At 43.5% G+C, this 111,694-nt stretch overlaps 3 protein-coding genes and 1 long non-coding RNA gene across 28 annotated transcripts; 2 read left to right on the top strand and 2 right to left on the bottom strand.

Moving 5' to 3' along the window:
* The first annotated feature begins 7,610 nt into the window (after positions 1 to 7,610).
* Positions 7,611 to 29,186, top strand: LOC144724296 (golgin subfamily A member 2-like). 8 transcript variants are annotated; one of them, XM_078603298.1, is made up of 23 exons: positions 7,653 to 7,876; positions 10,173 to 10,278; positions 11,237 to 11,329; positions 11,571 to 11,624; positions 11,968 to 12,072; positions 12,357 to 12,428; positions 12,998 to 13,078; positions 13,690 to 13,728; positions 13,852 to 13,923; positions 14,047 to 14,119; positions 15,226 to 15,332; positions 16,590 to 16,648; positions 17,745 to 17,886; positions 18,024 to 18,111; positions 18,610 to 18,752; positions 19,454 to 19,630; positions 19,876 to 19,989; positions 20,476 to 20,700; positions 21,503 to 21,637; positions 22,253 to 22,355; positions 23,825 to 23,898; positions 24,305 to 24,449; positions 26,230 to 29,186. In XM_078603298.1, the coding sequence occupies exons 2-23, from the start codon at positions 10,258 to 10,260 to the stop codon at positions 26,265 to 26,267; spliced, it is 2,160 nt and encodes a 719-aa protein (XP_078459424.1). In that variant the 5' UTR covers positions 7,653 to 7,876; positions 10,173 to 10,257; the 3' UTR covers positions 26,268 to 29,186. The 8 variants fall into 8 exon arrangements, with proteins under 8 accessions (XP_078459427.1, XP_078459424.1, XP_078459423.1 ...); XM_078603297.1 differs by having other exon boundaries at positions 10,170 to 10,278; XM_078603301.1 differs by lacking the exon at positions 11,968 to 12,072 and having other exon boundaries at positions 7,611 to 7,876; positions 10,170 to 10,278.
* On the bottom strand, positions 27,041 to 45,065 carry LOC144724298 (flavin-containing monooxygenase 5-like). Of its 2 annotated transcripts, none has more exons than XM_078603306.1 (9): positions 44,731 to 45,065; positions 40,785 to 40,966; positions 40,090 to 40,278; positions 38,804 to 38,969; positions 37,407 to 37,549; positions 36,029 to 36,228; positions 35,020 to 35,381; positions 32,800 to 32,872; positions 27,041 to 31,732 (listed from the first exon to the last, which is right to left on the bottom strand). In XM_078603306.1, exons 2-9 carry the CDS (start codon positions 40,917 to 40,919, stop codon positions 31,387 to 31,389), a joined length of 1,614 nt encoding a protein of 537 aa, XP_078459432.1. In that variant the 5' UTR covers positions 40,920 to 40,966; positions 44,731 to 45,065; the 3' UTR covers positions 27,041 to 31,386. The 2 variants fall into 2 exon arrangements, with proteins under 2 accessions (XP_078459432.1, XP_078459431.1); XM_078603305.1 differs by having other exon boundaries at positions 40,785 to 40,970; positions 44,731 to 45,064.
* Positions 45,066 to 47,238: 2,173 nt separating this feature from the next.
* LOC144724293 (dynamin-1-like) lies at positions 47,239 to 105,553 on the top strand. Of its 17 annotated transcripts, XM_078603291.1 has the most exons (23): positions 47,239 to 47,579; positions 55,297 to 55,370; positions 56,946 to 57,095; positions 59,273 to 59,476; positions 59,589 to 59,687; positions 61,230 to 61,390; positions 62,989 to 63,131; positions 64,256 to 64,391; positions 66,501 to 66,568; positions 68,835 to 68,973; positions 69,996 to 70,082; positions 71,089 to 71,159; positions 71,978 to 72,032; positions 72,427 to 72,438; positions 73,445 to 73,480; positions 75,562 to 75,675; positions 84,709 to 84,821; positions 85,899 to 86,010; positions 90,798 to 90,968; positions 93,097 to 93,329; positions 93,941 to 94,168; positions 100,781 to 100,870; positions 102,059 to 105,553. In XM_078603291.1, exons 1-22 carry the CDS (start codon positions 47,419 to 47,421, stop codon positions 100,830 to 100,832), a joined length of 2,619 nt encoding a protein of 872 aa, XP_078459417.1. In that variant the 5' UTR covers positions 47,239 to 47,418; the 3' UTR covers positions 100,833 to 100,870; positions 102,059 to 105,553. The 17 variants fall into 17 exon arrangements, with proteins under 17 accessions (XP_078459417.1, XP_078459418.1, XP_078459416.1 ...); XM_078603292.1 differs by lacking the exon at positions 100,781 to 100,870; XM_078603290.1 differs by lacking the exon at positions 102,059 to 105,553 and having other exon boundaries at positions 100,781 to 101,724.
* LOC144724295 (uncharacterized) lies at positions 78,232 to 79,158 on the bottom strand. Its single transcript, XR_013586461.1, has 2 exons — positions 78,897 to 79,158; positions 78,232 to 78,619 (listed from the first exon to the last, which is right to left on the bottom strand). It is a non-coding gene; the product is annotated as an uncharacterized LOC144724295 (long non-coding RNA).
* Positions 105,554 to 111,694: the final 6,141 nt, after the last annotated feature.

The following is a 111,694-nucleotide window of genomic DNA, read 5'->3' as shown; positions in this document are numbered from 1 at the left end:
TTTCACTTTTTCATTTAAGATTACCGTGTCTTTTTGTTGTTGTCTTCAAGCTATTACGAACATACTGTATTTGCTAGATTTGTATAATTCAAAACTCTTAATGTCGTTTACAAAATCTGTGCAACAGAACCATATGTTGAATCTCCTGCTTTTGGACAGGAAATGAATAATGCCACGTCAGCCAGTCCTGTCTTGTGGCGCTTAACACTTTTGATAAGCATTCTATTCCAATAATTGGAAAATCTTTTAGGAATAATCTTAATTTTGTTGAAATGATGTCCTTATCCAACATGGATGACTGCACAAATCGGTTGGATTAGGTGGTTATGTGTGTGTAAATTGTCACGATGTATATATCCCTATATACATATCTTTTAAAGTTATATTTGTTTTGTCTTTGTACAGAACTGCCATTTTTTTAAATGCGGTCTGTAATGCACTAATGCAAAATGTTTAATTTCCCCTTAAATATATTTCTTTCGTTCTTGCAAATATAGCCAACGATGTATTTGACGTGTTAAACTGTTTCAAACGATACCAAAAAATGGCTTCGCTATGTGCTTGCTTTACGAATTATTACTCACTTCGAAATCGCAAATTTCAATGCAGTCCTTTATAGGTGACTTAAGCTTGACAAACTGCCTGAGTACATGGTCAGGTTTTTTGGGGTGTGTGTGTGTGTAGAAGCATCACAATGTTTACTCTTGTGTATACCTGCTTGGCACAACTGGCCTGGCCCATTTGGTTTTTGAAACACGGTCGGATACAGAATGAGAAGCCAGCCAGTCAGCCACTTTACCTTTGGCCTAGCGTCACCCTCCTGGTGACCAGGTGTGCCGCGGTAATGGCGCACGTAAATAAAGACGTGTAAATGTGATTACATTTACATGGGGAGAGTTACTGTAATCGAGGTTTTATTGGGTTAGATCGCGTACATGTAAATGTGTCGTAAATATTAAATTACCACACTGGTTGCCGCCTGATGAGGCTGGTTGCCTCATCAGGCGGCAACCATTGCCGGCAAAACTTCTTACTCGAATTGTAAATGTGCGCTGAACTAGTAACGAATTGGCATGTTTTGTTTACGTGACAAATCTTACTAATTGGCTGTTTCGGGGTGGTGGTGGGTTGAACGACAAATTTATATTTACACGGTTGAACGCAACAACAAAAAAACACTGACAGATATTGGTCACAGAAGCCTACGTGTTAAACTGAGAGTACTGTAGTCCAGAATTGTCTATTCAATGCAGCGCTCACGCCATTTACAAACGCTCATGGATTGGCCCATAACACCTCGATATATATAGGATCACAGAGCTTGAGCAATTATTGGTTACCAGCTCATTGGGCAGCTGCCTTCCAGCTGCATGTGGTTCCTCGCGTCTCCCGCAATGAGAGTGAGTGAATACTGGTGCGCGTTACGAGCCACATACCCACACACATATTCACTGTACTTTCTCTACGGTTGATTACGTGACAACAGAGAGCGCCCCGTTTATAGATGTCCCACTAGAATAACAGGGAGATGTTACGAGAGTAAACGACATTTGATTTCAAAGCATCAACGTCTCCCACCAAATCTGAACACTCATTAAAATCACTTTAAACGTTCCGCTGAAAGATATTAAGCCGCCGTGTTAAACAAGATTCAATCACCTGTTCTGAAGAGGATCATTATAAATCAGTGGGGTATCTATAAATGGCCACAATTTTTAAGAAATCCAAATGCCATAAGAATGGGCTACGTTTTTTTGATGGTAGCAATAACTGTAATACTCGTACACAAATTCGTTGCGATTTGTTTTTTTTTGTATGGAAATCGAATACCACGTGATGGGTTTTGCTTTGTACCTAAAACAAAGGTTTACAATCATTGTCCCAGTATAATTGGTTTTCTAATCAGTAAAGCTACAACTGAAATCATTTAAAACTGTAACGTGTGAGGATGACTCACCCTGGCACTTTCTATAATTCAGTATTACAAACCTTACTGCTGTTTATTTCCCTTCTAATGCTTGGTAATGTATGCACCCCAAATGTAAATTGCTCACAAATTCCACACTACTACTTTTTAATGGGTGATCATTTTCGCTTTTGTCGATGTGTACATTTTCAGTATAGCATATTTTTCAAGAATTGCAATTTAAATTGTATTGAAACTTGTTACGTGATATTTCCTGACAATCCCTATTTCATTTTGTCGCTGCCGTTGCATTTCAGTGGAAATTTGGCAGGTGTTTCTTGAAAGAATTCGTGTAATAAATCTGTACACCATACTGAAATGTCTTCATGTTTTTTTCCTTCAAATTACCTCGTAAACGTACTGGGTTGCATTTAAAAAGGTGACTTTTTGAATGCAATGTGAGATCATAACCTTAAGGTTGTTTTCCCCCCATCATTTGTGAGTGTTTATTTCTTGATGTGGTTTACAATCATTAGTATTAAAGGTTAGTATTAAAGGTTAAGGATGTAGTTGTTATGGAATGTAATCCAGAGGTCGCCGGTTCAATCTTTCGGCGTGGCAGTTGGTAGAACGGACTTGTTTCTTAAACCATTCTGTCTCTGCAATATAAATTGTCGACCATAAGTGGATTGCAAGGTCAAAGGTCTACGTGTGGATACTCCCACCCACTTTCAAGATGTCTGACCAGCATGGTCGAGCAGGCCAACATACCCTCCAGAGGGGCTCTCTAGAGATCTCTCAAATGGGGCCTCTATCACCAGCACGACATTTCAGGGCTGCACCTTTACCTAATTACAATATTACTTATCCGTACCTGTCAACCCCTTATCAGTGCCCACTTCATTACAGATGAATTCAGACCTCGTTATAAGAATAGGTTTTACCCTTTCTGGCAATAAAACAGGTGTTAAGATGTTAAAACACCAAACTGAAACATTTTGAGGGTGGTAGGTGGCCAGCATCACGCACGGCCGCCTTTGTCTCCCCCGTGGAGATGTTTACACATAGCACCAGGTACTCATTTGAGGCCGAATCGACCTACGGAAGGCCCAGGACCGGTTCGAAGATTCGTTTATGTTATTGGCTTCCTTGAAACCCATGCGGGTTAACTGCTAAATCCATAATATAAATATTCTTAGGTTTTTTCGGTAAAGTCACGTAGGTAAAAAATTAAAATTAATAAAAGTAAAATAAAATGAAAATCACGACGTTTCGGAGGCAACACAAGCCTCCGTCTTCAGGTGGAACCGTCACAGCACGATAGCTGTATCAGACGGAGGCTTGTGTTGCCTCCGAAACGTCGTGATTTTTATTTTATTTTTATTTTACTTTTATTAATTTAAATTTTTTACCTACGTGACTTTACCGAAAAAACCTAAGAATATGAATCCTTGCAGTCACGAAAGCTTCAAATCTAGAACATAATATGAATGTGTCGTTAAACCCGCCACCACCCGACACGGCCAATTAGTAAAGTTTGTCAAGTAAACAGAATATGTCAATTCGTTACGAGTACAGCACCAGTGTGTTGGGGAGAAAATTTCACAATATTTACAATCCGAGTACGACAATTCGCCAGTAATTACAACTAGCATCATCAATCAGGTGGACAGCCAGATTTGTGGAGAAATACTCCTGTTTCGTTTTTTAAATAGAATGATAGATGTGATTACGTCACTTGTGAGCCCTTCACGCGCGAAGGGGGGGGGGGATTAATTAATGCACATAAATTGCAATGGGTATCCATTGCTGATACGTTATTCATGCACATTATGCATGCACATTGTTCTTGTATCCCTGGCATTTGCGTGCAATAAAATAGCAGTACTGTACCTGTTATTGTCTGCGTCCAGGTAATCCCCATTGACGAATGGTGACCTTTAAGGCCATGCATTTAAAACAATGTGTTATTTTATGATTCGCTTCCAAGCAGCACGAAGCCTGTAGCTATCCGAACGGTTAAACAAAAATCTCTTGCAACAGATTCTCTAATTAGTCTTGGCCAGTAGTAACTAGTTTTTGCACAGAACTTCAACATCATCAAAATCAATTGAGTGTCCTTGTTGGCACGCGTGTTTTGCCACTGCCGACAGTTGTGTTTGGGAGTATTTAGTATTCCGTTGGTGTTCTTTTAGTCTCATGCTGATCATTCGTCCTGTCTGCAAAACATAGCATTTTCCACAAATGCAATTAACCCGGTACACACCTTCTGTTGATAGCTTCGGTAATACATATTTAGTACCAGATATTAGTTTATGTATTTTATGTACCGTGCCAAATTTGACTCGGTTGTTTTGTTTTTCCAAAAATCTGACTAGTTTACCAGTTACTCCTGCAATGTACGGTATTTTAATAGTTTTAATTACTTGGGCAGTTTCAACTCTGGTGATATTTGGTTTGGTTTTGACATTCAGTGCCCTGTTAATCCGTGCATCGTTGTAACCGTGCAATTGCATCGCTGCTTTAACATGTTTAATTTCACTTCTCACTATCACCATCTAACACTTTCTTAGCCCGATGTATGAGCGTCTTGATGAGAGAGGATTTCTATGCGGGGTGATGGTGTAACTCTGCATTCAGATAGGCTTCAATGTGCGTTTTCTTTCGGTAAAAGCTGTGTGTTATTTTACAATTTCGGCCGCTAGAACAGAATATTCACAAATGGGAGAGTTCGGTCAACTTGCATGGTGAACTGGATGGACGGGTTTTTGCGAGTTGAGATGATTTGGAATTTCGTTAATTGTGTAATAACAGCCATAGAGGGTTCACGTGGGGATTGGCTTGCCGGTCCTGCTTGTAGCCAATAAGGGTTGAGATAGGGACCATGGCCCATGCGTCATCACGACAGGTCATCAGGAGTGATTGGCCTAGCCATTCGGGGCCCCAGCTAATGGGGAGCCGGATGAGGGGCGTGGTCCCGGGATTGACAGGGAACCATCGAGAATGGCCGAAGCTGTCCATGAACGATTGGCTGGGGGAACCACGTGACGAAGGTATTAAGAGCGAGTGAGAGAGAACGATCGGGAGCAGACTGAAACTGACAAGAGCAGGGTCACGCGCGGACGGGGGCTCGGGTTGCTACGTGCGCGGTGGGGACTTAGTGCGTAGTCTGTCCTCTCTCCGTTGTCTGCCAGCAACGGAGAGTGAGTGAGCAAAGTGTATTGTGGAGTGGAAATAAAAGGACTGATTCCGAAGCCGTCTCCTGAAGGATTATTACAATTGTATTTGCCGTGTGGCCAGGCCACCAGTGTTTCATCCACACATCTAAACCAAGCAGAGGGTTTTAGTATGCTTGAAGCGATTGCATTTGCTGAAAACTCTTCCATGTACAAATTCGCAATCACAGGAGACAAGGGAGAGCCCATTGCTGCTTCTTTTGTTTATAAAAATCACCTTTCCACAAGAAATAGGTTAATCATTTTTGATAGCCAGTCGTTCACGAATCCATCAATATGTACAGACAGAAACAATTTCAAACGAGACGATGGTTTTAAACGCAGCAATCATTGGAAAGATGTCATCAACCACTTTGGGTCATGACTTGATTTGGCTGCCCCGCCCATGCTGTTTACATTGCATAAGCTCTCATCTCCCCCATTGTCTCCACGCCCATGCTGTGTACCCACAGTCCTCCTCCCAACTCCCCCATTGTCTCCTCTACCCCCACTCTCTCCCCCTATCTCTACCCCCTCCCTCCCCCCCATTGGCTGACTGGCTGCCCTGCCCATGCTGTTTACGCTGCACAAGCTCTCCCCCCCCCAACTCTCGTCCCCCGCCCACTCACTCTGGAAACCCTCAAGCATGGTGGAACAGTCACAGCACGATAGCTGTATCACCTGTATCACTTGATACAGCTATCGTGCTGTGACTGTTCCACCTGAAGACGGAAGCTTGTGTTGCCTCCGAAACGTCGTGATTTTTATTTTACTTTTATTAATTTAAATGTTTTACCTACGTGACTTTACCGAAAAAACCTACGAATATGAATCCTCATAAGCAGTTGCATTTGGAGGCTGTGGCGCCCTTCACAACCATTTCCGGCCTTGGGCCAGGAAAGTCACAAAAAATTGCACACGAACGATGCATTCACGCAAGCACCCGATGTTCCGTTTAGAAGTTTTAAAATGAAACATCTTTGAATTGTGTTATGTTTTGAATGAGATAATTGTATTTCTTCATCAAAATCTTTTTTCATTTTACATCTGGAAGACTTAATCGAAAAGGACATTTCGTGTGAATTTTCTCTCGTCGTTAAGTAGATGGCCTTGCTGGGGGTTCGGTTCGATGCGGAATTTCACCTGTTTGGGATTGCGGGATCGAGATAAGGCGACACAGAGCTGCAATCCGTGCGAGAAGACCGCCGTCTGCAGATCGATTCCAACGTGATCGAACGTCTGTCCCTGCGCCTCCGTCGTTCATGCAGGGGGCGTATAGGTTTGCAGCGCCCCCTGCATGAAAACAACGGGAAGTGCAGCGTTCATCGCAGATAAAGGTGTGCGCTTATACAGGTAGGAACAACAGGTTCCACACTGCCCACCAGGGATGATTTGTCTGTCTGTCGTGTATATTTGTCTGTCGTGCAAGAATGCGCTGTCCAACCAAGTTCCTACCTGCCCACTCTGAAGGAACGTGTTATAAGAGTATGGGTTTGAGAAATTTGACGTCACATCAAAATGCACAACTTTAAATAAATATAGACAACACGTTCTACTTAATTAAATAGACTTTTTAATACATGATTTCTCCTACAACATCAGAGTGCAGCGCCATATTAAATACGCACTACAATGACAATAGTTTAAAGCGATTTGAAGCATGTTTTTTTAAGGGGGGGGGCAGAGCTTTGTGAAGTCATATTAGAGGGGGGGTCTAACTTTTGGATTTCACACCTGAGAATTTTATTTTTTATATTTTATTACTTTATTATTTCCCTTCTACGTGACTTTACCGAAAGAACCAAGAATATGAATCCCTGCAGTCAGGAAAGCTTTAAATTGAAAAGACCTTCCAGTTCAGGAAGATATCTTCCAGTTTAGGAAGAGATCTTACAGTTCTGAAATATATCTTCAAGTTCAGGAAGATATCTTCAAGTTCAGGAAGATATCTTCCAGTTTAGGAAGATATCTTCCAGTTCAGGAAGATATCTTCCAGTTTAGGAAGATATCTTCCAGTTTAGGAAGATATCTTCCAGTTCAAGAAGATATCTTCCAGTTCAGGAAGATATCTTCCAGTTCAAGAAGATATCTTCCAGTTTAGGAAGATATCTTCCAGTTTAGGAAGATATCTTCCAGTTCAGGAAGAGATCTTCCAGTTCAGGAAGATATCTTCCAGTTCAGGAAGAGATCTTCCAGTTCAGGAAGATATCTTCCAGTTCAGGAAGAGATCTTCCAGTTCAGGAAGATATCTTCCAGTTTAGGAAGATATCTTCCAGTTTAGGAAGATATCTTCCAGTTCAGGAAGAGATCTTCAAGTTCAGGAAGAGATCTTCCAGTTCAGGAAGATATCTTCCAGTTCAGGAAGATATCTTCCAGTTTAGGAAGATATCTTCCAGTTTAGGAAGATATCTTCCAGTTCAGGAAGAGATCTTCAAGTTCAGGAAGATATCTTCCGGAAGAGGTTCATTCCATCGGCTCGCGGACATCCTTTCACTTCCGGCAGAGAGCTCCGGGTTTTTCCCACTTTTTTTTATCAGCTGCAAATAAAAACTAATTTCAATTACGCGCTCGTTTTAAATCTTTTTTTGTATTTTAAATCAGGATACGACGTAAGTCGAAACGCTTAATTGCAAGAAGAAAAAAAAACTTTCATGACAAGACGTCCTTCACGATGACGTCGGCGCGAGCGACATCAACAGCTGAGCCTCCGCCGAGCGGACGTAGTCTGCGTGGGGCAGGGTGGTGGTGATTGCAGGTAAACTCTACCGCGCAAACATTATCATCGCTCTTCTTATCCTAACTCATTTTGAAAATAAATCGTGTTTGTTTGCCTGCCTGCCTGCGTATTTACCGGGGCTGTCGTACGGAGGTGGTGAGAACCACGGCTGATGTTTGATGCGTGAAGTTTTGATCTACGTGGAGGTTCCGTGTTGGACAACGTGGGGGGAGTGGTTGGGTCGAGGCGGTGAGGGTGGTCGTGGTTGGCGGTGTCACGGAGTTGACATTGGTGGCTTTTACCAGTCCCTTGACCGGGCCTTTATTTAACCACCTGACCGGGCCTTTATTTAACCACTTGAAAGGGCCTTTATTTAACCACTTGACCGGGCCTTTATTTAAATACCTGACCCCGGCCTTTATTTAACCATCTGACCGGGACCTTTATTTAACCGCCTGACCGGGCCTTTATTTAACCATCTGACCGTGCCTTTATTTAACCATCTGACCGGGCCTTTATTTAACCACTTGAAAGGGCCTTTATTTAACCGTCCGACTGGCATTTTATGGAGCTACTTAACGGGGCCTTTATTTAACCACTTGACGGGGCCTTTGTTTAATCACTTTATAGGGCCTTGGGGAATGAACTTCCACAAGGAAGATCTGTGAGCTACAGGGAAAGTGTGCTATTGTGTGGTCAAGTTATATATTGTTGGTATTTAATCACTTGACAGGGCCTTGGGGATTATGTGTTGAACCGGAGGGGAGTCAACCGATTATCTGTGTGGTCAAGGAGCTATCGGTAACTGGTCCCTGTGAGATGTGGGCATTCCCACTTTACCATAAACATCCTTAAGATGCCTTGCGCCGACTCTGTTGTGAGCCGTGGGTATTTGCATTGATTTAAAACTTTCGTGACTGCAGGAATTCATAATTTTTGTTCTTTCGGTAAAGTCACTTAGATAGAAAAGAATAATAATAATAAAAAGTGAATAGAAAACAAGTAGTATTTTTTTTGTTATAATTTTTATTTTATTTTATTCCTTTATTTTTTTGTCTACGTGACTTTACTGAAAGAACCAAAGAATATTTGCATTGATGCATAACAACGCTAGAGTTACATAATTCAAGAACTGTGTGCGCAACATGTTCTGCAAATGAAAGTGTTATATATCGTGTAATATATATTCCAAACGTTGGGATGTTCGTGAGATATAACATCTCAATGGTGAACTTTCTGTTGATTTTTTCATGGAGGGGTATTGCAAAAGCATTTAGATCATTTCCAACAAGTGAGATATTTGAGCTAAAATTGCCCAGTCCAGTGCCTGTTGAGTTAAGGAGTTGACATTAATTCAGTTTTTAAACATTCTTAGGTCATTGAGAATGTTTAATTCCAGCGAGTTGAAATCTGTGAAAATATAGCTGATTGGCTACAGGTCAAGTAGCTGTAATCGTTTAACTTTATTCAACCAGGTAGCATAGCATTGGGATGAATAATTAATAATCTTTATAAAGGGATATATGTGAGGTCAGAAGGCCCAGCTTGTCCTTGACCGATTAGCTATTTGCTGTACAGCATCATACAGCGTATTAAGCTTCTTCCTCAGGCCATGCAATGCAGTGATGGGAGTCAAGTAACTGACAAATACATCCTTTAACCATTTTTACAGGGTATTGGTGTTTCTAATTTCCAACAAAAGAGAGCCCAGCGGGGACTCATGTGAGAAGTTGTGGTGTGAAAACGGTTACTCGAAAATGTCCTTTATTTAACCAGTTGGCATGCATCGTGTTACTTATTTTAAAAAAGGAAGATTTATAAGCCCAGAGGGCTCAACTTGTATCCAACCCAATGGTTGCTTGCTGTACTGCCTCCTACAAGCACAATGAGCTTCTTCTCCTGCAGGATGGCCATGGCCATGGTGTCTAGTTTGGTAGCCAATCTTGAGCCTGAATCTACTTGCTGTACTTCCTCCTGCAGATCATTGCATTTCATTATCTGCAGAAATTTAGCCATGGAGTCTAGGATCCGGTACTATTTTGTCCTTTATTTAATCATAGGTTCACGATGTCTTATAAGGGAGATGTGTGAGGCCACTCTAAGTGTGACTGGTTGGATGTGTTTCGATTGAAAGCTTTCGTGACTGCAGGGATTCATCTTCTTGGTTCTTTCGGTAAAGTCACGTTGTGGCTGAAGCGTCGTGAGAGTTGTTTTGTTGTGTTTTATTTTTATTGTTTTGTTGCTTCCCTTCTATGTGACTTTACCGAAAGAACCAAGAAGATGGTTGGATGTGTGTCAGGGTTTTAGCGTTCATCTAATTTCCTCATTTCAGCAGGTGCCAAGCACGTTGAGATCGGCTGTCGGCTGCAAAGGAGACCCTGTGAATGTCCCGGCAGTTTGGTCATGGGATGAAGTAGCTGATGAATACTTCGTTTAACCAGGTGAGGAGTGCTGAAAAGATTCTGCAATGCAATTGATTAATACGTTCTAGAACAAATACTGATTTTTTTGTCCAGCCAGGCTAAATTGGTCGATGCTAGACATCTCGTCTCTAAACATTAGAAACTCGTGGCAGTGCACACCCACCACTATGCAAATTCTATGCATTTTTTGCTAGTTTTCTCATGATTATTGAAAATGTATTGATACATTAAATAATCATTTAATTCACTCGTTCTATAGTTATTCAATGGGTCATAGTTATAACTCGACAGATGACAGCCAACCATACGCCTTGGAAGGGTTTATTATTTTTTACCACTTTGTCAGGGATAGATTTAGCTGGGACAAACTGTTGAATTGTCACATGCTTTCTTGGCATCCTGTTTTCCTTTTTTAAATGTACAGTAATTACACATTGATAAACACTTCAGTGCCCACATGACAATCGATATTTGCTTCTCTCCAATGGCTGCATTGTGTGTACTTGCCATTGCTTTAGTACTCCCAGTTGAACTTGGTTTTGGTCAGATATGATTGTTTGCTTGACATGAGGCAGATAGTAAAGTTTAAGCATCTTTCAACAGAAATAGAAAGGCATTTCAAAAGCTAGTAAAAGTCACACTGGAATGTGGAATTTGTCATGTCACAGGCAGCTGCAGCATCTGGCAGGACTGAAGACATGTTTGCTGAAAGGATTACTGATTAATATATATGCATGATGCGTTTGCACTTTTCTTGTCATCACTGCCTGTTGCTTTTCGAAGGCAGGCTTTCATGTGAGAGAAATCTAACAACAGTGGGCAATTATATTAATTGTCTGTGATGGGTGGAGGAGGGTTTACCATATGCGTCTCACTTGCACTTGTACGATCTAACCGAAAAATCAATTACGAACCGTAATATTGGTTGCAAAAGGTTAATTATTGAAATTTAGCGGCAATTTTGTTTACTTTGCAGTTTATGGGTGACGAAAGAGGACGATCGAATAATCGGGCTGCCCCAGCTATGCCTGGAGAGATGGCGGTACAGCTGCTGCCCAGCAGACCCATGGTAAGTGTACTCTTCAGCAGCAGTATACAGTCATTGGCTATTGAATGCCCTGCTTTTGTTATAACTCTACAGATGACAGCCAACCATACGGACCGTAATACGAATCGTAATACGAATCACGTGAATCAATCTCAACATTAAGTGGACTATTAGGAAGTTGTTGGTGAACAAAAATCAGACGTCGTCTTTCTGATTATTTGCAGGCAAAATGGTTTGCTATAAACGTTCTTTATATTTACAGGGATGTGTGTTGGACATTCATGCTAAAGACATGAAGGTGTCAAACAAGCTGCCGGTAAATAATTGGGTGTTATTCGCCGTTACAGAAAAATTAATGTGCACTCTCATTTATTAACCTTGTGGAAAATAAACTATTGGCTTTTGTCTACTAACTAATTGCCTCTTCCAAGATGTCTGGCCTGAGTGGAAGAGGTGCTAGAGCTTTATTTAGTGGAGGCCCTTTCTGCCAGCAGTGGTGTGAGCAAGCAATTTCGGGGCTGCACTGTTACCCTTGCTGTTTGACTAACTTACTGAGTTTGATTGCTTAATGCATGTTGTGCCTGCCACCACAGTACTCTTTAATCCTTCTAGGTGGCCAAAGACGTTGAAGCACACGTAACAATGTTTGCATGCCGCAGGTGGTTGATGCAGGGGATAACAGCGAGCTAACCAACAAGATTGACACATCAGAGAGATTGACACAGAGTCAGGAAATCGGCACTTGTCCCTCACAAGCCATCCAGGTCTGTTAGAATTATGATAAATATATGTATTAAAAAAATGTCTCTTTAATTACTATAATTCTTGCAGGCTTATTAACACGGCTCTTAAAACACTGCATGACACATTTTGCTTGACTAATATTTTTTATTATTAGGTGTGGCCAACGTGTTTTCTTTGTTTTACCACCACAATTATACATCCTTCAGATCTGTGCTTGGACTTGTAGTGTTGCAGTCAACATCTTCGTGCAACATTATACAATAATTCGTGTTTTTTAAACTTGATTTTGCGTGTGTGTGTGTAGCCTTTGAGTTGCATTCAGAATGGACTGAATGGTGACAAGAATGGATATCCTACAAACTCACTTGACCTTGAAGTATGGCTTGCACATTGTTTTATGTAACACTCAGAAATACTTGTGATTGTAAATGGTTGTGAATTGCTCTGCGACACACCAGTGTGCTGAAGCCGTAATAATTTTGCGCATCAGTTCACGTCACAACTTTATTCATTGAATTAGGGTTTGTAATACACATTTTACTTGTGTGATCTAACCCAAATATCAATTAGGAATCATAACTAACTTTGGTAGAAGGCTTGATGTTAATTATACTTACAATTGTTATTTATTTTACGTGACATTGCTGATATATATTTTTAATGTCTTGACTGAAAGCTTTCGTGGCTGCAGGAATTCATATTTTTTGGGTCTTTCGGTAAAGTCACGTAGATAGGTTCAAAGAAAGTAACAAAAAATAACAAAAAAACTACGACGTTTCGATCGCAACACAAGCGGTCGTCATCAGGAAGAATGCTTGTGTTGCGATCGAAATATCATAGTTTTTTTTGTTATTTTTTGTTATTTTCTTTGAACCTATCTACGTGACTTCATCGACAGACCCAAAGAATATACATTTTTTATGTGTGTGGTTGATTAATAACCAGGTGAAAATCCATGAGCTGACAGCTGCTCTGGAGGCCAGTGGCAATGCAAACACACAGCTGATGTCACAGATAAAAAACTTGGTAAGTGTTCTCCATTTACAAGGGTACTTGAGTTGTTTTCTTCTTAGGTCCAATGTAATATTGTATCGGCTACTGTAACCGGGAGTGTTGCATGCTATTTTAACTAACAGTTAAGTATCTCCGGAAGAAATATTTCCTTGTGTTGATACTCATACTGGCTCCACACTAGGTGACTATTTTCAAGGCGACTGCGTAGGGGTATACTGTATTGAGTTCAGGAAAGTTTCTAAAATGGGAGCTGTCCCCCCCCCTGTCAGAGTTCTGATGTGGCTCAACAGCTGGTAGCACTTCAAACTCAATGCGCTGCATTTAGAGTTGCTATTTTTCTATGCGAATGATCCTGTCAGTTTCCTGTGTGAGTTGGCAAATGAAGAGTGAGGCAACTAAGACGTGTTTCATTGGTTTTCCACACATGTTCATTCATGTCTTTGGCCTTCATTTCCATAACTCTGGCATCCAGTTGGTATGCTGAGGATGCAGCCACAAACAAGGATTCTTATTGGACTGCAAACCCACAGCTTTTTTTCCTGTGTTTTAAAACGTGGAGTCTTCTTCGGGTGTAACCAATGAATTCAAGTGCACCTTTTCTGTCTATTCTTGTGTACGTTTAGGAACATAAAGCACAAGTTCTGTCGGAGACGATGCGAAAGGTATTATATAACTTTGATACTTTTCGGTTGGCCGTGTGCGATTTGAATCACTTTGGAAAACGTTTTCCCCCCGCATTTAGTTGTGTATATATATGACCATTTATGATTCATTTGTCAATGTAGAACGACAAAGAGAAGACACAAAAAGAGGAAGCGTACCGGAAGGAGTATGCCCAATTACAAGAACAACTTGCGGTAGAGACATACAGTGTTGCATTTTTTTTTCACGTATTTGATTTGCCTGCAGAATTTGCAATATTTTTAATACAATCATATTACGTCATTGCCATTTAACTTGGTTATATCTTTTTTTTTCAGGCATATGTTGCACAAAACACTGAACTGTGGGATAAACTCGCTTATGCACAACGTTTGGCCCAAGACAAAACCAGTAAGTCACGGCACAGCACGAACCTTGTTATGGCTTTGGAGGTATTTTTGGTATAAATTTTGGGACGTTCATATAATACAGCGATGCTACTGCAGTAGAACAGGGGTCTGTGCAACCTGCGTCTCCGGCATGCGGCTCGTTTAAGGACTGCTTTGTGACAGTTATTTATTAAGAACCCACCGCCTTGTATTCACATTACATTGCGGCTCTTGAAATATTGAGTTTTATTTTTTGTTAAATATATATACCGAATTAGAAAAAAAAGGCTCCTTGTTATTTTCGTTGCCGACTACTCCTGCAATAGAAGCTGGGTGTAAGCACACCCCGTGTGAAAAAGACCGTGTGTTATTTTTTTTCTGAAGTGTACTTGTGCCAGAGGTTTCCCTTCCCCCTCCCCCCACCACTGCAATATAATGATGCGTTTATTTTATGAGAACTGTTCGTATAATAGATGTGCTTATATCTAGCTTCCACTGTATGAAACAATTGGGTCATCTGCTCTTAAAATGCAATGCATACACGTGTACATTTTTACACATTCAGGATTACATTACACTGATTTCACATCGACAATTTACATGCAGTTTGTTTCTTATCACAGAGATAAGTAGGCATGTAATCATTCGTTAATTAAATCTCCTCATAAGCTCATGATACATGCATCGAATTATACATTAATAAGCAATCGCATAGGATTTAAACAAATTTCGTACAATTCGGCCAATACTGTAGATACAAAAAACACCCTAAAATTCATACGTGCTGATAAACAATTCAAACAGGGCAGTGCAAACTAGACAATAAAGAAATAATTCTTCAGTGGAATTGTGGCCCCTAATCCTAACAGTTCATCCAATGTCTGGGTGGTGGTGGGGGGGGGTTGAATGATTACATGTTTAGACATAAGCACATTACTCATTGCAGTGTGTGCCACTGTCGGTTTAATATTGGCAGTATATGTGGCATCGTGGTAGGATGACTTCAACTTCATGAACGCTGCTGCTGTGCACAGCCAACACCTGAATTGTGCTGTTTGCACTTGAAATGATTGCAAACCAGATGACTTTGCTTCAATCCCCTTGCGCGCGTCCTTTTTGCCATCCTAGATGAGGCCTCCCACTTGGACAGCAGACTGCAAATTTCTCATCGTCATTTGGCGGAATTGGAGATTTCTTTCAACAGTGCCGCAGCTCACCATCAGCACTTTGAAAAGGTTTGTTAACTTCCTCTCTCCCGGGCTTGTTATACTATAACTATTGTATGCTCTGTTGTTAAGTTTACTTGAACTCTGCCCAAGTGCACTACCGACGCTAATGTTCTGGATAGTTTTGTGTTACAGAATTCCATAGGTTAGATGCTATGCTAGTCTAGTTAAAAAAGTTTTTTACATACGTCCACCCCAAAAACGTATTAACAATTCTCAATGTAATTTTATGGTTTGCAGAGTTTATGAGTTTCTATGAAAGGTTGGCAAGTTTTTACCGTTAACATTGCAGTTCATCCTTATCGCGAAGACACTACCGCGTCTGTCTTAGCACTCTCACGTGTCCACTCTGTGTGTAAATATACACGTGAACATTTTAGGCACGCAGTCTCGGATACAGGAATTAAGGGACTCTCTTTACACATGACGTTGTTTTTATAATCGCCAAATTATTTCATTATCGTATTGCATTATATCTGCAAAATACAGTAATCCCTCGCCACTTCGCGGTTCAAGTTTCGTGGCCTCAGTGCATCGCGGATTTTTCAAAAATATTCATCGAAAAATAAAAATTCAAAAATACCGCCATATCGGCAGCCGTATTGCGGAAAGCAGCGTTGTTTCATCGTGATGCGCGAGAGAAATGGTTTCCCAGGATGCCAGACAAAGAGAGAAACGCTCTCAGAGGCTTTGTACATACCCACGGGCACTCAGACAAGGCACGTGATTGGTTCCCGGCGCGAGATCGACGAATGAGAGCACGAGTGGATGTACAGTATCCCGTGAGCTGATTGGCTGCGCATCATCGCATCCTCTCCCAGCTTCTTCCCTTGTTGTATCTCGCCACTCTCGTTCACGCTGTCAACTGTGTCTCGCGTATCTTAGTGTTGTGTTCGAAATTAACTGGTGAGTGTAGAACACCATAATACGTATCGTATGAGAGAGAGTGAATGTATAATATTAAGGTTTTATAATTAAATAGATTTAAGTAAAATATATGTGAGTGAGTGAATGTATAATATTAAGGTTTTATAATGAAATAGATTTAAGTAAAATATATATATAAAATATAAATATACATATTTTAAATATTCTGGTACCCACACACACATATACGGAAATTCCTAGGGGGGCCAATCCTACTTCGCGGATTTTCACCTATCGCGAGGGGTTCCGGTCCCCATTAACCGCGATAAACGAGGGATCACTGTAGTACAATGTTGTTGTTTTTTGTCCTGACATTGTGTGCTTTCCTCTTTTGATCAGTTATGCAAGAATTTGGAAAAGCAGAGGAGTGAAATTAAAATGGACATGTACAAAATAAAGTAAGTAGATGGTTGGTTATGTGGTACGAGTCGGCCTTGGTGGTGCACACTTGTAATCTAAAACTTGGGAGGCAAGGGTTGGGTGGATCATGCAAATTAGTGATGCTCCCAACCCTGCTGGGAAATAAGATAGCCGGGAGAGGAGAGTACTGCAACTGGGTTCCTGAACCAGTCTGACTGAGCAAACCTTGCAGTCGTATGCATTTATATGCCTAGGTTTTGCCCAGATACTCCGGCTTCCTATATCACAAGCTCCGAAACGCATTTTCCAGATATTTCAATGCAGGACCCTTTAAAAAACAATCTACCTTTATGCACAACCTCCTGCATGAATCCCTAAATGCATGCCTACCCTCGTACACAATTGCAGCATTTGTCATTGCCTCCATCTCCTCTGGCATTGTTCCTCCCATGGTGAAAAATACTCACTGAATCCCTACATCCCTGCACACCATAGGCCAATCTCCAACTTTAAGTTCAATGGAAATGGATGGTATTCCTGAGAAGTGCATAGATATACGCCTAGAACCTACGTTTTTATAATTCCCTCTGAAATGCAGAATGTTACTAAAGTCCCTTTTGTGTAAACAAATGAATGAATCCTCTTGAAACTGTACATGGACATGTTTCTCCTATTTATAAATCATCTTGAAATGCGATCGTATTTAGATGCTCTAAACAGATAAATTATTAAAGGTTTAACGTAGATAAGGGTGGTGGCACAGTGGTTAGCACACTCTGCTATCTACCTCTTATCTGAGTTCAATTCCTAGCCATGGCTTTCATCATTGATGAGTGATCACTTAACCAGTCTTAGGCGCCCCCTCTCCTTCACTGACTTGGGTGGTGAAGTATGGTCAAACAATCCCCATGATTGACAGGGTGTGGGGAAGTCTCCGTCCAGCAGCGGATTGATAAAGTGCTGAAGAAAGTACTGGATGCTGCTAAGGCACCACGTGAATTTATCTTTGCATAAGTGCAAAATCGCAGAGTGCTTTTGTATGTAAATTAAAGCGCATTGTAAAATTTCGCACTTGTGCAAGTCGCAAGATGCGTTTTAACGTGCGATTTATAATTTAACGACCTACCCGAACAGGATTGAAAGGGATCAGGCGATTAGAAAGAATGCGGAACTGATGGAGAAACTGTCGGACAGCATACAAGACTCTACAACGCATCAATCAGAATTGCAGGTGAAGACCAAGGAACTGGAAGGGGCAGAGCTAAGACTCAAAGAGGTAATGCACACGGACCTAATGTCAGCTGTTCGTCTCTTGTAGTGGCCCGCTCGGGTGCTTGCCACGTATCACATTGCTCGCATTTTAAAATTTGATGGGTTGTTTGTGAAGGTTTATTTCAATTATTAATGACCCAGGTGGAGGAGCGTCTGCGGGAATATGAAAACGGCCTCGCGAAAACACAAGGCCCTGAGGGCAGTGTCGGAGGACTTCAGACAAAAGCGGGTGTGTCACGGCATTTACTTGTCATCATAAATACATTATTTATCAGTGTCAACACTTTTACCATGGCTATGTAATTTTCCCCCAGTTTTATCCCCATTGTGCTTTTGTGTCATGTCACGAGATGGAGTTATTTATTCGGATCGCAAGAGTCGCCTCTGATATTTGTTTGAGTGACCTCTGATCCACATAGTACAGGGTAGCACTTTGCATATCAGATTAATATTTGTCACATGACAGCCAAACTGTTATTTAAACATTTCAAATTGGAATGTAGCCAATTAAGCGAGGAACCAAATTGAACATAATTGGATTTTTTTTGTACAGTCTGTGGTGACTGTGCTTAGACCATCAACTCACTCTACTCAAGAATCCAGTTTCACCACAGCCATCTACCTGGCTTCAAACCCAGGAACTTAGTGGTGACAGTTCAGCGCTCTGCCCCCCACCCCATATACAGCCGGCCATCTCCTTAACATGTTTAATGTCCTTTATTCAAAGGTGTCTCGGATGGCGGGAACATGTATACGTCGATCAGCGGTGACAAGGATGAAGACAAGGATGTATTCATCAAGTCTCTGAAGGCTCAGATCGCCAAGCTTGTGGATGAACGAGAGGAGCTCTTGGATCACTTTCACGATCAGGTGCAGTGGCTCGATCGCAACGGTCGGTTCGCAACCACTATGACCTATGATCCCAGATGTTTATAATAACAAGCATTCGAATGCAAACACTGGATGGAATTCATTGTTATACAGTAAAACCTTGGATTGCGAGTAACTTGGTCTGCGAGGGTTTTGCAAGACGAGCAATTTTTTTAAATAAATATAAATTTGATAAACGAGCGAGGTCTTGCAATACGAGTAGTACGAGTATACGCTTTGTCTGCCGAGCGTCACGTGACCACATCTGATATACGAGTGCTTTGATATACGAGTGCTTTGGATTACAAACACGTTTCTGGAACGAATTATGCTCGCAATCCAAGGTTTTACTGTATATATTAAAAAAATGTTCCAAGGTCAGGGCAGCATTGATGGCATGATGTGAGCACTGCACTATTAACCTGACGACCTGATGACCAACTACGGCTAATGTCGGTAGCGAGTGTGTTTTGACCTGCCCCTACTGGACATCTGTGAAAAAGATCTTTATAGCTCATCGGATTTCTCCAGTATAAATAAATATTCTGATTCTGACCTGGCCTTGGCCATGTGGCTGATGATGATGATGAATACTGCAACTCGATGTTAAAAAGGGGAAAATACGAGAACGAAACAACTTTGTAAGCCCCGTGCAGTGGCTACAAACGCTTGCTGGTTCATTGTCGTTGGGTGTGTCACAGGCGGAACGTTTGACGAATCTGGAGGAGGAGGTAAAGGCGTTTAGCGAACAGAAGCAGGACACATCCCAACTGCGCAGCGAAATGAAGCGAGAAAAAGCTGTCTACACCAAGACTGTAGTGCAGTTGCAGCAGACACTTGAGCAAGTGGAGCAGCAAGAAGCAGCAATAGAAACGCTGGTCAGTTACCGCGAATGCGCCTATCACCAATTTCTCGTGACGATGTACATTTTCATCATTAATGTAACTGACTTGGCTGCTTTTATTATATTATCAATGTGTGTTCACGATTTGGAGTTTCGACTTGGCAGGCGTTTTCCCCATTAATTGCTACAAAACGTGGGAAAGCGTCGGCAAGTGATGCCCATTGCAGCATTATTGTATGCCACGCCTGTGTTGTACGCTCCCGGTTATCCCAAATGCAGAGACACGAGATTGCTGAACTGAACGTTCAGCTGCAAGCTGAGAAACAAGCCAATGGTAACATGGAGCTCCGACTGGAGGAGGCTGTGTGGAGGAGAGACGAGTTGGAGCGAAAGGTGTTGTCACTCTCTTCGGCACATCGGGCTGTAGTTTCGTTTCACATCGAGTACTAAGCGAGCCAATTTTTTACAAAGACATTCTATACAATTAACCGATGACAGTGGGTTCAGTACCAGTCGTAATAGCATGGTTGACGAGGGTCCTGGTGCACGGAATTAAATGACCCCCCCCCCCGCCTTCTTAGGCCCGGTGCCTGGGGCCCACTAGTCCGCAGACCTCGGTGCAAACGTGCCACCTCCACAATCAAATGCTACGTCACTTGAGTGGTCATATATCACGGCATGTTCGTTGAAGAATAATTCCTACAAAGTCATAAGTTCTGACTGCCTTATTGATAGATTCTGTTTATTTCAGGCTGCAATCTAAGTTGCGTGTTTTATTTTTAGCCCTGTGGTCTAGAAACAAAATCAAATTTCTAAATTACTTAAATTTTGTTCATAAATGTTATGCCGCTCTTCCCTTCTGTGACCGATGTGACGTAGCTCACCGATCAGGTGAAGGAACACCAGGAGCTGATCCAAGGGAACGATGGTCTGCGGGAGATGGTGAGGCAATCGGCCGAAAGATCTGACCGCGCTTTACCCGAGATGGAAGCCATCACCAGGAAATACCATATGCAGACTCAGATGATGGAGCAGGTGATGCACGAAAGCCACCGGGAAAAGAAAGTGATTGAAGCGCTGCAGGGAGAGATCATGAACGCACAGGTATTCGACACTTCTCCATCGGCATTACGTATAACGTTGTGCAACACTTGCAGTCAGTATGCATTCTGTATGAATCGGCAGTGTGCATCATTTGATTACCTACATGTGTGTGTTTGTGTTGAACTGGGTGTGATGTTCACTGTATGAATGTGTACTGTATAAGTTATCGGCGAAAAGTGTATATGCGTTTGCTTTCGATGCGTCAATTGACACCGTGGATGCCCTTGCAAATAAGATGCTCAATCTCTCGAGTGATTTTCTCAGCGAGATATTTTCATGGAAAACAAGAAACACTGCAGTTGGGTGTTTGTTTCATTCGGGTATTTTTTCATGTATTCATGGCATCTCTTGCTTGGAGAGAATAATATTTCAATACGAGCTAAACATCTTGGGTTTTTTTTTTTTAAGCCATGGTCAATTGCTGAACTCTGCCATTGTCAGAGTCTTGGTAAGGATAGTGGATAGGATAAAAGTTAGCTTTTGTTTGCACGACCATGCTCTTTTAAAACGTTTAGTCAAGTAAGTAACAAACATTAAACCTACATCTTGGCTGCCTACAATAATTGAACTTGCATCTGATGGTGTAAAGGAACTTGGCCATATTTATTTCCAATCTTTTATTCACCTTCCGTCATTGAGATTGCCCGGTAACTTACTCTAAACATTGTGCTTTGCCCACGGTCCATGCATGGCAGCAATGTTTATAAAACCAATGAAAAAGGTGAGCGAATGATGTAACAACCATATTCCCATGATATTCTTAAAACCGTCACGAACATTGCTGCCGATGTTGCTTTTGTAGATGAGAGAAGGGAAGCTGAAAGAAAAGGCCAAGGCTCTTGTGGAGCACATCGCATTCATCTCTGAAAAATCAAGCGCCACATTTGTGATGAGATCTGTGTATGACGCCTTGCATGCTGACATGGAGAAGCTGCAGGTGAGTGTGAGGAAGCTGTACTCTGTTTTACTGGACCACGTTGGTTGAAGGGAACTCAAAGTTTGTTAGCCCCTTTTCCTATTCCGATGATGTACATGTACGATGACGTACGCATACATCAGCGGTAACCGAGGCTCCCACAAAGCCATGCGGGAAGGCGTGCTGCTGTAGAGTGCAGTCATACCACTACAGTTCTCTGTGGTGAGTACAATCTCTTTATAAAGAGAAGCGCGACGCTTCTCTGAATAAAATGAACGCTAACACTTGCAGATGTCTCGGAACAGGAAAGGGTTAAGTTCATCTGTTTTATCGCCACTGCGGGCGAAAGGGCCTCCACTAGAGGGAACTTTGTAGTCTAATTGTTATACTTTGATCAGACGTCTTTAAAGAGGTAGGAGTACCCACGCTTTACCCCACCATTTATACCGCCGCGTGGACAGAGGCGGTGGAGGGATTTAAGAAACGTGCCACGTTGTTTCAACTGCCGTGACAGGAGAGTGAACCGGCTTCCTCAGGATTGCAAGTCGTGTGCTCACAATAACGCCATGACAGCATCCCGTTCAGTGGGGGCAATGAAATACATCTCAATTTTTCTTTGCTAATTTTGTCTTGCAGGTTAAATTTGTCGACATGATGGAAGAGAGGGTGACGCTTATAGAACGGTTGGATTTGCTTGAAAGGAGGTGCAGAAACCTGCCCGGAGGAGCCAGCAACATTGGTAAAGCACTCTTGGTGGCACAGTGATAATTTTCTTCTAAGCCCAATGTCTTATTTGCATGGTATCAGCTGCTCGGATGTTTTAATCTGGGAGTTGGCATCCAAACTAACAAGAAGAGGCATTTTTTGTTGGAGTTCGGTAAAAAAAATATATTTCAGGAGCTGCAATGTGAATGCGAGACGGTGGGCCTTAGTAAACACTTTCCTGCGGAGGGAGCTGGTAGGAACGTTGGGTTGCTCGGTCAATGGCCAGGGTCAATGGCGGCGTGCTGTATTCCGCAAATATGCCCGACTGTGAGGGCGGGCACAAGCCGGCGTGATTAGGTTAAACGTTGAGTATAGCCCCACCCTTCCCACCCTCCCCTCCCCACCCAGCCCCTTCCCACCCTCCCCTCCCCACCCAGCCCGACGGACGGACAGAATAATCCCGTGGGCTTGTGTAACCAGGAGGCTCCTACCAGTAATATCGTGACGAAGCAGTATTCAAAGAGCCACATGCTGCTCCGTAGGAGCAGGTTGCAGACCCCTGCTCTAACCCCGTATTATTTTATTATCTGCCTCTTCTCCAGTCGTATCCACTGTCCTGATCTCGTTTCACGACATTCTTTCATCTCTCCACTCTCCTCTGTCTCCATCCACTCCTTTAGCCCTGCAGCATGGCATCTCTTTTATATATATTGAACTCGTTCCTTATCCGACGTTTAAAGGCGACCAGAACCCTTCTTAATTGCTTCCACGATTCACATTTGTCGCACACAATTTCATTTATTGCTTGCTTGCACCACATCGGGAGATGGCATTTATATAAAGTGAAACGGTGTAATGTTCATCGTGTACTTCAGTAACGTCTATTTGAAGACTCTCATGAGATGGACTTCCCAGATTTATGGAGTCGCATTAAATTACTAAGGGCATATTTTGTTCTGATTAATGCTTATGTTCATGGGATTTCTCCAAGATAAATAACGATTCTGATTTGTTACTTAATCTTATAATTGTATCCTACTTAAATACTGTAACACAGGCCCCTTTAGCTATATTTTTGGGCGGGCCACGTGATAAAATTAGCATTTGCTGGCGTACCACATGACATCATACGTCACATGTACACATGTACGTTAGACCTCCTAGCATCTGTACATGTGACCACTAATCTCTCTTATTTCCCGGTTGTTTATCTCTCTTATATATCTCACTATGATGTTGCTCATCCTCTATCGTGTTTACAGCTCTCATCTCAATCTCTTGTTTGTCTTTCATCTCGCTAATCTGTATCACTTTGTCTCGGGGCGAGCCATATCTCTTGGCAGCCCCATTGCTCAAAGGACCCTTCGAGAAGCCTTCGTGAGCCAGTTGTGGCCCACGAGCCCTCAGTTTAGGAGCTCTGCTGGACCGTGTGAATAGGCAAAGACTGGCTACGGCTGAAGCGTTGTGTTCACACTTGAGACTGACCAGCTGTTTACGTTGCAGGTGAGCTTGGAATACTGTTCGACCAGCAAGAGAAACACCTTCAGCTCGTGTTAAGTGAAAAGGAAGGCCTAGAGGTAAACAATGACGTTTACATTATTGCAGCAGAGCCTGCGATATATCTCGCTTATGTTTGTATCTTAATATGTTACCGTATAAAGCGTGGTAATGTGTATTATAATGATGCAATAATAGTTATTTGTTCAAACGACTGTTGGATGAAGGCCTACCTACGCCGTTGCGATCGTGGGGGGTGTTTGACCATACTTCACCATGTTTGTTCGCGCCTGTTGCTGAAGCGATGAGGGGGAACCAGGAGCAGTCCATATTGGCACTCGCCACTGATTTTGACCTTGGTTAACAATTGAACTCTGCTCCAGCGGGTTGATGGTACCCATCCCATGGGTGTTAGTAGTACAGATTGATTGATAACTGCAATGTTGTACGTTTAAGAGGCTCATTTGTTTTACCTGTGTTTTTCAGGCCAAGCTGGCAGAGACTCAAGCACTTGCTCAGTGGCTGCTTGCAGAGAGAAACCAGTGGGTGGCCTATTTCTCAAGTGGCGCAAGAGCGAACGCTGGGCAGTCACTCGCCGACTCGGCCATTGAGGACGGCAACGTTTCATCAGGTCAGGCGACAGTTTTGTCCGCTGTTTGAGTGCTCTTTCGTTACGCCTGCACGATATTTGGGGTTTGCATGTCTCTCTCCCAGTAGTCCATGTGGATTTTCCTCCCGGGTCCTCCGGTTTTTTCCTCCACATTTAGAAAACGTGCGTTATCGAGTATTTGGCTGCCATATATTTTCACGTGATAAGCCACGTTGTTGAGCTACCATTTGTGGCCAGGTCACTTCTGAAAAAGATCTATGTAGCTCAGTGGGCCTTACTTGGTAGTTTTAGCTTAAATAGTTTTTTTTTAGCTAGCAATTAGCAATTATTTTGAACCAATTAAATCATTCGATCTTTATTTTGCCAGTAGATGGCGACAAACCGTTACGAGTTTTTGTTTTTAATTTTTTCAAGTTTTCATCTATTAGGTATAGCCCGGTGAGCCATGCGGCTCTTGAGTCGGGTGCAACCGCAACAAAACAAAATATGAACAGAGAACATCTTAAAGCAACGACACGCAAACAGAAACATCCTGGATAAACCAGCAAATCTTTAAAAAAAAATGTATTACAACGCTGTGTGCAAAAATCCCAGTGTGATGCAAGTAAAACAATAACAACCATAAGACAATTTAGATTAAAGTTATCAGGCCAACTCCACACTTCCGCAAGAAACATGGCTTAACCATATGTTTTCGAAATCACCAAAATAAAGCTATAAAAACAATGTAACAACAATAATCATAAGAACTGTGATTCAAATTTTACAATAAACGATATACATGACGTACGAAGAACGTGTTTGTCTCCTTCGCTGAGGCATCGCGACGTTTTAAGTTAAACTGATTGAAAATTGTATAAACTGGTTACAGAAAACAGTTGAGAGTCATTTGTAATCTATAGGTTTGTTTTTAAGATGAGGTTATTTCACCAACTGTGGTATTTCCACAGTTATATTGCATACCTTGGTGGTATTTGTCAAATTATACACTTTAAAGTGCATCCATTTTCTTTTTCAATAGCCTATTCACATTCCTGTTAATCAGACAGCATGTTGGGCCTACTGTTAACCCCCCCCCCCCACTAGAATAGCTTTTCAAACAATGTAAAAACATTAGCTTCAGTCAGACAATCCATGCTCTGAACTCCCCGAATGTACGTAGAAGTGTTTAAGCTCTCACGACTCATAGCACCCCATTGAGCCCATCATGACATCACCAACCACCGAACCACACCTAGTAAGGCCATATAAAACTGTCTGTGAATCTCATTAAACTTCCAAAGGGGATCAATCGCCAAAGTCTTCCCTTCCTGTCAATAAGAGTAAAATAACAAGCCTGTTGTTATGGTTTAATTAACTTGTTATTTGATGTACATGTTTATTGAGCAGCATTGTGGCTACTACTTGCACGATACACTTTTAATTGTATGCAGTGTGTGTTTTACAAGTCCACTCCAGAAGAATAATTATTTAAATTTTTTTTATTGTGTGCTGTGGTGCAGCTTGCTATAAATACTGTTCCACACTCTGCAGACACTTGATGGATCATTAATACCACGTCACAGATTGAGGAATTTTGTAGTTAGTGAAGTTACAATTCTTCAGTGGGTTTTTTTTTGAATCTCAAGATTCAAGTTCAATCATTGGCCAATTTGGTTATAGGTGTTTTTGATTTGGCCAAAGCTATCTTAATACATGTTGTGGTTCATTGATACTGGTGTGTAGGAACTGTATTTTGATAATTATTCAATGACAATGACCTGTGAATTAACTTTTGTCATTTAAATCACTTCTTTTACAGCCGAGACATCCGCTGCGTGTGAAACGGGAGCCGCGTGATGTAGCCAAGGTGGCACTCCGCAGCATGAGTGACCTATCGACAACTGACTTTCCTTGCTACACTTCCACAAGGCAGCTTGTTTAAAACGGCAAACTTCCTGGGCGTTTGGCAGAAGACGCAAGCCCCAAGAGCAACTGTAAGAATTCCTGCTTCAAGGTTTCCTGCTGCTACGTCGCAGTGTGCTACAAGACAAGATGGTGTGCAATTCATTTGCGTCATCACCTTGCCAAAGCCAGGTTTCAAAAAATCTTCATTGCTTTCAGCTGGACTTTGCGGTAAACACGGCCTCGTTACTTCAAAGGGCCGCCTTGTCGAATATTGACGGAAGGTCCCACAATTTTACAGGAGTAAAGTTACGTTAATAAAGCACCTCTTTTTCCCACGTCGTAGACGTTGCGTTGACGTTACCGGCTCGAGCCACAACGCGGTGCCCTCCCCGCAGCGTGCACATCCGTTCCGAGAACTGCGTTCAGCTGTTGCAAGTCTCGGCCTTTTCACAAGGTGGCGATCTTTCCACGCTTCTTCCCCCGACTTGAACTTGCTATCTACAGTGCGCTTTGGTTTTCCTCTTATGTTTTGGGTTTGCGGGAAGGTACGACACATTTTTCTTTTGTATCCGTGGTGACGTGTGCACAGCGTAAAGTGGCAGGGGCACTGTGTAAGTTTCGATTTGTTTTAAGTGTTTTTTTGAATGTGGCTGCCTTCGTGGCAATAAGGTATTATTTTCTGGTGGTGGTGGTGATTGTGTCCTATAATGCACTTTATTAATGTGAACTCTATCATTAATTTGCAAAGTTAAATGTATTGAGCACTGGATTGCCTTGGATTTCAATTGCACATGGAGTGAAGATAGTTGAACACAGTCGATGATCTTTCTTTTTCAAGTGGGGACCAATTTTCATCAAAGGCCGCTATGTGGGCCTGGATTGCGGTGATGTGCCTCATGGACTGAAAACATTTATATCCAATGCTGTATGTTAAGACTACGAAGATAGACTACTGTGGCACATGTCATGCTTCTGCTTGGTGGAGAGGGGCGGGGGTTATAGTTTGAAACGAGATTCTCTGTTCTATCCAATCCCACTTCAGGCTTGTATGTAGTCATGTGGAAACCTCTTAATGATGTTATTTTTAAATGTTAAATGTTTTAATATGAAAAAATGTATTGAACATAAATCCATTTGTCATCACACTAAAAGCCATTGGCGCAAACTATAAGCATATTATTCACGTCTTATGAGAAGCACACTTCATTTTGCGAGACATTCTTCCCTCTGTTCGTAATTAATTATTAATATTAATGTCTGCCAAAGTCCCATCGGTGGTGCTGAGAATCTGGTTTTAACTTTGTACACTGTCGAGGGTTGAGTGACTTTGCTTGAATGCACCTATGCACATGACAGCTGCACTGCGGTGGTGGTTCACTGATGTATGCACTCGCAACTGGCATCATTTATTTACCTCGCTGGAGGATCCAGGCTCGGAATGCAATGGCTTTAAGCATTGCCGAGCTGTGTGCACACCAATGTACTTGTAACAATATTCATCCCTCCACTTTGTATGGCCCCCCGAACTGAAGCCACCAGTGTTGTTGACTACGATGCCGTTATAAGCCAAAGCACGATTTTTACATTCATCTTTAATGCGCAAACTATTATCTTGTGTCGATAGTGAAGTGGTGCCGTGTATTACTGAATGTTGGTGGGTGGCAATAGTGGGTAAGGTGTTTAAAAAAAAAAATTCTGATTTTTTTAGGACAATTTCAGATTGTTTCCCCCCCCCCCCCCCCCACGGATTTACAGATCCTTTATAAATTTAACATTTTCTCCACGCTAACAAAAGTGACATCACCCGATGCCATTTGCCACGCACAACCTTTGGCAGGAAAGTGCTTCATTGACATGCGTGACATCATTTCTTGTGATTTCTTATAGCTAGAGCAATTGGAAACAATAAAACAAAATCCGTATCTGAAATTTATCTAGACCCAAAATACATCCTCAGCAGGTACTTGGTGTACAACAAAAGAGTGGCTGACATAAGACAATGCAAAGCCCAAATCGAATATATATATTTTTATATCCTTCATATACAGAACACCAACATTCTAATCGGCGATAATTAAGGATTAAGCCCTTCACTTGTTAATTCCGCGACGGAATTAAGAAAATTGTACGATTATGCAGACTTCGATAGTGTTTTTTTTGTGTAACTATCAAAATTGGTGCATTTAAGAAATGGATATGGAATGTTGACAGTTCGTGGCACGAATGCCGACTTTGGATTTTATAATACATGACGTTCTAAAGTTTAAGGAGAGAGAGTTTTGAGAGTTTGTGGGTGGATGTAGAAATGATGCAAAGTAGTACGGTGTGACCTATTTTAGACAAACGTTGAAACATTTAGGATTTTGCCCAGTGCAGTCCCATTTGCTTGTTACTCAGCATAGAATGTGCATACATTCTCAGGTAAGTTAAATATTTAGGTTCAAACATTATCTGTACTATACGTTAGGTCATAAAAGGTGAGGAGGGTAAGTAATACATGAAGGAATTGCACTAGCGGTCTATTTAAAGTTAATATAAATACAAACTCTACAGTTGTGATCTTTAAGTAATTCATGCTGTGAAAGGCTCTGCGATCAATACATGCCCCCTCTTGCCAGTTGTTGTACTGCGGACTTGGTCAGTGGGCAGTGAGTGGAGTTCGTTGTTCTTTTGCTGGCGTGGTTTCATAACCTAATACTGTATTCATGAACAGAACTTGAGTACTGGCAATTACAATACCCGGTTATGGTGTCGGTAAAGCAAATGGTTGCGTATGTGTATAATAATGTTTTTATTTGTATGTAAAGCTATGCACCTGGAATCGTTTTTTTTAAAGAAATAAAAGTTATTTCAGAGTATTTTGTACAGCTACGTTAATATTTATGGTTTGTGTTTTTTCCAGTGGACGTGTCGTGTGGTCAGATGTGTTCTTATTTCTATCGGTTTTAGGTTTTTCGTTTTATAATAAGAGAAATTCCAAAGGTAAATGCCTCATCTCACGCTATTCTTTCCAAGTGATTAACAATTCCGAACTCAACTACTGTCCAGCTATCGGTATAGACAATGGCAACACCACAGTCGATCAGCGTTTCACCTGTGGTGGGTTAAAGTTTTGGTTCCCCCCACCCATTACAAGATGTTTGGCTAACGTGGAAGAGTAGGCCAAATGTCCTCTAGAGCAGTGCATCTCAACCGTTTTTAAATCCTTTATATTAAGTTCACTTGCTTGCTTGCGCGCTTACGACCGTGCAAATCTTTCGGTCGTTTTTTAACCCACTTCCCGTGATCCAATCGAGCTGACATTTTGCACACAGACTCGTTGTGTGACAATTTATTTTCGTGAAAAAAAATTCCTAAATTTTACACTTTTTAGGAAAAATAAATTATATTTAATTACCAATTGCTTAATGGTGGCAGGCAATCATCTGACCCATAGGTGGCAGCCATCTCAAGCCAGAGGACGAGATGACTCTAGCCGCCACGCATATAAAGGATTTATAGTGAAAAACTTTGTTTTTACGGGTTACTTTTTTATGGCACACTTTCTGAGCTGGCTCTTTTTGTGGCCACACGAAACCGAGGGAGGGTGGCAATGCGTTGTAGCAAAGAGAATTTCGCAATCCCTTGCTAAAGCCAATGCCGATCATTGTGGCTTTTGTTTGATCAGAATACAAATCCAAATAATTTTTTTTCAAAATTGAATAAGGTTGAAGACCATTAAACGTGTTTTATTTGAGCGAAAATATTAGTTGAATTGCTTTAAAATGTATAGCAGAAGTAACCAGGTTACTTAGTGGTCAGTAGTGAATGTGCTCTGAAGGGCAGTTGCCCAGAACATCGCCTGTTACATCTTTTTTCTTGTAGGGTCACAGTGCTATTGAAGCATGTGTTAAGGTTTTTATTGTTAACAAGTGCTGAGCTGGTACCGCTGAGATCCTGCGTTTGAATCCTAGACTCAGCCCTATTTAAACTAGGTTCTCAAATCACCGATGTCTGAATACAACAAAACCCATGATTCAATTTGCTTTTGCACTTCTTTGTTGGCAGCTGAAAGAATTAAAATAATTTATTTAACTTAATAAAATGGTGTCGTATAGTTGTGGATAAGAGGTCACTTGAAGAAATCTCAGCAGTAGTTCTGTGGCAGCTGCTTCCGCAGTGCTCTTGAGAGTTCCGGTGTTTTTTGTATTTCATGACATGATGGTGATGGCATTCAGGATGAAATTGGAGAAAGAGACAAAATATATTAATTCACGTTTTTAATAGCAAATATATTGAAAATTTTAAGTATTGTTATTTTCCCCATTAAAACAATACATAATAGTACTGCAATTCAACGATTTAAAAATACTCATTTGTATGTATTACCATATAAAATGTGTTTATATTAGTGCAAAATTTACAATTGGTCATCAAAAGATGTAAACTGTCCCAAACCAAAGAAATCCAAAATAAGACGATATTCACTTACACATTTACGTACCAATATTCCTTACCCCAACACCTGCAGTATACTTCACAGTTGATACTAACCCGAAACCATTTTTATATTTTGATTATGTAAATCATTGTTGCAAGACTAACAAAGTCCAGCACAGTATGCAGTGGCATTTACATTAATTCCGACACACATAAGAATGTGCTAAAGTTATCTTTGCAGCCCAAAGTCGGTGCTGGTAATCCCACATTCCTATGGAAAGTATGGACCGAGATATTCCAGTTATCTCTCTAGTGGTATGGTAATGAATAGAACATGTCAATAAAGCACTGACAGCATGATGATGATTTTGTTGTTATATAGTAAATTATAGCAATAGGTGTTTCTGGTGATAAATCATAACCAGCCACTCCATGCAATATTTTTTCTCTCCAATTTTTTTTGTCGGGAAAGACCTTTTTGTTGGTGTTAACATTTTCCCAGGACATTGCTTATCTGCACGCCACTGCCAGTTCTCGGATTTGAATCGGTAAACAATCTTTCAACAAATTGATTACAGCTGTGATACGATCGATCACCTATTATCAGCCGACTTTCGCGGGTTGACTCCCGAGACGGGAAGCGATTTGCGTTTCAAAAAAACTGAACCACGACGGCCACAACCACGAGAAGGCAAATGAACATCTTGATCAGCATCCGCAAGAGCTCCGCGTTATTGCTGTCGACGGAGCGGGTACGCGTGGGCGTGACGATGCGGTCCCACTGCGTGCGTATGGCTTCCGCGGCGCCCGGCCAGCATCCCGGCCCCACCAGGCGGTACTGGTACGGCGTGCAGGGCCCAAAGAAGACTTTGAGGGCCAGGCGCGGGTCTTGCCGGAACATCGGCAGGAAGCTGGGCTTCACCCCGATCTGCTGGGCGATCTGGTCCATGTAGTCGATGTATTCCACCTGAATGGTGTGGCGTTGGCTGGCGACGTACCTACGGGGCGGGAACGTAGTGGCGTCTGCACCTCTGCACAGCGGCTTAACACAATTGCAAGTAAAAAGAAAAGTGGCAAAGGTGCAGCCCTGCAATTGCTTGTTCGCACCACTGCTGGCAGAAGGGCATCGATTACAGCGCGTTCTCGAGAGCCCATCCTCTAGGCAGTGGTTGGCCTACTCTTTCAAGTCAGGTGTCTTGGAAGAGGTGGGAGAACTCACACTCTATCCAACCACATGCGACTTGCGAGTCTGACTAACCGCTGTACCCATTTATGCTGCTGGGTGAACAGAGGTGGAGGAATTTCATAAACGTGCCAAAATGCTTTCAATTGCCATGCCGGGAGATCAAACGAGCGACCTCGGAATTGCACGTGGGCACTAAACCATTCCACCACGGCAGCATCCCTTGATGCACATTCTAAAACGTTTGTACGTTGATTTAAAATAAAACTGAGCCATTTTTGGCGAGTTAAATTCGCATGTAAAGATGTAAACATTTTTATTGTGTAGGACCAATCAAAAAGTGATTTAGGAGCAGGTCATTGAAGTGCACGATTACATAATCTTTCTAAAATATATTTGACCTGGTTTATATCTCGGGAGAAAAATGGATGAAAGTCACTGCTTTGAAGATTTGTCCCATTGCTGCTGATAGACATCGATTTGTTTTCTTCAATAAATGCCAAGAAAGTTTCGCATTTGTCACAATGTGAAAAGAACCCATTGGGAGATCCCCAAACCTCCAAAAATGCTTGCGCATACAATAATAAATGTAAAGTGACAAATACTTCGAATATTTATTTTTTACAAACAGATGTTTTATGCATTGTTAAGGTCCTGCATAATGCAGCTTTAAAGCAGTGGTTATTATGAATGATAAGAATTGGCGAAAAAGCCTTCTTAAAAATGTGTGTGTTGATTAAAACAAACCATTGGGAGGTTTAGAGCCGATTTAATTGGCCAAACACTGCTGATGATCTTTCCGCGAACAGCCACCGGCATATTGTGAAGCTTTCAAGGGAAAAATTTGCTTGACGAGCATAAAACCAAATTGCGTGTCCTTACCTTTTCTCCATTGACTCCTTCCGCGCGCGGATGTCATCCATCATGTCGGCAATGCTTGGCAACTTGACCAGACCTTCGACGCACGTCAACGTGTCAGTGACAGGGTTAGTTTCGTGGGAGGCTCAGAGCTGTTGTAGTTTTGTGGGGGGTGGGGGGGGCAGCCCTCTTGTAAATTAAAATCCTTCGTCAGTCACCTTGGTCATTCCACTTTCAGTTTTTAAATGTGGTCTACTAATTGTGATGAAAGATATAACTATTTTAATTGCGGCACAAAACTGGTAGGTCAAATGATATTTAGGATCTATGGCAGTGCTATAGTATTGCATTTTTATCATTATAATGCAGTCTACATTTTATTTTATCGAGCCAAAGAGGGGGGTAGCGAAAAGTACGAGGCCCCTAGGCTACAGCCCCTAAAAGGTGGTGATATTGCAGCCCTTAATTTATCTTATTTTATATTGTATTCATAGAACGCTTTAGCTCAAGGCTCCTTACATAGTTTAGAAATAGGTAACAAGAATAGAGTATTTTAGATGTCAGAGGCAATGCCAGGGCCGATGGAATGAGTCACCACAAGAGGGTGCGTGGGGGCCACGAAAGGCGAGGGGAGGGACGGGAAGGAGTGGATCGGCCAGGGTAATGGGCAATGGAGACGAGGTGAGGCTTTAAGAGAGAAACGAAAGGAGGGTTAAGGAGGGGGACTGCTTCAGCGACAGTGGAAGTTGACTCCAGTGGAGGGGTGCAAGAAGGGAGAAGGACCGAAAAGCGGGACTGGGCACAGGGAGGAGGAGGGATGGAGACAGAAGATTGTGAACGAAGCCTCGCGGATGCTCGCTCGTACCACTGGTGGCGGAAGGGCCTCCCCACTGGAGTTGGACTCGAGCGAGCTCCTTTATAGGGGCTATTTGGTCTACGTGTGGCACATTAGCAATGGATCACTCTTTTAATTATGTCCTTGTGCAGCAAGGGAGTAAAGTGTGGTTCTGTGAAAGTCCTGATGTGCTGTGCAGTGCATCAATGCATGTGTGTACAGCAGCATGTGATGACTGAGTCGGGCCTGTAGGTGGCTGGCAGGGTTAATGAATAACCGCACTTGTAAACCAGCCACGTGGTTAATGGCGACTCGGAAGAATTGCTGCGTGTAACACGTGCTGTTGCATTTTACAGAGTGACGGTGCTGTTCTTCACAAGATTAATATTAACACAAAAAATAAATGTGCTTGCCCTCGATTTGGAGCACCTGCCCACCTCCTTCATTTCGAGTGTGCAACATACGCTGCCATGCCGGCTGGATGTCTCGGAAGAAGTGGGAGTCCGCACATTTCGCCCCACCACTCGCGACCCATCGGACGACTGTGGCGCGTCCATTTACACTGCTCGGTGGACAGAGGCGGAGTGGGATTTTGGAAACCTGCACCCTTGTTTGCAACTGCCGTGCCGGGAGATGGATTGCTGCTGACCTACAAGGCACTCGATGGGTTAGCCCCACAATATTTACAGGAGCCGATCCATTTTTATTCTCCAACAGGGTTCCCTGAGGTCTTCGTCTTCATCGCCTGCGAGGTCAAGGCTCACTTCCTGGGGTGATCGGGCTTTTGCCAGTGCAGCACCCAAGCTTTGGAATGCTTTGCCGTTGCTAACGAGACAGAGACAGAGTCGGTAGAGCTATTTAAGTCTGTCTTGGAAACTCAGCTCTTTAAACTGGCCTTTACCCCCCACTAGTTCTGGCCATTACCCAGCTGGTTCTGCTTATTTTCTGCTTTCCATACACGGCACATTGGGGTCTACGGATCAAGTCTGCCTTACAAATGTCAATTATTATTAATCAGAATATTTATACTGGAGTAATCCGATCAGCCAGTAAGCTCTTTTTCCACAGATGTCCAGTTGGGGCAGGTCAGAAAGTTACAACAACAAGCAATACAAAAACACAATAAGAGTGCAAAGTATAGGAAAGCTAAACAAATCACTTAAAAAAGAAATATACAACTAAAACTAAACTATCAGATTATTTTTCAGAAGCGATCTGGCCATCACTAATGACAGCTCAACAAAGCTGCACGATCCACGCGGCCCCAAAAGCGCCCCCCCCACCCCGCTCGCCTGCCCGGCGTTGATCAGACCCCCAGCGGCAATCGCGCGCAAGCGCGTACGAGTCGGAAACTCTCCGCGTTCCGTCGACGGAGCGCGCGTTTGTGCTGGGGAAGGGGGAACGCTCACCTTTGAAGACGCGAGTAGCCCAGCGGCACTGCATCTCCGAGATGGGCATGATGGCCCCGAGCGGCTGGACGAGGCCTACGATGACGAGCGTGGGTCTCGCGAGGCGCGGCGGGAAGGCGAACTTGTAGAGCGACACCCGGTTGCCCTTTACGGGCAGCAGGCCTGGCTCCCCGGTGTCGAGGAACGGGTAGCGGAAGGTGTAGCCCGTGGCGAAAATGACCGAGTCGATGTCCTCCCGCGTGCCGTCCTCGAACACGACGCCCGACTCGGTGAAGGACGCCACGTTGGGCTTCACGGTGAGCGTGCCCGAGAGGATGCGGTTGGGGAGGTCGTCGTTGACCGACGGGTGCTGGCCGTTGTACCTGAAACGTGGAGCCACAATCCCAGATCATCATTAAATTCTGGTTAGTGGGAGGGGGGGAGGAAGTTGAGTCAAACCAACTTCGTGGGGAAGTAAAAAACTGGCTCAGGGTCATGGACAAGAGATGAGCCACCACCTCAATGCTCATGCGAGCAGGAAATACCTTTGGCTATTTTTGACGTACGGCAAGTCCTCGCTTAACGCACGGTGTTCACACTACAACGCGTTTTCGCTACAACGCGGTTCTTCCGTTCGGGAATACTTTTCGCACAGCGCGGAATGCGTGCCGTTATAACGAATCATGTGAGCAGTCAACGATAATCTAGTTTCTTGAGCTGCGCTGCTGAGCAGTATGATACGGTACACGGAACGATACAGTAAGGCGGTGCCGTAGCCTAAGTTATTTGCCCCGCCATTTCACTGTGTGGTGTGCATAGTAGTAGTACATCGTATCTCGCCAAACTTTATCATTACAACGTTCATAGGGGGAAATAGTTTTTGCTCGGTGCGTTCGTCGCTTAATGCGGCACTTTTCAGGAACGCACCTCTACCGCGTTGAACGAGCACTTGCCGTGCACACAGGCAAATTGCGGTGCAAGGTGGGTGCCTCGCTCGTTAACGCCAGCCACGTGTTTGCGTCTCCCGCACCTGTGCGTGGCCTGCAGGCCGTAGTCCCTGTGGTTGAAGCGAGCGTTGAGTTTTCGCTCGACAATCTTGTTGGTGAGTTCCGTGGGCAACCACGAGAAGAAAGCAGCCATCGTCCTCCGAACGTACACGATGTCCAAGGGTTTCCCACCTTCTGCCACGCGGTTGATCACCCAGGCACCTCGTCGCGTGCTCAAAAACACCTGCCACACGAAAGAACGCAGCCACCGCCGTCGCTGGCATACATTCCTGGCGATGCAGGGGGGCGACCGGCAACGCACGTGTCGCTACGCTGGCATCGAAAGAGGTCTGCGAATAATAATGATGTTGCCGGTGTTCCTGTTGTTGTTGTTGTTTTTTTTCCTCTCTCCTTCCCAGGGTCGTCCTCTTAATCTTAACGGACTGTGGCTTCCTCCTCCTGGTTCCACAGGTCCACTGCCCCCCCCGCCCCCACTATTGATGGCCACTCTCTTAGCTGATACATCGCCCCTCCCGCCCTACACCCTCTGAAAATCCCTCACCAGGCAACTCCGCTTTGACCCCTCTCTCTCTCCCTCTGCTTTCAGGTCTCTCCTCAAAAACCCCTTCCCCTTCAATCCCCACGCCATCGGATGCCCTTCATTCATTCTCTCCTCTCCTTCCCCTGTTGGCTCCCTCTACAAATGTACAAATACATTATTTGTACTTAGCGTCATTTGGGCAAATTGCATCTTAGGGGCCGTCGATAAATTACGTCACGCGATTTTGGACGATTTTTGCCCCCCCCCCCCTTCGTCACACGGCGTCACAAAAAGTCAGACCCCCCTCAAATATGACGTCACAAAGCTCTGCCCCCCCCCCCCCCAAAAAAAAACATGCTTCAAATCGCTTTAATTGTCATTGTAGTGCGTATTTAATGTGGCGCTGCACTCTGATGTTGTAGGAGAAAACATTTATTAAAACGTCTATTTAATTAAGTAGAACGCATTTTGATGTGACGTCACATTTATGAACCCCCCTCCCCCCCTCGTCACACATCATCCCAAATGTCTGACCCCCCCCCCAGGTGCGTGACGTCATTTATGGACGGCCCCTTACAATCGCTAAGGAACCACAGGCTGCCAAGACGTGAACGTCAACAATTGCACTTCAATTCTCTGTATGTGAAGATGCTTTCAACCAAATTAGCGAGCGTTTATGCACATAGGGAGGCAGACACTCTATCCCATGCAGACGCAACAGGTGGAGTTCACATTCTTGTTGTACAGCACTGCCATCTCCTGGCGAGCCAGGGTATGACAGCGCTACTCCGCTCACGGGTAGGAAGCTCCGCCAACCCTCGCCTCCGCGGTGGTGGATTGCGGGCGTGCGCCGCCGCCCTGGATAGAATCCGTGCGGTCACCTGGGAGGCGTGACGACTCAGCTCCACAGCGATGTCCAGGCCAGAGTTACCGACCCCGACCACCATCACCCTCTTGCCTTCGAACGGCTTGTGGTCCTTGTACTCTTTGCTGTGCATGTACCGGCCACCAAACTTCTCGATGCCTTCAAGGGGAAATGTTACAGCCAAAAGTGAAAAAAAGAAGAAGAAAAAACTTGTGAAGCCTGTCTCGGGTGAGCCGGAATTCAGAGTGAGCCGGAATTCAGGTCAAGCTGGCATTCAGGTTAAGCCTGAATTAAGAGTGAGCTGGAATTCAGAGTGAGCCTGAATTCAGGGTGAGCCTGAATTCAGGGTGAGTCAGAATTTAGGGTGAGCTAGAGAGGCTACCAAATTGATTAGACAATTACAAAAACAAATTACGTGGCAAAGTGACACTCCCCGAAGAAGCTCTCAGCATTGAGAGCGAAACGTCGGACATCAAGATGAACAACACGCTGCACAACCCGGTGACGTATCTCGGAGCTAAAGAGCATGACCCTCTATAAAAGCAGGGGGCACTATGCATGCTCTACCAAAGTGAAAATCTTGAAACTCATCAAACAGCCAAAGTCAGGTTTACATTCGTTTTCTTTTCAATATAAGTTGATTTAGTTTGTGTTGGCCACTATCCAATAGTTGTACTCTGAAAGATCACCTTAACATTGAAGGACTGCCAAGTGCTGCCACTGCAAAGTCATTAAAGTAGCTGGGAGTATTGTTAGCCTCCCACACGCTCAAGCGATAAGCCAAGGAGTGTACCCTGGCAGCACTGCGAGGCACGGCTGTACACAGAAAGAAATGTTTAAGCAGTGGAGAGTCCATTGACAATCGCATCTCTGTAGCAAGGGCGATCTGTGATTGCAAAATGATACCAGCACGGGGGCAAAGGTGCGGATACAGTTGCAGGGGTGCAATTTACCATGCTCACGCCGCTGACGACGGAAGGGCCTCCGCTAAAGGGAGCTCCAGAGAGACCTTCTGAATCAGTGGTTCTTAACCTGAGGTGCACGCACCCCCCTACGGGCGCGAAACGCTCTTTCTGGGGGTGTGAGGCATGGCCATATTTTTTTAGAAGGTAAATCGATCGAAACACAAATTAAGCACGGGCAAGTAAGTACAACTACAGTAAAACTTTGGATTGCGAGCATAATTCGTTCTGGAAACGTGTTTGTAAAAAAATAATTTAGATTCAAAACGAATTTCCTTACATTTGCGTTAGCGTTTAGTTCGTTATCCTTCCCCCCGCACCTCCGATTAGCAGGGTTGGCTACGCAACGCTGCGAAAGGAGGTCAACAAACGTGCACACATCGGAAAGCGCCTGACGAACTTGCTGATGAGTTTTTCTGTCGCCGGCGGATGGTGGCTTAAAGGGACGTACCGAGGAAGGAGTCGAGGGGCAGGTGTGGGTCCGTGTGGTGGCCGGTGCACACCATGACGGCATCGAACACGGACGACTCTTCCGCCCCGTCCTCCGTCACCACGGTGACGTCCCACTGGCCTGACGTGTCGAAGTCCTCGCGCCGCCTCAAGCTCTTCACGGCCGTCTGGCGGAGCGTCCGACAGAAGCGCAAAAACGCGGCCGATGCTGCGCCCCCCGCGACAACGTTCCCATGCGGACAGCTCACGAGGGCTAGGCCATGATGACTTGCTCTGTCGTCCAGAACAGACCGCGCAACGTATAATGACGCAGTGCCTGATCGACAAATGCGGAGGGGACATCGCGGCGATACACTGCGCTGCTCCTGATGCGGTTGTCTGACTTGACCACCTGAATGTGAAATTGTAGTTGTTGCTCTGCGTCTCACATCAGCCGTACGAAAGAAGATTAGGGGATGGTTGCTTTGCCGGGATCTCTAACACGCATGCATGCTCTGTGGTTCTTTCGGTAAAGTCACGTAGTTAGACCAAAATAACCAAAGAGTATGGATTCCTGCCGTCACGAAAGCTTCAAATCACGCATGCATGCATTGCACATTTTGACGAACGGCAACGGTGCAGCCCTCCGATTAAATTCTCACACACCACTTCTGGCAGAAGGGCCTCCTCTAGAGCAGGACCGGTACCGGTCCGTGACCTGTTAGGAACCGGGCTGCATAGCAGGAGGTGAACGGTGAGTCCGCGCGTGGCCCGCCCATGATTTTATTATTTACCACTTCCATCCACGCCTCTTTCCCGCACTGCGCACTAGTCTCAGTCACAGTGTTGGTGAGCCCACAAGCTCTAACCCCTAGTAGCCAAAATGAGTAAAAAACAAACGTCGCTGGAGAGCTTCTTTGAAAAGGGGAAGAGACCCAATGATGAACCCCCCCCCCCCCCCCCCGGTCCGTGAAAAAATTGTCTTCCACGAAACCGGTCCCTGGTGGCAAAAATATTGGGGACCGCTGCTCTAGAGGATATTTTGGCCTATTGGTACACGCCGGCCAGACATCTTACAAGAGGTGGGAGCATACTCACACTCTACCCCACCACACGCGACCTGCCCGTCAACTCGATGTGGAGTATCCAATTATGGCCGACTACTTGGCGGACTGAGGAGGGGCGGGGGGGGGGAAGAGGGATTAAAAAAAAAACTTGCCCATTGTTTCAATTGCCGCACTAGTCCATCGAATCGAACGCGCCACCTCTGCATCGCAGGTGCAGCGTGCCAACGCCGCCGCCACGTACCTTGTAGCGGATGTACTTTTCCAGCTGGTACTGCTGGGCGTACATGCGGAAGTACTCGACGATGCGCGAGTTGTGCATGAAGTTGGGGAAGCTGGCCGGGATGGGGAAGTCGCTGTAGCACATCATCTCCTTGGACGTGTTGATGATCACGGAGCGATAGATGCTCGCCTGTCCCCCTGGAACCTGTTCCTGTTGGCGGGTTTACCCAACGTAGTCAGTGAGAGAGATCTATTAAACTACTTTTTATTTTACCAGGTAAAGCCCACTGAGTTATACAGCTCTTTTTCAGAAGCGACCTGGCCACAAATGAGAGCTCAACGGCTTATCAAGTGGAAATGTATAGCAACCAAATTCTTTAAATGCATGTTCATAAATGTGGAGGAAAAAAACAGAGGACCAGAAGAAAAATCTACGCGACCACCACGGGGACCGAGATGACGTGAACTCCAAAGGTGAGGGAGATAGCATCTCGCCACCAAAATGTCCCTCTTTTTATCCATGACAAAGTAGGGGGAAAAACATCATGGATCCTATCAAGTCTAACCAATAACCACCCCAAATCACTCACGAATCGGATGTAATTGCTCATTTTTAATTCTTTAAAATGTCAGACCTATGCCCTCGAATGCGCCATGTTAATCATTGTGAAAATCCATGCTCGATTATCTGCAGGGGACAGGACTCGGTACCCATACCTTGAAATTCCAAAGGCCCCCAATGTAGTCATCTCGCTCGAAGCACACGGGCTGCAAGTTCTCGTCCAGGCAGCACTTGATGGCAGTGAGCCCGCTGGCTCCCGCGCCGATGATGCACACGCGCTTGCAGCTCATTGCGTTTCCTTCGCTGTCCTTCTTCCGCGCACCTTCGATTAGCACGGCTGGCTACATACGGTGTGAAAGAAGTTCAACACACGTTGTTTGTGTTGCCCAATTTTGGGCAGTATATTGTGCACTGAAAAAAATATGTCCTCGTGTGGTCTGTGAAAAAGGCACGCGGCAAGGTGCGGCCTGTCCATTTGCGATGCATGTGTAGTGCAGTACAACCACGCGGAGATGAGGAATCCTATAAGGGCTGGCAGCCATTTATTAATACACGCTCTCACACTGCATCCTACACTCACATCAGTGTAGGTGCACTCTATTCTCCGTCCTTCACTTGGACTTGGGATAACTATATACGTCGGGATCTCTTCAGCTGCCCCTAGGCTCTCTCACCCGTCTGCCCGGGGCAGGGGATCAGCCAACACCGCCCCTCAATGAGGAGAGAGACCTCTTCCAGCCGATCCTTACCCTGGCTCCCCACGACGACCACGTGTCCCTCACGTGTCCCTCACGTGGTCCCCCTTAAGAACCCTCTCGGTAACTCCTCCCTCTTAGCTCGGCCCCGCCCACTTTCTGGAAAGTGCTTTCCAAACGTCCCCCTACGTGGCCCGTGACGTTACGTCATCCTTGGCCTTCTCATAGCTCTCCATCCACTCGGCCTTCTTACGCTCATCCCTCATTGGCTACTCACAGTCCTCCTCGACACATGTGTTGCGCAGTAGAACCACGCGGAGACGAGGAGTACTATAAGGGATGTTGCCGTTTTTAAAATCACTGTCACACTCAACATCCTATACTCACACCAGTGTAGGTGCACTCTATCTTGGTCCTTTACCCCAGACACAGAGTACTATTTGGGCCTTACCCTCGGCTACCCTTTTGGCTCTCTCACTCGTCTGCCCGGAGCGGGGGTTCAGCCAACACCGCTCCGCGACGAGGAAGGAGAGACTTTCTTCCAGTCGACCCTGACTGAATACGACGGGACCCTACCCTCGGCTATCCCCTTGGCCGCTCCCACTCGTCTGCCCGGAGCGGGGGTTCAGCCAACACCGCTCTATGACGAGGGAGAGACCCTCTGCAGGTGATCCTTACCCTGGCTCCCCACGACGACCCCGCCTTTGTCACGGGTTCCCCCTTAAATTTCGATTTAAAGCTTTCGTGACTGCAGGGATTCATCTCCTTGGTTCTTTCGGTAAAGTCGTGAGAATTGTATTTTATTATGTTTAATTTTTATTATTTTATTATTTCCCATCTACGTGACTTTACCGAAAGAACCAAGAAGAGGGTTCCCCCTTAAGAACCCCTTTGGCGGCTCCTCCCCCCAGCTCGGCCCCGCCCCTGTTCCTGAAGGTGCTCTCCGAAGCCCCTTATGTAACCCGTCACGTTACGTCATCCTTGGCTCTCAACCCGCTCGCACCTCCTTCTGTTCGCCCTCTCATTGGTTACTCACAATACTCCTCGACACATGGATAGTAATTCTAGCGTTCCAACTAATGTTACACTTTATGCATTTTTTAACAGCAATTTGTTTAATTCTAGATTGTTTTTATTTTACCTATGTTTGTTTAATTTCAAGAGCGGTAACTTGAATAATGTACTTCTTCTTTCGTATATGGTTGATATAGATGCAGAACAACAACAACTATAATTTGACATGCAGGTGGTCAAGCCCAGAACACAGCGTCAGGAGTGCATCGCTGTGATGTTTCCTTCGTATTTGTGGATCGGGAATTGCATCGCTGTACGCTGTGTGGCCTGTTCTGGATGACCACAGTCGCACACTACTGGAGAGTTTTTAATTTCCAATTTGTGCATCGGTTATCCGCATCTGCTGCCGTGATTTTGTGCAGTGGATGCGGTTTAGGGTGTGGGCCATGAGCTGCGTGGAATATCAAACCCAGGGATCATCTGCCTTGGGCATTTCACAACAAGGTGTTTGCGAGTTCTTTTGAACGCCATTCAACTCTCCAAGCTGCATCGGGTGTTGAACTTGCATTGTTGAATAATGCACTTTGTAGTAAGTACTGTACACAGTTTTTTTTGGCAGCAGTCAGCAAATGCACTCTTATCTGGAAGTGCTGTGTGTCATAAACAGACTGCGCTCCGAGGACAAATGGTCCACCGTGCACGTTAACTGGGCTCCTATCAGAGTATTATAAACAAAGAATCCTGCGTTATCTTTTAGTGACTTGTCGATCAAAGTCCACAGTCATTGCAGCACCGTACTGTGCCGGTAAGGCAGCTCACACACACACATATATCATTAAACAAACAAACAACATCGTATAGTTGTATCACGTCAAGACATTGACGTGAATTCCCCTGAGATCGACCACGTTCTCGCGTTCCTTAAACAAACTTAACATCACTTGTGGTTGGTTCGTGACCATCATCATTGTTATTCTTAAGCTTCACATCTTTTTCGTTGCAAAAAATTACACCACCATGTACCACTATCACGATTTCATCACGGGATATTGATTTAATGTAACTTTCATTCACATGACGAAGCAGGTACAATCAATGTCCGTGCCATTATGGAGGTCCTGTCTGGATAATGCCGTGACATAAGAATAAAGACGTTAATCATCAACCACTGGAAAAATGGTGACATCTGTATGGACTAATAACATTGGCTAAGACCATCTGCATCTTATACCAAACACAAATTAATGGTATAGTACCGTATCTACAACTGTCATTATAATACTTGTTTTGAAGCGACATTTAATGAACAGGCGAATTTTATATTCGTGTTTATGGCAGTGTTTTTGACGAATTTGTTGAATTCTTGTTACGGTATTTGTAGTATGCATCACCACCTACCAACCCAATCACTCACCTACCAAATGGAGCATTCAAAGAAAATTATTGTATCCCTCGAAAATTACTGCAACACAATCTTTGCGCAAGACGGACAGATGCATGCCCATGTCACCCTCCATTATCACCGTTGTATTAACACTTAATTTCGATTTATTTTTCCGGGAAATATTGTTACCATCTTACCTCCAACACATTTGCATATAATGGCACAGTACTTATGTATTGCATTTAACATCAATGCACTGGCACCATGAATTACACTTTATAATGCAATTGACCCTATTATTCGAGCACTTCGCATTAACTGCACACATCCACGTGCCAAGTCAATGCGCATGAACGCATGGCCCTAGATGAACGACTTTTTGCGTAATCAAGTAACAACACCGAGTTCTTTGCGTGGGAGCAAAACGCACTTGATGCAACCTTGTGCCATACACGCGTGAACTGGAATGCTGTGTACAGGTACAATCACTTTTTTTTAAACTCATCCGCTGCCACTGGCGTATCATCCCCCATGCACATAAGTTATATTCTTGCGTTTGCCAGCAGCAATGTATTCACGAGCTAAACGGCCAATGTCGAGGTCTGCCGTTGGCAAGACGAGAGGGCTTCAGCAGAGAGACGACAGCTGTTCGTGCAGGAGTTTTGCAATGATTCCTCGTCTATTGACTGGTTTGCTTAGCCACAATCTCACGAATGTAGCTTTGTCTTTAATGCGTCAGCGTGTCTCTGTGTATATCTCTGAGCGAGTCTCTGTGTATCTCTGAGTCTCTGTGTATCTCTACGAGTCTCTGTGTATCTCTATGCGAGTCTCTCCGTGTTGACTACACCTGGGGTCCCCAGTTCGAGTTGCGTGTTCACAACCGCACCACCTCTCACTCTCCACCTGGGCAGCACGAGGAGCATCGCCTGCGTGTTTGACAGAGCGCCGGCCGACCCACTCGGCACACTTCCTCGCGTGCGACGCGGTCACCTTCGACACGTTACCTACCCGATCCAGTCCGCCGGGTTCCTCGTCCGAGCACCACCGCCCCCACGCTCGCCCCGGCGAGGTGTTACGATGATTTGTGGTTCAAAGGGGGATTCCGATGCTCGTCGAGTCGCGGACGTCGATCGTGGAACGAAGCGGACACTTTCAGCTCGGCATTGGTCTAAAGGGGCGTGTGACGAGGGATGACGTAGGCAACCCATTGTTTCGCAACAATGACAACGACGGCGACGAAAAGAATTAAACAAAAAGGTGCGCGTTTGAATGCGTAATAGAGAGCGGTGCCCGTGCTGCGTTCACTCTTCTTCTTATCGAGTTGCTTCCCGATGTGACTGTCGCTTGAGCTCTGGCCAGTTCATACCAATGATTAACACGGATGGGTGGGTGGGTGTGCAGACACGTGCGGTAAACACGTGAACAGAAATAGTGCTTGATGTGCAGACCCAGCACACACATAGGGATTTGGCCACACGTACTGCTGCCGATGTTATACGAGATTGCATGCTCAAGTTATTGTGCCTTATGACCAACTTGTCAGATCTGGGAAGCTGTGAGCACGTTTGGGATCGTGTAGAGCTTGGATGGGTGACCGCCTTGCAGAATCAGAATGTTTATTCATACTGGAGGAATCCGAGGAGCTGTAAAGGGGCCGTCCATAAATGACGTCACGCGATTTTGGACGATTTTTGACCCCCCCCCCTTCGTCACACGGCGTCACGAAAAGCCAGACCCTCCCTCAAATATGACGTCACAAAGCTCTTCCCCCCCAAAAAAAATAAAACATGCTTCAAATCGCTTTAACTATTGTCATTGTAGTGCGTATTTAATGTGGCGCTGCACTCTGATGTTGTAGGAGAAAACATTTATTAAAAAGTCTATTTAATTAAGTAGAACGTTTTGTCTATATTTATTGAAAGTTGCGCATTTTGATGTGACGTCACATTTCTCAACCCCCCCTCCCCCCCCCTTATCACACATCGTCACAAATTTCTGACCCCCCCCCCTAGGTACGTGACGTCATTTATGGACGGTCCCAAAGCTCTTTTTCCACATATGTATAGTAGGGGCAGGTCAGCGAGTTACAACAACAAAAAATGCAACAAGATTTCAAAAATCATGAACAAACACAAGATCCAGGTCTGATTTAACACAGTACATCAAATTCGTGATCTGATCCTATCTGTGAAGGACAAGATTCCTGACATGCAATATCCCGGCGTCAACAAACTAAGCTGTATCTGCAGCAGCAGTTACATTGGGGAAACTAAGCGACATGTCTTGGACCGTCTTCGTGAACATAAGGCAGATTTGAAACACGGTAGGACCAATACTTCTGCCGTGGCTGATCATTATTTTAATGTGGCTGGCTCACACGAAATTAATTTCTGGCTATCAACAAAGATTCGTTCATGAAGCCATCCATATATAAACGGAGACAATTTCAACCGAGAGGAAGGTGATAGACTCAGCAATCATTGGAAAGATGTCATCAACCACTTTGGGTCATGATTTGACTTGTGTTTTCTTGTCAATCAGCAGTGTGGTGTGTGGAGTGGGGTGCAGTCTTTTCCTGGCGGCCCTTTGCTGCATTGGCATTGCTGCTGCATTGGCATTGCTGCTGCATTGGCATTGCTGCTGCATTGGCATTGCTGCTGCATTGGCATTGTCGCTGCATTGGCATTGCTGCTGCATTGGCATTGCTGCTGCATTGGCATTGCTGCTGCATTGGCATTGCTGCTGCATTGACATTGTCGCTGCATTGGCATTGTTGCTGCATTGGCATTTCTGCTGCATTGGCATTGCTGCAGCATTGGCATTGCTGCTGCATTGGCATTGCTGCTGCATTGGCATTGCTGCTGCATTGGCATTGCTGCCCAGCCCATGCTGCTGGTTCTGCTGATACACTTGGGCTACGACCATCTCTAAACCTTTATAAACAGTTTGCCTTTAGAGACTGATTCCTTTGCTTGATGACGACCGCTTGTGTTGCGATCAAAACGTCGTGATATTTGTATTCCCTTTATTTTCATTATAATATTTTTCTATCTACGCGACTTTCGCGAAAGAACCGAAGTGTATGAACATTTTGATTTAAAGCTTTCGTGACTGCAATGATTCATATTCTTGGTTCTTTCGGTAAAGTCACGTAGAAGGGAAATAATAAAAACATAAAACAATACAAATTATTACGACGTTTCGACTGCAACACAAGCAATCATCATCAGGTGCGAAATCCACAGCAAGACAATTTGAAGTATGAACATTGTTTTAACGGGTGTGGCTACTTAGCGGGGCGGAGTCAAAAGTGGGCGGAGTCAACGGAGGGAGGCGGGGCGTGATGGCGGGTGGAGCCGAACGTGGGCGGAGTCACGGGTCGCCGTTGACGACGTCATCGGTTTCACGACAAGGTCGTGAAGTCGTTGGGGTAAAAAAGGGGGGCGGTGCAAAACCGCATCCCCCGCCCACTCCGAAGCGGATACCCAGGCCCCTCGCTTTACGGCAGCCTGGTTACGGCCATTTGTGCGACATCAGGAAGCGGACGCTGAGGGGAGCGAGCGGGCGGGCGGGCGAAGTTTTGTTAGCGGCGTAAAACTAAAAAAACCACCACCACCAACACCACACACACACAGAGCGCCGACCCAGGGAGAAGGTGGGCGGGGGTAGTCGATCGCTTGCCCAAAAGTCGTCGCCATGGGGAACCGCGGCATGGAGGACCTCATCCCGCTCGTCAACAAGCTACAAGACGCCTTCTCCGCCATCGGCCAGAACTGCAGCCTCGACCTGCCGCAGATCGCCGTGGTGGGAGGGCAGAGCGCGGGCAAGAGCTCGGTGCTCGAGAACTTCGTGGGGCGGTGAGCGAGCTCTATGTTGCGTGGTTTTTTATGTAATAATTCTCTTCCCCCCCCCTCATCCTCCTCACCCTCCATCGGCTGTGTGACGGACGGAGAGAGACGCGAGGGGGGGGTGGGACACGGGCGCGAACGATTTTAGATTCCCTAGTCCGCATCGAAGCCGAGCTCGCGTCTGATTGGCGGGCGCGCGTTCGAAGGCCCGAGCCGGGAGCCAATCGGAAGCGTCGATGGTGGATTTTGCGGGCGACGCCCTCGACCAATCGGGAGCCCGCGCGATGCTTATCTGCTCTACGGAATGTGAAGGCGGTGTTGGTGGTGGAATGGCAGCGGCCTGCATCGGGACCCCCCCCCCACGATGGGAGCCACCACCGCCGTGGAGATGGAGCCGCGATTCAATTAAGATCGGGTGTAGGTGGATGGTAGCGGCGCTGGGATGTTGAGGAGGGGTGGGTGGAGGGTAGTGATGGGCATTGAGAGGCTTTCGTCGGTGGATGAGACAATGGCTGGTGATGGTGATGATGATGCAGCTGCCTCGTCCACCCACAACCACCACCCCCCCCCCCCGTGTTGTTGTTGAGCGGGAATCGATTATAATCGAAGCGTGCGTGTTACGAGGGGATATTTCCCAATGCCTGTCAACCCATACGATTTCCACGTATTCTTGTGCAGGGAAATTGAGTGTTCAAGCCCATACGGCGTACAGCCGTTTTAACACGGGCAAGACATTTTTGTCTATTTGTGTTTCTCCCTTGTGAATGGACTTTGTAGGATGAACGTTGAGATTTATAAGGGCACGGGGTGACTAATAAGGTCTGAATTGGCCTGTAATAAGGTAGGCACTGATAAGGGGTTGACAGCTACGATTTCCTCATAAAAAAAATGTAGACATCTTTAGCTTCACGGGACGCTACATTTTTAGATACGTACGGTACGGACAACGTAGACAGGTCCGAAGATACATCAAACGAGTCCTTTATCTCCAGGCAACACTTTCAGTATAGATATTGCAGATAAGACAAACGAGAGACGAAACACGACACAATAGACGAGGTCGACATTGCAGTACAAGCGAGATAAACTTCGCAGGCGGACTAGGCAAGATGCAGTACAGAAGAGCCTGGCCTCAGACAATGCAGTACAGACGAAACAGTACAGTAGCTTTAGACCAGATACTGCATGCCGTATTGATGGAGTCGTGTAGCCCAGACAGCGCTGAGAAAACAGAATCAACACTGTGCAAACGAGAACAAACGCGACAGAGACTGGAAGGGGGTAATGCAGATGGAAAGGTTATACGTGAGACGGCACAAACGAAACGGACCAAAACGAGAGGCAAACACCAGCCAGAACACAGTGCAAACAAGACAGGACGTAGTGTACACGGTACACGTAAACTCTCCACAAATGAGACTAAGAAAATCGATTACTCAATTGAATCCGGATGGTTTACGGAATCAGAGAGGCAAAGCTGTCAATTGTTACACGTATACACCTGAGAAGTGACCCACTTACACACGAAGCTATATATATCAAAACTTGCTGAGCATGTACACTTCTTGAAAACGGATCCACCCAACATGCACATGAAAGACATTCTCCAGCACGGTCAACGCCACGTACAGTCCCACGTTTTCGCGACAAATGCGTGTCATAAAAAAAACACGCACACTTTTGGTTGGAGGATGGTGTTGATGATGATAGGTTACAACTCAGGAGTTGTGTCAAGATTGTATCTGGTAGGGTTATTCTTTCGCGCCCTCGTCTCCTTCCGTGAAACTTAGCAACGCACGTAGTCCGGAAGCCCCGTGCTGTTTTCAGTGTTGACTTCCTGCCCCTATTCAAGTTCAGATTCACGACCTTCCCTTTCTTGCCCACTGTATGGCTGGCTGGCTGGCTCCCTTCCACAACAAAGGGACATTACCACTGTCTTTACAGTGTCTTGATATGCAGTTGTATTTAGATCCCAAATATCATTAATTGTAATTCGTAAAAGAATGTAGCTTCACTGGGAACTTCAGCTTTTCTTGATGCGTGCCCAGATCCACCATTCACACACCCAGTATAGCCCAAACAAAAACCCAAAGTGTCACACTTGGCCCATACCTAGAACTCAAATTAAAACATAGTTTAAACTGACACATGCTTGGTTTGCTTACTTTTGAATTGTCTTATGGGTATTCTAAATTAATACATCAACAATATACCCTCGTGTACAGTATTTTCGTCAATCCACTGCTGGATGAGGGCGTCTGCACACCGTGTGGGTCTTATTTGACCATAATTCACCATGCTGGTCCGTGCGATTCTGAGGGCAGGGAACGTAGGGGTCGTCATAGAAGTTCAGTATAACAATACAATTTGATGCACTGCCCTCTGACATCCACCACGGTAACCATGTAGCTGATAGCAACCTGTCATGCACGGTGTTGGCCCATCCAAGCACTGTTCAGACTCATCCCTGCTTAGCTTCTGATATTTGATGAGATCGGGTGTCTTTTGGGTGATTTGGCCAGAGTTTTATCCTTATAAAAGGTTAAAAATTGCATCGTTATAATGTCATGTATCTCAAGATGAGGTGGATCATTTGGTGTATGCACTTTTCACTTGTAATTCACAAGCACGATACATCCAGCTGTGTGGTACAGGCGTTTGCGCAATATTTAATCGAAGTCTACTAATCGGTGTGCACTTTCCAATCTTGCGGTGTGACGATAAAACATTTTTCCTGTGCTAGTCGCCAACAAAAAAGAAAAAAACCTAGGGTACAGTGTTAGGTGGTTTTTCCAGTTTCCTCCAGTAGCTTGCTTGCAGTTCATATTAATAAGATAGGGGCGAGGTTATTTTTGACGTGAGTCATGTGGCTGGCTCAGGACAGAGGCCAAAGCATAAACAGCAGATGTTTACAGTTAAGAGCTATCTTCAGGTATATTGAACGAAGTCCACTGAATACAAATGCCACGTGAAATGTTCACATTTGTGCGTGCCATTTAATCAGAATGCACACTCACCAGTGGCTTTGAGTTCTCAAGTTTGAAATGTAATGCCATCTTGGTTCTGTGCAACAGACTGAGCGTCATTTGAACTCCCTTTCTTTTGGTGGGCATCATACGCTTGTTTGGAAACCTGTTTGTAGTATTTGAAGATTTCACAACTTTGTTTTATAAGAAAGGTACTATTGTGTAGCGTTTACACACTGGCTTTACCACCTGTTAGGAAGTTAAGGTCTAACCAAAAGCCAAACAGTCTTTGTAAACCAGCAGCTAGAAAGTTGATGGAGGTATGTTGCATAAGCGTCAACACATAACAATAGTGTGAAAAAGAATATTTACAATGGCCTTGTGGCATGAAGGTATCATGGCAGGAAAAAACATTGTGACCATGAGGTACAAATAAATTGCACAGATTTTTTAAGGCATACAGTACTCTTAGATTTCTATACTCACCATAAAACATAGATTATGAGTCTAACTTTTAATGCCTAAAACATATTTACATTACTCAAAAGAATCTAATATCCTTCATCAGGCAAAATGTTAAAATAGCTTCACAAGCTAGTGTTATGTTGTTTGTAATCACATTGAAATTGTAACACTTCATTGAAAGATAGCAGTGCCCATTACTTGTATACATGGGTGGTTCTTTTCGTGAATTCTTGACACATCTGTCATGTGTCTGCTTATATCAGACATGCTTGTGGTGGTATGTTATTAGCTAATACACAAATAAGTATTCGCAATGGCATTGTTCACAATTTTCTTACTTGTAAATATCCCCCCTCACCTGTTGACCTCTGCACTTGCATGCTCTCAAACATGTGTTCTGGTCTGACAGCTGCTCCCCAACACACACACCACCCGCCAGCTACTATATTATAATATCAGTGCTTTCTATACACCAGTGCTTGGTATTGTGATGGGGATTCCGTTTTGTTGAGTGTGTTACCACAACTGGGCTCCCATGCCTCATTCACTCAGCCATCTGTGCCACTGCAAAGCAGCATGGGCAACGTTAAATAATAGGTTTTGCAGACACAGCCATTGTCCTCATGTGAAAGAACTGTGGCCCAGTGCCCTGCAATTGTGCAATTTCCCCTGGGACATTTCCTTTTCAAGACATGCCTACTGATCCGCTCAGGACCTGCATTTTTAAACAATGGTTATGCACACAAGTGCAGATCTCGATGTATGTATGCAGTGTTGGGGCCTTTTTTGTTGCTAACATCCTCTTCAGTCTATAAAAGAGTATTTTAGCCCACTTTCTTGATCTTTGCCATAAAATCATTAGACCTAATCTTATCAAAGCCTCTTATTGTCGTTTGATATCTATTTTTTCTTGTAAATTTCGACAAGCGCAATTGTTTAGTTCCCAAAAACATTGAGTCATACTGGTTGGAGCTTTTATATTTTCACAATATGAGCTCTGACTTTGCCATATATCACCTAGTCCGTGCAAGATCTTGGAAGCTAAGCAAAATTGAGCTTGAACAGCGCATGTGAGTGTGACGACCATCCACAACAGATGTTATAGGCTGTGGCCTATGTTCTTGGCCACAAAATACAGTGAAGAAAATCCCTTGTTGTTACAGTACTGTGTTCCAACAATTGTTCCACGCCTTCATAAAACCTACACTGACCACTATGGTAAAGTAAGGTCAGATAATTTCATAACCAGGATAATAATACGAATTTCATTTTATATAGCCTCATTCATGCATTTGCATCCCACAATGCCGCACATGAATTATCCAGTTTCGTACAAAAATAAAAACCCACTACTTAACAAAAAAAATTAATACACTAATAACGAGAAAAAGTGCACTTAATAAAAAATTATCGCAGAGAAAATAATTTTAAATAAATATATCCGTTCAGTCACAATCCCAACATTTTGCCAGATTTTGGAGAACCTTCACTGGAGAGGTGTGGGGATGCCTTCACCCAGCAGCGAATTTACAAAAGGCTGCCGTACATTTACACATTTACATGCCAATACCAACACCCACCATTCACCACTAAGTGACGCTGGCGTCACCACATCGCCTGTGGCATCGGCCACGTCGCCTGTGGCAGGCCAGGTGCCCTTTGAGGTCACGTGAAGTGTCGAAATCTCGCTGACAGGAGGTCACCGCACAGACCCAGGTGCCATGGGTTCGCTGACTGAGATGACTGGTAGATGCATCAGCTGTACTCCCTTCATGCACAATTCCACTCGCACACATGTATTCTTCTGATTCAAGCTCACCCTTGGTTTAAAAATTGCCATAGTGTGGGTTTTTCTTACTCAGTTGTTGGTTACAAGCAAAGCTGATGTCCTTAACAACACAAGGGTCATATTTAAGTGGACTGCATTGTTAACCTCCCAGTGTGTGGTTAAAACAAAAACTTGTGACCAGCTACCCTATGATTTTAATTGATACATCCATCAATACAGAGACTTGTGTCAATTTCAGCACTTTCTTCCATTCCTAAATCTTATTTGATTGTATTTACATTTTAAACAACATACAAAAAAGCACAGCGCTCACAATTTTGACGACCAGCACAAACAGGATAATATCAATAATAATTGTCTCGGGCTTGATCTGGAAACTACAGAAAAAGGAAATGGAGAGAAAGGGAAGAACAGGAAGAGACAACTTTATATATTATTTATTACCACTTCATTCTGTAGGGGTGTCATGATTCATTATTTTTTTTATCGTGGCCATTGTGAGATAGGTGACCTACTCTACCATACTGGTCGGTTGCAGGTGAGTGAAGATACCTGACAAGCAGCATGAGATTGGGCATGGTTGGTGGTGATGATGATGCAGTGAATGCTGTGGTTGCTGCTGCTTGCCTGTGTCATAGGAGATCATTATAATAGTAATGTACAGCCCTTTGTCAGTGCACTGATGGATGAAGGACCCTCCCCACGCCAATGTATGACTTATGTATAGAAATATATATTGAATCGTACATTGCACACATGAGCTCGGAAATCAATGTATATTGACAAATCAAGGCACCATTACATATCTATTATACTGCGAGTCACCGTTAATGAAGGTGATGTCAACATGTGCGATGGTTTAAAGAGTCCTCTGTCCGTGAATCGCATTTTACCTTTTGCGTGAGATTTGCACATGTTTGGTGTCCTTGACTATTTTGCCAGCGGGGAATGTTGAAACGGTTGTGGCACACACACACACCCTGATCTTTGAGAAAAACCCGACGCGAAGCGTTTGCGTACAGTGTTTGCCGGAGGCGTCAGTAACGCACCACGCAATCGTTCTCTTTGAACGCCATTGTCGTTCTCTTGACAGTTTTAGGTTTGGCTTTGAATACTCTTATGAATGCAGTTTTAAACAAAAGATATTACAAATAGTATGTAAAAATATCCTTAGTGTATATAATCATTATTTTTTTTTCATGTGACGCTTATTCTCTTGGCATTGTTATTTTTTTTGGCTTCGAATGCTTTCATGAATGCAAATATTTTTTTACAAATTAAATGTAAAAATACCCTTAGTATATATAATCTTGCTTTTTTTCATGTGACACTTGCACACTTTGGAACAAAAGCCCTGTTGACCTTGTTCGTTACTGAGGACACGCATGCTGCTGGAATTTGATAAGTGCGTACCATTTAACGTGTACATCCTTATATTGATTTTTTTTGTTCACTGCCAGCAGCTGAACACGTTGCCTGGCACTGAAGCAATGACCTTTGAAATTGTCCGTCAGCTTGTGGCTTTCAAGCATTGTTGCGTCCTAACTAGTGTGCCTGCCACATGGGTTACAGCTTTGGGTGGAAGAGGGGAATTGAAGACTGTTGCTGATAATTGTAGTGATCTATATTTAATTAATTTCCACGCCGAGTAACGGAGAAGTCGTCTCTCTAGTGCGATGCCTGCCGTGTGTTTTTGTTGTCACACAAAGGAGAAATTGTACGTTTTTAAGGCGTTATATAACAAATCATTATAGACATTATATATTCTAGATAAAAACGGTACCTGTTGGGATATTACTCTGTTTATAAATAACGTAATTAAATCACAATTTTAATTTGTGCCTGTGATCAAATCACCTGAAATGTGCCCAGTCTCGTCATATCGGCACCTCCAATTAACACGGTTGGGATATATACGGTGCAAAAGAAGTTCTACGTACATACATCAGACTCCGTTTGGACAGTGGTTGGATCGGTGACCACCGTGCATTAAAGGCGTCACCGGCTGTGGGCAGGAGGAACATTGTGAGCAGTAGAGGACAGTGCAATAACATCCATTGTTTCACTACTTCTCTGCCCCCCCACCCTTCACCAACCGCGCTGGACCACCGAGGCGAAACGTTGCCATATACCCTCTACGGCGGTGATGGGCAACCCTAGACTAGTTCGTAGGCGACATGCGCGGCCCTCCTTTACCTCGGTGGGCTGCAAGCTTGAAATCGTGCGTGTGCATTCATTGTAACCCCACGCATCACCTTAGACAAACTTAGAACAGGCCACCACGAGTGGTTCCACACGACGCATGCGGCCCGTGAGCCCGCAGGATGCCCACCACTGCTCTACCTACGGTATATGGAGGTTCTCATCCAGCAGTGGATTGAAAATGGGCTGAACATGAACTTATCAGTGCTATTCACAAACATACATTTATGTCCTTGCCTCATTAAAAAGTATATCTTTTGTTCATTTCAGCATGAAGATCTTTTATTTTTTTTATATTTTTCAGGGACTTCCTTCCCCGTGGGTCTGGAATTGTCACCCGCAGACCTCTCATCCTGCAGCTGATGTTCTGTAAAGCAGGTAAAGAGAGAACTGTCAGATGCATACTGACATCACAGTTTACTTGCATTCCTGTTGAATATTGTTTCATTTTACCTTTAGACTAAGTTACATATTGACAGTTCATTTGTTATACGTATTATCGCTTGAGTAAATTTTAACTAACCTTTAAATTATAATACCTGATGACTTTTTAACTTTGTCAATATTCATGTTTTTGCTGTATTCTTCAACAAAAAATCTGCAGAGGAATAGCACCACAAGGACTTCTGATCAGATTGCATGTACAAATCTTTATTAATGGTCTACTAACTGCTGGCAAGAAATCCTCTCCACTTATCTTTCCATCCCTCATAGTCTGGCAATGCCACAATCCATCTCACTCATGCATATGAACTGATCTGATTTTCTGTCTCTTTGAAGATCACACTACCAGGCATGTTTTCCTTTTACAGCCATTCCTTTCAAACTGTATATGCACTTATTTTTATTTTCATATTTTTGGGGGCTTTTCACATGTCTGGCACTTACAGAAAACGTTGTGGTCGGAGGATATGGGGGGGACAAAACAGTTTATGTGTTTCACTAAAACTAAACTAATTTTTTTTTATTATATCAGGTAAGGCCCACTATATAACTCTTTTTCAGAAATGACCTGGCCACAAATGATGACTCGGTGAAGTGGCTTTGTGGAAATGTATAGCAGCCAAATACTCGAAACACATGTTTCTTAATCTGGACGTAAAAACTGGAGGACCCAGAGAAAGATCCATGCTGTCATTGGGAGAACATGCAAACTCCAAATATACAGGTGTCAGGGTCGGGAATGAACCCACAACCTCCTGTATACCAGGCGAGGTAGTTAACATCTTGCCACTGTGGCACCCTCGCCACTGTGGGTTGGGTCCTCTGGGCTACAAATTCCCCCAGGAGTGGTATGTCCATGTGTGGGAGGCCCACTTGTGTATGAACTTATTGAATGGAAAGCAATTAGACTATTTTAACAATATTCCCTCTATGTCAGTCTTTCTTTAAATTAAAACTTGATTAATATTTTTTTAGTTTTTCGGTAAAGCCACATAGATACAGCAAATAATGTTTTTCTCCGTGGCTTTACCGAAATACCCAAATAATATGAATTCCTGCAGTCACGAAAGCTTTAAGTCAAGATTTAAAACTTACTTGTTTGTCAGTCCACTGATGGATGAAGGCCTTATCACTCCGTGACAGTCATGGGGGTAGTTTTACTATACTTCACCACGCTGGTCAGTTTAGGATGATGAAGGGAGGGTGCAGAACTTCTTCACTCCCTGCTGATGTTGTCTGTGGCCAGTAATCAAACTCAAGTCATGTGATGCATAGTGCAGTGGACACTAATCAAGGTACTAACACTCCGTCCCATTTCTCTACATGATTTAAAATATAAACCAATGGTGTCCTGTGAATTTCGCAATGTGAATGACGGTGACATAGACAGTGACATCAAAGTGGCGACGGAGCACGAATTCGCTCTTGCAAATTGCTGATAGCTTTGATTATAGACCGCTGGCAGTGCTTTTGAGCAATCGGTAACAGTGCTCTGGCGTATGTTTCCAGAATATGCCGAGTTCCTGCACTGCAAGGGGAAGAAGTTCACGGACTTTGAGGAGGTTCGAGCGGAGATCGAGGCGGAGACGGATCGACTAACAGGCAGCAACAAGGGGATCTCCCCGATTCCCATCAACCTGCGCGTCTACTCCCCGCACGGTAAGGCACAGAACCCTCGTACAGAAAGAACCGCACTAGGTTATCTCGATTATTTAACAGTTCTTTATCAATCCACTGCTGGACAAAGGCCTGGCCATGCCATGCTTAGCATGGTGGGTGGGGGGAGGTGTTTCACCATACTTTACGACACTTGTGATTGCGAGCTGTGAGGGGGTGTCCAGCACTAGTTCAGATATTACAGGGTACTGATGTTGCCCCTTCGCCAGGAATTGGGCAAAGGTCACCAGATTAGGAGCGCAGTGTGGCAACAACTGTGCTGCCGCTCCACTTTTCCAGATTAAGCATGTGAAATACTCGAGTGTTATTTTGACCGTTGCAATGCATTATGGGTTCATATAAAATCTGCATCTGAAGTCACTCTGTGAATAGTAGGACATGCATCCTGAGACTGTAAAGGATGCATGTGTGTACTGTGTGTGTATTTATATACAGTATTTATAAATATAAAATAAACTTGCTTTGAAGCTTTCCTGACTGCAGGAATTACTCTTTGGTTCTTTCGGTAAGTCACGTAGAAAGAAAATAAATGTAATAATAGAATACGACGTTTCCATTGCAACACAAGCAATTGTCATCAGGTAGAAAACGAACCTCGTTAACTTAGAAATACATTGCAATCCAACACAGAGTTGGCTAAAACAACAGTTAGCACCTTACCTGGTTGATTACGTTCTTCCAAAGATTGCTAAATTTGAGAGAGAGACAAAACACAGACACACAGACAGACACACAAGCAGAGAGACAACACAGAGACACAGAGAGAGAGACACACAACATAGACACAGTTTTGTGTCTGTTGTATATCTCTCTCTGTGTTGTCTCTCTCTGCTTGTGTGTCTGTCTGTGTTTTGTCTCTTTCTCAAATTTAGCAATCTTTGGAAGAATGTAATCAATCAGGTAAGGTGCTGACTGTTGTGTTAGCCGACTCTGTGTTGTATTGCAATGTATTTCTAAGTTCACGAGGTTTGTTTTCTACCCGATAACGATTGCTTGTGTTGCAATCGAAATGTCGTATTCTATTATTTAATTTATTTTCTTCCTAAGTGACTTTACCGAAAGAATCGGAGAGAAATATAAAATAGTCACAGGCAGAGGGGAAGAAGAAGGACTTGAGTCTGGACTATAATGGGGCCAGGGTAGTCAGCAGTATTGATGACCAGGTGGGGGAAGGGTGTTCCACACATTTGACAGCAGAAAAGGAGGAATAATGACCTCCCGCTGATTGAAGGTTGACAAAGCGTTGGGGTGATGAGAGGAGAGAGGTAGGCAGCGACGGACGGTTCCAAGGAGGATCCTGAAGATGGTGTGTTGTTCAATCATTGAAATTGATGGTAGATTGTATTGGGAGACGGTGGGTGCAATATGGATCGCATCAGAAGCTTGAGTAAACAAGGTGCAGGTGCAGGAGATGTTGCACAGATGCAGTTAGGAGGTCCCATAGTGTTGATATCTGAAAAGAGAATGTTTTTTCTGTATCCAATGACGATTTCAAGTTTAAACGCACTGTTAGCCAGTGCAATGTCAGCAGTTACAGTCCTATTGCAATATCTGGGAGCGCTAGCGCGTGAAATTCACATTGCATCCTGTGTTGGCCGGCAGTGGGGAGGGAGAGGCAGGCGGTGGTTAACACGTCGAACTGTAGACGCGTGTCAGAACAGCATGTGTTTTTGCGTGCGAATAGTCTTGTTCACATGCAAAATTTAGTCCATTGTGAACGTGTGCATGGTAAAATGTGAGATGCTTGTGTGGGTGAGTAAAATCGTCTACTTGTAACCAGACAATAGCCCATTGGCCCTGCGAGTCTTGATAAAGTACATCTACAGCCCTTTTATCAAATCCACTGCGAGGGAGTTATTTGAGTACCTGATCACACTGGTCTGTACGGATTGGTGAATATACATTGGAGAATGATGGATTTGGCTGCAGTTCCATCCTGAGAATGTAGCTCTTCAGCAACAACTTTCATTCATCATGGTCGTTCTTTCAAACACTGTTCAGGCTCGTCCCTGCTTATCTTCCGAGATCTGATGAGTTCAGGGGTGAGTTTAGTATGATATTGGCATAGGCTAAACGGTTCGTGTTCATGTTTATGTATGAAATGCTCACCTGTTTACAAATTCCCCTGGTGAACCTGGATTTTCCCATGTGTGATTCAGTGCTGAACCTGACGCTGATCGACTTGCCGGGCATGACCAAGGTGCCTGTTGGAGATCAGCCGGTAGACATCGAGTACCAGATCCGCGAAATGCTCATGCAGTTTGTGACCAAGGAGAACTGCCTCATTTTGGCTGTGTCGCCCGCCAACACTGACTTGGCCAACTCGGACGCTCTGAAGATCGCCAAGGAAGTCGACCCTCAAGGTGGCTGGCTGTTTTTAATAATTGATACTCACTGTTGCTGAAACCGTAGTGAGACTGTGCAAGTTTACGATGTACTCTGAATGTGCCCTTGTTGCGTTTTATTTTGTCATAGGTCTTCGTACTATTGGCGTCATCACAAAGCTGGATCTAATGGATGATGGCACAGATGCACGAGATATTCTGGAGAACAAACTCCTGCCACTTCGTCGGGGTAAGTGCAACTTTGGCTGTTGTTTTGCTGCTCCTAGTGCATTCATGGGTGACACCACTCATCTGGCCGCACTGGCAATGTTCCATCCAATGAGACACCGTATACAGGTTTAATTATTTACATCGAACAACTACCAGGAATATCATTGCCAAATTACGCAATCCCTAAATGGTCGAGTGACTCGGAGGGTAGAGTGCTTAGCTGGCACCTTTGAGACCTTGGGTTTGAACCGGGCCAACTGTCTGATTATACTGGGTTCTCAAAGTGTTGTGCATTAATGGTCTTAGTCTCTTCACCAATGACTGTACAAAACCCCCATTAAATAAATGTTGTTTTTGCATGTAGTTTGGCTGACTTACAGGTAGGAATGTGCAGCATCTCCTAGGATCAATAAGTGGTCACTTGAGATGTGAAATCTGCTCTAACAGACCCTTTTAACTAAGGGGAAGCACCGCTCCAAGAGTTCCAAATGGATGTATTCTTCATCGCAAGACATGCCGCCAGTAGCACAATTGGGATAAGTTAAGGAATTTTTTTTAAAATGAGCCAAGGAAAAAAATTACACATTCTGTAAAGTGTATGTCATAGAACCATTGACATCAGTAGCAATGGAAGGTTATTGTCGGATGGAGTTATCACACAGTGACTCATTTTTGTTTTAAAATAATCCCCTTTTGGCACTCGCTGTCCTGCAATATATAAACACAGCCAGATGGAATGATAGATGTTCTTTGTTTCAGACCAGATAATAATTTATTGAGATCGGTAGGTTTTGTCCACTTGTTTACAGAGATCTGAGAATAAAAGAAGCTGAACAAGGTTGTGCCTAGATAATGCTTGGATAGCGTGCATGCCAGGTTGCCATAGGTATCTGCGAGGCTCCGTGGCGGGTAGCAAAGGGAAGTGCAAAGTATTACACTGTATTGCAATGCTCCCACGGCTGCTTTCCGCCTTCACCAACCCGCATTGACCAGCGTGGTTAAATATGGTAAAAAAAAACCTCCCTACGACCCACATAGTGTGGGGAGAGAGGCCCTCTTATAGCAGGGGATTGACAAAATAGTTGTACATGCGCTTCAGCAGCCTTGATCAATACAGTCCTGGGTTGGCAGTACATCGATAATATTTAAGCAAATTATTCTTAAAGCTAGGCTACTCTGCACAACAGTCCTCCTAGTCTGTGTTGTCTAACCATGATTGTGAAATGTTTTAGAATTATTGTAACAAGGAAATTGCTCTTTATAATAGTTTTTTGGGTTAGATCGCGTTAATATATAAATGTGTTGTTAAATCCACCACCATCCGACACAGCCAACTAGTAAGGGTTGTCACGTAAACAGAACATGCCAATTCGTCACTAGTACAGCACACCGGTGTGTTGGCTGTCGGGTGGTGGCGGGTTTAACAACACATATATTTACACGATCTAACCCCAAAAAAACCTCTCATGGATGATTTTGGTCACGAAAGCCTACGTGTTAAACTTATATACGTGTCTCAAACTTTGGTTTGGCAAGTGTCACACGTTTCTTACATTTGCAGGGTACATTGGAGTTGTGAACCGCAGCCAGAAGGATATTGATGGCCGAAAAGACATCAATGCAGCAATGGCTGCCGAGAGGAAATTCTTTCTATCCCATCCTTCTTACCGGCACATGGCTGATCGCATGGGAACACCCTACTTGCAGAAAACCCTCAACCAGGTAAGACGACTCGTTCCGTCTTTCAGTGATGACATTATCATCGGCTTTCTTTTTTCTACTGCTGGATGAAGGCCTTCCTACGTTATATCCACCACCCACATATGTTCACAATACAACTCCCACCTGCAATGAGCGAACACCATTGCTCGCTCCATCTCCGTGTTGGTTATACTTTCAGGTGTGTTGCCTTGCCTGATTGGTCGATCTGTCATTAAACTTGTCGATCAGCCATCAAACCTTCTTGCAATGTATCCTACCGAAGCTCGCTTTCTTTTCCTAAGACACGACAATGTCTCTGATTTGCATATGTTCCCTGATCAATGCGTCCCATCTTATCTCGGTGTAATCCCGAGCATACATTTCTCCATGTTTCTTTGTGGCCCTTTCAGCTCTCATTCCGTTTTCTTTGTCAGCATTCATGCTTCCGATCCACGCATCAGAGCAGGGTAATGTGCGCCTAAGGGAAATGTTCACCGTTAGGAACATTGGGACGATTATTTTTTGTTGTTGATCAAATTACATTTTTCAAAAAAGCTCGAGCGTGCTCTGCCTCGCCTCGATTTCATGAATGCGATCCCAGGCTGTCGTTTGTAATTGCCAGAGGTAAACACGAGGTACTTTGAGCTCTGGGTCCATGCCTCCCGAGTTCTCATTCGTACAATGCTTTTGATTCGTGAAATAGACGCACGTTATAAATCGTGATTATTATTCTTGTTCGGGTGCCACTCAAAATTCAAGTTTTTTTCTTTTTTCAACGTCACACCTGGTTACATTCAATTGCCTGTTAAACTGAATCACTGCACGTTTAAATACAATCCCTAAGTATTTTCTGGTTGCATCAATGGAGTTGAAATATGCACTCAAGTCAATACAGAGTTATATATTCTCTATCCCACCTGAGGATGATCACTTGTGTGGCGATAGAAACGTTGTGATCTATTATTTTTCTACGTGACTTTACCGAAAGAACCAAAGAGTATGGATTCCTGCAGTTAAGAAAGCTTCAAATCAACATAAAGAGTTATATTATAAGTGTGTATACAGAGAACAAGATATGATTCTTAGCAACCTGTAAATTTCAACATTAGAATGAGATTCTCAGCCGTTGACTTTGTAATTAAATGTATCAAATTGAGAGTGCGATCGCAGAAAACAGAAGCTTCACTTGCCCACACACATACGGAGTGGCACCCTAATATGTTGAACTTCTACCGCACCATACGTAGCCAACTGTGCTAATCCGAGTTGTGGAACAAAAACAATTTTTGTTCAATAAGCAAGGAAAAGTAAACATTTGATATTGGTAGTTAACCTTCAAATACGATTTTTGATGTTATGAAAACTACAAATAGTGGTACACAGAATTTACCGCATTGCTTTAACTGCGTTGAGAGGCTTTTTAATGACTATTACTAACCTCGTTTAATTCTTGAACTTTAGTTGTTGTAGCACAACAAAGTCTGGTCAACTTTGAGTCCTCATGATCAAGATAACCTTGGGGGGGTATATAGGTTAACCGTAACATAATGAATCTGTGACATGCTAAGCGGGCCCTATTTTTGCCGATTAATTGCTCATGAATGTTTTTTTCTTGACAGCAACTCACCAACCACATTCGTGACACACTGCCTGCGCTAAGGAACAAGCTGCAGGGCCAGATGCTGAGCATGGAGAAGGAGGTGGAGGAATACAAGAACTTTCGTCCTGACGACCCCACTCGCAAGACCAAAGCTCTCCTCCAGTAAGCGTGTGGTTGACCCTTTATCCCTGTTATTTCCGAAGCCTTCCTTTGATGAACTTCTGTTTTTGTACGTACTTTTTGCTTGTTTTAAAAGCTATGGTTTTTTTTGCGATCGCCTTTGGTGGCTCAAGAGATCCAAATGCTTAGCCGGAACCACTGAGAAATCCTCGTTTTGAGTATGGGTGACCACCCTTGGGTTAAACCATGTTCTCAAGGCTACAGTAATTTTGCTGTGACGGTGCCACCTGAAGACGGAAACTTGTGTTGCCTCCGAAACGTCGTGATTTAATTTACTTTCTTTTCTTTTTTACCTACGTGACTTTACCGAAAAAACCAAAGAGTAAGGCTAGTTAAGTTGATGATCTCAGCCTACTTGCCAATGGCTGCATAAAAAAACTCATCCCAGTAAGTTTTTTTTGCTCGTTTGTTTGGTGAAATTGCAGCTCTTAAAAGAAAATATTAGTTTGATTGCTATGTGGTGAACGTTGGTCTGGAGGGTTGTGTGGGAAAGTATACCCACTTGTGCGTGGATGCAAAAACCATTTCCTCGCTCAGTGCTGTTAAGAAGGGCTATTGATCAAAATGTTGCATCTTATTGTATACCTTTCATTTTGAAGGCAGTGTTATGGACGAATTTGTTGAGTTTTATCGTGAATAAAACGGTCACTTGGAGGAATTTCGGAGGTCGTGCTTCCATGAACACTTCTTTAACACGGGTGACCCACTGCAAGATTATAATTTATTTTTAACCCCAAAACAATATGACAATCGCACAATTCCAATAAATTTTTGGGAAAAAACAAATACTCCAAAAAAAAACGGAGGTTTTCGAGTTGAAAAAAATACTCGTACAAGGTTTGTTTTCCCGTGCACAATATGCTTTGTACCTCAAAGGCACAGAGATTGATTGAAAATAATAAATTAAACAAGTCTGTGCTTGTACAGAAAAAACCCATTCTGTTCCCCCTCGGCAATAAAAGAATGTCATTTAATATACAGTGATTTTCAGATACAGGGAGTTTCAATTATAATTGAGATGTTCAAGTGTTTCAGGTAAACCCTGTATATTTGTTGGCAACTGTGTGAGCTTTGTTGTTTTTTTGTTATGCCGTGTGGCTTTGCAGGATGGTGCAGCAGTTTGCCTTTGATTTTGAGAAGAGGATCGAGGGTTCCGGAGACCAGATCGACACCGTGGAGCTGTCGGGTGGCGCTCGCATCAATCGCATCTTTCACGAGCGCTTTCCCTTTGAGCTCGTCAAGGTGACTCAACCTGAACACAAACAATGGTGGCGGCCAATCTGAATTCTGTCGACGGTGCCATCTATCTGAGTGCTTTTTTTTTTAAATAGATTAAATGCTCATTTTGACCTTTGGCTTGTTTACAATGTTGGTACGTGTTTGTGAAACCTGTGAAACCCATCGTGGCCGTAGATTAAATGCATAACGTTTGTATCTTCGCCCATCCACTGCTAGATGAAGGGTTCCTCAGACCATGTCTGTCGTGGATTTTTGTTCACCATACTTGGACACACTGGTCAGTGTGAGTTGGCGAAGAAGGGCTACCGAGGAATGATTCAGTTTCCACTTGCCACCTGACGTTAGCCATGGCTATGAATTATTGAACGTAGGTTTACTGGGTTCAAAGTGCAGTGTGCTAACGGCTTAATAATCTGTTGCATTTGAATAACATCTGTGTTCCAATGTACAGCTTCATTTCTAGTAATTTGATTTGAAAATGTTACAAACTATTTTATTGTAAGCTATTAAAACAAATTCAAAATACCTGTTTATACATTTTATAGAGTTAAGAAGCTTTTGGCTCCAAGATAATTCCATGGCTTGAAGTGAACTTCGGTTTAATTCATTCCTCAGGCTACCCAAGTAAAACAAATATTGCAAATTCATATGTAGGAATTCTAACACAGTTTGACACGTAGGCTTTCATGACCAATATCATCCATAATATAGTTTTTTTTGGGGTTAAATGCCGTTAAAACCCGCCACCACCCGACACAGCCAACTAGTAAGGGTTGTCACGTAAACAGAACCAGAACGTGCCAATTCATCACTAGTACAGCACACCTGATGAAGCGAGTTATAATTACTGGCGAAATGTCATACTCAGATTGTAAATGTTATGGCTTGGCTCTTCAACACGGGCGTGCTGTACTAGTGACTAATTGGCATGTTCTGTTTACATGACAACCTTTACTCGTTGGCTATGTCGGGTGGTGGGAGGTTTTTAGAACACATTTATATATTTACGCGATCTAACCCAAAAAAATACTTATGGATTCTAACCCAGTGTTTTCAATATTCTCACTCACTGAGAAACACATGATTTGTCATCGGTAAGTTTTGGTTTTCTACGAGATTACAAAACAGGCATCTATTGACGAGTTTAACGTTTATCTGACATGTCTGTCGAGTGTCTTCGTTAAAACTGTAATTTTGCATTTTTTTGTTCATGATGACGGAACAGAAGGTGCATTTATATTCACCGGTGTCAGTTAGTATATATAGAGACTTAAGATGCATAGATGCAGTATACATAATAAATGTATGTAAAATGAATTTATATCCTAAACGGTGTATTTGCCAATATCAAAGTATGAAAAATAAGAATAGTTTTTACCCTTTTTGGCAATAAAACAGGTGTTAAGATGTTCAAACACCAAATAGAAACCTTTTAAGCAAGGATTCAAGTCTGCATTAACCACACGTACTTGTGGTAAACAAACAAACATGCTGTGATTCATTTTCAGTTTAATTTATTAGGATTTACCCTATGAGCCATTCGACTCTTGATTTGGGTTCAACCGCAACAAACAATACAATTACAAGATACACCTAAAATTCGTTGTACACAAATCTGAACATCACATACGTAAACAATAACATCCTACAGAAAAAGCACAACCCGTCCATGCTGCGTACAGAAAGTGCAAAAAATATATGCATTGTCACCCCGAGCTCTCAAGTGCTCTGATACGTGTGGCATTGTATTTGTACTGGTCATCCTTTGCTGTTCTCTGGTCTGACACTGGTGAGACTAGGCCATCAAGAAGGCTGTCTCTGGTGTAGCCCAATCAGTTTCAAAGACGATGCAAATATTATTCGAGCATGGTAATCAAAAGTAGGTGTGGTTAATGCAGACTTGACTCCTTGTAAAAGGTTTCTGTTCGGTATTGAACATCTTTACAGCTGTTTTATTGCAAGAAAATAAAAAAACCTATAATTTTTCATGCATTATAGCTGCGGTTGTTGGCCTTCTTACAAAGCGATGACTGTATTATAAGTTCCACTAAAATGACAATTTGGCTGCTTATAAAAACATGTTTACATTGATCATTGTTTTTCTTTCTCCAGATGGAGTTTGATGAAAAGGAGTTACGCAGAGAGATCAGCTATGCTATCCGTAACATAAACGGCATCAGGCAAGTGACGATGTTATTCAGAGCAATGTTATTTCATCTTGCATCCTGTGTGGGGGTCTCATCGTGTGCATTTAAACAAAAAAACATTTGCGTGCGTAATTTTATTAACTGGACCAAGCAAGCAACCCGGAAGAGATCTCTTTATTTTTGGTATAGCGAGCACATTTCCGTTAAGATAGTTATATATTTTTTTTTAATTTCCTCTTTGTTGGAGGTGACCATTGTTCTGTGTTCATGGGGCAAATGGGGGGGGGGCATATCACGTTTTTCATGGTGACGTTTTGGGAGCAGATCGCTCCAGCTTAGGGTGTGGAAGCTTCTCATTGAAGTAATTTGGTGACAGTTGATGGAATGGTATAAATAATTGGATTTCAGTTGCTTAGCATATAGTACAGGCCAGTAATATGTACCTCTCCTAAAAAACGTAGTGAATGATACCACGTGCGTCATGTTGATAGAGATACACCGCAGCAGTCGATTATCTATGCTTGATAATGCTGAATATATACTATTCAATAAAATCTACAAATATTAAAACAAAGTAAGTTTTCATTGAAATGCTATTTTGTTAGGCTTCTTAAATACAAGAGCCGTTTACTTTTCTTGATTTTTTGGCTCAAGACTTGCAGTGATCGGTGAGGAGATATCAGCTCAGTACGATAACAATACCAGACATTTAAGTGTATTAAAACAACCCTAAATAAGACAATAACAGTACAATTTGGATTTATGTAGCGTCTAAATACAACCGCATATCCAGACGCTGTATAGATACGGCATGCATTTTTGACATATAGTTGTGGGTCAGGCTTTTGTCCAAGCCTTCATGCTTGGTTGGTACTGCAGTTGCTATGAGAAAACCCAGTTGGGACCCCCCATCACATTGGTTTGTGTGGCATTGAGTTCTTCTGCCATCTTCCTGCTGTGTTTTGTGTTTTGTCTTGTAGAACGGGCATCTTCACGCCCGACCTGGCCTTCGAAACCATTGTAAAAAAGCTCATCGTCAAGCTGAAAGAGCCGTGCCTGAAATGTGTCGACATGGTTATTGGCCAGTTGATAGTGACTGTTAGACAGTGTTCCGAAAAGGTATTTAGTACCGGCAATTGATCTCGTACCTCTTAGCGATGTTGTAATCCTGAGATGTCCTGGCTTTCAGTACAGAGTACAGTGCAAGCTGTGCCACCGTTTGCATTAAAGCAACATTGGGGCTCATGCTGTGAAATCGCCTTTTGTAATCTTGAGAAGTAAAACAAAAAACCCAACAAAATTAGATTTTTTTCGAGTCACAGTACATGCAATGTACATAATGCTGTGAGCCAGCTCTAGACTGAAAGCGTGAGGAGTAGCCAGCGTATAATAGTATATCTCTGTGCATGAGTTGGCATGTTTCTGCAGGTGCATCGTGGAAAAGGAGAATGTATGCTGTGCATTGTGTACTAACGTGCCTCTCGGGACATGTGGCCGTAAAGAACACTCTGTGGTGATGGCATGTAAATGTGCTGTACGAATTGACATTCTTTCATCTAGCTAAGCAATGCACTGCATCCAACTGTGGAGGTTTTCAATGCATTTTTGGGTTGTATTAGCATGTTGTTCGGCGCGATGTCTGACGTTTCACTCCCACGCGCTGGCAACTTGTTCGTCGAGAAAGCAATTGCTCCCCAGCACGTGGAGTCAAACATCCACACACGCCAAACAATACGCGGGTGCAACCTGAAAACTCGCCGGAGACCAAATGCACTGCGCCGTCATTGACATTTATTTATGGCCGGCAAAAGCCACCGGCCGCCTGTTAATGGTGTCGAATAACATGCCAGTGTTCTTCAAAAGTCATGTTGCTGAGTTAGCACTTTGAATGTACCTTAACCAATTGAATGGAGCATTGCTCGTTTGAACAAAAATAAGTGTTGACTAACACCTGGTATCGATCTCTCCCCACTTCCCAATCCCACCCCTGCCCTGTAACCTCAAATTATATTAAGCTTTCTTTCAACTCTTTTTTTGCCTTTACCATTGCAATGCTTCTTTTTAACCCCCCCTCTCAACCTTGTCTCTTATTTTTCTTTTCTTCATACAATCAAAATCTACGTCACCTATTTAACATGTCATGCCTTCAACGCACAAATATTTCTCTACCTTGCATCCTTTTGCTCCACCACTGCTGCCTCCTCACATTTCCTTACCCCCACTGCTACCTTGCATCTCTTTTCGAATTTCTGCCTGAACATTACCTCCCCCCCCCCCCCAAACCCATGCTGTGCTATAGAACGGGACTTTTCACCCCTGACCTTGCCTTTGAAGCCATAGTGAAAAAGCAGATCCAAAAGCTGAAGGAACCCTGCCTGAAATGTGTAGACTTGGTGGTGGGTGAACTCACCACTGTGATCAGAAAGTGCAGCGAAAAGGTAACTCGCAGTGCCCATTGGGAGCTACTGTGGTTTGACCGTGAAACACAACCCCCCACTCTCTCTTTAATCTGACACTTGAAGTCCACCTCTCTCTTGCTCTCATAAGTGTTCAATTGAAGCTGTTTAGCTCACGGTTATATTTTTTTGTTTAGAGTCTTTTTGTTTTTTGTTCTTCCAATTGGTTTGGAACGTTTGCATAATTATTCATCGAAACACTTGTTTTCCGCTTCCAAGATATGTTAACGGAGGGCAATAGTCATCTAAATTAGTCTTCGAAAACTTTTATCGGACTTTTTAATTTAATCTAAAATCATATTTGTTACATTTTTTTCGGCGGTGCTGATGTGTAAAATATGGTATATTCTTTAGTGATCATCTGTTGAGTTTCCTCACGATCGCTTTGTCCTCTGCTCTTTGTTTCTCATTGCCGAGTGACTAATTTATTCAGATCTCATGCATGGAACTAAAACTGCTTGTGTTTGCCTGATTTTTTTGATAACACATGCATGGGAAATGGCACAAACGCTACCTGATGGCATAGTTGGTTGGCATAAGGCTTCAAACAGTAATGTATTATAAAATCTGAATATTTTGGTAATATCAAATGGCAAAAATATTTTGTGTAGGCATGTAAAAATTCACTGTTCACCATACATCCATGCAAAATTGCTTATATACAATTCATACAAACGCTATGCTGGTGTTTAATTTATGCTAGGGCGCAGATGTGGTAGTTACAACACTTACAAATGAAACAGGACACAAAAAAACCCCCGCAAAATTAAGGTGGCAAATTTACACAAACTGATCTTTAAATTTGAATCGCTATGTTTGATTGTGACAGTTCATGCAACTGCTTTGGATGTGCAGTTGAGTCATTACATGCCTACTTAATATTCTGGTGCCACTTTAGAGCAGTTGTGAACAGACACTTTTTAACATTCGAAACATACTGCAGATTTGTACTGCTCTACCTGGTACTGCAGTGTCCTCCCCCCCTTTCTGTGTTGCCCGCGTAGTTGGGCAGTTACCCCAGGCTGCGTGACGACACAGACCGGATAGTGACGACGTACATCCGCGAGCGGGAGGGGCGTACCAAGGACCAGGTAACTCTAGTACAGGCCCTGTACTGCTTGTTATAACGTTGAAGACGTGGGCCAAAATTCATCCACTATTATTTGTAAACCGTGTCCACTCGTGTACTTGACTTTTGCTCGAATGAGCATGGGAGAGTGATCATTGTTTTAGAAAGTTTGTGCACTTATTGCTGTAGAATTGAAATCGCAGAAAAATGGAACATGATAATTGTAAGTAGAAGGTTTTTGTTTTATATTTGGACCAACGAAGTAGCATTGTTTCAAGTTAAATTGTTAGAAAGCCAAGCAATTTGACTTTATTGTAGAATTTGTCATGTCTCACATCGCTGACTTTATTCAACATTGGGTCTCGTAGATGCCTTCATTCTCATTCCATGTCAAAATGGAAAGACAGTTACGTACACTATTTACACCATGACACGCAATGTTGTGGGCTCATGGTTATTCTATCTTCTTGATCGAAGTAGCAGTTATTTATTTTATACTGTGGGATATTGGGTGCCTAAGTGTGCCTAAAATACTGTCGGGCAAAAGGATGGGTGCTTTTATAATTAACGTTGGAATGTGAGCATTGTAAGAATCGCCAGCCACCGACAATCATCTTTAACAAGCGACTTGTACCATAATAGCTTTGATGTTAAGGCCTGTGTCCTGTTCTCAAAAGACACGTGAATTATACTAGAAAAAAGTTTCATACAGCCCTTTTGTCAATCTACTGATGTATTCCTCGCAGCGACTTTTGCTGAGCTATCGAACAAAGATGGTAACTGCATCGCGCGCCTTCAGATGCGTTTCTGCGGCCGTCTGGAATGCTCTTCCTATCGATGTTAGGAAGCCACTGGAGCAATGCACTTTTAAATATAGATTGAAAACGAATTTCTTCACAACTGCTGTTTGTGTATAGTTTGTTGTACTTCCCCCCCCCCCCCACCTCCGATTAGCATGGTTGGCTATATATAGTGCAAAATAAATTCAACATGCATACAAATTATGATATTTATTTTTCCCCAACCAGGTGTTGCTTCTAATTGACATCCAGCTGGCGTACATGAACACCAACCATGAGGATTTCATTGGATTTTCCAAGTGAGTGAGAACTTCATTTCAGTGTCCTTGGTCACTGTCTCAGGCACCAGACTCATTGCGTTCATCTCCAAGAATTATGTGTGAGGAGAAGGTGGCCGGGTGGTAATCGTCTTTCATAGCTGAGGTCCTGGGCTCGAATGCAGGTGATTAAAGTATGTTCTCAAGTGTAGCGAGTCGGTCTCAGCCAATGACTGTACAGAAAACTCGTCACTTCGTCTGGCGAAATTCCAGCCCCAAGAGAAAAAAAACATCTATATTATCACCGTGTTCTGATAATTTATTTGTAGCAGGCCATGTGAGAGAGTGCCTCAGTATGTGGATCAACCGGATACTTTCAGAGACCTCAAGTCGTTCCGAGTCATTTTCTGCCGAAAGTTGCACTCGAATATGGGGTCATGTACGGCTCGGCAAGAGTTCACAATGATTGCTTGGTCTCATGATAAGAGATACCTATGCCACAATTGGGACAAACATGAAAACATACATTTGTTTTAAATATTGCTTTTGTGTATGACTTAAGTCGGTGCAACATGACAGTGAATATGCAATGGACGCCTACATTTTTCCATTTAACCGGTGACACATTTTATCGCAGCTGACCTCTTAACTGTTGCTTGTTATTAATGTAAAACATGGACAATTTGTCTCAGATTTTAAATGGATGAACAACTACAGTTAGAGCTGCAGCTGCGTTGAGGTATTATTCTGTTACATACTCTTCGGTTCTTTTGGTCAAGTCACTAGGTATGGAATAAAATTCTGTTGCATGTTTTGTGTGATATATTTTCTTGTCTGATGGTGCCATTTTTATGCTCCAGTGCCCAGCAGCGAACCAGCCAGCCCGTTGCTAAGAAGAAGGCACCTGGCAATCAGGTAATTGACTGGTGTAAAGCAGGTAAAATAAAAAATAGGCAACTTGTGAGGCTTTACCAGATGCCACACTGCCACACTGTGGCCAAAACGAGTATAACATGTTTTTTGTACAGGGTGCTCAATTGTTTAACACGCGGGCATTTCTTCAAAGTGACACGTGGTGTTCCCAGCCACTTTACAAAGGCTCACTTCACCTCTGGTCACTGGGGATGAGAAAATCCCCAAGAAGATCATCACATTGCTGATTAAGGAACCCTTAACTGCATGATTTTGCCGTGTTTGCCAAACTATTTCCTGTGGTCAAAATCTTTTTGTTAATTTGCTCATCTTATTTTTTGTTGTTTGCAATGGTTGCTATCAACCTACATTCTTGCTGTGTGCATGGTGCTGTCAGGATGAACTAATGGTGAGTACTTAACGCTAAAAGGCATGCTTCTCTGTAGGTCCTTTCATTTCAAGGTGACAGTGCTCCCATTGCCAACACTGATCTTAAGTTCAACATTAATGCATGTACATTAGCCTCAGCTGATGTTGGAAGTGGCTAGGTTGGACGTGTGATGAATGCACACCATAAAAAATGAACATTCAATCTACCTGGCCACATTTTATTGTTGGTGCTCTAAGAAAACAAAACCTGGCTTGCTCGTGATTGGTCTGTCAGACCGATCTGGGCCCCACTTATAAAAGTCATTGTCTCCGCCATAATTCCATTGCCATAGCATTGTAATTATTATTTCGGCTTATGATAATTGTTGCTAGTTTTTAGTTTATATTTAAAGGGATCATTTAAAAGGGTAATTGTTTTATTTAATAAGTTTTCAATAAGTATATTTATAGAATACATTAAGTAAAACATGAAAACGTTTGACTTTTTGATCAGTGTTACATTGTCATAAGCCATAATGCAATGGAGCATGTGTACATTGTTAGACGCCTTATTTGGCCAAATATACAAATGCATAAGCACCGTCCAAACAGTATAGAAATATAATTTGTATTTGCTTTTTTTCAGTTGCCAAAAATGTAGAATAGATAATGTTTTCATGTATTCTACACACACAATTTTTTAAAAAAATTAGGTTTTGCTTTTTCAGTAGTTGTAGATGCAGTCTACATACATAAAATACAGATATATGTATTCATGTGCATACGTGAACAGTGTCTACGTGTTCAATTTGTTGTAGTAAGAACTATGTTGCCTGCCGTTTTTTTTCTTTAGTTATATCTTTCTTGTGACTGCATGTAATTTGAAACAGCTAAATTTGACTGCTCTAATCAGGCAAATTCTTCAAAAAAATGAACTGACTTAAGCCTTTTGTGTGCTCTCCCCCCTTACGCCTTACATAATCCTTTGCAATGAGGTCACTTGGGCTCAATGGGCATGATCAGTTTTCGTGTTGTACTTTTTCCAGCTGCAGGGTGCCCGCCCCTCTCTTCCAGAGCAAATTGTATGAGCTAAGTAAAGCTTGTAAATGTCTGCCCCCTCGCTATTAACTTGCGTTTAGCCCGAGTCTATGCGCAGCGGCTCCCGTCTTTGCTACAGCTGATTCCAGGATGATTGAGCATTGATCGATGAAGCCACGTTTATAGAAAGTGTATTAAGAGGACCAATTTAGGCTCAGAGGCGACCGAATTGCAGTTCTCTCCCCCCCCCCTGCATACCACAGCTGTATCAAAGCCCTGTGGCTGTCTCCCTGCCCTCTAACAACCAGCGCAAGCCCACAGTTGTTCTAATATTTTAACGTACAAATGGCTATACTGGCTCCTGCCTACTTCATGCCTTAAAATGTCTTATTGCGTATTAATGAGAAACTAACCAGCCTCCATCGAAAAAGTGGCTTTTCGTTAACCAACTAACCAAAAGGCTTTGAGTTTATTAAAGTTCATTTTGCATGCCCTTACAAGACTAACCATAAAAACGTTAGCCCTGCTTCATCACAAATTCTAGACAATACATCATTGTCTTGTCCAAAGGTATATATTTTTTTCTAAACCAAATGAAGACTTGGGGTTATTATCATTATCTAATAGGCATTCTCCATTGAGTAAATTAACATTGAAAAAATACATTTTATTTTCATCCACCACCCTTCACTCACCTCCAATCAAAGGTCCTTGGAGATGGGGTGTGTATGAACTACATATGTGATTACAGGTCAACTCGACATCACCACTTGTGGCTCGTTTACACGGACTGCCTGTTTGTACTGCGGATAAATATGAGACAGGATTGGGCAGTGATTTCATCCATGCCTCGGCAGCAGGGCACAGTGGTCACGCTTATGGAGAGTGTTGTTTTGTCGAACGTTTAACATCTGCAAGTAAGCAGACATGCTTAACCAAGTCCCCAGCTAACACTGGACACATGACCTGAAGGGGCAAGTGGTAAGATTGGTCAAGTTTTTTTTATTTTGTTTTTGGAATGGAAAATTCCAAACACTGCCCCAATTCCCCCCCTCCCCCCACCAATTCCCCTGCCATCTCTCACACCCTGACAAGTTAAACGGTCAAACAATCTTGGCATCACAAACTCTGAAAGTGAAAGCAAATGAATGAATAAATAAATGACGATTGAAATGGGGTACACGTAGGAGAGTGTATAGATGTCACGTTTTGAGTTCACCTTTGGTTGAGCCGCATTCTTTTTTTGGACATTGTGTGTGTGTGTTATGTTTTCAGCATTGTGTGTTGTAGAAAGGCTTCCACGTGTGTGTTCAGTCTTTAGTTAACATAGTTTCATGATATTAAAATCTACGTGGATCATTGTCAGATGTAGCACAGTAGCATTTGCTTATGTTGCCGACATTACTGTGTTTTTAATATGTGCATTCCATGATTGTAGTGTTCTCTGTTAGGTAGTGCATAGGAAGTGGCCATTATTAAACATAAATGTTTGGTAATTTGAGAAAAGAACAGGACTTGGTAAATTATCCAAAGCAACTTATTGAAGCAATTGCCCTTTATTGCACTAGCAGATGCTAATGTTTACTAGACATTTTATACCACTGCATTTTACATCAATTCATAACAATCAGACATTGTTGCCAAGTTCTATGTGTTTTTCTAAGTGAATTATCACTTATTTTTTTGCATTGAAACGTGGCTGTTAAAATAATGTTTTGTTTTACTAAAAGAAGGTATTTCATGAGTGACATGCCCCATCGCTGTACAATTCAAATACAGCTGTCACTCGGAGGACCTGTTGTCAGGGCCGCCCAGATTGGTGACAGGGTGGTGGTGGGGGTGGCCGGGAATTTGCTCTCACAAAATAGGGCCCCGCAACAACAACAATGTTTTTTTTTTGTTGCTCATAAACAAGGGGGGGGCGCCCTTCGTGGAATTCTGTCCTGGGCCTCCATGCCCACCCTGGGCCTTCGGGAACCTCTTGAGCAGCCCTGCCTGCAGACGTCGCCATGATTTGTGTATGCCGCTGATGATCGTTTTGGAACTCATCACCACCGTTGTGCCATGCTTTCCGTTGTACCTTCCTTGCCCATGGTCCTTATCCCTTACCTGCGAACCTTTGTAGGTGATCAGAAAGGGCTGGCTCACAATTAACAACATTGGCATCATGAAAGGTGGCTCGAAGGAGTACTGGTTTGTGCTGTCCGCCGAAAGTCTCTCCTGGTACAAGGATGAGGAGGTACGTTCTCCTCCGCACCTACTCGTGTGTGTCGTGCTTGTGTGTGTGTGCGTGCGTGCACATGCCCAACCCTCTATATATGTTAATCTTGGTTGCATTCACACGTGTTTGTATATCCCCACAGCATGCTGGCTGTGCGCATCATAAAGGTTTCTCAAGTACCCTCATGGGGTGGAGAAAATACAAGCGTTTGCTGTGTGGGCCGTGCTAAAATGCAAACATTTAACGTGTGTACAGATGGTGGAATTGTTGATTCATTTTAATGTTGGTGCTGCTGCTGCAATGTGTTCAATTGTGAAATGTGCTTTTTTTTGTCTGGAGTATGTCACAGATCTGTTACCATTACCGTTTGAGAGCATTTTGAGACAGGAAGTTTGTATAGCCAGAATACCTGGAACCAATGCAGAGAATTAACAACAGTGTATATATTACAGCTTATCACAATACGTTACTTTGGCCACATTTCAGGGGTTTTTTTTCCCAAGCTGTGCAGTCTTCCATCCATGACTCCTTTGTGAAGGTTTTGTAACCATAATTGACCTCTAAATATGGTTATCTCATGATTCTCGCAGGCTGAAGATGCTCGCTTGCTTTGATTTGTCACCAGTTCACAAATGATGTGGTTGGACTGCACCGCAAAGGTCATTTTGAATTTGGCCATTGCGGAGGTGTTTCTTTGTCCCCGTGCCTTTCAAATCATGCACCCTGGGGTACAATGACAATTTCCTGAGTGCGCGCTTACTGTTTATCAGTGCACGGCCAGGCGTGATGTGTGGTGAAATCACTTGCTCTATTTCGCCCTCGTCAGGTGAGAGGCGGCGTGGTGGCTCCTGGATTATTGGATGACTAAAATTGACAGTGTTCATAATGTATGCCGCTATAGCAAGGATATATTTAGGCTATCTCAAGAATATTGTTGCGTGAATTGAATTCAAATGATGACAGTGGGCTGTAATTCTTTTGTTTTATAGTACTGTATCTCTCCTTACCTGTTGTCGCAATGATTACTGACCTCACCCTTGTGGTTTGATATCGCAAGTCTGCACGTTCAGATACATCTCAGCTGCTTTGTTTTAATCTTTTTAAAATTCTCTCCGATAAAACCCGATATATTTTTTTATGATAAACCCTTTCATTTAAACCAGTTTGTCGTTTTGGATTGTAAAAGCACAAATAAGAAAAAAAAACTCCCATCATCTTTGGTGGGTAACCAGCAGTTGTTAACCAGACAATGATTTTTCCATCGCGAAGACTCTGCACAGTTTATTTTGGCGACTGTGCGCTTTAAATTGTGATCTTTCCACTGAAAGTCACACAAATTGTGCTTTGTTACATGGTGAGAAGAAAGGAATGTATAAACGGCACAATATTTGTGGTGAGGTTCAGCCCAAGTGCACCCCGCACGGAGGCCTCACGAGGAACCAGCCAGAGAGGCAGAGAGGAAAGGGAGAGGGGGAGGAAAGACAGGAAATTGTTCAGCAGAAAGAAAAGCAAACTGCTCACTCTTCTGAGAATGGCTCATTTTATTCCCCCCTCCTCCTCCTTCCATGATTTAGGTTGATTTTTTTACAGTGAGCTGCAACGATTGAGAGATATTCCATATTTATAGCATTTGTTGAGACTATGCCTCTTATTTACATTTTGTCTTGAGAATCTGTCAAAGTTAATCCACAAAGCCCATAGATAACTATGGCAGTAAAGGATTGCTGCAGAAGTTAAACATCTGCTCCCTCCTCCTTCAAACATGCAGTCCAAGCTGTCTAATGTCATTTTCCTTTGTTCTTCTTAAGTTACGTAGCTTTATCATGACATTTTCCCCCCCACAAATTAATACACTTAAAACTTTCCCTTTCTTTGCGTTACTTTATAACATCAGAAAATGTGCGTGTACACCGAGTAGTATATCTCGAAAAATGAATACTGCGAAAACAAGTAAAAAAAAAATCACATATTTCACGAGGCATTTTCAAAATATATTTTTATTTTGTCACAACTCATAATAAAAAGCACGACTCTAGTGGACGCATTCAATTGTTTTAGCGACTCGTAAAGCATCCCCGAGTGCGGTTAAGTAACTAGCCGTTTTGAAAGTGGAGCTATCTCATGAATAGCATATGTGGTCTCGTAATTGCCTTGTGCACCCACTGGGGAGCTACATTGTTGATGAGCTGTGGAGGAGAACACTGCAGGCGTTGGGTTTGGAGGTCTTCTTTGGGGATGCCCATGGGGGTCAGGGTTCGGCTGGGAGTGTGCGTTTCCTTAACCCCCACCACAGACTCTCTCAGAAAAAGCAACTTGAGAGAGAAAAAAAATCAACGTCTCCCTTTGTGGTTTTTGCGTTGTTGTTGTGATAAAAAAACAAAAATACCTTCTAGATTTGAAATACCCTTTGCCCATTCTTCTTTGCGTCATTGGAGGAAAGTTTAATTTTGCAAACTTTAAAAAGTTTTTTTGGTTATCAACTAGACAAAATCATTTGTAATTTTTCAGCAGTTATGTAAAATCACACCTCATTACCTTTTAGTTGTGAAAAAACAAACAATAAACTTTTCAGACTTGAGTTATTAACTCTGTTTTATTTTGCCGATTTCACAACATGAACACAGAATCCAAAATATGTTGACATTTACTAACAACGAAACTGCAAAAAGACTGAAATTATTGCTACGTTGCTATATCTACTGATAACGAGCAATGGAATCGTACAACAACAAAACTGGTCCGTGAAGTGATTTTCCTTACAACAGAGTCATAGTTTTTGAGATGAATGGCCGTGCTCAGTCTAACCAATGTGCAGACTACTGTACAACATTAACCTCCTGAACAGGTAGTCTGAACACTGGGGAGACGGAACGGCAATTCTTCATCTTGTCTTCATCGCTGGTGCCCTCTTCAATTCGTTATAGTTTTTCCACCGCCACCAAGCAGAATGTCATTGCGTCTGCTGTAAGAAGATGAGAAAATAACCCGCAAGAAAAAACAAAATTGAACAAAACGCAAAGGCTAGAATTCATTCGGAGCTCCGTAAATTGTGCGGCATATTTAGCGCTCAAATACCCGTACCATGCAGAGTTCGCTAAACCCGTCTTCGCGTCTACCGCAAGCTGAAAAGCAGACGTCGTGAATCTCTTTTAAAGTGCAGCGCCAATGACCGAAATCCGCGCGAGCGTAACAAAAGAGAAGCAGAGGCGAAAATGTGAGCTGCCTTCGTCGCAACCAACCTGGGGGAAGAGCGCGCAAAAGGAGCACTCGCTGCTGCCCGAGCGCGAGGCACCCGGGCTCCCGACCGGGCCACGCAAACGGGGGCAGCGAGCGCTCCCGTCTCCTCCTCCTCCTCCTCGCGAGCCACCCGGGGTTGCTGGTGGTCCGTCTTAAGATGGAGTGAGGGAAAGTCTCATGGCCGACGACTCTCCGAGTGAAGTCGCAGATGTGCTGCGACGACGTGGCACGGCCCAGCTGATTGGTTCATGCTGCTTTGTGGTTAACCCCTTATTTCCCCCCCCTCCCCTGCGCTTTTCCATTATTTCCATATGTTAGCAGGACGTACTCGAGTTTCCTAAAATTCCTTTTAAAAAGGTATATTACCCCGGAATGCTCGTCCTGCATACAGTGCAGGAAGCCAGAACTCTGAGTCAATTATTTGATTTCGTATTTACGCCTATTTTTATTTCAGACAAATTTTAATAAGAAATTTACAGATTAACTTTGTGGCTCCACACCTCGCAGAATCGCACACATGTGCTTGTGAGCCACCATATGTTACACACGCACCCGCAAAATCATGCCTATGGAATCCTGACCCTTAAAAAATAAAATGTTTAGCTCGGTGCGCGGAGACAAACGTTAATCTCGTCGACCGCTTTCAAACTTTTTCCTTCCATTTTGCATGCGTGTCCTTTTCCCTCTCGGTAAATCCACAGCATCTACAAAAATGGGTTAAACTGCTCACAGTTTACAGGAAATGTGTCAGCGCCGGTATGACCAATAGTAAGACGCACAGGCTCCAAATGATCCCCCACCCCAATTCAAGCATCTCTGGGGACAAGGGAAGTAAACTGAAGGCCTCCAGCACCCCCTCACCCACCCCCCTCCTCACCAAACCCCCCAACTCGCAAGCCCAAGCCACCGCTGAGCTTGGCAGGAGGTTTTCAAGTAATGGTTTCCAGATGTCCCGAGTTTCTTGTCTTGAACTCTGGATTCTTGCGGAGGCTTTTCTTGTGGCCTGCTGCTTAGCGGTAAGATATAGTACAAAATAAGTGGCCCACTATATATTTTTTAGTTAATTTTGACAGTGCCTTATATGTAAAGTAAAGATTTAAATCTGAGGGTAACGCCCACATGGAAAGATGGAATTCTGTAATGTCTCCACATCCTTTAGAACTGCCGTGGGCAAACACTCTAAAAATAAATGTGGAAAATGTGTCAGAAAAAGTAAAGCTTTGGAGAGTTATGCCGTACGTAAATGTATCCTATGCTCAGCTGGTGCTTATGAGCATGCCTGTTGGCACAAGAGAACATTAACGGGCGCTTTCGAAACCTACGCCTTCCCCCATCCCACCCCCACTTTATTACGTTATTAAATGTGTCGCCGGTATATTTATTTGATGTGATTATATATATATTCCCCGTATTTAGCGCTTTCATAAGACGCAAGACTGTGTTGCAGCCCAACAGCAGTAGTTGGAATGAGCAGAGATATGTTGGTAAAGAATTAGGGGGAAAAGTCGGCCCCATTATTTGAGTGATTGTGCTGCAGCTTTTTATCGGTACGAGTTGCTCAAACTTTGAGCGGGTTGTGTTTATAAGAGAACCTAATTGAGCCAGAGGATTTTTTTTTACTTCAAGTTTACGTTTCCTATAGGTTTCCTTCTTGGAGGACAGACAGGGGCACAGAACTGCCTGCCCCCCGCCGTAGGCTGAGAAATTATTCATTCGACGTTACGAGTCGAACTTAAAACAAATTTTGACCCATTACTGGCGCTCGGAAAGGTTTGAGAATGGCAATATAATGCTCAGATTCATTATTACTACTACTTTAATCAACCTCGATCTATTCACCACTGGATGAAGGCCCCTTCACAAGCCGTTGCCTTTCTCTTACGTTCTTGCAAGGCAACGATTCATCCGGCTCCATTGCATGAGATCGTTTCAACGCTCCATCTCCACGGTGTACGTCCTCTTGGTCGTATTCTCTCATTGGGCTGCCACTCTGTCATTAGTCTCAACCATCTGCTTTTATCTACTCCTACTACTATGCACATAATACAAAAAAAATCTTGCAATGAATTTGCTTCGAGTACAAAAAATTGGGGCGATGTTTATTAGATCATGTTTACCAGTACTGGTGCGCTCTGTTCATGGGCACATTTGTAGGGGCGTTCCGGGCACTGCGATCAGTGTATGGATGTACTGGTGCATTGATTCTTAAGCTTACACGATACACGTGCCGAAATCGCGTGATTTATTTTTGGTTTTGTACGTCGCGTGGTTGGAGCGGTGGCGCTGTGGTTAGCACGCACCATGAACCCTGTGACCCGACTTAGCTTAGCGGCCACGGCTAACGTCGTGACTCTTTGAGCGATATCCGAACCCGTCCTGGGTGCCCCTTCGCACACCAGCACAGCCCAGCTCGGTGAAGAAGGGTCAGACATCCCCCACGGTTGAGACGTGGATTGTGGGGGGTCTTCAGTTGTGATTTAGTTTTTATATATACGTTGTATGTAATGGGTTCCCATGACCCCTGCAGCTGCTGGAGGCTGCAACGTTAAACCAGTGTTAAAACAAAAAAAGTTATTGATTCTAGAATCGAATCGTGACATTTCATGGAATCGCTAGGGAGGTTTGAACGATTAACACCCTCGGTTACCAGCACCGCAGTTACGTGATCCACATCACATTGGTACAATTTATAATGGCACAGCATGCGATTAAAAATTAAATGGTGTTTTAGAGTATCAGTGTGTAACAAATGCTGCGCCTACGTGGCATGTGCTGCCACCTGCAGTGTGCAGTTGGTCTGAAAGCTACTTAAGGTGCATTTTATAAACAATCGAACTAACACTGCAGTGAAATGATTCAATAAGATGCATCAAATGGCAATTGTATATTTTGTGTGATTCTAACTGAGAATAGGGGCTTTAATGATACTGGAGTTCTTATGAGAAGAATGTTTTTCTAACGGCTCTTGTGAGTGTCGAGTTACGGTCGTGGCGCGTCTCGGATATGAAAAAGTTTGTGTTTCAGCGCTACCATTGTAGTTTGGGACTTTTAATGCCATTACCTGTTTGAGCATTGCCCTCGCAGGCTGTCTAAAATATATTTTTATTTGGCCCCCTGGTTTGTGTATGCGTCCCATTTGAAGTCACATGTGCAGAAAGAGCCAGACTGAGAGAAAAACAGACTCACAGGAAGTGATACATAACTTGTTGGCTTCTTGCCCCCGTCACATGAGAGGAAAGGGGGAAAGCGATCGTTGCAGAAACTGCAGAAGTCCACTCTGTGCAGGTTCCGTGTGGGGGAAACGCGCAGTGTGGAGGAATGCGTTTCATTAACGTTGTTTGTGTCCATAAGCTTAGTTGATGACATGCTGCCATTGGTGTAACGGTTGGCACACTTGGCTTGCAATCCAGAGGTCACGGGTTCAATTCGATCTCCTGGCGCGGCAGCTGGACTAACTGGCAAGTTTTTAGCAAATCCTAGTCCGCCCCCCCCCCTCCCCGTCTCTGTCCACACAGCGGTATAAATGGCTGTGCCACATTGAGTCGGTCGGCGGGTTCGCCCGCATGTGGTGTGCAGCCACCCCCACCACTTCCAAGAGTGTCTGGCTGGCGCGGAAGAGTAGGCCAAAATATACTTCAGAAGGACTGTCTTACACTTCTCGTGAGAGTCCTTTCCGCCAGCAGCGGTGCGAACAAGTAATTCCAGGGCTGCATCTTGACCATTACTTAGTTTGTCCCTCATCAATCATAGCTGCAGCAGCCAAACTGGAATTGATAACACTGTGAGAGCAATCATGACATTTTGTTTATTGCCTGCACTTGGATAATTCAATTGTTGTCGTGTTCGAATACATTTTCACATTTTTTTCGGCTAATATATTTCTTTGTGAGCATGTTGACTTCATTAAATGTAAATGTCACGTATCTACTTACTTTTTCATAGTTTATGTATAAATGGGGGTTGTAGCAGTGGAGCAGTTGTTAATGCACTGCCCTATGAACCTGGCAACCTGAATTTGATTCCCGGCCACAACTGATGCCAGTGGGGAGTGATTAACGAACTAGTTATGTGTGTTCCCCCTTAACCAACTTGCACTGACCAGAGGGGGTGAAGTATGTTGAAAACATATCCCCATGACCAACACAGTGTTAGGCAGGCTTTCATTTCGTAGTGGATTAACAAACGGCCACCCGTACATTTGTAGGTGACGAAAAATGTATTTGTGAATAACGCTTCCATCTAGACTCCCCATCGTTGAGTAAAAAAATTCTCGAGGATAGTCTGAGGGTGGTGGAGATAAACAGGAAATGTTGGCAAGGATTCTTGGCTTTTGGCCACCGGAAGAGGGCCAGACCAGGAGGAATTCCAGGCAGATATGGAAAAAAGTGTCAGATACTAAATGTGCATAAGAAGAGAGAGAGAGAGAAAAAGAGGGTACGACATGCTGGCATCGTCAAGGCCAAGTGTCTCTCTACTTTTTTTTTGGTTTGAAACGAGCGCATGCGCTCTTGCTGCCCGCCCCAGAGTGCCACGGGTAGCACGTACTTTTTTTGAGGCTCTAGTTCTTGAGCTTTTTAAAACCCATGGCAAATCTTAGATTCTCTAAGTGTCTCTCCGTCCTCTTAGGAGCAATGTTCTTTTGAGTTATAAATGTGTAATGTGGTTTAAAAAAAATATCAAAGGTGTCTTTTAAGAGTTTAGCTTTGGCTGCTCGCAACTTAATTCTCAGATTAAAAAAATGGAAATTTCCACCATTGCCCAAAAAATAGCTGACAGTTACAGGCGTGGTTTATGGAGACCTGATCACCTTGTTTTTAAAGTCTGTTGAACGTTCCATCGTGCTTTTTCTGGCCAAGCGAAGACGATATATTTTAATAGGTTTGTGTTAATCATCGCAATTTAACAAAGGGTTTAAACGGTTCCAATTAATGCAGAAATTGTTCTGGGGTCTCGCAGGAGAGCCTGCAAGCGGGAGGGGGGGGTGAAAAATGAAACTAGCAACCGGTGAATTTCATTACCTATATGCATACTGTACAGAAAGACTGAGTAAAAAGACAGACTTTCAGACGTAGACCGGAAAGCGTAGGCTGCTGGCAGGCGACCCAACGGCGAGTCAGAACCAGATGGAAAATGTTGCCGTTACAAACTGTTTGGATAATGCAGCTCTACGGCTGCCTGGGAGCCATAGCCGCTTGCTTGGATTTGTTGTCCGCTGGTGGTTCACTCTTTGTTGTTTATTAAACAATAACCGTCCACTCTTGTCTCAGACACGGCGAAGGCATTTCTTTCCCTCCGGGAATATATATTTTTTTACACGAGAATCTACATTTCAAACCGCTGACGAATTTTTTTTTTAAGAGTTCCCGGCCTTTTCCTCCTCACCAAAAAAAAAATCGACTAATTGCGTCTTGACTTTTAGAATCGTGGTAATTGTAGCTGGGTTTTTCTTTGTCTCCCTATGGTAAAACTTAACAGCCACCACACACTGTGTACCTCTGTGTTCGTGCATAATGGTTATTTTCTGACTATTACATATTTTTACGCTGTGCATTTGAAAAAAAAAATAGTTTCACTGTACTCCACGTCTGTTTTCATGTTATAATTATTGTTGAGCACTTCACGATACATCTTTACGTTGTGGTTCCCTCACTGCCCCCCCCCAACTCTCCCCTGCCCTGCCCTTTGTTAATGAGACCTGTCATTACCCCAACGCCGTTTGAGCACAAAGAGACCCCAGTTTCTGGTAAGAATAACATTAGGTCATGTGTGTCCTTTGATTAACGCTGTTTGTGGCATGCGCTGTACGTTTCGCAGGAGAAAGAAAAGAAGTACATGCTTCCGCTGGACAACCTGCAGCTGAGGGACATGGAGAAGGGCGGGTTCATGTCCAGCAAGCACATATTTGCCATCTTCAACACGGAGCAGAGGTTAGACGATGATTTTGTCTGAAGAGACAACTCCCATTTTCAAAGCATTTTGTACGCAAGATACGCGATACAGTTCGACATGGCAGCTTCCGGCTCACCGGAGACGCGGATATGTGGTTATCTCTGGAAAATGACGTTTTATACACCATGCGCAAATAGGTTACTGGTAAAAAAATATGTGCAAACGCTCAAAATGTGGCGAAAAATGCATCACTCTGCTTGCGGAAGTGCAAATGCAGACGAGGTTAAGAACACGTTGCTGAATGCGAAAAGGGTCGGATTTGTGAATGTCAACAGAGGTTACAGTTCCAACGAGCAGCAATGGGTGCGGGCGGAGACGCCAGCATGGGTATGTGATGTTATACTGTATTATACAAACAAAGGTGGATTTTGCGGTCCTGGATCTCAATTGAAGATGCCATGTGTCCCATCTGAGTTCTTTTTTGACCGTGAAGACCTGCAAATCCATGCCTTGTTGGGGGAAACGAATTTGTTAAAAATAGCGTGTGCCGTATAGTAACTTTCCTTTACCTCGGAACCATTCATCACGATTAACCAGCGGTCGCTCGTCTTCATCCGTGAGAATGTCTTGTCGAAACGAGTACAAGTTAACATCAAATTCGACTCTTACCAGCTATACACTATTGCAACAGCAGTGTGGGTCCGCACAGCCAGAGTTTGAACCCAACCCGGGAGGCACCTTCGCAGCGGCCTCCTGCTGCCTGCCCCAAAATGTGTGCGCACCGTTGGGAATTGTGGCTTGGTATCCCCCTGCCTCAAGTGTTGCCGTCGTGTATATTTTATTACTTTTATTTATGCTTGGCCTTCTGCTGTGCAGTGTCAGGGGAGCTCATGTGAGACAAATGGCGGCTGAGCAATTGGCCCATTATAGTTACAATAATGACAACAGACTTTTCCTCCTCGCACGTGTGTTTGTTTGCAAATGCGTTTCTGTATGTGGTGTGCGCGACAACGCTCGGCAGAACTGAATTTGCAGAGCACTCCGCCGGTGCGCATCTTCCACTCTCGGCTCTCTCGTGCGTGCGTGCGCGTTACTCCGTTTTGTGTCGCGCTTAGGAATGTGTACAAGGATTATCGGCAGCTGGAGCTGGCTTGCGAAGGCCAAGAGGAGGTGGACAGCTGGAAGGCCTCTTTCCTCCGTGCCGGAGTCTACCCCGAGCGCAGAACAGTAAGCGACCATAGATGACATACGCCTTTGCATGCTTACGCACACACGCGTCCCACGGAGGAACGTTAAAATCTGAAGGGAGAACGCTGGAAATGAACACGCGCGTTATTTTGAAACTCCTTTTTATGGCCCCTGTTTCCGTCCGCCTTCCCCCTCTTTCCCCCCCCTCTCCTTTTTTTTCAACAGCCACGTCAAGTTACCCAAATTGTGTTTCCATGTAGTTTGGTGACGATTCAACAGTGCATTTTTTAAATTATTATTTTCGATTCCCACAAACATTTGCCTGTTTAATGTTGCGTTGTTGGCCACGCATGGCCAACTCTTGTTTTTAATGTTTTGTTATCAAATTTATGCCAAAGACATTGTTATCTGTACAGATTGTGGATTAGCTCTTGACTCATGAGGAGCGGTGGCTTTTCTCATGCGGCGTGCCGTACATGAGCCTATACCAATATTATTTACATCCTTCCGAGCCAATTTAGAACGTTATTTATGAGTGGAAAATAACTCTTCATATCAACTTCATTTGGATTGCGGAGATGGTAAAGGGGCCTGTGTCCAAACCACTTGATGTGCCCGATCTCATCAGATCTCGGAAACTTAGCAGGTTTGAGGCAGGGTAGTGCTTGGATGGGTGACCACATGCATAGAACAGATGTTGTAGGCTGCTGCTGGCCTACTTTGTCAGCAGAGAGAGTGCAGAAAATTATAATTTTGTACTCTATAGTGTTGTCAACTTTTATGCCCGCCCGCCTTCACCAACCAGCGTGGTGAAGTACGGTCAAAAACGAACTTGCCCACTGTCGTTCGTGATTCGGAGATGGCGGCGGTATTTAAAACACGCCTCAACATGTGTTTATTCTCTGTTGTGATTCTCTGAATTCGCTTTTATTTGTCTTCATTTTTCACCCCTTGCCCTATGCTATTTTGTCTGCGACACACAGCGCCTTGAATACCGAGTAGAAAGGCGCTTTATACATGTAATTTGTTATAATTATTATTATGAACTGCAGTGTGTTAAAGAGTCCCTCATCCAGCAGTGGATTGATATCTTCACAATAGTGCAAATGGCAAGGGTTATCTTTGAATCTTGGGAGCGGTAATGGCTCCTATCTAAAGCAGGAGCAGCCTCGTTGCGCGTTAAGCTAGGGTTTTTTCTCGGCAATTTGAGCCTTTTTCATTTAGCATGGAAAAATAAACTAGCTGGGAATATATATACTTTTAAAAATGTGAATATAGATCGAATCTGTATCATCTTAACCTAATGGTAGTTGTAATCCCACCCTCTGTTCTGAAAGTATTTGCCGACCACCAACTGAATTTGAGAGTTGTAGTAATGTGAGGAGGCTTTTGTTACTGGATGACGGCCAACCTTCCTATGAGGGGGGTCTCCCTCATAGGCAGGTTGTGTTCTGTCTGCTGCCGAGCTGTAATGCGTCACGAGGGAGAGGGACTGATTCACGGACGTCTTTGCAGTCAGCCGCGGATGACAAACAAGACTCAAAATTGAAGAAATTAACGTGTTCTCCTTGCGCTTTATTTATGTGCATCGCGCATAGATGGCTGCACAAAATCGGTTTTAAACGTGACGAGCCGTGGACACGATCAGTAACTTAATATCTTCAACTTGTGCACGCAAATCGGGACGTCTGTAGGAAAGCGGCACGTCCTTCACACAAAGATAGGAAACACGGCCCTCGTTTATTCTCCTTGCAAATACGTTGAAGTGCATTATCAACTCGCAAGTACATTATGGTCTACCAAGCCGGGTTTTTTTAATGTGTGTTGACCACCATAAAAATGTGTGCTTGCGGTATTGGGGGAGTGGGTGGGGGGAAAGTTTTTAATGAGCTCATGTTGTTCCCCGCTCGTGGGAAATTTGTGTGGTTCGTGAGCGCCTTGGTGACTGATTGAGGCATTTTGGTGGGATTTGCGGCCTTTATAATGTGGCTTGCAAGTGCTCGGCATTCTTTTGGGAGCATGAAGCCACCGCTCGTCACAAGAGCTCTGCTCGCCCGCTGCCAGCAACTTGTATAAACATCCAGGCCAGATGTCTGCTGAACGTGCCGACCAACACAAACAATGGCTAAAAGGCACAATTATCATAGCTTGAATGAGCTCTTGACTTCCATTCCCGTGCAGTATTCCAACAGAACTTTCAATTAAACATTCTCGTCAGTTTTGTTTTTTTCTCTCGGTTCGATTGGCCAATAACCCTCATTCATTCTTAATAATTGTATTGTGAAATATCTGTGGACCATATCTAAGATGACATGAGAGAACAATGTGTAGACTCGAGTTGAGAGCGCTTCACATTTAAACCCTGAAATGGTACGTGGAAAGTTTTAAATCATCGTTCTCAAAAACAAAAAGCAGGTTTTCTTTTTCAAGAGAAACCAAACATTGGCCCAGTTTCTAGCTTGAAATGAATTAAATTAACAGTAAAATGAAAACACCTGCTTTTTTTCAAACATTCAAGAACAAAATAGCCACATTAACAGTCCAACAAGTAGTTGTGCGTAAACTTTTCCGTTCGCACGACGTCTACACAGTGGTTGGTAGCTTTGTAAGCCTGATGGCAAACTATTGCTTTCCTGTCGCCATACCTTTCTATTAAAAGATCCACATTTTCTGCGCTTGCTGTTATTTTTTTGCCCCATTGGATCTGTATCTCTTTTTGCACAAGAGTGCGTTAGTGGACATTTCCATCGCATCACCTCTGCAGTTTCATTGATATGATGTGTGCCTAACACACACAAACACACATGATGCAAATGTTTAATTGAAAGAAATGCATAATAAAGGTTTTTTTTGTATACCATGCACTGATAGATAATATCTGTGTTTACATTACATAAATGTCCCTCATTAGTTGAATGTTCAACAATTCATAGTGTAATTATCGGCAGTGCAGTAGTTCAATTGCACTTGCCAGTGTTATCAGAATCTTTTTACTAGAATCTTTACTTGGACTGGAGGAATCCATTGGCTGTTGTTTGCAGCCAAAGCAAAACCTGCACAGGCTCTTTGCCATATGCTTGTGTCGTGTACGTTTGTTGACGGACAGTTAGCCTCGTCGTTTGTGCAAGATATATTGCTGTACGTTACCGTGTGTGTTTCCGTTTGTATTCTGTCAATGAAAAAGGTACTGCCTATATCCACTTCCAGCCCTTTGTAAATCCACTGCTGGATGAAGCCTCCCCCCTGCCCATGTCGGGGCTGTTTGACCATACTTCACCGCGCATATATCCATGCGGCGTTGGTGAAGCGTGGTTAGTGATATCCGAAGTGGTCTGTGGCCTTCATTCCCTATATTTATGTGCCTTGAACATATAGGGGAAGCCATGTCTACATATGGGAAAACAACCCTGTGACCTTCAGCGATGCATGGGGTGGCCTTCATCCAGCAGTGGATCAACAAATTGTTGTAACATTTTTAATAGGCCTTCCTGCAATGGATTTGACACATGGTAAAAAAAAAATGTAATTGACACATCATACTATCAGATTAGGATTTACTGTGAGCCAAGTATATTTCTACATTTGCTGATGCATATGAGTAGTTCCACGGCAAAAAAAATGACTTGTCAAGGGTAGTGCTTTGAGAAAGCATGTTTATCAAAACATCGGCATTCAAAGTGATTTTGTTTGAGTTGGTACACTAACATTATTGTTATGGTGTCTTATTTATCCAAAATGGAAAACATAAATACTATTGGCATATGTTTCAAAGAAAGTCATTATCCAAATTCTGAAATGTCATAAAATGTGAAGTTATTTCATTTGTATTGAAAACTTGTGAAAGAAAATGTGGAACTTAAATTTTTTGGACTTTTATATAAAACACTTTATAGTCTATTGTTTATGGGTTTTTATAAACTAAATAGGTTTTTTGTTCATGCGACTGCTTACAAACTAGATGCAGTTTTTGGTCTTATTTCCACGTCAAGCATTGTCTTGCACTGTTAGTGTGCAATTGGATATGAACTCGTTCACATTGCACATTTTCTAATCAAATGGCATAAAAAAATCTATTTTTCTGCTTTCGCACTTTCATTCAGGTTAACGTATGTCGCTTTCAGGCTGCAGTCGCATACTTTGCTGCGACATTGAAAATGCTTTTCTATTTTTTTCTTTGTCACAAAGTGTCATTGGGCTGTAAAGACTTATCGGCCATATCTGGCGCTCTGGGGAATTTCATCTGTTTTGTCTAAAGACGTCTTGTAAACACTGCGCATGGCCCTATTTTTTGCATCAAAAACGCTAAACTCTGTTAAACAGCTTTCACGGAGCAAGGACCAAGTAAGTTTGGTTGCATGCCAGGTTGCAGCAAGCTTGCTACATTCTTTCCATTGCCATTTAATAGATTATGATTTTGACAGTGCCAAAAAATATTAAATTTAAAGTTTTTTTTCTATTTAATTTCCCTGCTGAAGTAATCCTTTCAGCATATTTTTTCATGCATCCTTTATTCTTTGTTTTGTTTATGAAGTTTCTTGGAATGTTTAATGGTTGAAAAAATAACCCGTCGTGTTGTTTTTTAACTCTTCCCCTTATTTGTGAGAGTCTGTTACATGGTCACAAAAGTAAAAATGTAATTAAGACGTGAGGATCATTTATTTTCTGTGGATATTTTGCCAAAGCAAGGCGATTTATAAATGGAGTTGAGAGTTTAACAAAGAGTTTTTGTATTGCTGTGTGGGCACAACCTGGAAGTGGAACAAATGGATGCTGCCCCCCTTGCTGTTTTCCTTTTCAATCAGTCTCCTGTGTCCTGTTTCATACAGCAGAGTGAGAGTGAGGAGTCTACCGGAGACAACTTTGGGAATTCCATGGACCCCCAGCTGGAGCGCCAGGTGGAGACTATCCGAAACCTGGTTGACTCTTACATGAGCATCGTCAGCAAGAACATCCGAGACCTCATGCCCAAGACCATCATGCACCTCATGATAAACAACGTGAGTGAACAAGCAAGCGCCTGATGAATACAATTTAAATATGGGTGGGTTTCATGATTTTGGGACGTACGTGGCAGCCACTTGTATTAAACACGTGGGTTCATCATTAGTATATCTCCATCTCCATTTATATATAAAAGGCAAAGTTGTGAATATGTGTGTCTGTTCAAAATGTTTCGCGTACTTCCCGACATGCAACAAACTGCAAATTTGCCATGTGGGTACTTTCCAGACTACACCATGCAAAAATTGTAGAAATAAACTTTTTTTGGGGGTGGGGGGGGGGAGCTCAATAATGCATATATTTTTTGCACGGCAAGTGAGCTATGACGTCAAATCTGTCACGTGACCCGCGCATGTGGAAGCGTAACGCATTGTCGTGTAGTGGTTAGCGCGCTGCGCTACGAACCCGGCGACCCGAGTTCGATTCCCGCTCACGGCCACCACCAGTGACGATTATTTGAACCGGTCCTGGGCCTCCCCTAGGTCGACTCAGCCTCAAACGAGTCCCTGTTGTGTGAGCATTGCCACTGGGGAGACAAAGGCGGCCGGGTGTGGTGAATCCAAGTCCCGGGCGAAGCCGGGTAGTACAGCTTGTATATATATATTTCGTATTAGGACTATAATTCAAACGTAAGTAATGTGTCCACCTTTGAAGTTATTTGACGGGGGGAGAACAAAATGTCTTTTTCATCCACGCTGGGATGACAGCACATTCATTATAGTGTGTCCGCACCAATGACATATTCCATATATAACACTTAATTTCTAAAACTAGATAATTACCTTCAAACTTACACCCAATGTCTTTCGTTATGATTTTGCTTCTGAAATGTTAACTCTTTGGCGGCCTAATTTGTTGAACTGCCCAATATATATATATATGCTTGGTTCTTTCGGTAAAGTCACGTAGAAGGGAAATAATAAAATAATTTTAAAAAATATCAAACAATAAAATTCTCACGACGTTTCGACTGCAACACAAGCAATCATCAGGTGTGAAATCCACAAATCCACAGCAAGACAGAACATTTTCTTGCTGTGGATTTCACACCTGATGATGATTGCTTGTGTTGCAGTCGAAACGTCGTGAGAATTGTATTGCTTAATATTTTTATTAGTTTATTATTTTCCTTCTCCGTGACTTTACCGAAAGAACCAAGAATATGAATCCCTGTAGTCACGAAAGCTTTAAATAAAAATTTGCCCAGATATAGTTGAGGGAGATTTGTGTTTTTAGAATACACGGTGAATTGCTGTTAATCTGTTGGGTAGTACATTGTTATCTTTCCTATTTTTTTAAAACGTGACTTTACCCTCCTGGAAATGAGTCACAAGTGTCTGGTGTTGGTTTCCTAGGTTAAGAAGCAGAATAATATTAATAATATTACAATCGTCGGTGCAATGATATTGTTACCATCCTAAAGTGGAACGGACAACGTATGGATTGTAATTATGAACGTTCAATGTGTTGTAAAGCTGGTCCAGTTAAATACTTTGTCTAAAATGTCACGTAGTTTAAAACGGGAAGAATTTCCTCCAAAGAGAAATCCATATTCACAAAATGCATTCCATTGGCAAAAATAAATTTATAAAACAGTATTTATCATGGTGAAGTATGGTCAAACAACCCACATGATCGACACAACATTGGAGGATTCCTTCATCCAGCAGTGGAGTCATAGGGCTGTAAAGTGCCAAGTATGAACACACTGAAGATTCACTATTACGCATGTTTATAACCTTTTTTCCCCTCCCTTCCTAAATATTTTAAACAGAAAGCACTTGCTCATAAACATAATTATTTCACACACTCATCATTGTCGGTTGCAAAGAATTCTACAGCACCGTGCGCAAAAGCTGCCTTGGTATTGCCGAGCCCGATGTAGCTCGCGTCTCGGAAGTGATTTCTCTGCTGGTGTGCTGGTGAATATTTTTATCGTAATAGATTCGCCCACCAATTGATCTTAACATCAAACCATGGGGAGAACGGGCCTCCGATTTTTAACCAGTGACCACGGTACGACACAATCGGGGCTGGAGGGAGAAAAATTACTTAATTGCAGCGAACGGATCATTCCGACGAGACCTGATTTGCGGACGATGGCGCCGGCGTGCATTCTTGCAGACGAAGGATTTCATCCACTCGGAGCTGCTGGCCCACCTGTACTCGTCCAGTGACCAGACCTCGCTGATGGAGGAGTCGGCGGAGCAGGCTCAGAGGCGCGACGAGGTGCTGCGCATGTACCACACCCTGAAGGATGCGCTCAGCATCATCGGCGACATCAGCATGTCCACCGCAACCACTCCGCTGCCGCCGCCCGTAGACGACACGTGGATGCAGAACAACGCGGCGCCCAGGTAAAGCCCCGGTTCGCACCCTTTTTAGTTCAACCTCAACGTTCGTTGCCAATCGCGCGTGTACCGAGAAGGGAAGTTGCTCCGCTTCTAAGCGGAGCAAAGTTTAAATGGAAAAAAGATGCAGTTTGTTATGGCCATTTAAAGCGTTTGCCACCATGTTTAGGCTCGGTGTTAACCCAGTGTGTACAGGATGTGCCTTGAGGAATTGTGTGCAAGTTGCTCCATCAACTTTGCTCTGCATCCGCGTGTTTGAGGCGACTCAGTGGGGGATCATTTGTGTCCTTTTAATAAAATCAAGTTGGCATTAAGGACTTCGATAATACGATACCCCTTATGGTTTACATCAAATCTTTTCTTAGATGCGCTTCTGAATGTGCTTTATCTTTCAGCTGCCGTTCGCTTGGCTTTTTGTCATTGGTCCTCGCATTAGTTGCACACTTCCTCGCTACGCTTTGCTTTGCAGCTGAATTCTGCCAATCTTTTGATGCCTCTCGCCCACCTGATCTGCTTGGCTTTTTTTCGGCACCCGTCCTCCCTCCCTCCCTCTCTCTCTTTTTTTTTTTCTCCGCTTCTGCCCGCTTTCCCCCCCCCGCCTCGGTTAACATATTCAGGCCTCCCCCCAGCCCGACTCCCATCCGGCGACCGCCCAACTTCCCGCAAGCGCGTCCAGCCGGCCGTGGCGCCGGGCCCCCTCCACTCATGGCGGCAGCATCGGCGATGGGCGGACCACCCATCCCCAACCGCCCGGGCACCCTCAACCCTCCGGCTGGCAGCGACCCCTTCGTCGCACCCCCGCAGATTCCGAATCGCCCGAACCGCGCCCCGCCCAGCGTGCCCAGGTACGTCACCCGTTTCTCCTTCTCTACGGTTGTCGATTCGCCACCGAGGTTTTTTTTTTGTCGCCAGGTGCACAGCGTACAGCTCTCCGATGTGTTTTTCTTTTTGGGGTCGATGACGCCGTTTTGCGCTTGGCGTGACGCTCGTCCGTTTTGCCTCTCCCCGTGCTGGGGGGGGGGGGGGTTAGCAGCTTGAGGAACCAAAAACACATCGGAGAGCATTCGTTTGACTTGCCTCGCGCTTATACGGAGACGCAACCCTCGAAAGGAATTGGCTCGATTGTTGCAGATGCGTACCTAGGTTTGCTTGTCAAGTCCTGTCCAACAGCGGTTATTAAAGCTTTTTTGAAGAGGCAATATCTTAGGTTGTGTTTTACAGTGTCAGAATGCCGCACTAATTGGCGTATTAACTTGTGGCGGTGTAGTGTACATTTGCCGACAAGTGAGATCGATGCGCGCCGGTCATTTTGATCATGCTTGAGATTTGGTGTAACATTGTCTTCATTAACACAGTGCGTCATCGACAAAATTATTTTAAACTACTTTGGCCTCCTTGTTGACAAAGTTATGCTTATAGAAGAGATTGTGTGTGTGCCGTACTTGGCTTCCTTGTTTACTTTATTCTGTAGTTTGTACTTTACGTTTGTGTTTTTTGTGCTGTCAATGTGTGTGTACTAATATTGTCAGCAAATTAGTTTAGCATACCATTTTTAACTTGACCTTATTGTCGGTAGTGGTTTGTATCAGTAGAGATCCAGGATACTTCACTATACAATTAGTCTCTTTTAACAAACTAAATAACAAATTCATCATCCATCTTGAGAAGCCCTTTCCTTTGGACAAAAAAAAATCACAACTTTTTCTGCTTGAGCTTACTGCCTCTAACCCTTGAGCCTAACGTTCCACTTTGTGCGTGTGTTTTTCGGTGTTTGTGAATGTGTACATTAATCCTGCAACACAAATCGTGTAGCGTGCTTTGTAGCGTAGGCTTTGACATTCACTGGGAAGCCACGCATTAAAAAAATGTTATCCATGCTAATCCAGCACAATAAATAACACTTAAGCCACTTTTATTAATTAAACCTTTTAATGTTGCAACTCTATTCACAAGGTTAACTGAAAACCATTCAAGGGCAAACTGAATCTCACTTTCCCAACCCTGTTGTTTGCCTCGCCACAGCTCCGTTGTCACTAACCGGTTGAAGCGTAAACAAGAAATATTTCTATTTTTTAAACATTCTGTGAGCCGTCTCTGGTATTATTCACAATTTTTCCTGAACTTTCATTGTAAAGTTCAAGATTTGACATATTCAAAAGGAGCAAACTGTAAAACTGAAGTAAAGAATTCTACATTTCTTCCAGGTGCACCTCGGGGTTGTGCCAAACAAAAGTATCCTATTGGTAGATGTCATGGGAATAAGTTCTGCATATTAATATCATTGTTTCGTCAGTTGATGGTAACTCCAGTCTGTAACTGTTTGAAACTCGATGTGTGCCTCATTCCTTAGTGACTTCTTTCACAAGTCATTGTGGTTGCTGGTCGTCATGGTTGTTTTTGAGGTTTGAAATTTTTGGGGGTTTATTGAGCTCTTTACCCATCTTCCATTTTTTTGCATGCGCATGTCCTTACGTATGTACGTACGTGCGTGCGTATGTGTGTGGTGCGCGTGTTTTTTTTTTCTTCCCCCCCCCCCGGCTGTTTTTAGTTCCTCCTTCCCTCCCTCTGCAAGTTCTGGTCCGAATCAGAGCCAACCCACCATCATCCGCCCTCCCCCGAACGTGCCCCCTCCTGGCACCACCCGCCCTCCCCCTGCCGTGCCCCGCCGTCCGCCATACCTGCCCCCCAGCGGGCAAAACCTCATCGATTTCTAGACTCGCGCGATCGCCGTTCGCAACCAAGAACGCACCACCACCGCCGCCCCCCCCTCTCATCGCTCCCTTCGCAAGTGGCACCCGTTACCGATTTCCATCGGCGTAAATCCCGCACGTCGCCGTCGAGGTCGCGTTGGTGACAGTCACCCGGGGGGTGCCTGGGCACCACATTGTGCCCGTTTTTATTTGATGCGCAGCCAAGTTGCGTTGCCTTTCTTGGATTAGCACTGCCTTATAGCTTACCGATTGATTTCTTCCATAAGTGGGCAGTTGGTGTAGCTAATCGCACACACGCACGCGCGCACAGGTGCACCGTAAATGTGTGTTTTTTAAAACAATTCCTCTGTGATGTACCATTAAACGTTGCAGGCAGAAGAGTTCAGTGCAGCAAGTTCCATTGTTGTCCTGTGCTGTACTCTCACAGCTAAGTTCACCCCGACTTCACCAACCCGCACTGACCAGCGTGGTCAAGTATGGTTAAGTAACCGCCATGAAATGCACTGAGTGGAAAAGGCATTCTGCCGGCAGTGAATTGACTATGAAGGGCTGTACATGTACTGTAAAAGCAAGGTGAGCCGGTAGGTCCTCCACTACAGCTTGTTCATATAATTTATTAAAATACATCTGAGTAAACTGTGCCTATGTGCAATGAGCTACTTCCAACGTAGAGCCCAGTTAATGACCCCCGAGTGGCTGGAGTGTGCAGGGTATTTTCTGAATGCACGCTCACTTGCGGTGGAGCAGGTCTAGCGCTCGTCAAGGTTACTGATGGCATTAGTACCACCACTCCTGGAGTGTTTTGAAAAGCAAATATGTTTGCACTTACCATCCTTTCATCAGTGGCTTCTGGAAGCTGGACTTTCTGTCAAAAAATATATATATTAGAGTGGAAAAAATATCATTAAGTTCGCTACGATACTTTTCTGCAAGTAAAAATCCACTATAATTATTAATTCTATATTATCTTGCAAGTTACTATAGTTGAGCTTTTTTTTTATGTTTGCGCTTAAGATCGTCGGTACGTTTAGATTTACAGCTATTGGCACATTGGCAATTAACGGCTGTGATTGTATATCTAGTGTGTGAGAACCACTTTAAGTAAGTGCTGCTTCGGTGTTGCCTTATTGGATAGGGTTAATCGGGAGTTTATACTCAATTCTGGTTAACTTTCAGCTGCATGTTTATGTGCAAGTTGGCGTTCAAGGGAAGTGAGCTCATGTGGGTGCGCTCACGTGACTAGGATTTATTCCGAAGTTTAATTGGTTGGCTACCCCAGCGCAACTTGAAAATTTGTGAATTATACATATGTGTATACAGTATATATATTTAAAATATGTGATTTGTGCAGCTTTATAGTTAAGCCATGAACAAACAAAAACAATAAGGGCCAGGAGTTGTTGGACATTTTATAATTGCCACAAGATAATATAGACATTTTGTTTAATTAAATCAAGTAAAATAAGACCTGGGTGTTCTAGTAAAGGAGGACATAGCTTAGTCAATTTCAAAATTACAAAAACAAGTTTTTGCTTGCTGTGTATAAAGCTTAATAAGGTAAGTATGCATTTTATGATTTGGCTTGGTTTAGTACATTCCACGATCATATAAGAATATTTCTCGTTTCTGTTTATCTCGGTGTTTGGCTTTAATTGGTGAAATTTAAATCGACCCATGGCTACCTGTCTGGTCGTGGATGTATATTTGTTGAGCGCCAACCCATATTGTTTTTTTTCTTCCCGTTTTGTAAGCGCTGTGTACAGTAATCGCACCCGGTGTTAAGGCATGACATGGCTATCTTCTGTTTCGCCCTCGTCCTCTGCGTTGCCTATTGTACACCCACACCATTTGTAACACTACAAGCTTTATTCCATAAAGTGGCAATAAACTCATATTTGGATTGCAGACACCCCAAAGAGAATGGTTGATGTAATTTGTGAGGCTGCGTCTCATGTTTGCTCCCCAACGGAATGTTTTAGCTGTCCAAGTAGCCCTGCCACCTTCCATCTGTCGCATGCCGCCGCGGGTTGGTTGCGCTGTCACATTCTGCTTCAAACTAACCTCGCGCTTGGAGTGGTTTAGGAAGGATTTATTCTCCGTCCGCTTTATTATTATGTCCTAAAAATGCCAGAGTGGGACTGCTTGTCGACTGAATTTTCAGCAGCCAGCTGATTTCCCAGCATTTTAATCATAATGCGTTTCAGCTAACAAAATATATCATAACAGTCTGCAGTGTGTGTGTGTGAATAAAATGCCCTCTGTTTAAACAAATACCAGCAAAGGCTTCGGTTTCCTCGCTATTTTTGCGACTCGTTTGATCTCATCCCTGAGTCCTGTGCTAACCACCTCGTCTTTTTGTTTTCTCTTTCAACCCTTCGCTTCTGGCTCCCTTATTTCTCCCCCATCATCGTCTCTCGCTCACGCACACATCCCTCCCCCCCCCTTGTGTGAATGTGCCGCGCTGGCCACTTTGTCGAGCAGCAGACGCCCTCCGCCCTCTCCCACTCGCCCGACCATGATTCGCCCAGATTCCAGTCTTCTCGACTGAGCTCTGCCTCTCGTCGCCACCACCACCGCTGCTGTGTGGTCTTACGTACAAAACAGCCTTCAGCTCCGCGGCTCCCTTCGTGAAGTAGATTATGCCCTCGGCAAAAGCGTGTGTCGGAGTGTTTGTGTGGGGTGTGTGTGCACACGTGTACCCTTCCAAGTCTAACGTAGCCCCCCTGCGAGCTTTTGGTGGCGCGTGCGTACGTGCGTGTGCGCCTGCGCGTGCCGCTCGTAACACGTTTCCAATTTTCCTATAGCACATTCCCGTTGCCTAAGTAACTGCAAAATATTAGTTATTGGTAAGCAACCCTTGCCAGTTTTGAAAGAGCCCACACAGTACTAATAATAAGGCATATTTATGGAAATCCTTACCACCACCACTACAATTGTCAACCATTTCAAGCTTTGAAAAGAAACGTAGGTGGCTGGGATTTTAAGTTAAGTAGAAAATAAAACCATTTCCACTTGCACAATGTTTAAAATGTGCAGCTGGAGGCAACAGGAATTCGCAGCAGCTAACCGTTATTGGGATAAATATATATTCCTTAATGGTGTGTGTGCTTTGAGCACAATGACAAGATTATCCTCACCGATAGTTGTGACTTCATCAAAGCGGGTTAACTTTGCATACCGCAAGTACGCGTGCATGCGTAGTGAACACAGATGTTTGCAAAGCTTTGATGCTTCAAGGCCGTTATGTGGAGCACAAATGTTAAGACACAAAGGCTGCTTCAAGTAGGTTAGTGCAATGCCCTGGCCTACAGCTGAGAGCGTTTCAATGTCACGCAGTGCTTGCCTACCGGCTCTCTAATGGTAAACTAAGTTTAACTCACACGCTAAACGTACGCATGGCGCTTTCGGTGAAACGGCTCTGTCAAAGTTGATGGCAATTGTATGGAGACTTAGCCATTCGAATTATAATAAATACCCCTGTATAACATTCTCATTTGATTCATTTTATTTTAGCTTAATTGGTTATGATTAATACTTTTTTAGTGGGCTCTCTTCCTGTAGTTTTGCAGGCACGAAACTGTAGGTCCTGTGTTACTGAAATCTAAACTCCAGCACTCTTAATGTTCTTTGTTCGTGTTAAATTGGCTTGAAAAGATAACATGATAAGTCATGCTAGCGTCTTGCTCGTTTGACTTGTCTGGTGAGCTGACTGACATCCGTTTTGCTTCCAAATTAACGCAACTCGCAATGAATGTACGTACGTGTGCTTTTGTGTCTTATTGCAACCTCCTTCAGTGCTGTGCGGTAACGCTTTGCGTTTATTCTATCGGCCTACACAATGTATGCAATAGACATTGTGTACGCCAAGATTTAAGTGCTTTGTGGTGAAATTGTTATAGCTGTGGTAAGTGAGTGTATCTTGTCTGTGTGCATGCATGGTACCGTCGCATGTTGGAAGTGTGGTTTGAGTCCTGTTTGTCTCCATGTCAACATTCCTTATTGCAAACTGCAATATAGTAAAGTTCTGATATAAATTGACCCAGAGCAAACCATTCATAGTTTTGAGTGTTACACGGCCTACCATTCCCATATTGTGAGCGTAATTGAAGTTCATGCCGCAATGTTTTTTTTTACTATAATAAGCAACACGATTACGTATGTTCTTTGGGTCTTTCGGTAAATAAAAAAAAAATGAATATAAAATAAACAAAAAACTACGACGTTTCGATCACAACACAAGCGATCGCTTCTTTCCTCCTGATGACGACCGCTTGTGTTGTGATCGAAAAGTCGTAGTTTTTTTTGTTTATTTCATGTAAATTTTTTTATAATTTTTTATTAATTTGTACCTATCTACGTAACTTTACCAAAAGACCCAAAGAATATGAAATTCTGCAGTCACGAAAGCTTTAAGTCACGATTATATATATGCATTATTAAACGTACAGGTTTATAATATCTACCCACGCCAAAACAATTCAGTAATTTGAACACGTGATAAGCAAGTCCTTTCATCCTTGTTCCCACGTCAAATTTTAAAAGAAATTCGCTTGAAATCCCCCTACGAATATGCCCAATCTCATCAGATCTCCGAAGCTTAGGGTTTGAGCCCTGCTTATTTGTGTATAGATGGTTGACCGCCCCATAGTTGGCCAAGCGTTGTGGGGGGGGGGGGGGGTGAGATGTGGCCAGGAGATGGCGATGCTGAGTGTCGTCCCTACCCCCCCCCCCCCGTTTGTGTGGTAGGTTCCCTTCAGGTTCTCCAGTTTCTTCCCACATGAAGCCAAACGCTCATTAATGGATTTGGCCAAACGTCCCAGTGCAGAATACCCTCCTGTAAGAGAATCGTAAGACTCTGTAGGCTTTTATGGGTAAATAGACGGAATTAAATATTGCGCTTATTATGAATTCAGTAGTTTTTGAATGTCTACATTGAAAAAGGTAAGGTATTAGTTAACTGTTGCTCATAATACAGCTATTAACAAAATGACAAATATAAGCAAATGTTATGCAAAGGTGAGTGAATAAAATGTACTTAATTGTTTTTTATTTCATTTTGATTTCAATTATACTTTCAACGTCCATTATTCGAATTGACATTCAATCACTGGCAAAAAATGTAGAAAATCTATCCATGATTACGGTCGTTATGTTTTAAGGGAATGTACACAGACTTGTAGTTTTTTCAGTGTTACGTCTCATATTTTATCCTGCCGATTTTATATGGCTAATCATGACCGGTAATAAAAGGTGAAATTATCAGTTACAAAATATGATTACCATTGCCTTGTGATTCATATTGTCAGCTGGTGAAACTCGTAACCTGCCTGTCCCACTGTTATGCAACTTCGTGGGGGGCTGTGTGCAGTGGTTCGTTTATAAGAATATAAAAATGTCCTGACCTAAAGTTTGTGTTGTGTTGACGAACCCGTTGAGAGACTTGTGTTCTACGAATGTAAACTCTTGTAATGACCTTGGTCATGCTAACTCCCTCTGACATTTCAGTGCAAAGTTTAGTTTTGTGTGCAATGTAATTGGCACTGTAAATCGATCACGCAATGTTTAAGTAGGCCGATGTAAGCATAAGAGTCGTATGCCAGTACTGTATCGTTAGCCTATAGTCTGTAGCCCGTTGTCCTGCTCCAAATTGTTGCAATAACTTGCTGTAATAAAGTGCTGTTTGTCCCCTATTCAGCGTGTGCTTGCTTGCTTTTTTCTGGAGTATCATAGGTTAAAGGCTAGCGTCATTTCCCCTAAGCCAACAATTTCCTGTCTCGCTGCGTCGCATTGCATGTCAGTTTTTTTTTATGTGGAACGTACCGCTCGAAATGCATGCGTACAGTCTATTCGTTCCATTTGGGAGTTAAACGGTCAAGCTATAATTGTGTGCGCGTTTAAAATTAAAATGGTGCAGTGGGTTAGCAACAAACTTGTGAGATCATTACTTGGATCTTTATTTATGTAGCCTTTGTTGTGGTGTGCTTGTGACATTCACGTAGTAATTCTTTCCTTTGTATCATCCAGGAGGCCTCCATCTGTACCTGCAAGACCTTACTCATTCCACCAGTAAAAAAAACTGCAATCATCATGTGCGACCTGTAAGTTATACATAGCAGTAAGTTGAACTTTGACAGTAATTCCTTCTTTGGGTGCGGGTCCAAAGGGGGGTTTGTGCAAAATCCGGTATCAATGCCTCCATGTTGGACAATGTACTCGCAAAGTTGATGCATCCGTGCACACACACCCTTGTTATTTTGAACAGTTGAGCACTCATTCTTAAATGCTGTAATATAACCGTTATTCGGCCCGTTGTGATTTAATACCTGCACCGCATGCATGCTTCTATCGTACAAAACCCCACCCCTCCGTCTTGCTGGTATGAAATAACATGCAAGGCTCCATTTTGAGATGGCGCCACCCCCGCTTTGTGCGGGGCGGCATGCTCAGTGCCGACGGGAGATCCTCGTTTCATTTATACATACGCTTGGCTTGTTCGCTAATATGGATTTCCTTAATGAATAAATGCTCGGAGGGCTTGTACCGAAGAAACTTTTGAAACCAAGATTGACCTTGATAGGATAAATCAGAAGACCGGCAAACCACATGGGGCATGCAATCTCGCGTTTGCGTTTTCAAAGTGCCGCGCGCGCGTTGAATCTCATCGGAGATACGTTGCGGTTCTATGCAGGTCATTGATTATTTTGAGTTTTACATCCACGACAAGCTCTTAAATTACCTTGGCGGCAACTTGAGATGCTGTTGCACTTAGACGCGATATAAATCCGAAGCATATATATGTAGTACCATTAGCGTGCGTTGGAATAACGTTGGTTTAAACAGGAGTCAATAGAGGTTGTCTTGACTGAAATCTTGGTTTTAAATGTTTTTGTAGATAACAACTGGAACAAAATATAAGCTCAGTGGCTTCAAACTCTTTCGCAAAACTCCAGCAAACCAGTTACAGGCCACATTTGTTTTCAAATGACTTAAATAATTATCAGTTGGGCTCAACATGATTATCGTCTGTTGTTTTTAATATTAGTTAACATTTGATTCGAAATATATGCAAATAAGCAAGTGAAATGAATAGCTGAATTTTGAGTGGTTTTCTTGCACGGAATCCGTGGAGACATTGAAGCTCTGTAGCAGCACATCGTTTCTTACCGGATCGGGTAGGAACGCAAGTCTCCTGCGCCGAACCCTCCTTTCCCGGAACTAAGTTTCAAGATGTACCGTGGCTTAGTCAGCGGGGGCCCCCCCTCCACACCCCGTAACTTTTATATTATTTGTAATTTGGCAGCGTTAACCCCCCCCCCCCCCGCTTTTTAAGTGAGTGAGCCGCTCAAATTAAAAGTCTTGGCCACGAGCCTCGTTGACTGTTGTTAGCTCTCCGAAGTCCACCGTGAAGGAGTGACCATTTGTTGCACTCCGCCTTGCTGGCACCGTGATGCTTTGCAACTTCTCGCGTCTGCCTCGTGCACGTTGTAACCAAAAAAAAAACCTTTATCAGCGGCGCTAACACTACATTCGGCTTTTGACCAAAAGTGGGTCAATTGATCAAAATCTCTGCTGTACATAGGACTCTTGCACAGCGGAGGCCATCGTTCAAACGACATTCTCACACGTGGGGAAGTGAGATCATGTGAAATGATTTGCAATTTCCACCCTCTTAAAGTTGACAGGGGACCCTCTCTCCCATGCTCGAGCACTTGTCTGTGTCGGATGACCCGATTGATTCCACTGGTGCGATCAACTTAATCGATGCTACTTATTAATTACAACACCACTTAAGTCATTCTTAATCAAGGCTTCATTTTAAATATAGATGTAGTCCCACCAACACCTAATGAAGTGCAGTAGACCTGTGTAAGTTTCGCCAGGCATGTAACTTAATATCTCTGTTTATTCTATGGATTGTCATGAATCGTGGTCATGATTCGATTCAAAAATTAATTTGTGTTTTGTTTTTACCGTACCATGTATATTGTTTGTCTCGAAGTGTGCTCAATCATTCTCCCTCTGTTAGCCTCAAGGCACACAGACCTGTAATGTGCACTTAGCCTCAGGGTTCAATGCATGTATCTTGAGTATTAGAATATATTTTAACGGATTAATGTTTACATGCCCGTGCATCACGATAAAAAACGTCAAAGGTTACTGACAGATTTGGCTAAACTGGAGTGGTAAAACCTGTATCGATTTCCATGCCTATGGACCAACCCTAATGCAATTGAGACCCATCTCAGGGGGTGTGGGGGGGAGTCAATCTGGTTCGTGTGCCTCTACCTCAAGTTATATCCGGTCATCGCGCTAAAATGGGCGCGATGATGATTCATCTGGGGCGGATGCTCGTTGATGCTGATCTTGTCCGTTTACCGATGTGGTTACACGTTATTAAGGGCCTCATGGAGCAACGTATCGCATTAAAGAGTAATGTGTACATCTCAATTGGGAAACGGCTATGGCACCAGGTAAGCGCACGATGATTATGATGGTGAAGGTTTGTGTTATTTAAACTTTGTACTTTTTGAGCCGTGTGACCATGCTGATGTCAGTACGGGCAAACCAAAGTGACAGGCGCAGGGGCTTACGTCTGCAAAACCTCGAATTGAACGTTGGCACGTCGATTTGTAAATAGCGAGTGTATTATAGTAGTTCTTTATGGATCAGTTTTTTCCAACTCAAATCCAAAACGTGCAAATTTGATTAACAAAAAAAACAAGACGTTTACTATTGCCAATCAGTGTGATTTAACAGAAAAAAATAACAAAAAAACACGATTCAACTTTAATCGATGGAGTATACAAACGCGACTGCAACCCTAACACTGTGTTTAAATATTGAAATCCATGGAAGATGCACTCCGAATTTCACACACTCCGCTTCACGGGAAACGTTGCCACAATGCACTCGTTGGCGAGCCGCGTGTCATTGGATTGTCTCTGTTCACCTCGACGCTTTTGTGTCCGCACCATTGTGCTACATCGAGCCCCTCGGTCCGTTCCACACAAAAAAAACTAAAACATTCCGTATTGTAAGTGACGCATTATAATGGATCCCTTATGTGTGCCGCAGCTTTTGGGGTGGGCTTGCCGTTCATGTACCGTGGCTGTTCAGTAAATCTCCTCTGCTGTGGCGTTTCTGCGCCATCTGGTGGTTCGAGCGCTTGGTGGTATAAGCCTATTTTACAGTGGCCGAACACCGGACATTTGCCGTAAAAAACAATAACGTTGCTTTCATGAAAGTGTCGTTTGTTGCCGTGGCGTGTTAAGTGCGCTTTGAATCGTTGACCCTCCTCGCGAAAATATTTGTTTGAGCCAGCTTGATTGTAGCCCTGTTGTTTTGAACTTTTTGTTGTTGATCCGGTGTAAATCTGTAAAAGCAGATGATGCCGTTGACGCATTTTTAAGTGTTTAGTACCCACTGTGGACACGAGGTGGTGATTTTTTCTCGCTTTAGTAATTCACAACGTATGGCTTGATACACTGCAAAAAATAATTAAATTGTGTTCAAGAAAAATAACCTGTGTGGATTCTCTTTTTTATATACATAAGTTCTCTTGCTTATAACTGGTTAACATGGTTTATATATACGTATCAAAAAAGTTATTGTTTATTATGACTGTTTGTTTAGGTATTTGCAGCGCATGAGCACACAGTCAAAGGACAGCCTTGATGGGTGTTTATTTTTACTGGAAGCGATCCATGTCCGTGACCACGAGGCCCCCCCCCCCAGGCATGCAGACAGAATGGACCACAAACACCGATTCATGCTGCCCCAGTGACTTGCAGTCCGTGCCTATAATGATGAATGAATGCATTAGCTGAACATTATTTGAACAAAAAATTGCCTATATTTTTCAGTTGTGAATTTTCATGGGTTTTGGTCGTGGATCAATCATGTATTTGTTTAAGTTTTTTTTAGAAAAATCACATTTTTGATCTACCCATGTTCATTTCATCTTGTTAAATATCTTTCATATGGCCAATGTTTTTTTTAAACCATAAATTGTGAAAAATGTATTTTCAAGATGTTTTGTAAAAATGTTGACAGATGCCTTTATTAAATGCTGTACTGGAATTTGAAACTGCTGTTTATTATACGATTTCATAGCTTCTCCAAGTCCAGCTGTACATTTAGAAAATATATTGGGCATATTCTCAGGTTTTTTCGGTAAAGTCACGTAGGTAAAAACATTAAAATTAATGAAAGTAAAATAAAACAAAACAAAATAAAATTCACGACGTTTCGGAGGCAACACAAGTCTCCGTCATCAGGTGGGACCGTCACAGCCGAATTAGCTGCATCAAGTGAAGCAATGATTCAAGATGTAATCCCTTATAAGCAAGTTGAAGGGAGGTGGAGGGGGGGGGAGAGCTTATCAGGCTGTGGTAGCCAATGAATGGAAACGTATCGGGAGGGAGGAGGAGCGGTGATCAAAGACTGCACGCAGTGCTCAACACAATGAATGGAGACGTGTCGGGACGGAGGGCGAGCGGCGATCAAAGACTGCACGCAGTGCTCAACACAATGAATGGAGACGCGCCGGGACGGAGGGCGAGCGGTGATCAAAGACATCACGTAGTGCTCAACACAATGAATGGAAACGTGGCGAGCGGTGATCAAAGAACAATGAAGAGATTACTGTTAAACACTGGATGTTAACACTCGGTGAAGTAAATTAAAATAGTGCCTGTCAGATAAGATGGTCCAAAAAGTGTAATTAAGTCTTTTTTGCGTGGTTAATAACATCTTTCCAGTGATTACTGAGTTTGTACCCATCATCACGGTTGAAATTATGTCTGTGTTTGTATATTTGTATGGCTTCGTGTACAAACCTTTGATGGTAGCCCGGAGGTTTGCAGAGAACCTTGGTCTCGGAAAAGACAATTTCATGAGAGCCCGCCGAGTTGTAGCAATGATCGGCAACGGCCGAAGAATCAGTTCTGCCGTGTTTCAGATCTGACTTGTGCTCGCGGACACGATCAGCAACATGACGTTTTGTTTCTCCAATGTAGCAATCACCACAAATTCGGTGTTGCTGATCGTGTCCGCGAGCACAAGTCAGATCTGAAACACGGCAGAACTGATTCTTCGGCCGTTGCCGATCATTGCTACAACTCGGCGGGCTCTCATGAAATTGTCTTTTCCGAGACCAAGGTTCTCTGCAAACCTCCGGGCTACCATCAAAGGTTTGTACACGAAGCCATACAAATATACAAACACAGACATAATTTCAACCGTGATGATGGGTACAAACTCAGTAATCACTGGAAAGATGTTATTAACCACGCAAAAAAGACTTAATTACACTTTTTGGACCATCTTATCTGACAGGCACTATTTTAATTTACTTCACCGAGTGTTAACATCCACAGTGTTTAACAGTAATCTCTTCATTGTTCTTTGATCACCGCTCGCCACGTTTCCATTCATTGTGTTGAGCACTACGTGATGTCTTTGATCACCGCTCGCCCTCCGTCCCGGCGCGTCTCCATTCATTGTGTTGAGCACTGCGTGCAGTCTTTGATCGCCGCTCGCCCTCCGTCCCGACACGTCTCCATTCATTGTGTTGAGCACTGCGTGCAGTCTTTGATCACCGCTCCTCCTCCCTCCCGATACGTTTCCATTCATTGGCTACCACAGCCTGATAAGCTCTCCCCCCCCCCTCCACCTCCCTTCAACTTGCTTATAAGGGATTACATCTTGAATCATTGCTTCACTTGATGCAGCTAATTCGGCTGTGACGGTCCCACCTGATGACGGAGACTTGTGTTGCCTCCGAAACGTCGTGAATTTTATTTTGTTTTGTTTTATTTTACTTTCATTAATTTTAATGTTTTTACCTACGTGACTTTACCGAAAAAAAACCTGAGAATATGAATAATTGCAGTCACGAAAGCTTCAAATCTAGAATATTGGGCATAATGTCATATTTAGTTACACAATTAAGGCAGATAAAGATGTGTTTTATCAATTTTATGCAAAAGATAATGTACAAACCGGCTCTGTATTTCTGTGCAGTAGGCTTCCTTGGCCAATAACCAGGACGTATAAAGTGAAGGAATTTTATTTATATTCCATATTAAATGTTTGATGGTTATTACTCTCCTGAGTTTTGATGTTTTCGTCACAAAACCAGTTGGTTCCAGCAATTTGCACTGTGCATATTGCTGTGCAAATTACAAAATGGCTCAATACTCGGAACTGTTTGAACTCCAGTCCATTAGCAAGAGTGTTTTAATTTAAATTTATAACTTGGGACACTGAGGGAATTTATATTAACGTGGAATGTGTGAATACTTGGCACAAGGAGGATAAATTATGGTACACGATATATGTATTATGAACTCACAAAGGACATTCTCGTGAATATTTAAAGAATACACTGATTTATACATACATATTTTACATAGTTGGTTATGTGGACATTATTTTATAGGCTCCCTCTTGATGAAAGTCCTCGGTGTTTTCCTTTAACAAATATATATTCAATTTGGTTTCTTGATAATTATATCCAAATGCCCATGCTCCTTAAAGAGTCCTGCCTCCAATGGAAGATTAGTGAAAATGTATCGTTGGGAGCAGTGGTGCGCACCGTCTGTGATCCACCGATTCCTCGGCCAGGTTTGGTGAATCATCCAGAACTTCCAAACTCCAAACTTCCCTGGGGCTGCATGCTGGCCAGGAGATGGCAGTACAGCAAGTACATTCTTGAACTCACTGCGTGGAGTTTTCAACAACATACTCTGCATGACAAACATACTGGAGATCTGTGAGAACGAGCTTTATAGCTCATCGGATTCATCCAGTATCAAATATTATTTGATTTATTCATGGAAATGAGCACGCATCCCAATCCAGGACCTTCCTAAAGGTATTGAGACTCGGCAAAGCTTTCCCCTATACATTAAGGATGCTGCTATTCGTCTATATTTTTTTCTGCCTTGACATACATACGACACTCGTTTTCTCCTTTCCTAGATATCACTGCCAAAAAACGAAAATGTAATTAATGGTAAACAGAGGAGTTTCTTCATCGTCGAGGTAAAAAAAAAACATCTTTTGGACCGACGGTCGGTTCACATTTGTTTTTTTTTTTTGAGCGCTATTCCCCATGCGAGCAAGGCTCGATGTTGGCGTCTGGGACTGGCAAAAGCGCCTCGCTAAATATGCGCCCGTTGGCTTTCAAAGCGCACGGCCACGCCAGTAGACATTTCCACAGATGTGTGGCAGCTGCGGCATAAATCTGCCGCAGGAGCAGATTTGCTTGCAGCGGTTAGCGGGCCTGTTGCACAAGACACGTTTTTTTCAATCTTTAAACCACACGGTCGCTGGAGCACTGACCCCCGAAGGCCCAAACATCGCCAAGGGGTCATCGACAATCGGGGCCCTCTTCAAGGGCGTCACTGATAAGCGGGCGACTCCCAAACGGAAAGCTGAGGGCTCAAATCCTGATTGGGGGTTGACGCAGCCCTTCATCCCCTTTGGAGGGGCAGGGGGGGTAATAAAGGAGTCCACTATTGTGGGGAACTCAGCAGTGGTTCCATATAGAGGCTCGCCCCTGCCATAGGAATGTGGAATTTCCAACACTGGCTCGGGGCTGTAAGCACGAGATGAGCACCGATGCCTCAACGCTCGTGTGAAGCAGGAAATCGCTTCCGACTTTTTTTGTTGTTAACAGATGAGAATTATATTTGGTTTCTTGCAATTATGCAAAGGTTGTTGATAACTTTGGAAAATAGACAATGGGAGGCAATTCCAAAGACGAGCAGCGTGGTGATGGGGGGGGGAGAAGTCTTGTGTTCCTTCAGTATGGATGGATCAAATCAGTCGCCGAAGGATTTGAGTCTTCAACGCGGGTGAAGGAATCATTGCTGTTGGTCACAATTGGGCTGCTGTGTGTGCTTGTCGACTCGTTTAGTGTATTTGTTTGTACGTGGCTTAATGTTTTTTTTTCTAAAGCAGCAGTTGCCATTCCACGTAGCCCCCCATTCACACATGCAGGAATGCAAGACACAACACAGACTGTGCAGGCATGTTGTGTTCAAAACGGCATATTTACATTCACAACCCTCTGCATTGCAGCCGGCCTATTTAAAGTAATTTTCGGTCAGCTGGTGAACCCTATGAATTATGAAAAATAAGATTAGGTTCGAGCCTTTCTTTGCAATAGAACTGGTGGTAAGATGTTCAAACACTAAATATATACCTTTTTGATTAGACAATTATCAGAGCATGTGTATTTGCATGTTCACCATAAGAATACATGTGGTTAATGTAAACTTGATTCCTTGCAAAAGTGTTATTGCCAGAAAGGGTAAAACCTATTCTTATTTTTCATACATATAAATGACTGTTCACACGCAGAAAACTCGTTATACTTCAATCAGACGTTATAAATATTAACTCCCGGAATGCATTTCAAAATGCTCAGTCGCGTATTCGTTGCATCCCAGGAATTCCCATCATCTGATATCACTCGCCACCAACCCTCAACCACCAAGACTATTTCAGTCCCTGGAAATATAGGAAATTCCCCCACAGAAGGCCAGTCATCCAAAGACGTTGATGTCTTCCTTCCCTTGCAGTGACAATTGAGAAATCCCGTTACGTCCGAAGTGACTAATTGGTAGCGTTGGTCCATCGCGTCGATATTTGTGAAACTCCAAAACCATCCAGTCTACGAGTTAGCCAGAAGATGGCGGTACAGCCAATGGGTTTGTGAACCCGTCTGGTGTGGAATGTGTTTCCCCCACTCTCTTAGAAAAGGAATTGGCAAAACATCCCCATGCAGGGCCCTCCGACCAAACAGTTTTATCACTCTGTGATATTTTCGTGAATAAATAAATCACGTGCTGCGCATCGTCATAATCAACAACCATCATCTATCCACTGCTGGATGAAGGCCACCCCAGCCAATTGGAAATCCCCTCGCTGTCTTGCGTTGCCATCATCGCCACTCGCTGCTGCACATGAACGGGTCTCGCCGCTCCATCGATGCGGTGGTGATCCAATCGCGTGAGTTCTCTCCCTCGGCTGCCATTCCGTCAGCATTCGTGTCCATTGGTTCACCGTCTGTCCTCACGCCGTGCGCCCACTTTTCTCATCGCTCGATGCGTTGTCTCCAGGTTGTAGTTCTTCTCTGGCTCACAGCGAAGTCTTCCTTCTGCCCGTGTAATTTCAAGCATGCATCTCTCTCTCTCTCCTTTCTTCTTTGCACACTTTTCAACTTTATTTCATTGACGGTGCCAGCGTCCCCCCATGTTTCTGATTCACACGTCAAACGTTACTCCTCAGGCACGTTGGTCTCTCGCTTTTCATTTATCAATTCAATGTTTTTGCCAGAAAGCACTCCCATCCCTTTTGCGTGGGTTTTCTGCTCGTTGAGGAGGTTCCCAGCACGTGGAGCGAAACGTCGGACATCGTGCCAAACAACATGCGGTGTAACCTGAAGTAACGCCCTCAGCAATTGCCCGAGGTACCGTACAGCATACGGGAAGTCCTCGCTTAACGTGTGGCGTTCACACAACAACGCGTTTTTCGCGATGATGTCGTTCTTCCATCGGGGAACGCTTTTCGCGCAATGCGGAACGCGGCGCCGTTATAACGCGGGAACGCCCTACGTCGTGCGGAGCGCGACACCGTTATAATGCTGTG

This window comes from Lampetra planeri, chromosome 20 (assembly GCF_965212315.1).
Source record: "Lampetra planeri chromosome 20, kcLamPlan1.2.h2, whole genome shotgun sequence".
Classification (NCBI taxonomy): Eukaryota; Metazoa; Chordata; class Hyperoartia; order Petromyzontiformes; family Petromyzontidae; genus Lampetra; species Lampetra planeri.
Note: the sequence above shows the minus strand (reverse complement) of the source record. Positions and strands in the feature narration are given on the sequence as shown.

Bases quoted from the DNA above. Each gene is read 5' to 3' on its own strand.
- LOC144724298 (XM_078603306.1), bottom strand. From the start codon at position 40,919: ATGAGCTGCAAGCGCGTGTGCATCATCGGCGCGGGAGCCAGCGGGCTC. The intron at 40,279-40,784 runs GTATGGGTACCG...ACCCGCCAACAG, and splicing joins GGGGCCTTTGGAATTTCAAG to GAACAGGTTCCAGGGGGACA. The intron at 35,382-36,028 runs GTGCGGGAGACG...TCCACGTTTCAG, and splicing joins GGCCTGCAGGCCACGCACAG to GTACAACGGCCAGCACCCGT.
- LOC144724296 (XM_078603298.1), top strand. From the start codon at position 10,258: ATGAATACTTCGTTTAACCAG. The intron at 13,729-13,851 runs GTATTATATAAC...TTGTCAATGTAG, and splicing joins TGTCGGAGACGATGCGAAAG to AACGACAAAGAGAAGACACA. The intron at 13,924-14,046 runs GTAGAGACATAC...TTTTTTTTTCAG, and splicing joins AATTACAAGAACAACTTGCG to GCATATGTTGCACAAAACAC.
- LOC144724293 (XM_078603279.1), top strand. From the start codon at position 47,419: ATGGGGAACCGCGGCATGGAGGACCTCATCCCGCTCGTCAACAAGCTA. The intron at 66,569-68,834 runs GCAAGTGACGAT...GCTGTGCTATAG, and splicing joins CGTAACATAAACGGCATCAG to AACGGGACTTTTCACCCCTG. The intron at 84,822-85,898 runs GTTAGACGATGA...TGTCGCGCTTAG, and splicing joins ATCTTCAACACGGAGCAGAG to GAATGTGTACAAGGATTATC.